Source organism: Silurus aristotelis (genome assembly GCF_946808225.1).
Source record: "Silurus aristotelis genome assembly, chromosome: 21".
Lineage (NCBI taxonomy): Eukaryota > Metazoa > Chordata > Actinopteri > Siluriformes > Siluridae > Silurus > Silurus aristotelis.
Window position 1 is genome coordinate 7,905,526 of NC_139594.1, and position 144,179 is coordinate 8,049,704.

At 37.4% G+C, this 144,179-nt stretch overlaps 1 protein-coding gene and 2 long non-coding RNA genes across 10 annotated transcripts; 2 read left to right on the forward strand and 1 right to left on the reverse strand.

Moving 5' to 3' along the window:
• Positions 1-26,645: 26,645 nt before the first annotated feature.
• elfn1a (extracellular leucine-rich repeat and fibronectin type III domain containing 1a) lies at positions 26,646-105,107 on the forward strand. Of its 8 annotated transcripts, none has more exons than XM_083524414.1 (4): positions 26,683-26,993; positions 27,053-27,193; positions 72,999-73,121; positions 100,783-105,107. In XM_083524414.1, exon 4 carries the CDS (start codon positions 101,140-101,142, stop codon positions 103,528-103,530), a length of 2,391 nt encoding a protein of 796 aa, XP_083380540.1. In that variant the 5' UTR covers positions 26,683-26,993; positions 27,053-27,193; positions 72,999-73,121; positions 100,783-101,139; the 3' UTR covers positions 103,531-105,107. The 8 variants fall into 8 exon arrangements, with proteins under 8 accessions (XP_083380546.1, XP_083380540.1, XP_083380545.1 ...); XM_083524419.1 differs by having other exon boundaries at positions 72,999-73,077; XM_083524417.1 differs by lacking the exon at positions 26,683-26,993 and adding an exon at positions 27,719-27,872 and having other exon boundaries at positions 27,024-27,677.
• On the reverse strand, positions 58,553-66,861 carry LOC310716763. Its single transcript, XR_014530664.1, has 3 exons — positions 66,658-66,861; positions 62,397-66,576; positions 58,553-62,220 (listed from the first exon to the last, which is right to left on the reverse strand). It is a non-coding gene; the product is annotated as an uncharacterized lncRNA (long non-coding RNA).
• Positions 68,414-71,922, forward strand: LOC310716314. Its single transcript, XR_014530555.1, has 2 exons — positions 68,414-68,973; positions 69,127-71,922. It is a non-coding gene; the product is annotated as an uncharacterized lncRNA (long non-coding RNA).
• Positions 105,108-144,179: the final 39,072 nt, after the last annotated feature.

Consider the following 144,179-nt stretch of genomic DNA (forward strand, 5'->3'; position numbering starts at 1 on the left):
TGCGGCCCTGTCCACGTCCCCTCGTGTCTTAATGGCTGGCTGCTCCATTTGATTGTATGCAGATGAGGAGAGCTGATGAAGTCATTATGTGCACACACATAGACACACAACTGCGGGCTTTCTGTTCTGCCACTTGAGTTCCACTTATTAATGATGTGTGGGAGAGAGGCTTCACTTAACATGCTGAGAGATATTAAGTATAATAAATAGCCCAAAAATGGCGGTTTGGATAATTTTTTTTTTAACAAAATTTTGGAAGGAATATGTCAGTATACTTGTGCTACCTTCAACTCGAGGTTGTAACTTCCATTTCTATAAAAAGCCAATTGTCCCTCAACTCGACCTATAACTTGAACTAGTCAAATTTACTTGACCTGATACCTATGCATGAAATTAACATGGCTGATCTTAACATCAGAAAATAAACCAAAATTAAAATTTATATTTATAAGATTGCTGTTTTAGGAGAAATACATACAGTATAGATTACTTAGCAAAGTTAATTGTTTAGAAAGGATTAAAAAGTAATAATACAACAGCAGCATTTACTGCATTTAGAAAATCATATATACAGAAATATAGTTTTGGGAATAAGAATTGGGACACCATAAGATTTATATGTGTTTTTGAATATCCCTGGATATTCTACATTTATTCCCTATTTACTGTTATAATAACCTCCACTCTTCTGGGAGGATGTGCTGCGATATTTTGTAGTGTGATGGTAAAGATTTGTGCTCATTCAAACACAAGGGCATTAGAAATTCAGATACTGATGTAGGTAAGGAGGCCTGGGGTACAGGCAGTGTTCAAATTAATCCCAAAGGTATTCAATAGGTTTAAGGTCAGAGCTCTATAGCAGGCCACTCCAACCCATGTAAACTATATATTCATGTAGGTGGCTGGAACAGATTTGGGTCTCCTAGTTCAAGAGTTTGGAAATTATAATACCACTGCATCCAAAGACACCCTGAAAAACTGTGTACTAAAAACCACAAATGGCTGATAACGTCAGGTGTCCCAGTACTTTTGTTTGTATAGTCTGTATACATACAGAAAGTGTTTAACTTCTTTACTTTACTTCCTTTTTTTTTATCTCACAGCAGTTTAGGAATTCCTGCATTTTTGGAACTAAATGCCACATATTTATTTGTTTTAAGTTACTTTTAACCTAAAAGTTTCTGTTTTACTTGTATATTGTTTACTGTGTTATAACATCTCTAAATAGTTTGGTTCTTCTTTTTTAATAAGGAGAAATAAACTGTTATTTGAAAACTTCACCATAACTCCATACAATTTTTTTAAAATGTACTTGAAATTCTCCATCCATATCCAAATCCTGGACAAGGTGTCTATGATTTTTTCCCCCCACTTCATATGTAAAGCAATGCACGGAATGATGGTATGATGGTCCAACCTGCAAGTGATTGTTTCCATAGATAGGTCGAAGGCATCCTTCTCTTTCATGTAGTAATTTGCTGCTGCAAATGAATTCCTTGCCCAAATTAAATCCATAACTGCACAAAATTTGCAGTAATAAAATCTAATCATAATTAGATGGAAATCATTACTATCTCTCATATTATGTTATATCATTATTAGAATTTTTTATACTGGGCATGCTTCCCTGGATTTATTAGTGGGTAAAGGCTTGTAGTTAAGCATGTGAATTACTGCATATAATAAGCAAAAAAAAGCTATTATATAAAAAGCTATTTAATTTGCAATATTGAACAAAGTAAAAGTACAATATATTTCATAAATTTTAAATAAAACAAAAACATTTTGGATATAAACTTTTATCTCAGTAAACACTATATGCTTCTATCATACAAAAAACTGTTCTTTCTCTCTCTCTCTCTCTCTCTCTCTCTCTCTCTCTCTCTCTCTCTCTCTCTCTCTCTCTCTCTCTCTCTCTCTCTCTCTCCATCTCTTTCTCACACACTCACTCACTGTAGTTGTACTCCAGCTTCCTGATGTGATGCCAGTGTAAAATCCTGACCTCCTTCTCATGCTGTGATTTTTCTCACCCTGCAGACCTGCCCGACGCGCCACTCATGCTCCCTTCTTCATGCTTCTTTATTTGGCATTTTCTACTGCTCTCTAAAACTCTTACACCAAAGAGCTAAACATCACCAAAACAATATATGACTAAAACTACATCTTTCTCCCTAAGTGGATAATCTGATTTGGACACAGCTGGAGATGTGCACCTCCTTAAAACGACTGCTGTAATCATAATAACTGCCCATGTTTATTCAAGGACTCATTCAGAATATGATCATTTGCATTTCCTCTATAAACCTCCATAGTCTCTCTCTAATAAACATATTTTCTATATTTTCCAATATTTTAGTGGGAATACGACAGAGTCTGTGCTTAAAATGTTTAACAAAAGTGAATTTTTAAAGGTTGCGTTTACTGTGTTGTTTCATTCTGTTTAAATAGATATCATATTAAATGCATACCACATTTCCAGTGATCGCTATTTTAAAAACTAGCATAGTTTAGTCTCTTGTAATGTATTCTCTTTCACACAGATGACACTGATAATGATACAACTTTGCAGCTGTTATTTTACATAGATCTTCCAACTCAAACCATTTGGTGAAATTAACATTTTTTGAGTTTTGTTTTGTTTTGTATTTGCTGGCTGCATTTTTTGGCTCACTCAGCAATATTATAACCCTTAAACATAACATAACCCTTTTTCTGTGCCACTAGCTCCTTTATTTCCAAGCTTTCCTAAACATTTAATTTGATTTTTTTTTTAATGTAATTTCAAGCAGTTCCAAGCATTTTAGTAGGTTTGCCTCGTCATTCAACCCTAGCATGCTATCAGACAATTTTTATTGATATGTGAAGTGATATCTTTAAATTCATAAAATAAAATAACCATGATTCTAAAGTAAGCAAGGACCAAACACATATTGAGGATTAACAGTTAATGAAGCAAATTCAAATGATCTATGAAGTCTTTCTTTATGATTTACAAAAAAACCTTTCTTTCGGCTTCTCCCGCTAGGGGTCCCCGCAGCGGATCCTCCGCATGTTTGATTTGGCACGTTTTTACGCTGGATGCCCTTCCTAACGCAACCCTCCCCTATTTATCCTGGTTTGGGACCGGCACTGAAAGTGGCTGGGGTTGGTTCCCTGACCGGTGATCGAACCCGGGCCGCAGCGGTGAGAGCGCCGCACCCTAACCACTAGACCACCAGGGAACTTTATGATTTACAAAAATCTACCAAATTTCTACAATTCCAACTTTTTAGCCCAGACAATTACAATTTACAAATGTATACCAGAACCTGGTATACCAGCGTTCTTTACATTCTTCAAGAATGCACTAGCACTACTATTTATCAGACTGATTATTTATATAACGGAACAAAAAACTAACTACAAAAATAAATACTTTCCTTGTTTCATTTCAGATAAACTACAGTACAGACCCCTCCATACCCATCAATATTATTTATCAAAATGAACACAAAAATGATAAGAATTCAGATACCACAATGGAAACTATTATCATATATATGGGCAATACTAAAATGTAGCCTAATGCCACTACATTATACAACAGTTCAAATATTAATATTTATTTAAAAAAAGATGTTCACCAAAGTTTATTTTTTAAGTTTATTTTGACATGTTCAAATAGTAACATTTTAGTAACACAACCCAAAATAAATTAATAAAATAAAATAAAATAAACAAAAACTAAAAACAGATACCAGTTAAAAATTACCTTTAGAAAATAAAGTCACGAAAGCTAATAGTGTTTTTGTGTTTGATCACATGACGTTTAGCCATATTTTTGATCTCAACAATTTTGGGTCGGTTCTGATTCCACATTGTCTGTGTAAAGCTGCTTTGAGACAATTGTTACAACCCTAGGTAGCCCCATGTCCATATCGGTGTACAATGTTCATTGGTAAAAGCGCTATACAAATAAAAATGAATCTAAATGATTCTATTGAATCAATCAATCAATCAATCAATCAATAAATCAATAAATTAATCAACGTTTAAAGTTTAGAGAAAAATATAAAATCATCCCAAATTTTCAGACAGAAATGCCTGGTGATTTTTATTTGTATCCAACTGCAGCCATGTGCCTATGAACTATAAACTAGATATCTAAGATCTTACATAAATTCAGCGACACTTTATAACAAATTTCTACTCTTCTCCTATTCAACATGAAATTCCCGACATAGCATTTTTACAATTAGCCATAAGCAGTAACCAGATAAATATATAGGCATTAAAACATATTTCCTACCTCCATTACTCAAAACTACAAACAACTTGGATGAAATGTCTACTATATCCTATTAACAGTATATCATTTATACTACTTTTGTTACCTTTGTAGTGGACAAGCAAACTCACTGGAAGCATATAACAAACAAAAAAAAGTCGCCCCCAAAAAATATTGCCTTGTCAACTGACTACAATAAATCAAACAGCTAAAGATGACCTGTGGATAGGAACTGAGCAAGCAGTTTGTGAGGAGTATAGAATTACAGATCAATCCATCAGATTTGTACCACTTTTATTCATTATTATTCATGTATTATAAATGTACATTTATTATTATTATATTTATTATTATTATTATTATTATTATTATTGCAAAGGATATGAGCTGTTCCAAAAGTGTGAAGTCCTAATAGTCCACTAAAATCGTTGTTGTCTTCACACCAAACATTTAGCAAATCTGTAATTGCAGGTCTTTTGTATTCAGGTAGCTGCTCAGTGGCTTTGTTAGAGGTGTCGTGGTCGGAATGAACTAATGATGATGTCAGACTGCTGATGTTGGTATCGGCATTTTGGTATTTCTACCTGATGTTGTAGCTTCCATAGATGTTCCAATGCATGCGTTATGTTATTATTAATATTAATGGGGCATTTATTACTTTGTGAATTAAAGACAAGAAAACTCTAAAGCTGAGAAAACCTGAATAAAATTGCTGTTAAATTCCCATAAAATGATAATGGGGGTCATTTATGTATATCACTCAATATGTAAACAAATACCCTAGCACAGGGGATTAAAGGCTACACACAGAGAGGAAAGCACCCTTCCGTAGCTTCTCGAAACCGAATTAAATTGGACACTTTCCAGCATGCAGATTTACTACACTGTAGTGAGCTGTTTTTTGTTTTAGGTATGTGCTAAATTTGAAGGTTTATGGTGCTCTGGGGAGACCTTTATCACAGGAACAGAACATCAGCTACTAGCATATGGGCAAGATTTTCACAGTAATTATTTCCAGGTCCATGCTAATAAATGCTTATGTTTCATGCTATAATGCACAGTACTTTAGGCATAGTGTATCTTTAAATCTAAAGAACTGTTGTCTGTTTTTTTTTTATTTTTTTTTTTATAAATAAATAAAAAATGCTTTTCAGTGACCAGAGAGAGAAAAAGATGAGAAACTAAAGGTCTCCATGCCTACAGGTAAATTATTTTATTATTTCATAGAATGTTTCTACATCAGGTTGTTTATGATAAATTCAGATTATGACAGATCAGCTTTTCATGATGTTTACAGGCATAAATTTCATACTGATTTTATACATAGATAGGAAGATTTGAAAGAATTTCTTCATATGTATCATGGAAAAGATTTAACATAAATGTTTAGAATCAAATTACAATAATTTATAGATTAAGCAAATTAAGCATTTGCTTTTGATAGTCATCATACATTAACCAAATAAGTAGTCAGTAACATTGCACTGGGTATAAGCGAGCACTAGGCTGCATACAATATTCAGTGTAAATATCAACTCATGCAATATTCAGTATAAGGATCAAAACACGTCTATCTGAAAAGGTTTTATTGGGGCAAGCATGGACGTAGAAGTATTGCCATGGGCCCTTGGCCATTATAAATGATCACCCTTTAACATCAGGTTGATATATGTGTATTGTTTCACATGCTGCCTTCTTCTTGCAGACCTTCTGGCCTTTGCTTTCAATCACAGAGACCATCGAATAAGCCTCCATTGTGGCCAAATGATATGTCTCTCAAGTGGGATGAGTTCTTTTACTGTTTCTGATTGAGTCCACAGAGCAATCCCACCCTGTCTCCTGTCTTTGTATAGCTCAAAGGTGGGGGAAGAAAACAGCAAACAATGCTGAAAAGACACTGACCTTTACCTTGTAGCCAGGACTGTAACCCGAATCCGAATTTTAGTGAAGTCCACATAGCAGAAATGGTCCATAAAACCAGGTAGTAACAATTTGAATTCTTCCATAAAATGCTCTGAGCAAAATTGAACTGTTTCATTTTATTGAGGAAATATTTTGGTTTATATACTCTCTCTCTCTCTCTCTCTCTCTCTCTCTCTCTCTCTCTCTCTCTCTCTCTCTCTCTCTCTCTCTCTCTCTCTCTCTCTCTCCCCCTTTCCCTCTGATGTTTATCTTTCTTTTCTCACTTGCTATGGCAACAGATTTTAATATGACCTTAATTAAAATTATATGAATTTCCCCCCCAAAAAATAAAAAATAAATAAATAATAATAATAATAATAATTATTATTATTATTATTATTATTGGGTTTCATACCATATTCACACTCTACACTCTTGCATTGTCAACATTACTGTTATGAGATACTGTAACATTACTGTGAACCAATGATGCACAGATAAATTGATGTTCAACACATATTTATATCAAACTCCACCCACATGCCATCACACTTCTTTGTGCATGCTGAACATTCTATTCCAGAATGATTCCCTTTCCACTAGATTTTGGAGCAATTCTGTAGGGATTTGTGATCATTCATCTACAAGACCATTAGTCAGATCAGATAGTGATGTTGCATGACGAGGTTTGGAGTGCAGTCAGGCTTCGAGTTCATTCCAAAGTTGTTTGGTGGGGTTGAGATCAGGACACTGAAGTTCTATTCAAACCTTAAAACCCCAATGTCTACATGGCGCTTGCTTTGCACAGGAGTGTTGTCATTCCCATTGTCACAGGTTTGGATTTCAGTGAAGTGATTTGAAAAGCAATATGCAGCATGCAATTTAGACATTTTAGGCAATTGTTTACTTCTAGATTTGTGTCAGAATTATATATGAATTAAATAGTTAAGTTGTTCACATAGTGGAGTATATGGATTTGGCCATATAGTGTCATATAGGAATAAAACAGGATCAAGCTTTTTATTCGTTTTTTGTTGTAAACTGTAGTTTTATTTTATTGTATTTATAGCAGAGCGGAATGCAGAGACAGACATGCAGTGAGTAATAAAGGCAAAATAACATCCAGTGGGGGACAAAAAGCATTCGGAAGCTGATGAAGAGACAGAACAGCAAGAAAGAATTGAACAAACTATTAAGATTTAAGCGTCCACATGATCCAGGCTTTGTTCAGAAACAGAATTGCAAAACACTGACCTGCTGATGTACCACTTTCAGTTAATGGTTATAGATGTTTTAAATAGCAACAGGTTGTCTATGGCAACTAATTACCATTAACAGGAAAAAAAACAAAACAAAACAATAATGCTGCACTATTAGATGCAGACATCACAGAGACAGTGCATTATAGATACTCGTACTGTCCCAGTGGAAAAAAGCAATAGCAAATCAATAAGTTACAAAAAAACAGTAAAATTGATTAATCCTTTGTGTATTACTTTTGCCTGACTGACATTGATGCTAACTTCCAGCTTAGCATACATGGTGACAGACTGTGCTGCCATTCATCCATGATATTGATCTCCTTATTATTTATTTATTTATTTATTTATTTATTTATTTATTTATTTATTTATTTATTTATTTATTTATTTATTTATTGTCAATTTCTATTGTTCCATTTTATAAATCTGCATACCCAAATGTAATCATCCATGAAAAAAAGCCATCTGGAAAAAAACGGTTCAAAAGGATGATATCTGGACACGACTTTAGATGTATTCATTGTAACAGAGACGTGATGAGATCTTACCTACAGTGGGTATTCCTTTAGTGTTCATGTGGTTCAGCTACACCCTTATATACATATACCTAAAATCCAGTCCTTGTAAGAGAAGTGAGGAATTTAAAACGATGCCATCCATGAGAAAACCTCAGTCAGTTTGTTATTTCACCTGACATCGCTTTTCAAACAATAAATCTTTCAATCAAATCAGAGCATACGACAACATGCGATTCTGTCTGTAAAAAGCTGAATATTTTGTGTATTTCCCAAGTATATTGATGTTTTAATTTGTGAAAGGTAAGGTTTGACCCTGCACCCCGGACAGATTTCTCTTGATAGACTCAGTTACATGTAACTTAATTTTGTACAAATATTTTTTTTGGTATTGTGAGTCATCTTCTGCTGCATTACTTCCCAAAGTGAGAGATTGTTGTTATGTCTAGTCTAAGAGTCAGCCATGGGCTGATTTCCTACAGCTGGGGGATAATGGTTTGTAATAGAACATATTACAAATAATCCTCATTATAATGTTCTACCTATAACACAACCAGCTTCCTATGTAAATGAGAATACACATTCTCAGTACATATTTTTTTTGCTGAAATCCCCTCCGCCCCTCCCGTCCATGTTAATCAGCAGCATTGTCTCATGATGCAAATGTTAGCTGAAGGCCAGAGCGTGTCTCGAGCAGCACACTAGAGGTGACTGTGTCGAAGCGTGGGGCGACATTACTGTGCAAATGAAATGCAGAGAAAATTAAAGATACAATCATGTTCGCAGGCGAGACAAAAGCGCTGCCTCAACATGCCATGACATTCGACAGCTATGCCTGACAGTGGAGTTTGTCCGATACAATTAAAATGGGTGCATTTTTAAGCGGTACTGTGCTTCGGAGTCGTTCTCTCAAAGGCCAGATCGTTCCACAAGATGACATAAAAACTTGCCTGATACACATCTAATTAGCAAATAGCTGTGGTTTTGCTTGTTGAACTCCTGCCTCTAGGCATATTGACTTACACTGCTGGGAGAATCACATGAACATCATACTTGATCATGTCAATAGCTTTAAAGTTTCGCAAACTAAATGCCACATATCTGTGCAACAAGCAATTACCAATATCAGAGGCAAGAGCATCAAAGGTTTCTCAGTATGTTGTTCCCGTGTTATATTGTAAGACTTCAGGGCTTGATAATTAGCTGGTTGTTGAACTAACTTTGCCATAAAACACTCTGGGGTCAAATAGATAGAGCAGTTGCATCATCTGTATGCCAGGAGATGTTGCTTACTTTTGCCAGTGGTAGTGCCAGGAATATTTCATTAGGGATACATATTCAATTAAAAAGCTGCTGTGTGGCAATTTCCATTGGTAAAGTGCAGTGCAAATGAAATTTGATTAAATTGAATATTTTATAGCAGTTGAGTTGGGATGAAATTATCTGGAGTAGGATTTAATGCACATACAGTGGCTGATAAAAGGTATACAAATCCCTGTAAAAATGCCAGATTTTTGTGATGCCAAAAATTAAACCACAATTAATAGTATCAGATGTTTGGTTCCCAGCTTTAGTTTTATGTGGCTGTGTTGATTTGGCAGAATGAACCAATCACATTGAAAAACCTGTTCAGAAGAATTACCATAGAGCTGTTATCAGTGAAGTGATTCTGATTAACCCCAAATCAACATCGGGTTTTTTGTAGCATGTAGCTGTTTTTGTAGCATTTTCTTTACATTTTCTTGAAGCCATGGTCAATAAAATAAAATAACATAGAACACAATGAAGGCCATTATTAACAAATGGAGAAAATGGGGCTCCACATCATTTAGGAAAATTGGCAAAAGGATAACATGAAGATAACCCAGAATATATTATGTTAAAGTCTATATCTACAGTATATATGGTATAACATACTGTACATTCTGGATATTCATAGATATATTTAAGCCTCTTTCTAGTTCAATAGACCTTTCTGTGATGGTAGGTGTTCTGTAATAAATTCATAATGACATGTCAGTCTAGAATAATGTGGTTAAAAATAGATTATATTGCAGATACCTGTGTATGGCTTTTATGCTCTATGTTGCCATGCAGTTACCACCTGAGTGCTACCATTATGAATCATACTTTCCTTTGAACAAAAAGGGCTGACACACTAAACATTAGTGCGAACATGGAATAAAATGAACATACAAGCAAAGAGAAGCTGCAAAGTGGACAAGCTATGAAAGTGTCTTGTGTATTTCATGGCTGCTGTTGACACACGTTAGAAAATTTAGCTAGAATGGGATAAAACATTATATTTTATTTTTTATTCCAGATTCTCTGGTGGCTTTTTTTTTTTTTATATTTGTTTGACTTTTATTGCTGACATGGTGCACAAGGATTGTAGTGTAGCGTTATTAGTGCAATAAGCAATGAAAATGTTTACAGACTAATCACAGATGATCACAAACCTAGTTAAACATACGCTATATTGACAAAAGTTTGTGGAAACCTGACCATGCTTTTGAAACTCATTTGTGCTTATTCCGATATAGTGAATAGTACTAATGTATGGTGACGAGGCTTGGATATACACACACACACACACACACACACACACACACACACACACACACACACACACACACACACACACACACACACACATATATATGGTATGTATGTTAGGTGGAGAAGGATAAACTTTTACTAAAGTACATTTACAGAGATGGGGAAAGAGCTTGCTGGCAAATAAGTCTGACAAATGCACACTTGTCTTTATAATGAATTGTTTACAATGACCACAACCAGACTCATTCATGCATATAAAGGAACAAATAAGTCCTGCTCCATCTGGTTTGCATCAAGTGGTAATGGAACTGTGCTGATTTCCTGAGAGTTGGGATGTCAAGGTTTGTTTATGCCCTGTTAAAAGCACTCTTTTTTTTTGTAATCATTCAATTGCCAAGGATGTGACAAATAACAAGATTTGGTGCATCACTGAAATGAAATGCATCATATAGTGTAACAAAAATATTCATACTTATGTCCTTGCCACCTGTTTTACCTGTTGTGTTCACAGTGAAGTTTTGTTGTTAAAACTGATCTACAATTTACAATAAAAAAAAAATAGCAATTAGTATATTTTTATTTATTTCTTTTGGTAAAGTTGTCTGAATTATGCCAAATTGAAGAACAATACTAGGTTCACTATAGTGTAGTATATGTTCTAGTTCCCTTTTAGCAGCATCAGTTATAGAAATTTGTTCTCTTTAAACAGAAATTGATATATGTCCTGACTGAACAAATCATGATAATATCTGCTCTGAGAGACATTTCAATAAGTAAAACTTCCATGTGCCCGCCAGTGTATTGTGCTCCTGGAGAAAATGGTGTAAAATCAGGAATAACCATAATCATGAAAAATATATGTTTGGCCAATTGATGTCACACTTTGTAAAGGGTAACTCGTTATTTTACCTCCGTTTCAATCAATGCTGAAAAGTATTATTTCTCTTGTCTCTCCAGGAAGTCAGAGTCACTGCTAAATTTAAGCTTTTAGAAAGCATGAGGTTATGTTTCCTTACATATATATTTCAATATAGTCATGGGTAGTAAATATCTGGCACTTTCTGCCACACTTTTTTAATGTTTTATTGAAATGCTTTGCCATATTCAACAAGTTATTTTTTTTTCTGCTTACAGTATATCTGTATCTTTATAAAGAGATACTCCTATCATTTCATTAATGCTAACTTTTGAAGCCACGGAAATTGTGTGAACGGTCATTTAAAGCACATCCTCCATTGAATTTATCACATAGCATAGACAAAATCTTCTGTATTGATTTAATTTTTTAGGAAATGGGCAGATTTTCTTTAAATCTTGGTTAATAAAACCACACAGCATTATGCTAAATTAGGTGTTGCGTAGGAAAACAGTAACAATGGTGTACTCTCATATAATGGAATTTGGACAAGGAATTTTACAGTATTACCATAATGATTCATTAGGAGATTCATAATTTGGTTTACATATACCCATGTAAATAGACATACAAACAAACACTATTTGACTACATGATTGTATATATGTACAGACATGTACACATAGACACAATTATCTGATTTGTTTTCAGCAATACTGTTATAATATCTTGAAGAGATTATACTTGGAAAGCTGTGTGGGCTGTTGTTCATTAAATGGGTCCTGACCGTTGTTCAACTAAATTTTACGTTTGAGACTCCAAACCTCTCAACTGCAATGGAGAAATTGTTTCACATCAGCTCCCGTTGATTACAAGGGAGGGGTAATACCACTTTTTTCGATCCCATACTAATGTACTTTCAAAATATATATTATTATATTTTTCTCCAGATGCTGACTGTATGTGTACAATGAACAGAGGCACAGCAAAAAAAGTAATAGTTCCTATTCACATTAAGTAAATACAATTACATTTATTGCATTTGACACACGCTCATCTTATCTCATTTATACAACTGAGCAGTTGAGGGTTAAGGGCCTTCCTTAAGGGCCAAGCAGTGGCAGCATGTTGGTGCTGGGATTTTAACTCACAACCTTCTGATCAAAAGTAAAACCTGAGCTACCAATTACCGCAACTACATTAATTATAAAACTCACTTGTTTCAAGTCTAGGTAGAATTGATATTTTAAAGTAAGAATCAGTATTGGAATCAGTAAAGGATTATTATTTAGTTTATTGTTCATTAAACTGTGTGTATGTGTATAATCACTGCATCTAAAGAAGAAAACAAATCAGATCTAAACCTAGCAGAGGAAACAAATTATGGTTTTCCCCTGTATTATATGAACTAAATGAAAGTGATATTAGTAAGACTAGTTTTTCCGTCTAGTTATTTTTGTGGCATGTACTGTAATGGCCCACTGTGTAAAAGGTGGCAGTAAATACTCCAGCAGAATAAGCACGCTCAGCAAAAGTTTGGTTAACCGTATTTTGCTAGGCCGCTGTGGATATTGTGTTCTTTTAGCTTGGCCACAAATACACATTTGAGTCATTTACTAAATATTTGATGGATGAAAAGAAGTTTTTAATTCTAAGGTCCTCTGGGTCAAAGCCTTGCTTTTTGTACTGATTGCAGCCAGTTTCAAGTTTAGGCATTTCATAGAGTTAGAAAGAACAGCAAAAAAGCTACATTTGAAAAGGACTGAAAGAATAAATACCATACACCTTAAAAATGATCATTTCTTGTTATGTATTCAACAAACATTTCTAATAACTTCTGGTTTACAAAAAAACAGTTAGCACAAGAGACAAGAGGCTACTCTCTAATGCTAATCACGAGCGATGAGTTTTTAACTGGGGATGTTTTGTTTTTTAGTAGCACTCCAGGAAACAATCCTGAATTGTAACATGGGCATCGACCAGCCTTGAATTTAATAGGTGCAGAATAAATGCATACGTATTTGTTAGCTTAAAAAATAATAAGACAAGGTGTCATTTTGAAGCAAGGAGATAAAAAATAATATTCAAAAAACAATCCCCTCTTTCAAACTGAATGTGTCATACTGGGTGATAAACCAGTGAATGACTAGACTCTGGTCTGATAGCACAGGTTTGGATAATCCCATGTGTGTTTTTATATGTTTATCAAAGTCAATTTGAAGGTTAAAGTCTGCCACCTGATCACACCTGTACTGAAGGAACTAAAGGAACATTTATTTTAAAATATTTGTTTGAAGTCTAAAAACACCTTTTTTTTTATCTCCCAAACATAAGACTTTTAAAAAGGAGGTGAATGTGTGTTGATTGGAGATAACAGTATTCTGAAGTAGCATGGGGGAAGCTGTTAGCTGATTTTTAGAATTTATTGACCACAGAGAAATGAGCTCTAGGGTCTCCTTGACATTACTAATCACAGTGGTTTTGCCCTTTATGCATGGTGTAAGGCATCTTGGCTCTCTTACAAGAAATAGGGCATAATCTCTGTAGGCGGGTGCATGCAGTGTCAGACCAGACCAGTTTCTCACTGAGACACTATTGCAGATGGCTGGCAGCTTTCATACTGTGCAGCTTAAACCAAGAAAATCCAGTCACATGGTCTAAAAGGGTTAATTTATTACATACACAAATACATATACATGCATACATACATATATACATTCACACAAATACACACACCATAGCATATACCAAATACCATACACAGAAGAAAGTCATCAATGCAAAGTCATCACTCAAATTTGTGACTAAGCATGGCTGAGACATTTTTCCTGTCTTGGGTTAGTAAGTGAGTTTGTAAGAAACGATAAACAACAACCTAAAATGCACTTGTGCACACGATAAAGTGTGTTTGCAGCACATTGTGCAATGGCACATGAGAAACATAAGTCCCCCAGGCGATGGCATGAACATCTGTTATGCTAAATATATCATTTGATCTCACAGCAGGTACATTCTCTACAACATCTTCCTTTGTGTCGCACCAGTGCCTCTTTTCTGCAAATACGCTACAGGATGTTGAGCACTCAAAAAGGTGATCAAGTCCGAATATTTCTACTCCGAAAAAGAATGAATGAGAAAATTCCCAGTTTTCAAGAAACACTCATAACAGGTTGTACACAATGACAGCAAGAGAAAGCATCATGAATGTAGTCAAGCGTGAATAATTTTTCCTATTATATTCTAACAAAAAACATTTCTTCACAACATAGACAATTTTTTTCGAAATAATTTTACCTGTTGACATTTTGCCCATTTAATCATTTAATCATCAACTATCATGAGATAGTTGATTTGACAATAAAAAATTTAAATAAGGATATTTTAAGTTTAACTTCATACTAAATACATTCTACCATATTTATGTGCATACTGGCTCATGTCAGATACTAGGTGAGGTCTTAGCTTAGTGGGTAAGGCTTTGGCCTCTGGTTCGGAAGGTCACAAGATCAAATCCCAGCAGCTTTAGGCTGCCAGTACTGGGTTCTTGAGCAATGCCCCTAACCCTCAACTGTTGCTCTGGATAAGGGCGTCTGCCAAGTTTCATAATTTTAAATATCACTATGGACTTGTACATTCCTGTCATTGTGTTCATTGCTACATGTTTTTGAAGTGTCTTTCCGTGTAGTCCTATTCACTGCTGTCTCCATTTCCAGAGGTGGCAAAAGTACACACATCCATTACTTAAGTAGAAGTACAGATACTCATGATTTAAAATACTCGGGTAAAAGTTGAAGTACTGATTATACATTTTTACTTAAGTGAAAGTAAAGAAGTATTGGCTCTGACAGGTACTTAAGTAAAAAGTAGTTATTACTTCTACCTGTTTTAGCTGTTAACTGGACCTCACATCATATTAATATTAGATAGATAGATAGATAGATAGATAGATAGATAGATAGATAGATAGATAGATAGATAGATAGATAGATAGATAGATAGATAGATAGATAGATAGATAGATAGATAGATAGATAGATAGATAGATAGAACATTGTCATTGCATTGTACAGGTACACAGCAACGAAATGCAGTTTGGCATCTACCAGTAGTGCAAAATGTAGCAATCGTGCAAATAGTGCAGATAAATATGTATCATATGTACAGCATGTGATATATGTGTAAGCATATGTACAGTGATTGAATATAAAGGCTATAACAGTGCAGAGATGTGTGGACATCATTAAGAGTCTTTGCTATGTTTCCACACGGACAATTAATGAGGTGATACCGGAGAAAGTGCACCTCTTCAAGTCAAATCAAGAAGCTTTTATATATAATTATAGACATTTTACAGAATTGAACGATGTATTGTTTTTATCTGTTCAAACAATAAAGACAGTAATTTAAGTTCGTGTCGCCATTATGAGGGAAAAACCCACAAAACGCCACCCAGAGGGTTAATTGTGTAAAACATGGCGGATTTGGTGTTTAATTTGAGACTTGGCGCAGAAATAAAACAAAAGTTTACTGATTTAAAATATTTTTATTTATTTATTGTATATCTAAGTAAAGAAGAGACGTCGTGAATAAGTGTATGTTTTGCTGGAGGTTTTAATTTCGCCTCTTTTATATTTAGTTATTTATTTATGTATTTACATTTATTTTTTAATAAAAATTGTAAAAACAGAAATGCGGGCTGAATTAATAGCGTGTTAATAACATTTAGTGCCGTTTACAATAATTAGAATTTTGACAGCCAAATATATATATATATATATATATATATATATATATATATATATATATATATATATATATATATATATATATTAATACAAAACTAATAAAAATTTTTGTTACCTAATGAATGTATCCAGGCTGAATATCCACATATAGAACACAAGCAGAAAAAAATATGATGATCAGGAATGTGTCTGTTCTCAGTCGTGTTCTCATCACTGACTCCCTCTGTCTCATCCACATTACCCCCAAACTTCTTACTGCCTTCTGCCTGCTGATTCTTATCTTCGTAAAGAGTGAGAGTCAGGACTTTATACACCAGCGGATTGAAAAAGATGCGCAGTAACAGGAAATCGGTTGTTCGGCTGAAATCGGCACGCAGTGAAAATAAAAAATGTATATTTCACCAAATCAGTGGATTAAAACTAAAGTAACGAGCATGTTTTGAAAATGTAAGGAGTAAAAAGTACAGATATTTGTGTAAAAATGTAATGAGTGAAAGTAAAAAGTTGTCTGAAAAATAAATAGTGGAGTAAAGTACTGATACCAGAAAAATCTACTTAAGTACAGTAACGAAGTATTTGTACTCCGTTACTTCCCACCTCTGTCGATTTCTAATTCATGTGTGTATAAATACCCCCTTGATTCCATCATATCTCTGTGTCGAGTACCAAGCTATTTCATTTTTATGTTTTTTGTTTTATGGTTTCCAGTTTTGGTCTAGTTTGGTTTTCCTCATTTTTCTGTTCTTGTTTTGCCTTGTTCCTGCAGTTAGCCAATTACCCCACTCATTGCCTGTTCTACACTGTGATTCTGCCTGCCTTTTTAGATTTGTTTGCCGTTCTTATCAATAAAACCCAGCACTTTCAACCACTTCTTTGAGAATGCTAACAACGCAATTACAGGTCCATTTGCTATGATGTCATTAACTGTAGTAAAATGCAATAAAGTAGCTACTTTGAAAATATATTACTGTAAGTAAAGGTACTGTGTATATAAATAAATTATGTTGTTAAAATTTTTTACAAGCTTTTAAGGTAATACTTGGAAGTGATCTGTGAATATAACTAAAATAAACTTCAGATCATAACCCAATCTCTCTCCCTCAACATGCTAAAACATTTTATACAAAAATAGCTGAAGATGGGTAAGGACTAAAATATCAACTCAGATAGTGCTTCAGTTTAGATAGTGTGTAGAGAGTTTGGCCCTATATTAAAGATTCGATGCGCTTGATGACTCGTCTGTGATGGGGGTTTTAATTAGTGTGTAAATCACTGAACCTACTACTACTACTACTACTACTACTTCTACTAAAACTTTACCTTCATCAGTGTCTGGCCTTAAGAAACATAAAGAAAGTGCGAGCCTGCCAAGATGAAAGAACAGCAAAGCCACCTGCTAAGCATTCCCTGTGGAGATTGGATATATATTTTAAGATGTGAAAGTCCCAGTTGGGAAAAATGCTCATGCAGGACTTGGTGTGTGACTACTGAAGTGCTTGTTCTGCTTCACATCTTGTAGTTGAAGAAAACAGAAAATGGCAGTTTCAGTGGTAATTATGGGCTTTTGTTTTGTTGCCATCATGGCAGTGGATAAAAGTTTGATAGAAGTTTGACACCTGTTCTGAAGTTCATACAATTTAGGAAAGAAGAGACAAGGTTCAGGTTCAGAAAGAAAGACAGGAAGCGAGAGAGAGAGAGAGAGAGAGAGAGAGAGAGAGAGAGAGAGAGAGAGAGAGAGAGAGAGAGAGATGTTAGGTAAAGTTGACCATGCACCACTTTATCTGCTCTGCAATCTGACAGGCCAGATGTGATGTGAGAACACCTGTCATGAAACACCTTCCAATCCTTCAAGTCAGCATCACTCTTTTTTTTTTTTTTTACTGCGGGTCCTCATTAACGGGGTCGATGTCAAAAAGTCTCTACCTTTGTGAGATTCTTTTTTTCCAGCTAATAAGATGGTGACTCAATGGCCATTCCTCAGGTGATTTGAGAAAATGGTCTCTTTTCACTTACAGTGCACATATTTGATCTTTTTAAGATCCTGGCTTCCCAGTAGATACTTTTGCACTAAGGTGGATTTATTTATGGCATGTGCTACACTTTATGTATGCACATAATTCATAAAACAACACGACTTTGCTCCCCTTATTAAGCTTTAGAGGGAAATGTTTCATTAATTCTAATTCATTCAATCTTTTAGCACTAAGAAAAAAAAACAAGTCTGCAGAAAGGGAATTCACGATGGAGCGTTGTAATTTCAGCACATACATAATGTGACGCTGACCTATTAGCATGCTGACAGTTTCCAAATGAGTGCAAACAATTATTTTTAAAACCCAGCACCCAACAGGCTCCCATGAATCAATTTGTTCCTTAATGAAGCTTTGTTAGCGTGTCAGGCTAATCTGCTTAGGAGGAGGTTAATGGACATATCCAATCTTGATTAAAGTCCTGCCTCAGTCAGAGTAACACCCTTTGTTAATTAACACCCCCAAAACAAAAGTACATCGGTTTTCTGGGATTTTAAAAAAACAGTGTGTGTGTGTGCTTGGGTGAGGGAAATGGTGGTGCTGTGGGTAGCTAGGCTGGAGAGCTGTCATTATGCTGCCAATGGTCACACAGCCACCTCTGTAGGTGTAGACGAGGGAAGCCAATGATCTCGGCAAATTGAGAGCATGAGCCACCGGCTCAGCGTGATCCTCGGGTACTGAAACTAAACCTGTCATTTCAGTCTCCACTGAACTGCCAAAGTTACTTGGCTACACAGTTCTGCAATTTAAAGCGGGGAGTGTTCAAGGTCCACAGAATGCAATTTGGTGTCATCAAGCCAGTATGACTCAATCCAGGCAAAGTCCAGTCCAAAGGCTTTTGCCCAAAACAATTATTGCACAGCAAATCTGGGATTTATTTTAAGACACTTCATCATTCTGAAAGGCTTAACCGTTCTTAAAAAAATCACCTTCTGCAACAGTAGAATATAAAATATCTAGTCTGAGCAAGACAACTTTCAAAAGTAGTCCCTGGCTTTGGTCCTATTTCTAGCGTAGCTAATTGGCAGATTAAAAAAAAAATGCAGATGAGGGTTTAAGTATTTGTATTTATTTATTTATTTATTTATTTATTTATTGTTCACTTCCGAATAAGCACTTTTCAGTCGGTGTTGTTCAGCTCTGCGTCGTGAGCTAGGAAACACTTTGACGCTGATGTGTGGGCGGTTTGTGCCTCTGTTTGCTCTCATCAAGCTTGTGCAGTGTCATATAGTGTTCTGGAGCCTGTTTCATGGCTGAGGATGGAGAATAAGAAGCAGGGGATGATGGTGGAGGAAGAAGCAGGTGGATGGTTTTGGGTGGTGGGGGGTTTGGGGATGGGATCCTGGCAGGTTGTTCACAGGCAGCTGCAGACTAGTGGGCATCCTGATGGGAAGGGGCCTAAAATCATCCCAGCACATAGCAGATACCACTGAGCTGGAGCTGGAGTGGAACTTAAAAATGTTTTCCTCCTCCTCCTCCTTTTCCTTTTCTCTCTTGCTCCCCATTCCTTCCTGTTTTTATAGCTTTCATCCTAGGTAATAATCCAGTGCTTTTGCAGGCATAAAAACCAAACATTTATTACAAAAGTGCACATTAACATTTCAGATCAGTGCTTGTTTGAATAGAGATGTGTTTATTGCTCCTGTGTTTTGCTGATGGTATCACATCATATGCCCAAACCACACACCCACACACATACACACAATGCCTACAGTTTGGTGTATCTTACTCTCCCTCATGTTACTTAACTCAACACAGTGAATATCACGTGAGCAACAAAACATATTATGCCACCCAGAACACATTAACGTTGTGCCAATGCAGGGCATCAAACCTGCTAAAATATTCACCATTGGTGTGTCTGACGTAGAGAAGCCTCGTGCCAGCGATGCGGCAACAATGAACGAGCTCTAGCTGCAGCTTGCCAACAAAGTCTCCTCTATGTCCTGCAGGTAGTGCACAGGACAGCACTGTGCTAAAACACAGGTAAGAAGATTGTTGACTGCATAAATGAGGGTCCTCTGAGGATGTCAGAAGCTTGGACGCTTCAGCTGATGATCTGCCAGCCTGGCAAATGAATGCTTTCTACCCTCGTTGCATTCAAATGCATTCTGTCCTCACAATCGTGTGATCAGAATTAACCCCCTCCCCACCACCACCGCTCCTCCCTTCTTTCATACATGTCTTTTCTCCTTTTTGAAGCCCCTGATTCGCCATTGTCCCATGCACAATAGCGCTGAGCGCTGACCAGACAGCAGGAGTGATCACAAGCACACTATCAGTCCCTGTATAAACCTCTAGAGTGAAAGAACCCAGACGGCAGATCGTTGACAAGGCTGACACTAACCTCAAAAGCAGCAGTGCGGTGTGTAGTATTACACACTCAGTCAAGATTGAACCTCATATTCTTTTCCTTGTTCTCCAGTTTTCGTTCCCTTTGCATCCCATTAAGCCTTAAAAATGAATGCGCTGTGTTTGGTGCACAAGAAAATAAAGCGATGTGAGCAATCTTTTTTTTTTTTTTTTTTACTTTCTAAATACTTGATGGTTGTTGGAAAAATATAAACAAGTGAACAACAGACACATCTTGGCACCCATGCACTTAGCTAGGTTAAATTATGCATGTTCAGCATCTGCTGTGAAAAGAACTACTTCGCATCTGGCTCTAGTAAGTGTATCAGGCTGAGGTCAACTAACATTGTCTCACAACTGTACATTTGTATGAAAATTGCTCTTGACTTCTTGTATGGAAACATATTGGATATGAAAACTCAGACATCTGTACACATTTTCATCCAGCTTTAGTTCAAATCTGCATAGTATCAACGTGAAACCTTTATTTCTATTGAGATTGTCATTTGAAACACGCATATCAGGGAACTTATTGTACTTTTGATTGATGTAGGAACATAATAATAAAATACATTATTGATATTGACATAGTCTTGTTTCCAACCTGTGGGTTGTGTACATGTAGTACAAGTGCATTTCTGATTGTAAATGGATTCAAAAAAAAATATATATATATTTCATTCTATAACCTATAAAAGCTGCGAGATATATTTTCCAACTAACATCCACAAGTCTTGGAAAAAATACCTAGGATATATACATATACAGCAACTATTAAACAACCTCAGAGGGCTGATGGTGCTGTTTACCTTTTGATGAGTTTATTCATAATTAAAGCCAACAAAATAACACACTCCTTTCTGTAATTCCTATTTGCAGTGTGTCCTGAGAGAGTCCATTTTAAGTCTGCTCTACAGAAGAGTGAAAGGGGCACCTGCTGTTGAAAGCCTGCATGTCATGGCTTTTCAGTCAGGTTCATTGTGGATGGGGATAAAGGGGCTTCGTTCAGTAGCCAGGGCTAAGCTGGGGCACATCGTCCCTGCTGGATCACTTTTTTGTAGATATTTTTAGTAGCAGTGGTGTGTTTATCCAGACAGGCAGGACAGAGTATGTGTACTCGAGCACCTGCACTCTTGAGTGGCAGTTGTCTTTCTTTCCTGCTGAGCTGTAGCTCTTAAAGCTAGCTCTCTGAAGTCTTGCTCTAAAAATCTGCCACTCAGGTAGTTGTAAAGGTTTTTGTTTGTCTTTTTCTCCTGCTTCCTCATGTTAAGGTGTTAGAAGCCTTTTGCACTCAACAAAAAATGCCGTACTTGTTATATTGGTTTTTGATGTTTTTTAAATGTCAGCACAATAATAATTAAAACGCACTTCAATATCTACTCCATGGAAAACTGCATATTGTAGTGTTAAATTTCATTTGAGTGTGGATAGAGATGGATGCAGATCAGCCTCTGAGCGGAAACACAGTCTCCACCCACTCCAGACAGTGTCCCTGCATATTCAAATCTATGCAAATGGAACGCCTACGTAATGAACTGCTGCCTCTCAGATGGTGAACCCAGTCCGGCATTGCTCACAACCAAACATGTGTTTATGTAAATTATTGAATCACTCAAACCTCAAAAGACCACTTTAAAAGTTTGCTTTGCCCGGGTTTGGGGAAAAATGTGCTTATTTAGAGTGCAAACGCTTTGTCTGTTCTTTGTCTTTGTCTGTTGTGCTAGAGGCAGATTTGTTACTCAAGCTTTTACATCGCATCTGCATTTCTGACAGACTAGTGCAGTAGTTTTGACTGCCAACTCTCTGCACAAGCCTGATAGTAAAAGATTTAACTCCCTTCCAATTACTTTCTATTTCGTTTTTGAGGTCACAAATTTCTGCTTATGTGATGAAATTGTGCCTTGCGTTAAAGTCTATGAATGATTTTTATATACTTATTTATACTTGAGTGCATTTTTCAAAATTATCATTAAACTTTGAAACATACACAACAATGCCAGGGGTATAAAAAAAGACCACAGTTGGCATAGTGTGGCTGTGGCTACTCATGCCGTACCGGAAATAAGATTTGTTTTGCGCATGCATGAAAACGCTAAAGAATCCATAGCACTAGCATTGTGCACCAAGATCATATCTTTAGAAAATAAAATATTAAATATAAAACACACACACACACACACACACACACATACTTACATACCCAGATGGGGTCTAACAAATGTAAATTATTTCATTTATTTGTATTTTTTTATTAATTTGTGCCAATTTGATTGTATATTTAATTTAATCATTCATTCATTCATTCTCTCCCGCTTATCCGTAATTCGGGTCGCGGGGGCAGCAGTCTAAGTAAGCCCCCGCCTTCGACTGCTGCCCAATCCTCACAGCACCGTCCCTTACGGTCCCTCCTGCAGGTGGTGAGCCCACTGGAAGGCGGCCCAACGTCACGGACCTTGATATTTCCCTCGTAAGGGACCCCTGGAGCATAGAGGGTTAAGGGCCTTGCTCAAGGGCCCAAGAATGGCAGCTTGGCGATACCGGGGCTCGAACCCCCGACCTTCCGATCGGCAACCCAGCGCCTTAACCGCTGGAACCACCACTCTCCATTTACAATCAATTTAATTAAAAAGCTTATTGCATTACTATATTATACAATATTATTTTATATATTATTTAATCAAGCAGGCATTTTATTGAAAAACATTTTTATAAATGCAAACTGTTCAAATGTTGTTTATCACAAATTTAAATACTAATGAAGTGCATTAATAAAAAAAGCAATTTAATGTTTTGCATTTCTTCCTCCTAAATGTACAGAGATTGAACATACTGAACCGTAAATTTTAAGTACCATTACATCCCTAAATATATTTACTTATTTACTTGGGATGGATTGGAAGATCTTGACTGGCCTTTTATAGAGCTCTGACTTCAACCTTATTGAACATCCTTGGGAAGACCACCAGACCTTCTCACTCCACATCAGTATCTGACTTTACTAACACCCGTGTGGCTGAATGAGCACAATTCTCTTAAAAAAGCACAATCCAAAATCTTCCTGGAAGTGGAGATTATAACTGCAAATGGGACTAAATGTGGTTGTACATATTAATCTTATGATTACGTGTCCACAAACATTTGTCCATATTGTGTGTATATATAAAAAGTTATTTCTATGCTTTATCTATTTTATTATATTTTCAATATATATTTATATAAACAGAGTAATATCAAAGACAAACCTACCTGTTTTACCAGAAAAATACTGACGTAGTGACATACAATGTTGCTGAACTGCCCTGTTCATGTGTCAGCCGACAGCCATGGACCTGATTGAGTGTCCTCCTGACATGGATTCATCAAAAGCAAGCGGCCAGTGGACCAGTGCTCAGTAAATAAAAAAACGATGTAAAAGAAAAAACATAATCCCTAATGTACAAGTAAACTACTCTACTGTACATTTCTGATAGCTTGACATGCAGTGTGCTCATTAATTTATGCTTTAGTGTCAGTATTAAATAACCCCATTTGCCAGAATAAAAAAAAAATATCTTACAGTGTTCTGCAACAGAGTCAGTGAAAAATAGAAAATCAATGAAGTAGCCATTTTAATTTACCAAATGGTGGCATTTTTGAAGCATGATCATATTTCAGACTAGGCCATGACCAGGATAAGTATGCATGATTTAATTGAACAACATCCTACTAAAATATCCTGAGAGAATCCGATGATAAATGAATGACTCTGGCAAAGGATCAATTCCTTTGCAAAAATAAAATACAAATAAAAAGCACTCACTGTTTAGTACAGTGTGTGGATGATTGCCATTTATTACACTCATGCTGAGTTTTTAACCCTGCTACATCACATCAGTCTTCAACTATAATTAGGAAATTTGCTCAGTGTGCCTTGAGAACGCTTCCTCCCATACATCATCTAGAAGAAAGTGCTGCCTTTGGCTAATGCTCAGGAGCCCTTGTCCTATTCTCTGGGCCCATGCCCACTCAGTGCCCACACACTCTACTACTAGAGGCAGGGTAGCAGAGACGAAGGGTGGCACAGCCTCCATCGGATGTTTCCTTCTTGTCAGAAATGGCTGCTGCTGTACCTTTCCACTGGCTCTCAGCCCCAGCCAACAGCACGTAAGGAACAACAGAAGCCATAAATCAGGCCCAGGAGTAGCGAAGTGTGCTGTGTATGAAGACAGAACAGGGATGACTGCCAGTGGAACCCCCAGCCCCTTATAAAAGTTTACCAACCTGTAACTGTGATAGAGTACAGGTGGAGGACAAGGGCCGGGCTGACAGCTTGAAACATGTAGCTGTGCAAATACAAAACGATGCTCAGGGTCACTTACCATCAATCTCAAACCACTCTCAGTGCTGGGAATGATTAACCCAGCTTTTGTGACACTTAATACAATGTCTCTAGTTAATATTGTGTTACTTTTCACACAACCAGTTACAGAATAGAATATATGCAGTATGACCAGTTTAAGTTTTTCAGGAAAATCTGGATGTAGAACGTTTTTGGAAATGTTAATTATTGCAAGCAAAGAAAGTAAATGTTCAGTGCCTTGATTATACTGTATAATATTCACATATTTGCTCTATTTTAAGTCTCTGTTTAAATAGAAGCAAATGTAAGATATTGAACATGCTAATTGCTTTGCACAAAAGGGCCAGATTTTCCTCTTGACTAATCTCTTTTATGGAAACACATGTTTTAGATGACACTCAAGTAAATTTGACCTAAAATGAATTGTCAGGTTTTACTCACACTGTAGAGCAACCTGTCATTAAAGCAAAAAAAAAAAAAAAAGGGATGTACCAAACACTAAAAGTCTGAACATTGAAAAAATATTTTACTTTTCACTCAAGTTGTTGGCAGTACATAATAGTAATATAAACCGTTTTAGTAAATAAATAAAAAAAACTATAAAATAAAAGTAAAAGAGAAGAAAATAGAGGCATGTTCACAGTACGCGAGTTTCACTCTGGAAAAAAACAAAAAACAAATCACTGATCAGGAAATAATTTAACAAATACTGTAGATTTCTCCCTGCTCTATCAGTCCTGGTTCCAATCATGAGTTTGTTATCAGGGTCTTGGTGGTCTGTATCAGGTGTGACAGATAACCAACTAATGACTACTCTTTTAAAAATACAAAAAAATCACCCCTGAAGATTTTTTTTATTGTGTCCATCCAAATGTATTATTGTTAATTTTACCAAATTGAAAATTTTTAATCAACAGTTTAGTAACATCATGATTTTACTTTTGTGTACATGTATATATGCGAATTTCCCTGTGTTTTTGATGCTCCTACATTTCACTGAGGCAAAACTAAATGAGTAAATTATGTCAGTGGAGGCAGGGGAGACTTTATTTGTTCGAATAATTAAATTTATTTATTATTGCTCATTTTCTGTCCAATACTATGCTCATTTGTTTTTGCGTATGAGGACAGCTATGTATTAGATATAGTTATATAGACTATATAGATATAGTCAATGAGCAAAGGGCAAAAAGTGTGCAAAGCATTCGCTTAACCTCACTCATGCAAACACAATCAAACAAGACAAGTAATTGGTTTAACACACAGAGTATTGTCCAGGTATAATTGCTAGCCATTTTTTGCACGGTTTGACAAGAACTTTGTGATAAAATAGTCAATAATGGGTTGTTCAAAAGACACATTATGGTTCTTTTTTAATTGACTAGAATTGTAGCATACAGTACAGTAGGCCAGATTCAAATATGAAGGAAGGAAATCATCGTGAAGCCTCACAGCTGGGTTTTAATAGTTTGCAAATGGAAAAAGATGAATAAATATAGATAGTTCAGGACTTAATTCGGAATCCTGTTCTGCTACAGAGGAACACACTCCAGGACTGAGCTGGGGGCTTGTGATGTGTGAGATAGAGTGCTAAGCCAGTCTGAGTGCACTCCTGCTCTGTAATCTTGTTTACACCCAGACTCTTGTTCATAATAAGGTTTTATTACAAGTTTCATCTCTTTGACTTTCCACTTCTAGACATTTCAACGGCTGTGTGAGGGAAAACCTTCATAATGCCTAATGTGTTTAGTGTGTGTTTTTTTGGTCAAGCCCCCACTCTCTTCGGGATGGACAGAGAGCTCGAACCACACGGCGCACGAGGGATTTTCAATTACCCTCCGATGAATCCGCAGCATTTATAGCCCCGCGGCCAGACGCAATCTCCTTATGAGCTTTACCTCGGCCCCGAGTGGACCTGTGGCTCAGTGAAAGAGTGCTCCGGAGTAAATAAGAAAAGCGCCGGCGATGATTAACCCCGTGCTTTGTGGCGCACAGAAGCGCGCGCGGTGGCGGACAAACCCAGCCTCGCGCTCGCCACGCCACGCCACGGGGAATACATAAAGGTGCACGGTGAGAGAGAGCGCGCGCCACGAGCGGCTCGAGTGCGAGCAAACCCTCGCGCGATCTTTTCACGGAGAGCTTAGAGTTGTGTATGTGTCAGAGAGAGCGAGAGAGAGAGAGAGAGAGCGCGAGAGCGAGAGAGAGAGAGAGAGAGAGAGAGAGAGAGAGAGAGAGAGAGAGAGAGAGAGAGCGCGAGAGCGAGAGAGAGGGGGAGTTGCATGGATTGTGGAACACGCCGCCTCCACGTCGGAGGTTCATGGTGACATAGCGAGCTTCTTTGAGACTTAACGACTTCTTCGCATCCGGTAAGTAGCCGATATGCAAGCATGCACTAATGCTCCGGCTCTAATACAACGCCTGAACTGAACTGCACAGCACTGCATTGCACGCGCTTCATTTTTGTGAAGCGCGAGCGTACAGTAGACCTGTTCCTCTGGGTCATGCTCAGATTGCCAACTAATAGGTGGAGGTCTTGCTTTTCGGGATGATTATTTTATGCATTCAAGGTGATTACTAAACGCTGGCAAACAAAAAAAAAATTGCTAGAATACAATTTTAATGTAGAAGTGTCGCGTGCAAAATAAAATAAAATAAAAACCTGTCGTGCACTTTTTTCCGTTTGGATGCGGACGCGCACAGGGAGATGTATGTATTTGGGGATAGCTTGGGTGCTTTACTTTTTTCTGGAGAGAGTAAGAGAGAAAGAGGGAGAGATAGAGAGAGAGAAAATATATATAAAGAGAGAGAGCGAGTGAGAAGGAGGCAGTCAGAGGGAAAGAGAGAGAGAGAGTGAGAGAGAGAGAGAGAGAGAGAGAGAGAGAGAGAGAGAGAGAGAGAGAGAGAGAGAGAGAGAGAGAGAGCGTTTCAGCACCTCGGTCAGCAGACTGTTAACCGCTAGAGTTCGCCTTCATCCATTAAAAGCCGGCGCAGTGCGACTGATCCTTTCCTTCCTCTGTCTCTGGGATTTCGGGGGAGCTGAGCTGCGTGAGTATGCTGTATGTCTGCTTTGTAGGCATGGTAATGAAATGCTGATTGTATAGCATATAGCCTGTAGAGCAGAATCACAATCAGGCTGTGTGTGTGCTACTCTTTGCGATCAGGAAGTTTGGTACTCCACTTCTATATGTGATCTGGGCTGCTCTTCTCTTACTGATCTGCTCACGTCCGATTTTTAGACCGATAAAATCGAAAAAAGCTTTAGATTCAAGCCAGGTTTGTCATGCAATAAAGCTTGAAAGACAGAAAGAGAGATGTGCTCTTAAATGAGAGCACATTGGAGTTCAAATGAAACCCTTCTGTCTTATACTGTCACTACCGGAGATGACATAATGGATTTGAAGTGAAATCCGTTTCATTGAAGAGTCAGTACATCACGCACCAGTCTTATCCTGTGTGCTGGTGCACTTTAACATCATATGCAATCAAGTCAAAGGAATGTATAGGACAGAAATCTGAGTCTTACTGCAGGGAAATCATTTAACATTAAAAAGGATGAAAAATAAACAAGAAAAAACAAACTTCGGATTTTAGGTTCTTCAGACTGAAGAAGTGTTCAGTAGTTGAGAGAGATACTGTGGTTTAAACTGGACTGGGGTTTGGAGATTTGGAGACAAGATTTCCTCTTGTCCGTTTGGTTGAAAATGCATAAAAGCTGGACGCACTAGCTCTCAGGGCGTACAAATGTGTCTGTGTATCTTCTTAGACATTTCTTAAGGCTTGTGTGACCCACGCAGTTCATCATGCTGTAATGATGTGTTTAGGAGTGCCTCTGAATGATAATCAGCTGCACACATTAAGATACAAGGAGCTGCAATTTTAGCCACAATGTCACTCCAGGCTTGTCAGTCTTCCCAGCCAGGCTATTTTGTTGACAAGCTTTTTTTTTTTTTCCCTCCACTGCTAAATGCCATCTTATGTGTTCACTGCCTCTCATACTCTATTGATATTCATTTTGCATGGTGGTTCATTTGTGCAAATCAATCAAGACTGAAAATAGAAGGAAACCATGCATTGTTCTAACCTGCTTTCACTTGTTCATCTAATGGAAAATAAAAGAGTATGCATTTTAATTAAGTGTTAGAATGCTACTTAGTGATTTTCTGAAGAGTTATGCACCCTAGTTTGATTGCAGCTAATTGAAAGTTGTGCATGTTACATGCTTAAATAATTTTAGCAGATTTAGCAGCTCTATGCTGTTTTTTTTTGGCAGCACATCCAAATGATGTTCAAGCTCAGGTGCATCTCCGTGCGCTCTTGTGTTGGAATTCGGACAGTGGCTTCTGGCCAAACAGTTCTTCACACCTTAAAAGGAGAGATGGGTTGGTCTTGCAAATCTCACAGCAGCGCTTCGGTTTTTGGGACTTATGCGTTTTAGTGTTTTCGTCTTTTCTTTTTCCATCTCAAATCGCAATTATGCAGGTTAAAGATTGACTTAGCTAGTTTGAATACAGTCTGCCTGAGCTCTTTGTTGCGGAGGACTTGAGAAGATGTGTGGTAGAGGGACATCATGAGAGCAGTGGGACACTTGAATTAACATTTGCTCTTTAAAGGCATTTAGACAAACCAAACATTCTCCATTACTTAACAATCTGTAATAATGTATAAACTGTACAACTGGGGCTTATTTTTGGTGTGATTTTTCCAAAGCGTGTGACTCCGAGGAAATGTTTATCAAGAAATAACATACTATAAAGTGCTACGTTGCCATTTAGTAGAGTAAACATAAAATATGTCTATAAGAGTGCAGTGGATGAGAAAAACACTCGTTACGGCACACTTTATTTACATGTCTGACACTTTAAGAGTAAAAGGGAACAAATGCAACATTTATAGACCCACAGACCAAGGCTATGGCATTGAATAAACATTTTATTAAACAATTACCTCATGTTTCGTATTCAGTCTTTAGATATAACAATAAAATAAAAATGCAAAGTAACATTTAAAATTTTTTTTTATTGTAACATACATTTAAAATGTTTGATTCTTAAATAGGTTCATATTCCTTTTACCCTCTTAATTTATGCCCAATGAGAATTTTTACTCCCTTAATAACTCTTTTTATGGTTTATAAGTCCACTGAGTAACTTAATGCTTATACCAAAGTTATAATTAACTGTAATAATCGATTAGCAGGATTATAATTTATGGCTGTAAAAAAAATAAATAAAAAATTTAATTTTTTTTTAACATTTAAAACCTTTTCTTATGACCTTTTAGGGGCTCAAATTCAAATTTTTTTGTCACATACACATTCATACAGAGTACGACATGCTGTGAAATGCTTTTTACGACTGTCCAACATTAAACATGAAAAAAAGAAATAGAATAAAGGGATAAAAAATACAGTAAAGTATAAAGTATAGAAAAATATATGCATATACATGTATGCATATATATGAATTTTTAAAAGGGATGGATGCGTAAGGCAGATATTAACAGTACAGATTAAAGTAATTTTGTCCTTAAATATTGCTGCAATAAATATTGAGAAATGTTGAATAAATGTTGAATAAATGAATTCAACATTGAATGTTATTTATTCAAATAACATTTATTTAACATTTTTGGTTGATTATTAAGAATAGAGATACAGATTTAAGATTGTTTCCATTGATACATTTTAATAGCCAATTTATTGAAAAAATAAAAGTAACCTTTCGGAAAAGTAAACCAGTTAAACAGATTTTCATAGATGGCATTAACAGGCCAAAAAGGTGCAAGTTGTCAGTTTATTAAACAAATTCATCTTCAGTAAGTGCTGGTGAGAGCTGTGGAGAATCTAAAATCAAACGTACGTTCAATGGGCACATAGCAAATGAATTCAGCCCGGAAAACACACCAGTCAATCACAGATACATGCATTAACACACTGTTTGACATGCTGTGGCACTTTTGTGTGAACAGTCTTACTATATGCATGATTTTGGATGGTGGGAGATTGGAAAACACAATAGAAACCCACACCGCCATGGGGGAAGATGGGAACTCAGCAAAGGCAGTAATCCAGGCTCAGGATCAAACTCAGGAACCTGGAGCAGAGACAATACACATACACAAAATTTATTAATTTATTTTTGCTTATAATTTTATAGGGTATTTGGGGCTGCAATACCAAATAGCAACTGTGTACTACATTAAAACAGGGCCTGTTGAGCATTTATTACTTTGTTGTGTTTTATCAATGCTGAAGCAGAGGTCCACACTATAATTGCAAAGTTTAACTCCTTACAACACATTATACACTTTTCTTTGTTAGGTTTAATTTTCTACGTATGTACTTTCCTCTAAATCCAGCCTCTCACTCTCACAGTAATGTTATTTTTTTTTATTTTAGAGGTGCAATTAAGCACTTTGTCTAAGTGCATAATTGGTACAACTAAAATCCTCCTACATTGAAAAGAAGAATAGGTCTTCTTTAAATGTCCAACAACAACATCCATATAGATGTTCTGCATTTTGGCAAAATTGTGAGAAAGAGGGTTAATATGGCATTTTTCATAGCACTAATCTAAGTAGCATTAACATATTCATTTAAATGTTTTAAACATTTTTTCACTTCAGATGGATATGTGCACTTTCTTATAATCTTGCCATAGTATATGTCTAATATGGGCAGATTTAAAGATTAATTTCTAGTGCTTTTTCAGTTTTTTCTGTGTCTGAAAGACTTATTATTTACCTGCTTATAGACTACTTATCTCACACAGTAACAAAGCATTGTATTGTCTAAAAAAACACAGTAAACATCTGACCACTTACCTGACTAACTTAATAACATGAACACATTTTAGACAACAACAGATTCAGTCTGACATACCAAAATGTGTGAAGTTTCGTGCTGCTGATGTTGTTTATTGCCATTATAAATGGAGGACCAGCTGTTTGATTGACGGTTCAACACTGAACACTGTACACTGCAACAAAACAATTAGCTTTAAATTTACTTTTACAAAGTGCAAATATGCTATATATCTACATTTTGCTTATTGCATGACATTTAATAAAAGAAGATTGCTGCAATTCCATTTTATTAAAAAAAATCTGGTATATTGGATTCGATTTGTGTATCTTGAAATTCAGCCTTAGGCACAGATTTTAATTTCACTGACTCTAAATATTGACTATACCGTATGTATTGACTACAAAAGGAACCCAAACATCATAAACTTGTTGATGTATTACTTTCTGATGTCTCACCGATCATAGAACAATTTTAATGAGGAAAAAAGTGAGTTTGGAGAAATGTAATGGGATGAGATGCATCAGCAAATAGCTGGCAAAGGTCGACTAAGCCTGGACAGAACATGTCAGACTTCTGTGCCATTTACATGTCTGTTTATTTGTAAATGTAAAACGCATTTACAGAAGCTTTTATCCAAAGTGACTTAATGTAGCAGAACAGAGCCAAAGCAATTAAAGACGCTGACAGCATAGTGCAAGTGCCACAAGACACAGTTTCCACCAATTGACATTTGGTGGTTCAGTAGATAATTAACCTTCGTGGCCATTTTAATTCAGCTTTTACAAACAGGCCTAAAAGTTTCAGATTATTATATTTTAAAATTCATGTACCTGTCCACATATATTCACATTCAGTCGTTTACAATTATGACAGTGTATGACAGAACTGAATTGCACTCAGTAAAAAAAATCTTCAGGGAAGATGGTCAGTCACTGATTTAAAGGTAATAAAAAACAGTTTACCAAATGAGAGATGAATACAGACACAGCAAATTAAATTATATAGTAGATAGGATTAAGAAAGAGATCGGTCTATAGTGCTGAAAAGCCTTAAAGCATCTGTTGAAGTGGCATACAGGATTGGATTTCCTTAGGCTCCATAGAAAGCCTGCTATTTTGACATTTTCTTATTCAGATTTTTTTTCACACGCTGTGTGTCTGGTTGAAACGATGGAAAACATGCCAAAACACTGATCTGAATTGCGTTGTTGACTACTAAAACATGTTGCCTTAATTACACTGTTACTGTGTTGGCTGTATATATACATATCAAATTAAAAGAGCCCAAAAGCCTCCGAAAAACAGATTCCTAAGACTAGCCTTTGATGCTTCCGGAGTACAGTACTGTTCAGGAGAAGTGTCTGTCCTGAGAATGTACGCCTACCTCCAGAGATGGAGGGCACAATCATTATTCATCCAACAGTGAGTGCCGAACCTCGGGACAGCTTGCAAATGGGTAGATGAGCCATTGACAGTCACAGAAAGCACTTGGAGAGAAAGAATAAAATAAGGCTGTCGTGCTTTCAGAGAGCCATCGTTCTGCATTTTGAAATGCTCTGGTGCTCCTAGATAATGTGGAAATTATAAAGCCTTTACCACTGAGTGAAATTTTACTTCAATTTAACAGAGCAAAAACTGCACACATTCAGAGATGTTACCTCTTCACGAGCATGCCAATGGCATTAGAAAGGTTGAATAAGCTGCTCAGATGAGTGATTTAAGTGTGTGGCTTGAGATTAGTGAGCTGTTGCCTACACTGACCTGGCGAGTGGTGCAGCAGTGTTTACTTTAAAGATTTACAGCACCAAACCACTGATGAGTGTCAGTAAGGGCTAAGGTGGATTTCAAGCAATCATCCGAGCCTTTCACTGAATGGACTCCACAGGTCATTCATTCACTTCTCCTAGCTGACTGCTATATCCTAGTCAGTATCATGGTGAATTTGAAGCCAATTCCTAGAACACCGGGCACGAGGTTGGAACACACCCTGAATGGGACACAGGGCACCATGCAGTTTAATTTGTATAATATGTCATGGAATAGGGGTAGGAACAATGACAATGTATTATATGTCTCTGAAATACTGTAATGGATTAATCCTGTCATTTGCAAGAACAAACACTTTAATCGGCTTCCAGTACATCATTATTGTTCAGGGGTTCAACAAGCCATGTAGGCCATTCAGCAGCTGGTGGTTCTACACTGGACAAAGACCTTTCATAAATACATGGCATACTGTTGTCATTGTGTATATGAAAAGCCTGCTATCCTTCACATTAATTAATTAGAGCTTCAAAATATTGGGTGACATGATATATATACTGTACTCATATGAAACCCTGGTAACACATAATAAGTCTGTCATTACTGATTTGGGAGCCACTTTTATTGATTGGGTTTTTTTGTGCAAGTGTATAGCACATGCACGTTCACTCAAATATGCATTAAAACATTGCAGTGCTTTAAGCATTAGAATGTCAGCACCCTGTATATTTAACTAAACTACTCTATCTGTTTGAAAAAAATAATGATGCAATTATGCTAAACAAAAAAAATCTCACAAGTTAGAATTTTTTAGCACTTAAAATATATTGAAACTCAAAATAGGCATTGATAGTGCCTTATTATGACTATTCACATGTTTTAAACTATTAATTATGGTGACAGAAAATAGATACAGCATATACAGTTAGAAAACATTACCTCATCCATATTAAAAAGTGGTTGGCAGTATACTCACTCTATAATGACTGCTGTTTCATAACAATGAGACAGCAGTGGAAAGCTGGTAATGGGTATTTTGAAATAATACAGAAATTGACTCTAAAAGAAAAAAACTAGTTGTTGCTTTATAATCAAATTCAATTTGATATATTTAAAATGCCTTTTTAATGGGGAGTGGTGGCTCCAGCGGTTAAGGCGCTGGGTTGCCGATCGGAAGGTCTGGGGTTCAAGCCCCGGTATCGCCAAGCTGCCGCTCTTGGGCCCTTGAGCAAGGCCCTTAACCCTCTATGCTCCGGGGGTCCCTTACGAGGGTAATATAAAGGTCCGTGACGTCGGAGTGACGTGGGGCCGCCTTCCCGTGGGCTCACCACCTGCAGGAGGGACCGTAAGGGATGGTGCTGTGAGGATTGGGCAGCAGTCGAAGGCGGGGGCCTGCTTAGACTGCTGCCCCCGCGACCCGAATTACGGATAAGCGGGAGAAAATGAATGAATATTTAAAATGCCTTACATACAGCTTGAAACATAACAGGGTATGTGATTATAAGAAAATAACCAATGGTGGGGTGAAGTGACCATGCCACCATTACCACTCAAAAGTTCATTAGTGTCCTATAAGAGCACTTGTTGAAATGTTTATTTTTTTCATACTACAAGACTTTTAGCATAATTCTAGGTTATGATGATGACCTATAACCAAATAAAACAAGTTCTGCTTAGATAGGGGAGCACCTCATGTCTTGACAAATGAATATGATTCTATGACCAAATAGCTAATGTAAGGCTGGTATTAGGTAGACATTTTCTGCTGATTTACCTTTGGCAATCAAAGGGTTCCCTGGTGGTCTAGTGGTTAGGATGCGGCGCTCTCACCGCTGCGGCCCGGGTTCGATCCCCGGTCAAGGAACCAATCCCAGCCATTAGGGTTACACAAGCCTTAGTGCCAGTTCCAAGCCCGGATAAATGGGAAGGGTTGCGTTAGGAAGGGCATCCAGTGTAAAAACATGTGTCAAATCAAACATGCGGATGTTCCACCGTGGCGACCCCTAATGGGAGAAGCCAAAAGAAAGTTTAGTTTACCTTTGGCAAACAGATTTTTGGATACATTCCTGAGTCAGGAACAATGGGTTTGGCACCCACATTGTCACCCTGCAACGACTTGGTCATCAGACCATAGTATTTGACAGTTTCAAGAATTGTCTACAAAGGTACCCATTTCAAATAAGCAGGATAACTTCTTTTTAATTAAAGCAGAAACATTTGTTCCACTCACATGAACAGAGGGGGCATTTCTACCTGTAATAACTGGGGTTTGGTTGCAGGTTAAAACTTACTTGATTAATTCCATCAGTCCCTAAAAATGGCGGTTATTGTAATTGTGGATAAAAGTCCAAACATGCTAGCAAGAGCTCAAACTGCCAATAGCAGCCTACCTAAACAGGTAAGTGGGATAACACCTGCTAAACATTGGGATGACAGGGTGGCTAGTTTTCCCACTGAACCAGACGGTCTGCAGAACCTGGGATCTATGCCAGTTCATTGTGAATCAGAGCACTGTAATGTACACAAGGAGGGTGGGTGTGTTTCATATGGTCTACTTTATGATAGAAACCTGTCAGAAGCCATTGTCTTGGTATGGTAAAATCCTTATGCCTTTGGTCATCAGAGTTGACAGGAGAATGAATGCATGCATTCCAAACACCCTCAGACTTAAATTTACATTAACAGCATTTAGCAGACACCATTATACAGTGCAATTTACAAAAATGGTTTTAAGTCTTATGAAACTTAGTATACCATCAGCCTAAAACTCTGTTTGGAGAAATTATACTGTAGCACATTTTTTCTAATACATAAATATATAAAAATAACAGGGAAAAGTTGTGCATCTTATAGTCTCACATGTGGTGTAAACTTTTTGTGCTGACAATGGTATCTTCAAACAATTCTAAGAACAGAATCGGCCAGGACATTAGCCAGAATTGAGAGAATTGGAATTTATACCCTTATAGCTTATGAATCAAAATCCCCCGAAATATATAACCATAAAATTCGGCTCAGCAGTCCCTGTTCTTTATGACTGCTTCAGCTTTCTTGCTAGTCAACTCACAGGTTGCTCAAGGGCAATCAGTCATCTAAGAGCACAACATTTGTCTATTTCGGACTCCTACTCATGTGATACCTAGCCAACAAGTTTTACTGCCACTTCAAAGTGCCACCTGGCCCGTCCATTCATCTGTTCTGGTGCCTGATTCTAAATCCTGTGTTTTTTTTTCCTTGGAATCTTTGGCTGCAAGCCTTAACTGTTTCCCTGGTACATGAGATAGATTTTGCAGAGTTGATTACATGTCTCCAGCAGCACAGATTGTGTCAACCAACCCTGGCCTCATCCATAAACCAAATTGGTTGAGATCCATCTTGCATCCTGTTCTATGTCACCTCACTGCCAGGAGGTTTCGATCAGCTCAATCACAGAGGGATTAATAGCTGCAGACTGAAGTGATCGCTCCAATTCAAGCAGCAAAATTGTAGTAATTTGCACCATGTGAATTTTGTAAGATCTTTTTAGGATAATACCAGGGCATTTATATTCAGATTTGGGTATCAGGTGCAAAAACCTACAGACATTTCTTTTGTCTAGTGAAGCCACCTGTGATGTAATGCACGTGTCAGTGTAAATGACGGTGGCAGGCTAACTGCAGGATTTGGCGTGGTCCAGTAGAGAGTTTCCAAGTGCTCCTTCCAGTACTCTCCATATAGTCCTATATTGAGGTAGAGTGATATTCCCTGTGGTTGGGGATGTTCAGAACAGCACAATTTGTGCTATAAGCTTCTTCTCAGCTGCTGGTCAAATCCAGGTCACCCCTACACTTGAGGATGGCTTTCCCAGACTGTTCGGGGTTACCTGCAGGCTGAATAAGATTTACTTTCAGACACAACAATTCTAGTTCATTTCTTTATTTGGGTCAATGCTAAGTTAGACTAAACTATTAGAAATCATATAGTGAAATTTTATAGTGGAAACCAGCAAACTCTGTGTTTAACCACTAAGAGTGTATTCCATGCTGGGAAAACTACCAATCTAGTAGAATGGAGTCAAGCTGCTTGTACTTGATGCTTAGGGTAATAAAAGCTAAATAACTCGCCAAGGGAGCAAACATTGCTCAACAGAGAAAAAAATGGATAAGAGCGAGGGAGAATCAGCTCCTGATACACTGAACACGCTGCAGATGGGTGCATGTTCTCACTGTTTATAGCTACACCTAGAACATTATTAGCTTTACCTATACCACTGCTTCTGGCAGGACATCCTTACACATACACAATTGGTATGAAAAGTCTCCACACACAGATTTTTGTGGTTCAAATAAAGAAATCGTGACAGAGCCTTTTCTTATCGCAGTGTATAAAAATTCAACTAAACAATCAGAAACAAGCTTTGTTTTTAATTTAGATTTCTGCATTCAGAATCATCCAATCATATCCAATCTTGAATGCATAAGTAATCAATATACAGCATCAGTTTAGTTATTTGGATTAATCCTAAATAAAGGTCATCTGTTTCTGTAAGATTTGCATTTTCTCGGTTATATCTGAATGCTGAAGCGCTGATCCACAAGCAACTTGCAAAACTTGAATGGTATCCCACTTGTTGAAAGATTACATCTCGCAGGAGAGAGGAATAAAAAAACATTATCTCATAAAGAAAATTGAGCACCACAGTGACATCATGAAGAACAGGACATTTTTCCAGAATTTAAACAAATGACAAGACAAAAACTTACTAGGGAGGCTGCCAAGTAACATTAAAGGAGTTGCAGGAATATTTGACATGTACTGTTAACTGCAAGTGAAAATGATCACTCATATTCTGCACATGCTTGCTGTATGGGGGAGGATAGGAGATACCCCACGTTATTAAAAATGTCATAATTAGCTGTTTTAAAGCAGAAAATGCATGTCGCGAAAAGAACACCGTATCCACGATGCAGCATGGGTTTTGGCAGGACCCAGTTGTGTTTTTAATGAAGCTCGACTCAGTTATGGAAAGCTACAAATACCAGTCGATTTTTATAGAAAAACTTTTAGGTGTCTTATAAAGCTAAAGATTTAAAGAAATTTCACCTTTCAGCACAACAATGGCCCAAAACATACATTCAAATCAACAAAGAAATGGCTTTACTAAAAGATCAATGCTTTTAAATGACCTAGCCATAGCTCAGAGCTGAATTCAACTATAAATCTATGCGGTGGCCTGAAGCAGGCTGTGCACCGGAAATGCCCTAGAATGTTTTTGCAAAAAAAAAAAAAAAAAAAAAAAAAGGTGAGAAAATGTGCCACGCTGATATAGTGGTGTACTATAATTATAAAGCTTTAAAAAAATATATTAGTTTTTGGCTGTGCACATTATTGCAACCACATTATTGTACATTATTATTTTTATTTTATTTCTTCCCCTAGGTTCTTGATTGTTTTTTACTTAACTCTTAATCATTGTAAAAAGTTTGACATGGCTTGAGTGTGTAGAGATTCTAATATCCATTGTACATAGACAACTGCACTTGGATCAAAATCGAAACATTTTAAATCTACCAAACCCATGCATTGTCTCAGGATCGGCATGAAAAAAATAAGAAAAAATACATTATATGTCCACCATTTTATGAAGGTTTGTGTGCACATACCTACAGGATTAAAGTACTGCCCCCTGGTGATTTGGAGTGATGTGCATATTTTTAAGGACATAATGACAAATAAAAGGTGAAGATATGAATACTTTCTCATCTACATTATAAGACTTTAGCAGTAAATGTATATGCATTGATGGTTCTAGATTTTTGTGAACAATAGTACAAAACAGTCAGTATTAGTGAGTGATAATTGTTTTGCTCATATTGTACCAATCATATATTGCTAGGTTATATTAGGTCTAATTAGACAGATTGATTATATCATCAGATTTAATCTTATTACATCTGATGGCATTGATGTCTTTGTTGAATACACACACACACACACACACACACACACACACACACACACACACACACCAAATGCATGCTGCTCATGCATGTATGTCGCAGTAACTGTAATTAGTCCCAAAGGGACATACAGAACCTTAGGAGCGAGGACCAAAACGACCCTAGAGTTATTGGTCTCCAAATTAATTTCATGAATTTATTCATATTAATATAACCAATCCTGCATTCATTTCGAAACTTAATTTAACATATTTCTTTTGTTACAAAGCTGTTTGGCTGTTAACCTGGACATTCAGATTCTCAGGTGTGATTTAAGCTTAAACTGACTGATAATGCATGAGAGTTCTTTTTTGGAAACTTTTTCTTTAGACGCTTTGAAGTGATCATGCCTATAATGCAGGGCTGTGTATGAAATGAAGACAAAGCACATATAAAAAAACAACTGAATGAACAACTGAATGATTAAAAAAACAACACATCTGTAATGCATTTCGTGTGTTATGCTTTTCTTATAAGCACAATATTATGTACTTGTAATGCAAGATTACAAGCTTTGCAACTCTGCCTTTTGTTAATACACAAGGCTCATGCCCCTTTCTTTTTCTGATCTGCCACCTTTTTCTTGCTATCGCTAGGAATGAGTTTGTGGCTTTTGAACCAATGAATATTTGTTTGGACTGTGCTGGTCGCTGGAGCCGAAGCGCTGAGAGGCTATGTGAGAAGAAACGTGCCGAGCTGAAGTGTGAGGACAGGTGCTGCTTGATGGAAGCAGCCAAACAGCCATCTGCTCTAGAATACTTCTAGCCCCTGGAAAGAAGCTGTCTCGTATTTTACAGAACTGATTAATGTCTCTGTCTGCTCACCAAAAACGTATCTGACAGATGTGATTTACTTAGATTTTGACAGTTTTACTAAATGAAATCTAGTAATAAAAAAGGAAGAAAAAACATTTATTGTACCTTACAGTGTATAAAGCAAAATGGTGGGGGAAAAAAAAAAACGTGTATGTTGTATGTCTTTTTTTTTTTTTTTTACATGTTGCTCATACCTGGGAAAAAAAAGTCCAATATTTTTAAGTGTAATTTAATGTATGAATGAACAGATGACAATTCACTGTGGTCCACTGTTTCAGTTTACCTCTGTGTCTTCCCAGTGAGTCTGTGAACATCTCTGCCAGAAAATCTTGAGAAACAGTGAAGGAAGGCGAATGCTCACTCCTGGATATCTTGACAGATTTATCTTGTTCGCGGGTGCAGGTATAAATGTATAATGTGTTTTTCAGACAGGGCCACCATGTAAGGATCGGGTGGGTTCAGTGGCCCTTTCCTTCAACTACACTGACATGGGTCAAGGATGTCTTCTGAAACTGGGACATTTAATAGTAGATGTCAAATCGTCTGTGACTCTTAGAGACAGGCGACACATGTCCAGGACATACATTTTGTCAAAGTCACATAAGATCAGAGTATAAAATTAAACGGTTATGTTACAGTCTGAGGGCTATGAGCCAAATGTTAATGATAGAAAAATAGACTGCTTTCATAAAGCAGTGCTTTGCTATACAGTTGTAAGTATCTATGCACAGTTCTCTCTGCAATGGAGAACTGCTAGTGAACCAGAATGAGGCTGTTAAAATGGCAGACAGCAGTTGTTACTCATATGTTATATCACTGTTACCTGCTTTCATGAGGGTTAACTACACCATCTGCTGAGACAACAGAGGTCCTGTGTTGTCAGTAAAGACTTTATCCATAAAATGGAACTATAGGCAAACATAATTGCAAATAAAAAGGTTACAGATTTATGTATGCACTGGAATGGAATGGTGGTGCATTCATTTCAGGAAAGAATTGAGATATAAAGCTACCAGGACTTCTATAGGCGATACTTTTGTTCCGCTCTGCTAATGTGCAATATTGATCACTTTTTCCAGGGTACCATTAAGAACCCCAAGCATCCCTTAAAGTTCAGTGGGTAATTAAGTAAAATGTCTTTTAAATTCTATTGACTGAAGATTGCACCAGCTGCCAAGATAGGTTTAATGCATCTCTAGATTTTAAAGGCCTCTAAGCATTCCTGTCACGATGGGGCGTAAATTTTTCATTGTGGCAGGCAGAGGCATTGCACTTACGTAAGCAAACACATCGGGCTATAATTAAGGGCTGGGAATTGTTTTAAATAATTCATCCCATGACTATTTAAGACACTTTATGATGAAAAAGCATTACATGTACTGATTCTCAGCAGCAGAGTGCAGAGGAAAGCATTGTTACCATAGAAACCGCCTTCAAACTTGAAAAAAATACAGTATACTAGAATCCATTTATCGAAAATATACCAATATTTTCACAAGGCTTGTGAATACACAGTGTATACTAACAGTGACATTAGAAAGCATTTTTATTGCGTGCAGTGCTGCATAGGTGCAGAATGCTCGCAATAACTCAGACATTTTGTACATGTTTTACACACAGCTTCTTTAAAGAACAATCTTATTGTCAAAATAGCTGGCAACAAAAGTGAGTGCACCCTAAGTAAAAACAGCTGTACGACATTTAAACACGCAAAGCCACATCTCCTATTCATCCTGTTCATGTTTTTGTCTGCTTGACAGGACCATACAAATTTGTGTATCTTGTATTCTAGCAGTTAATATTTGGTGCTTAGAGTACAATTCTCTCATACTGACCACTGGATGTTCAGCATGGCACTTCATGGCAAAGACTCTGAGGATTTGAGAATTAGAATTGTTGCTCTCCACAAAGATGCAGAGGCTGTAAGAGGATCGGTAACGTCATCTGTAATTGCCAGAGTCACACAGAGGTTTTCCATGATGGGTTCCACTCGGAACAGGCCACGCAAGGGTCCATCAAAGAAATTTGAGTCCTCGTGCAGTGCATCAGGTGCAGAAGGTGGCTTTTAAAAACAGACCCATGAGTGCTGCCAACATTGCTTTAAAGGTTGCAGAAGCGGAAGGTCCACTTGTCAGACCATATGCTGCACACTGCAACAAGTCGGTTTGAATGGCCATAATCCCACAAGGAAGCCTCTTCTTAAGATGGCTCACAAGAAAGCCCACAGACAGTTTGCTGAAAACAAGTCGTCCAAGATCATGAATTACTGAAACAATGTCCAGTAATTAAGATTATGATTGGGACTAAAATAAACTTGTTTGGCTAAGATGGTGCCAGCATGTGTGGCGACACCGTGGTAAGGAGCATGGTGGTGGTAGCATCATGGTCTTAAGCTGCATGAGGGCTGCTGGTACTGGGGAGCTCACTGAGGGAAACATGGATTCCAACATATACTGTGATATTCTAAAGCAGAACATGATGCCCTCCCTTCAGAAACTCGGCCAAACAGTTTTCCAAAATAATAACAACCTCAAACACACAAACAAGATGTCAAATGATCGAGCAACAACCTGTGCAGCTCTGGTGAATTCGATGCTCAGGGGGATTAAAGTAGTACTGGATAACAATGGTGCTCACACAAAATGTGGACACAGTTTCGACATGTTTTGAAGTGTGTACTCACTTTTGTTGCCAGCTATTTTGACAATAATGGCTGTATGTTGAGTTATTTTTAGATGACAGTAAATCGGTATTGCTATACAAGCTGCACATTCACTACTCTTAAGTATATCCAATTTTAATTTCTATAGTATTGTCCCTTGAGAACATGCTGAAATGTGAGGGGTGTACTCACTTTTGTGAGATACAGTGGGTCCTATACATGCATTACACAGATTGTAAAAATATTATTTAATATATACAAAGCTCATGCAGGATTTGCATTTGCACAGATATTATACAGACACATGCTGATTAAATACTGATGATTTTAATGTGTAAATAATTTTTGAGGATGTTTGACTGAAAAAAAAAAAAAAACATGAGGAAGTGTGTATTAAAACTATTTCTGAAACATTTGTACCCAAAATCCGTCAGAAAATGGCTTATTTTATGGTAAAGCATTATAAATGCACTGTGTGCTATAGGATACAGTATTGTGTCTGTTGCATTTTCCCACTTTCAACTAATCTAATCTGTGTCTTCTGCTGGATCAATTCTCCGTTTTTTAGTCAGGAAAAAAAAAAATCTAAAACTATTTAATTCACTTAGTTTGCCTTGCTTCTTGATAATCTGTTTTGCTTTATTACCTTCTCATCCCATATGCTTCTCATGTGTTATACAAGCCAACCCCACCCCACCCCCCCCCCACCTTTCCGATGCAATGTGGTAGATCATGATTGTTTCTTTCAACATACATAATAAGAATTTCTTACTTACCTGTTGTCTAAAAAAGGAAACTAGAAGATTTATCATTTTCTACACTTAGACTTTACCTTCCTTTTCAATCTTTCTTTTCATCATCTCTGTGCAGTCAATTAATAAGTGATTATTCACCTCTGGTACGTGAAGTCACTGCACTGTACCTTGGTTCTCGGGCATTTCTTATACTGTATATGCTATACACTAAAAGGTATGCGAATACCTTACTATTACACAATGTGTGCCATTCGCTGTCATAATAACCTCCATTCCTCTGGGAAGGCTTTCAACCACCTTTTAAAGCATAGCTGTAGGGATTTGTGACCATTCAGCTACAAGATTGAGGTCAGGCACTGATGTTGGTGACGAGGCCTGGCACACAGTCAGCATTCCAATTTATTCCAAAGGTGTTCAGTGGGGTTGAGTTCAGTGCCCTGTGCGGGGACTTGTGTTGTTTAACTAAAATTTTGTAAAATCATTGTCTTATTTCGTCAGTCTGGAACAGGGTTTGTGTCGTTTAGCTTTAGTGAACTACACAAGTTTGTGCTTTTTTATTCAGGTTGGTTGTCCACAAACTTTTGGCCATATAATGTATACTGTATTAAAGCAATCCATTCTTTAGCTAACTGAGAAAGCTAGCATAGGACATGATCAGACTAGCATCAAGAAGACACCATCCACCACTTCAATGATTGTGAGAAAGAAACATATTAAAGCTGAGCTGCAGCACATTACCCCCTAAGTACTAAGCACATAGAGCTTTATGTAAAACAATATATGCTCTGTCTGTAGAGATGTAATAAAGTAGTAGTAATAAAGGCAGACAAAATAATCCATCGCTGTTTTTGTGGGATGTACACAGTCCTGGTAAGGTACAGACCTGAATGCCTGACTTCTATATTAAGGGGGTCTGGTGCTTCTGTTTGGCTGTGGGTGGTATTACTATGATGGCACCTTGGAGTAGATTCTACAAGTGTCAATACAGTGGAGATTTTACAAATGAACTATACAGTAGGAACAATATATATATTATAACAGTGAGCAATATATATATATATATATATATATATATATATATATATATATATATATATATATATATATATATATATATATATATATATATATATATTGCTCACTGTGATGTCATATACAACAGTTATATACATCAATATTGTCATGTACATAAAATGCAATGTATTGAAGGCGGAAGGCGGACGTGATGTTGGGGCTTGTGAGGAAACAATTCAGAGAGTCCTGCTGACTGAATAAAATCTATTTACCTCACTATATTTCCGTGCCCTTATCAATAAAGCTCATCTAACTCAGGCCCTAGTTTTGTGATTGGTTTTCACTGAGTGCCACATAACAATGCAGACTGCATCACAGTTTCCCTTCATTTTGTTTTACTTGTTTACTCTTCTTACTCAAAGAAACAGGTGCATTGTGGATCATAATGAGTCGCTGTGATTGTAGCAAAGTTTTTTTTTTTTATTATTTTTTTTTATAAAAGAATCCTTCCTTTGCATTACTGCCAATGTGGTGTAACAGGGTGTGTGAATAGTTTTTATTGAAATGGCATTTCACGGAAAATTATTTTCTTGGGCATTTTATTGAATCGCCAGGGTTAGCAGATGGCATTAGAAGAGGTGCTTTACCAGCCTCCACCTGTTGCCTCTACGCTTGCTGGCTATTTGCAGCTAGAAATACCAGGCTCCTATCAGAGCAGCCAGGTCATCACCAACTGAGAGACAGAGGCATTAGAAGGAAAGCCAAAGGGGAAGCAGAAGAAATAATTTTTTTTTTAATTGCTAGCGCTGTTAGGTGTTATCCTGTGGACATATATCGATGTCCCTGTAAACAGTGTGTCAATTACACCATCTCACCTTAATGCTGGATGACAGTATAATGTTTATTAAAGACTCATGGGTGAATATTTGTGCCTGGCTCCAGTCTCCAGGGAGAAGCAGTGTTTGATAAGACTCTTCTCAACTCAGTGGCTTTACAGTACTCAGCCGAGAGGCCACTGCAGAATTTAACTTGTCATCCGGTGGACATGAACATGGAAGGAAAGGGCCTCTCTAATGATGTGGGGGGTTTCATAAGATTGTAGACTGAAGTAAGGATGACAGCCTGTTTCTTACTGACTTTGTGCCATTAATTTGCTGAGAGCTCACCATGATTTTACAAGAGAAGTGCTTTACATTTAGTCTGTCAGTTAAAATATATCAGAATGCTTCAGCTAGCTGTCATTCTCTCGTCTTTCTCCGCAGATGGCTTGACATGTTAATCTTGTGTTGTCCTTCACTTTTCCAAATCCTATCTTATTATACGGTAACTATGTGGACATAATAAAAGATATAAAAACCCATTGAAGATTTAATAAATATAAATATAAAGTCTGACTGGTTCTTAGACCTAGAAATACCCAAATATCTTATGTAGGACCAAACATGTAAAAAAACATCAGGTATAGCAAAACTGGAAGAAAAATCTAATTCACTGAATGCTTCTTAATTTGATTTGATTAACAAAACACAATTAACAGTTCACTACATACAGTATCTCACAAAAATTTCAGCAAACATTATATGTTGTCAAGGGACAATACCATATAGATGAAAATTGGATATACTTTAGAGTAGTGAATGTGCAGCTTGTATAGCAGTACAGATTTTCTGTCCTCTAAAATTAGCTCACAAAAGTGAGTACATCCTAAGAGAACATTTTGTGTGAGCACCATTGTTATCTAGCACTGCCTTAATCTCCCTGGGCATGGAATTCACCAGAGCTGAGGAGGTTGTTGTTTGGATCCTTTTCACTCCTCCATAATAACATCACAAAGCTGTTGTATATTAGACACATGGTGCATGAGGATGCCCCAAAGGTGCTCAATATTGTTCTGGTCTGGAGACATACTTGGCCACTTTGTCAACTTTACCTTTAGTTTCCTGAGCAAGGCAGTAGTCATCTTGGGGGTGTGTTTTGGGTCGGTATCTTGTTAAAAAACTGACATTCGTCCCAGTTTCTGAAGGAAGGACATCATGTTCTGCTTTAAAATGTCACAGCACATGTTGGAATTCATGTTTTACTCAATGAACTGCAGCTCCCCAGTACCAGCAGCACTCACGCAGCCTCAGACCATGATGATACCACCACCATGCTTGACTGTAGGCAAGACACAATTTTCTTGGTGCTCTTCACCAGGGTGTTGCCACATATTCTGAGCCAAACACGTTTATCTTAGTCTCATCGGACCGCAGGACATGATTCTAGTAATTCATGCTTTTGGACAGGTTGTCTGCAGTAAACTCTTTGTTGTGAGTCAGCTATAGAACAGGCTTCCTTCTTGGATGCAAAAAAACTTGTTGCAGTGTGTGGCGTATGGTCTGATCACTGAGAACTGGACACCTTCTGCACCTGACGCACAGCACTAGGAACTCAACTTATTTGATCGACAATTTAATAGGACATGTGGCTTTGCATGGTTAATTGACGTACAGCTTTTTTTAATTAGGGTGCACTCATTTTTGTTACCAGGTATTTTGACAATAATGGCTGTATGTTGAGTTATTTTTAGAGGACAGTAAACCTATACTGCTACAGAAGCTGCACACCGACTACTCCAAAGTATATCCAAGTTTCATTTCTATAGTATTGTACCTTGAAAAGATCTACTAAAATGATTGCTGAAATGTAAAGGTTTTTCTTTTGTGAAGATACTGTATTAACATATATACTCGGTGAGGAGGTTCTCTGGTCCAGTCAATGTTCTAGTTCATCTCAAAGGTTTTCAATGAGGTTCAGGGCTCTGTGCAGGACTGTGAAGTTCCACTCTAAACTTGATATACCATGTTATCATGTAGATTAAAACGTAATTAATAATGGTAACTTTTATTTCAAGAAAAGGGAATAGTAATTCTGTAGCATACAAAGACATTGTATACAATTGTGTGCTTTTAAACTTGTGGTGACGAGAAACATATGACTGTGATGGTCAGATGTGCATATACTTTTGCCCATCTAGTGCATATAAAGGGCCAGGCAGAGAGTCCACACACGTGGTTCATTTTATCATCAGAGTACTCTAATGGTTAAATATGTAGGAGAATCTGCTCTTAGATGTTCCCCAGAGAAGCAAACCCCTGATTCATAACTCAGGTCCCTCCCTTTCCTTTTTCTCAATCTATATGTCTCATCTTCATTTGAGCTTCACTCAGCTCAGTTTAGAACACACCCGGTAGCGGTCTACCTGTCTCTCATCATGGGTCATGCCACCTGTGTTTACAGGAAACCGATGGACACAAATTAGAAGGCATGTAATGTGGCACATGAAAATTTTATGACATCTCTCACTGTGTGAGGCACTCAAGTCCTATCACCAGACTGTCATCATTTCTGCAGGTCATCATAAATTCATCTGAAGGAGCTATTCTTTCAGCTATTATTTGGATGCCTGCTCTTTTTACAGCTATAATATTCTTACAGAAAATTGCAAAGAAAATTTATTTCTCTTGGCTTGGGTGGAAATTCAATCATTTAGATGTAAAAGCCCATAAAGCTGTGACCTATCAATCACTGACCATTATATATATTTTTTTATTTTTATTTTTTTACAAAGCACATCAAAACTGTAGTCACCATTCAGCCATTTTTGAAATGACAATCAGGGACTGTAATTTAGCATCTGTTTGCACAACCTGAATTTTTGAAGGAAATGGACAGCTAGTGCATTTAGGAACATATAAATAGATGATGCAATAGTGTCTACACAATGTCTCTACACATGGGACTGTGGCAGAAGTGCATTTTTTAAGGTTATATCCGATCAAATCTGAAAACACTATCCATCCCAGCCGTACGCCATTTCATGATATAGTCACGAAATGTAATCTATAGATTCGTGTTCATAGAGACGAAGTTCTCTCTATTTTCGTGTCACTGAGGACGACTTTCTTTTTAATGTATTTCAAAATAAATATTTTTGGTGCCTCTGCCAAGGTTTTTTTTCTGCCACTGGATACCACAGCCGCGGTTCTGTTTTTTTCTCGTTTGTTATCGATTTTTTAATCTTCAAGCTATTACTCACTGTAAAAGCAGGAGATTTTATCCTTGTTTTTATTGCTTTATATTCACTATTATAAACCATCGTCAGTGGTTCCTTCCAGTTAAAATACAGTAAATATAATCTCTCAGTAAATATAATAAGTTTGTTAATTAGAGACACACATTTATTAAAGTATAACCCTGACCCTTACCCAAACCCTTTACCTAACCATATATTTTCTGCCTTTGGAGAAAAAAAGATTAACTTGGACATTTCTATCAGCATTATCCATGATCCATTGCCTCTGTTGCTATGGAGACGGAGACGGATGGAGGCAGTCGTGCTGAGTGTCACGAAAAAAGAAGGAAATTCGTGTCCATGAACACGAATCAATCGATTAAAGTTTGTGAATATATCACGAAATGCCGTGCGACTGTGTTGCTCTATCTTGATAATAAATAAGTCTTATAAAGTCTGTTACTTTTTAGGTTTATTTAGACATTTCATTGATTCTTTCGATTATATAAATCACCGGTTTGATTTCCAAATAACTTTACTGTGTAATCTAAATCACTCAATAACTTACCAATGGGATGGATTATTTTTTTTGTTTCTTGGACTCATAATTGCCTATGCAGTAAGCAATAGACGTCTTGATAGGCGGCAAAAAGCGTATTTTAAGACAAAAATACCAGTGTGCTGGTGGATTTTGAATGTCACACTCCTTGTTGTGTCAGTCCACCCACATCAGTACAGGCACTTTCATTTCTGGCTACAGAAATAGCAAGCGGCAAAAAGAAGAAAAAAATATTGGGACATGCTAATTTCTAGAAATAAAAGATGGGTAAATACTAGAAATAAAAGTTTGTGTATGTCTGACAGCATAACCAAGTGAGTTCAAGTGATTGTTAATCAAACACTGCAGACTTTTAATGTTTTACCTATCTATCTATCTATCTATCTATCTATCTATCTATCTATCTATCTATCTATCTATCTATCTATCTATCTATCTATCTATCTATCTATCTATCTATCTATTATTAATTTTGATTAATATTTAAGATTTGAATACATTTTAATAATTTTTTGTATTTTTGTAAATGCCATATAATTTTGCTTTTTAATAATAAATGCTTTAAATGGCAGTACAATAGAAAATTAGACCATAATTTCTAATCTTTTTATTAAAAAATAATTTATAATATCTTTATTTGTATAGATTATACTATTTATAACAATAAAATAAGACAATTTCATGATTGAAATGAGGTAAGGTCTTCCAAAATTTGATAATCTTATATGTAGTTCAGTGTAATGGTATAATAGGGAATACTACGGCTAAATTCAACCAGATGTTTTACAGTTCAAAGCTAAGACTAAAAACCTGTTGCTGTTGTACCCTCTACTCTTATACTGTGATCAAAACATGGCTTCACAGATGTGCAAATGCCTCAGTTTATATGTGTAAACAGTGTACAGTGGGTGTTTACTTATTTCCTTTGCTTCTTGGCAGTCAATTTTGCTTTGATTCTACAACAACAGGTTTAGAGCAGTGATGCCAGGTAGTGCCAGAATCCTCACTCTGTTACTGTGCTATTTGTTGTTGAAGGTGTTCTTGCAGTTCTATACGGATTGGGTTGTGTGTGTGTGTGTGTGTGTGTGTGTGTGTGTGTGTGTGTGTGTGTGTGTGTGTGTGTGCAGAGTACATGTTGGCATCATGTTTGGCTTTAGTGAGGAGTTCTGCCTGTCCTTCCTCAGGCTGAAGCACTCTTGAATTAACTGGGATGAATCTGCCTCTCAGTTTATTTTCTGTAGTTCCATGCTGCCTCGGAGCACTGCTTTCTCTCTCTATTTGATTGATTAGAGGTAATGTTAACCTTAGCCCACTGTGTTGAAAGTCGACTTGCTTTGCTATGTAGCCAACCTAGTTTTTTTAGCTCATGTGGGCCACAGACCCATCCATGCAGTTTCTGCATTTCTGCATCAAAGCGTTCTGTTTGGTCACAGTCCTTTCACAGAACTGAGATATAAAAGAAAATATGATGTGATTTTGATGCCCCATATTTTCTGTATAAAAATGGAATACACAAACCAATGTGACCTTTTAGCTGAAGAAGAAATTTCAGTGGAAGATGAGGCTTTTTTTTTTTTTTTTATTTGTCAGAGTGTCTCCTGGTCATCAGTAAACTATAAATGATTCCTGCAGGCTGTCCCAGAAAAAAAACCCATCTGAATGACAGCTTAGCTAATAATGAAGATAAAGAAAGCTAAAGCTAATGAAGAAAAAAAAAAAAAAAAAACTAACAAAAATTTTATTCTTTTATTTGAGGAAATTAAAATCAATCTAGTAAAATTGAAAAAAAAAAAAAAATAAATCAAAGTTTAAAATGTTAATTAAATGAAACTACAAAAACCTGGACACTTGACCTTTCAATGGACTGTGGATTTGTGGACAGTTGAAGAGGTCGTGCTGGTGTCTCAGAGTGCTGTTTGCATTTCGGTAACTTGTATTGTCAAACACCAAAACTTGTCTGCTTTTAGTCAGCAGAGAAAGCCCAGGGTTTGTGGTTTACATGACTGTGTTGTTTTTAACACTGATGTTCTGCTTTGTGTATCACGCCAAATGACCAAGACAAGTCAGGGTGACAGTAGAATTACATAAGAGAGTGTCTCACTGGAGGCTGAAAACAAGCCAGTAGCAGACGGACAGAGCCGAGCATCTCATTTCCTGCAATGCTTCATGCTGTGATCTACCACTCGCTTTTTCTCACTAATGTTGGCCCTTATTGTGTGTTTTATTCTAAAGTCTTAGGTGCTTGGCTGTTTATTTTTTTTACTTTGTTACTATTATTAAGCACATTTTTCAAATATCTGTATTTGTTCTTTGTTTTCATTCCAGGAAACTGTTACTTTACCACATTTCAATGAATGATATCTTTCATCACTACATTTAAAAGCATGTTGGTCCTCTCTATACAAGATTTTCATTAAATAAGAACCTGTGGCTATACCACAAGTGTAACCCCATGGGTCTCGCAAGTTTTACAGCACAGTAAGGGTACTCTCAGTGTGTGCTTGTAACAGGAGAAGCAATCCACCTAAACGATAGGATGCGCATGAGAATGGAACACATTCTTGCATAAATGATCGAAGTAGATCAGTACATTTACTTTTCATACTGAAGTCACTAGGTTACGTACGCGGAGGTGTTCCCCAAAGCGTTTCGATGCACCTCGAGTTCCTGAAAGGTAATTGGGTACTTTTTTTTCATATCGAACTGGGGTGGGGTTTTTTTTGGGTTTACTTCATCCACCAGTGGTTTTAGGGCAGGAAGTAATGATTAGAAAAGCCTTCTTATTCTCATTGGATGCTAAACTACTTCCTCCTGAAATGGTGAGGCTATTGTGTGTTCCCATGGATTTTTTTTTTTTTTGCATGGGTAGACAGATTTGAGAGTAAATAAGAGGCGTTTAAATGCAGCCCTGCTCATCACTTTGCATTATTAGTAATCTCAGGATTGGCTCTTATGGGTCATTATCTGTTACATAATACCTGTTGTTATTGCCTGCTCTGAGTGCCTTTGATTAAATTGCTGCAGGAGTAGTTGAATGGAATGTGTGTGCATGCTGGTTGCTCATCCTGGAGCTCTGGGCTGTAGGTGGTAAGCTCTCCCCTGCTCTTCTCTGAATTACCTGTCCACACTGATTAGTCAGATTTGATATGATCTTACAGTTTCCTGCCTTTATAATTAAGATAAGCTCCGATCAGGTTGTGTGTATGCTGCCCCCTCTTCTGCCTCGCTGTGTATCTATGATGGGAGAGGAAGAGACTTGCCTACTATTGCCACCTCTATAATCCTGAATACTTAATCTACATCAAACTCAGTCGGCTGCTCTCCCACTCAGCCAACCTCCTCCTTAGCCTTTGCCCACTCTTGCCCTACGACCAGCTGTGTTCTGAACTGAAAAAAACAGCCTTCCTAATTGACCAAGGAAAATGGTCTGAAGAGGGAAAAAAAAAGGTCAGATGGAATTGAAAACGGTCAATTAGCATTTAAGTGTGATAATTGAATTTGCCACTAAGCCAAAAACATGCTCCAGTTTTATATTTGAGTCTCTAGGCCATAAAGAGGGAAGAAGAATGAGAAATAGCATATTAAATGCACCCCGTAATGCATGCTGACACCTTCTAGTCCCATTACAGGTTTTTCTATAGCTTCCTTAATCAAGGTAATCCCTATTCACAAGCCACTGGCCGCATGGCACATTTGCAATTTGAGATGAAGCACAAAGCATCCAATGAGCCAGATTCATCTGTCTCCTCTCTGACCTGCATTTAGAGCTTGTTCAGCAGAGGTTCCAGGAAACACCGAGCCATTTTAATTCACAGGCAAGTAGACGATGAACAGACAGAAGGGCTACTGTCCTTCACCTCCCTTGCTACCTAATCAGTGACAGCCACTTGTTGTCTGCCTGCAGTGGCATGTTCCCAGGGGCTCGATCAGACACCCTTTATTGGACCACCTTTGGGAGGGTGGTGTAGTAAACCTCCATCGAGTGAATTTTTCCTTTTTTTTTAACCTGTCTTAATCCTCAAGTAATCCTGCTGTCTGCTTCTTGCCTCAGACAGATGAACACCACTGAGCCCTGCTCTGTTTCCCACACCCCATTACAATGCCCCGAGATGCACTTTTGTGCTCTGTTAGTTCTGGGAGAATAAGTTCCCCATTGTTGTTGTGCAACACACACACACACACACACACACACACACACACACACACACACACACACACACACACACACACACACACAAACACACACACACACACACACAAACAGTAGACACTCTAGAGATGTACCACTGTATTTGTGCTTTATGTTTAAAATATTCAGAACTTTATATGTATTTGGCTATAACCCATATATATATATATATATATATATATATATATATATATATATATATATATATATATATATATATATACAGTGGGTACGGAAAGTATTCAGACCCCGTTAAATTTTTCACTTTTTGTTATATTGCAGCCATTTGCTAAAATCATTTAAGTTCATTTCTTTTCCTCATGAATGTACACATAGCACCCCATACTGACAGAAAAACACAGAATTGTTGACCTTTTTGCAGATTTATTAAAAAAGAAAAACTGAAATATCACATGGTCCTAAGTATTCAGACCCTTTGCTGTGACACTCATATATTTAACTCAGGTGCTCTCCATTTCTTCTGATCATCCTTGAGATGGTTCTACACCTTCATTTGAGTCCAGAAATTTTTGATTATACTGATTGGACTTGATTAGGAAAGCCACACACCTGTTTATATAAGACCTTACAGATCACAATGCATGTCAGAGCAAATGAGAATCATTAAGGTCAAAGGAACTGCCTGAAGAGCTCAGAGACAGAATTGTGGCAAGGCACAGATCTGGCCAAGGTTCCAAAAAATTTTTTGCTGCACTTAAGGTTCCTAAGAGCACAGTGGCCTCCATAATCCTCAAATGGAAGACGTTTGGGACGACCAGAACCCTTCCTAGAGCTGGCCGACCGGCCAAACTGAGCTATCGGGGGAGAAGAGCCTTGGTGAGAGAGGTAAAGTAAAACCCAAAGATCACTGTGGCTGAGCTCCAGAGATGCAGTCGGGAGATGGGAGAAAGTTGTAGAAAGTCAACCATCACTGCAGCCCTTCACCAGTGGGGCTTTATAGCAGAGTGGCCCGACGGAAGCCTCTCCTCAGTGCAGGACACATGAAAACCTGCATGGAGTTCTCCAAGATGGTGAGAAATAAGATTCTCTGGTCTGATGAGACCAAGATAGAACTTTTTGCCCTTAATTCTAAGCGGTATGTGTGGAGAAAACCAGGCACTGCTCATCACCTGTCCAGTACAGTCTCAACAATGAAGCATGGTGGTGGCAGCATCATGCTGTGGGGGTGTTTTTCAGCTGCAGGGACAGGACGACTGGTTGCAATCAAGGGAAAGATGAATGCGGCCAAGCACAGGGATATCCTGGACGAAAACCTTCTCCAGAGTGCTTTGGACCTCAGACTGGGCTGAAGGTTTACCTTCCAACAAGACAATGACCCTAAGCACACAGCTAAAATAACGATGGAGTGGCTTCACAACAACTCCGTGACTGTTCTTGAATGGCCCAGCCAGAGCAATGACTTAAACCCAATTGAGCATCTCTGGAGAGACCTAAAAATAGCTGTCCACCAACGTTTACCGTCCAACTTGACAGAACTGGAGAGGATCTGCAAGGAGGAATGGCAGAGGATCCCTGAATCCAGGTGTGAAAAACTTGTGGCAGCCTTCCCAAAAAGACTCCTGGCTGTATTAGATCAAAAGGGGGCTTCTACTAAATACTGAGCAAAGGGTCTGAATACTTAGGACCATGTGATATTTTAGTTTTTCTTTTTTAATAAATCTGCAACAGTGTCAACAATTCTGTGTTTTTCTGTCAATATAGGGTGCTTTGTGTACATTAATGAGGAAAAGAAATGAACTTAAATGATTTTAGCAAGTGGCTGCAAAATAAAAAAGAGTGAAAAATTTAAGGGGGTCTGAATACTTTCCGTACCCACTGTATATATATATATATATATATATATTAGATTTTTTTATTTATTTTTACCTTTGCCCCCAGACACCATGGGAAAATAGCAGCACTGTTAACATGGTATGTTTTATTTCTTAACAAATGTACCTGGTTGTGTTTCTCCAGCAGGTTTTTAGCAATTACTATTATATTAATGAATGTGCTTTCTTTTATTATGCATTATCATTCATCATTCTGTATTCTTATTCCCACCGCCCCCTCTCATCCCCCCCCACCCCAATGAACAAAATAGATTAGTTCTTCCCCTATTTGTATTTGTGTTTACATATTTTTAAGATTTTCTGATTCATTCTTCAGTCACATTATTCATATTGGATTACATCCCTAATACACGCAAACAATTTAAACATCCACTCACTTAACATTCACATAAGCTCAAACATATTTTTCAATGTTTGCCTGCCTCTGAGCACTGGAATTTTTTTTTTTTAGAGTGCAAATGTAAGTATTTGAGGTTTAGATAGGAAAAGAGGATCAACGATAGTTTGAGAAAAGGACTAGAGCTCTGCAGATGTCATTACTAGATCACAGAACTTGAGATAATTGCCCAGGGGGCACTATTGATTTGCCAGGTTGTCCATGCTTGACATTTGTTCAACCAGACCTGTCGGTTGATCAGATAAGGCTGATGTCCATGTCAGGTCTTGATTTGTATGATATTATGAGGTGTAAAGGCACATTACACTGCTTGAACGCTAAATGTCACAGCTAAGACAGTTTTCCTGGAGGGGAAACGAACCGTGAAACATCCTAATGGTAAACCGAGGTGAACGGCCAGTAAATTAGTCGAGCTCCTGCATTAGTCCTTTTAAATTAGATATTGATTTGGGCATTTAAAATACATCAGTGGAAGGCTTTTGTATATGCTCCAAATGATTACCTTAGGGTATGTCCTGATGATATGTGAGGCTGGATGAATTTACAAGTGACTCCAAGATGCTGGGGATGCTGTAAATTGTATACATGGGTGGTACATGAATCAAACCCCTGTCTCCTGTCTACCCAACACAATAACAGTAAGATGCTGATTTGAATGTGTGAGGTTTCACTAAACAATGGAGGATTCAGCTCATGGTGCAGGTTTCAGAAATATTGAACCAACTTCACAAATAAGTCCATAACTCAGGCTATTGTCATGGAAGAAACTTGACACCCAGCTCAGAATCCAGCACACCATTTCTCTCACAAGCTAAACACCTGCCAGTCATAATGTAGTTTACACGTTGTCTCTGCCTGCTTTATTTTAATCCCTTTCTTTGAGCACTCTTGGAATGTGTGCCTGTAATGCCGATTGGCGCTGTGACATATGAGGCTAATTTGCAGTCTTGAATCTCGGCTGCTTAATGGATTTGAGAAAGAAGAGGACCTCACAGGCTGTGCCTTGAGTCTTTGCAGTATATCTACCCAATGCAAGGACAATTCTGGCATAAAAACGTTACTTCTTAGGGTGGAGTATTCTGTAGCACAATACTGGATTTTTCATCCTCAGCATTTTGGCACAATTTATAATCTTGCATGGTTGTCATGTGTACATACATCAACGTCCAGGCAATTCACCGTTTTGCATACTTTGCAGAAATACATCATACAGTAAAATGCGTTAATGAGTTAATACAGGCTATATAGAAAAAAAAGTGTGCCCTTTTATATTCATCAGCAAATTGGTACTATCACCATAAATCATTTGGACGATGCATTCCCAAATTATAAACCTGGCAAGTCTTCCTTCTCATACTAATACATCACCTCTGTAGACATGAGTAGGAGTGTTATATAACAGATGTATCAATGGTTCCGTTTTTGATTTTTGCCAGAAAGTCTCTTCAAGCCCTTCCAAAACTCAAAATTAATGGCGTCCCGTCATCCTGAGACGTTTCAAAAATGCTAGTGAATGTGTGCCTCTTTTCTTGGGATGGTTGCAGCATGAAAAGGAAAAAAGCAATCGGTAACAATGACTTTTGATAGCAGCTGTCCAACATCTGCCTTCCCAGATGTTGCTGCAATTTGTGACTGAAGGCCCTTGCACATAGGCAGTGAATTTTGTGGATTTCAAAAAAATAAATAAATAAATAAATAAACACATGGAAATTCTAACAGGCACTTTCCTGTGACAGCTTAGTCAGATACGTAAAGAAAAGTTTATTTATTTATTTATTTATTTATTTATTTATTTATTTATTTATTTATTTATTTATTTATGTTGTATACCATAAGGGGAAAAAGAAATAATTATAATTTGTTACATGTATTATTTGTTATTAGTAAGAAATATTAAATGTATCATCATATTGCTGTGTTTGAAAGTTTGCTTTTATTAAAGCAGTAATGTGTGTGTGTGTGTGTGTGTGTGTGTGTGCTGTATATTATAAATTTTATTTTTTTGGATGGCTAAAAGTAGAATAAAGGCATAGACTGTGTCATGGAAGAATGACTGTCATCAATGCCTGATCATACTGTACATCTTAACAAGCATCAAGGCAGAGCAGTGGGAGGTTTTACATTTACATTACAGAGGGACGTACAAAAGTGCTTTGAGTCTCTATCGATTAATAAATCAACACCGGTTGGCTAGATTGCAAACATATGATACCCTCACCCTTCAACTCAGGATTATATATTTTTTTAAATAAAGACAAATTAAACCATAATAAACCATTAAACCAAGTGATTTCAGTGTTTCAGGAAGAGGAAGGTCTTCACCCATCGCTTAAATATAGCCAGTGATTTTGCTGTTCAGACATCTAGGGGAAGTTCATTTCACCACCTTAGTGCCAGAACAGAATAGAGCCTTAAAGTATACTTACCTCTTACCCTGAGAGAAGGTGGGACCAGTCAAGCAGTGCCAGACGATCTCAGGCAGTGTGATGCAGTGCGAGGAGTGAGAAGGTCTTTGAGGTAAGAGGGTGCTGGTCCATTTTTGGCTTTGTAGGCAAGCATCAGCATCTGATGCATGCAGCTACCGGAAGATAGTGAAGGGAGCAGCAGTGGAGTGGTGTGGAAAAACTTGGGCAGGTTGAACACAAGTCACACAGCTGCTTTTTGGATCACTTGCAGTAGACGAATAGCGTTCAGAGGTAGACCTCCCAGCAGAGAGTTGCAGTAGTCCAGTCTCGAAATGACAAGAGAATGAGCAAGCACCTGAGAAGCCTGTGTGGATAGAAATGGTTAAATCCACCTGATGTTGTAAAGAAGGAACCCGTCAAGAGTGTGCTTCATTAGCAACGTGAAGAAAAGGACAGTTGATTATCCATGGTTACTCAGAGGTTGCGAGCAATGGCTGAAGCGGAGTTCAGAGGGTTGTGAAGAGTTTTTCTGAGATCCTGACCTGGAAATTAATCATCTGGGATCACCAACAGTTCAGTTTTGCTGGAGTTGAGTTTCAGTTGGTGAACACTCATCCATGAACTCATGTCCGTCTGGCATACCGATATCTGAGAAGAAGGCTTTCTACCTTGGTGGAAGGTTGATGTTAGTACTGCAGTCTTACAGCTCAACATTCAATTCACACACAGGTAAATCGCTGCTGTGACATTCAAAGATTTGTATTTTTTTTTATAAATAATGCAGTTGTTACAAAAGCAAACATTATGGGCTACTGAAGAGCAACACAAATACCTTTTAAGTTTCACTTCATATTACTTTGTTCAATTATTCATACTCTAAAGAGAATCTTTTATGCCTCTTCTGATATCTGTTAGTCTTTCATGGTTGGCACTGAGTGCATCTGCCTTTTAGAAAAAGCCTGTGTTCTTAAAATATATTTTTTTTTAAAGAAGGAAAAAACACACACACAGAAAACAAGGTGACAGGTTAACTGAGCATGTGTTCCATAACACCAAAAACAAAATAATTTATGTCTCATAGCTTTGTGCCACTGTCCTATCACACCCTAAGAGTGTGATATAGAAGGTACAAAGTGAGACGATTTGTGTATGTATACGAGACAGTAAGTGTGAAGAAGAGAAAGAGTGGGAAATAGGATGTGTAGAAATTGTGTGAGATGTGGATGTGTCACCTTGTCTCGTGCGAGTGATAGAGTAATAGCAGATAAGAATGGTTAAGGAGTTGAAAATTAAAAATAAAAACTCCATAATAAATGGGTGGTTTACAAGAATTTAATGTATATGCATGTTTTTTTTTTTGTTTAAATAAAAAAGTGCCCTGTTCGTGCTTGGGAGTAGAATTCTATCAGTGGGGAAATGCCTGTGATGTCTACAAACTGAGCAGTATGCTCATGTTATTGGCACCGCTCCATTACATGAGAAGTGTGCAGATTTACAGAGATATTAAATTTTTCATTTCAGTTTTCAAGTGCTCTTTCTGGTTCATGACCATTCATTCGGGGAGGGTCATTCTTGTGCAAAGTGAAATGATTTACCAGAATAACACTAGTGCAGAATGACTAGGCATTACATGCAGCTTATTTAGTGAGCAGATTTGAGCTACTTGTTTTCAGGCACATACAGGCGTTTACTCTGTAACCACCCCCGGTCTGAAAGATCGTCGCTGCATGGTTGACGTGCTCTTCAATCTCTTGTAGGCCATTGATTGGCTTTTCATTGGGCTAAAGCAGTGGAGCACTGGTCCTGATTGACACGGTGGGGGACTCTGTCTGGGTGCCGCCTCTACCAACACAGTGGCTGCCTGGCTAATGAGGAGGCCCAGTGTACGAGCACACAAACTATCGAACGAGAAGAAAGACATGGGGACTGAGCCCCGGAGAACCGTGCTTGTCAACAACGAAACAAAGAGCTGTGCAATTTGTATTTTGAAATGTGATGATGTTTTTATGCATTTATGAACCATGACTGGTAGATTTTTCCTGTTTCTTATTGTCTGTAGTTACACCTCGTGCCTACGGTCCAAATAGAATACTTGTTTTATTTTCATTTTTTTAAACGATAGAGAGAAAGCTCTTACTGTTCCCTTCATCTAACAGTTTAAATGTGCCTCCACAGGGCTCCAATTTTCCACTTAGGAAAATTGAATTGATTTGTCTTAATGATGTCAGGTTATTAGTGAAATGCATTACCTCAAAAAGACATACTTTTATATCATTCCAGCATGGCTTGATATGCATTCAGCGAGGCATAGACTTAATTGACGGCTGCTAATTGCTCATCCTCCATTTGAATAGCTGAAAAATCATCTTCATCGTGGTATAATCCATTTCAAGTGATTTGACAGATTTGAAAGAGAGTAAGTCGCTTAATGGACTGGCCTCTGTATGCAATTGAGGTTTATCAAGGCAAAATGTACTGATTTGTACGCCTGTGTCGGGAATAACTAAGATATCTGAGATATGCCTATGCCTAGTCATGCAGTACTTTAAAAGGTTGATCGTTGCAATCTTGTAATGGACAAAACTAATAAATTAGGATTTCCCTTTCTGATTTGAATTGCGGTCGATGTAAGCATGCAATCGACCAATCAATGTCAATCAGTGACCGCATCGAACTTCTAAAATGGAACACCAGTATGAATACAAAGTTTTTTCGTGATAATACAATAACAAGTGAGCCCTTCATCCTCGATGTTAGCAGCTGTGTGTGTCCCTGATGACCATTCTAGGCTGGATCTTTGCCCTCATCAATGCTGGGGCACTATCTGATCCGTATATTCCTCACTAGTTTCTCTAAATGAATCAGCCAAGGCATGAGCCATCAATACGGAGACGTTGACTAATGCGGCGAGTACAAACAAGCGGCTAGTGAATCTTTCCATTATTGAGTGCTCTTCAAGTAAACAAGTGAAACAGACAGCATGAGAGCTACATGCAATCGCTCCATTATTGATTCGCAGATTTCATCACGCATTTTCAGCTTTTTTAAGAGATACACAGGGTTTAGTACAGGGAGATACCCTAGCTTTGCATTATTGCTTATTTGTTCCTGATGGGAAAAATGCGAAATAATTTTCAGAAACGGCAGAATATTTAAAATATGTTGGACTGACCACTAAAAGGGTGTAATTAATATTAAAGGACCTTTTTACAGGTCTTGTGACTCTGAGTAGCATGCCTTGTGAATAAAAATAGTTGTCTGAAGCATGTAGTGCTGAAAAGCAGGTCTTAGAAGATTGCAAGGGGGAATGGGAGATAGATTTGCTAAAGGAAGCAGAACTGAATGACTTCTCCTTGCAAGCACAGGTGTGTGGCCGTGTGCGATTACCAGAGCTCCAGTCAGCCATTTAGCTGCCTAGACCTGACGTGCTTTGACTGATGCACACTCGCAGAAGGCTTAATGAGTGCACACTGGATGAGAATCAGCACCGGGAAATTGATTTTCCACCTTTATTAATGAGGGAATATTTAAATGGTCAGGAGTGGAGATCATGGAGAGGAGCTTTGCTTTACTCTTTCACACTCCACTCGCACAGGGACAGAGGCATGCTGGTGAATTTTGATAGTTGGGGCTGTGTGTGCAGGGGGTGAGCAGAGGGCTTGTTAAGAACATGATATAACACTGTGGAAGACTGTGCCCTGAAGTTTTTGTCTGTCGTGTCCCATAGTAATACATCGTTGTGCAACCTGATCCTTTCTCTCTCTCTCTGTCTCTTTTTCTCTCTCGCTCTCTCTGAGCTGTTCATGTAACACACCAAAGTGACCATGTACATAGAAAATGTTATTTAATTTAAAAAAGCATCCATTTCCATTAACTGTGAGACTCACAGCACCATTAATGCATTTAATTTTTGTTTGGTTTACTGATTTAAAGAGCGCCCCGTTGTTTGCAGCGGAATCTGACGGTCGCGAAGAAGTTTTTGAGCCCATCAATATGCAAAACTGCTCAATCCCAGCCCCCTCACGAAGCCTCTAATGGAAGCGGTGCATCGGGGCTATAACAGCAGGATAGCTTGTTAAGAGTTTGCCACACAAATTTTCTATTAGTTACTGTTGCTTATCGCTTTGCATTATAACTAAAGTTCCTGCTTAAATGAACTTTGTAATGTGTGATTAATAATGACAATATGATATTAACAATTTCGTGTCTTACAAAAATGTGACAATAAACATCACAAATCATTCAGAAAGTTACTTATATCGAAAAATTTGAGAATCCTATGAAAATTGCACATAATCACAATCATAATCACGTTGTTACAACAACAGCAATACAGTGCAAAGGAAAGCAATTTGAAAGTGATGAAATGAAAGAATGTGGATTACACAGTAAATCTGCAGGTTTTGCTTATGGTCAAGTCAAGAGCAAAGTTTTTCTAATAGCAATTAAGCTTATCTTGCTGATCTCCTGAAGCAGTACAAGGCAATCCTGAGTAATTTCCTTACCTGGGGTATGTTCAATGTTAGTTCAGAGAGTCAGGATCCACTCAGGAAGTGGTTTTATCTCAGGACAATGAACACTAATTCAATGACAAGTTTAAATCCTGATTAAGGAAATACACAAAATATGATTTGTTATAATTTTCAGATTTATAGACAGATCATTAGTGATTGAGTGTATAGTTTGTGCTTTATTGTAAATATACTGTTTCTGCTTTCTATTATTTTTTTTATATAATGCACTTAAAGCACTTTGAGGTATTAGGGCAAAAATAAAAAGTGCTACATAAAATGATGATGATGATGATGATGAAGATAGTCCAAATCTGCCCTTTAACTTTACAGCAATAATCAAGACCTGCTTTTTGTAAATATACCCCCTAGTAATTAAATATTTAATAGAAGTAGGGCCCTTAAGTCACCCCTGTGTTCATTCTGCTCAAAATATCCCTAATAACTCTCATTTTCTTTCCATTACTGAACATATAAAATGTAGAATTCCCAAAATTGCAAAAGTCATTAATGTTATTTAATGAAGAAAAAAATTAGGACTACATCTTAAGAACTCAAATGAAAACAATCGCAGATGAGTAATCATTTCATTCCGTATGAACCAAACACACTTTCAGAAGTTCATGGCATTTTACTCAGCAGCAGAATGTTATTCAACAGAGCTCCAGTGGCTGGGGCTGATTGTCTGCTGAATTCCCTGAACTGAATTAGAGCCCAGCTTTGGCTAATGGCTATGATGACAACACTTATCCTCATCTATTCCTGGCCTAGCTCACCAGGCATTCATGCCATTCCCAGCGAAAGATTATGAAAGCCAAGCAATCAGAGCCGATGCATTTCAGATACACATCCCTCTTCCCCGGCAGTCGGATAAGGAAGGAAGTCGATGCTGGAGTTAACGCTAATTGCTGTCCAGTGATGCTGAAGCACGAACACCTTTATTCACTCGCTTTAAGAAAGAGCACATGGATGCTCTGCAATCTGGAACGTCCATACTCATTCAAACCCCTGGTAAAGAAATCCTTGCATTCAGAATGAATAAACTGATAAAGAAAAAATCGTTTTTTTTTTAATATAGAGAATATGGAGTTAAAGTTATACTATGCTTGTTGTATTTCAGTAAAGAGAACAGCATTTGTGGTTTGGCAATCTGGTTTCGTCACAGTACGTTTGCGCCTCTCTTCTTTATTAGCTTAATTTTGCAAGTCTTCAGACTTACAAAACAGACTTTACGAGCAAAATAGAAGTTGTATTTCAAGATGGCAACACGGGATGATGTAACTCCTCATTCACTGCATTCACTCATATGTATCTTGTTAGGGGGCCGCTTCTGTTGCATTCTGTTATTGAGCTATAAACAATGTAAACTCTCTGAGGGGACCCATGAAGATGGTGGATAATTAGCTTTACTTTTGTTTTCGGTTTCCTGATTAAGCTCCAAAGTGCCGTACTTCTCACTTAAGCAACTGTAGGCGATGCTTGAGAGGAAATTGATCTTCTACTTCGCACAGCAAACACAGACGCATAATTCAAAATCCATGTTTAATTAGTAGGTAATAAAACATCACAAGTTGTAACCAAGAAAAAATAAAAATCAGTTTGCAATTCATTATTAATTATTATCTTGTTTTGTTATCCTCAAACCCATCCCCCCTTTACACCATTCATGATAGTTCGTGCACACTAATATGATGGAACAGTGAATAATGTTTTATATAGCCTTGAGACATAAGAGGATTGCTGTGCAGCATGGCAAGAAGCATCAAGCTTAAAAAAAATATTGTCCTTTGATGCCTGAGCTCAAAGGTCAATCGATTTACTAGTGAACACTTTTTTTTATCTAGCGTTGCCAGTGTTCTGTTCTGTCCCAATTTACAAAAGCATAATACCATTATAGCTTCTGTAATGCCTGTTACACCACTCTCGAGATATTGTCAGTGTCTGACAGCTTGCTCAGACACGATTTGCTGAAAGTCTGCATGGATGTGCTGACCTAAACCTCTCCATTTTTTTTAAAGAAGCCCTCTATCCATTAGCTGCAGAGAGCCAGACGCTCATGTCTGTCCTCCAGACAAACAATCCTAGTTTACCTATTTGCCACAAATACAGTGCATCATTCTGCAGCCCTGAGTGTCCTAGAGAGAAGGTCAGACTAGCAACAGCCCCTGAGCAAACACACAGCTTTTCCTATATGGGCTTGTTTGTCTTTCCACCCTACATGTTCACTGCAATAGCTAATTATGGTCTGTGTCACTCAAGGGATCCTATGTTGATTAGGGCCAAAAGTCATTACAGCCCTTCAGTAAGCTTCATAACAGCACAGTTGTGACGACGGTCCCTGGGAGTAGCATGAAACAGACTGCTAGTACTTTAATCTCATTGTCATGTCACGGGATTTAAGCACTTTCTTTGGAATCCATTACCGTTCAAAGGCAGAAGTTCCCCACAAAGCACAATAGAGAAACTGATAAATGAATGATTCCCCCCAAGCAAAGTATGCCACAAAACCCTGAGAGTCACATAATAGCTTTTCCTGTGTTCTATAACACCATGCTTTCTTCAACTGCCTCTGGTCGCTACCTGCCTCGAGCTCCGCTAGAGTGCTGGTGACAAAACAACATAGTTGCTTCGGCATGAAGATGGCACGCGTAATACGCTTTTGTAGGTTAAAAGTTAAGTGTGCTGCTTTGAGATGCGCTAACTTTTTATTGTAATGGTAATGGTTTATATATTGTAAAGACGATAAATGCATTGATAAAGTCAACAAGATTTAATATATACATTTTTTTTTTATATCTCAATTTTAAGAGATATAAATCTTTGAAACATTTTGCATGAAAGCTAGCAAAAAAATTAAAAAAAATCAATCATGCAATGTGACTCACAATGGGTTGTGACAGTTGTTTTGCATGTGTAAAATGTTGAGCCATCTGCAAAATATTTCAAAAAAATAAGAACCAATAATCAATGGGATTATAGATATTTGAAAATGTTCAGGTGAACCCTGTTTTGTGGATTTAAGTATCATTTAAAAAAGGAAATTCAACCATTGTATTTAGGGAAAGTGGTGAATGGTAGGTCTGTGTTAGACCTGCTGTTAAGTGTACAGTAGCAATTACAGATTAAGTATCATTCTGTTTAGACCTGTATTTATATATTTAATTACAGCAAGACTGTGCACGGCAAGCATTCAAGACCTTTCTGTGACTCTGAGCTATTCGATCTGTTTTAAGCAAAATCACACAACTTGGCAACCTGTTTTTTTTTTTTCTAGTGCTATACAGTTCAAAAGAAAAATGACATAAACCCATGTGTTGTGTAGCTTGCAAGTTAACCTAGACATCATCTCTATTTGACAAAATGTACTTCAAATTTTGAAAAAGCAGCAAAGGGAAGAATCAATCTGAACATATGGTGATGTAGCCTGTATAATGCATCACCATTTCTCATCAAAACTCCAAAGACCAATTAGGGTATACAAAGCCGACTGCCAAATGGTATTGGCTTATGTGAAGCAGATGAAACATTACTTGATGGATCTGCTATTAGACAAAATGCCTATCGTGCACAGGTGATTTAGCTCTCAATTTCACTAACAGTTACTCACCTCTAATGGCTGAATAGAAATTATTATAAGCACAGGCGAGATCAATAATGAACTGCAGTAGAAGTTTATAACTGTATTTTATATTGATCTTATTCTGTGCTTTCTGCAATAAAATAACTGATATCTATGCTTTTAGTAAGGCTGTCAAAATGAACGCGTTAATAACGCATTGTCGCAAACTCATTTTAACAGCACTGATGTTATTAACGTGCGAATAATGCAGCATTTCTGTTTGACCATTTTTATAAAAATAAATAAATAAATATGAGAGGCGAAATTATAATCTTCAGCGCAACACACATTTATTATGTCCTTTTTTTAGTTGGATTTGAAAAAATTTACTCCACCAAAAACCTTTTTTTAATCACTAAACATTTGTTTACTGATGCACCATGTCTCAAATTAGGCACCAAAGTCCGCCATGGTGCACACATCCAGCAATTAAATATGTCCGTGTGGAAACATTTCTGTTTGGTGTCATTTAAAACACCATAATTACTTTAAAATATTTACAAGAATATTTTGTTTTCATGATCTATGTTAAGTTTGGTTTCACTAATAATAAACATACATTTACATAAAGCATCCATATTTGTCTATGGCCATTTTGATTAGAGTATTAAAAACTTATAAAGTATTAATATTCCAAAAAAAAAAAAAAAAGAAATGTTTCCACTGTGGGACGAATAAAAGTATATCTTATCTTAATTTATGGTGCATTTAAAACAGATAGTGAAAGTAATGTGCGATTAATCCCTTATTAACCCATGACAATCATGTGATTAATTGCAATTAAATATTTTAAACGATGGATAGCCCTAGCTGTTAGACATTGCACAGAACAACAGAGAACTTATGACTTTTGGTTAGATGTTATTTGTTAAGCAGCTTTTGAATGATGGCTATACAGTCAACCCCCAATAATTCGCGGCTTCGGAGAAATTCGCTGGTTCTTATTTGAAACCTAACTAAATGCAAGTTGTGGATTATCTTAAAAGTCGCAGTAATCCGCAGCAGGACCGAATGTTCAGGAACAACATAATTTCATAAAATCTTTTAAAACACAATAATGTTTTAAAGTAATATAATGTCTACTCCGAGTTCCGAAAATCAGCGAATTTTGATTCCAGAGGACCACTGAATGTGTATGTATATTCCCCCCTCGAAGGGCCAAGTAGAAAGAGAGAAAGAAAGTTCACTTTGTATATATATATATATATATATATATATATATATATATATATATATATATATATATATATATATATATATATATATATATTAGATTATGTCTCTCACAGTGGACATGCCCCTACGATGACAATTTCAGACCCCCCCCCCCCCATGATTTCTAAGTGGGAGGACTTGCAAAATAGCAGGGTGTTCAAATACTTATTTTCCTCACTGTATAGATATATATGAATATATGAATATATGCAAAGTGAACTTTCTCTCTCTCTTTTTACTCCTTCCGGGGGGGAATCTAGCAGTGTGACTTCTCTCTTCTTGCTTCTGTACCTCCAGGTTGAATGGAGCGACTGACTCATTCAGTTGTGAAATCAAGTTTACAGAGATCTTCCCACTGTTTTACCCCCCTGCTTTCACCACAACATAAAAAAAACCCTAGAAAGTGACAGTGCTGAAATCAAGTCTGCCTTCTGCTATAATCTTCTTCCATCTTCCGCTAAGATGATCCCCATGGAGGATGCATTATCTTTCCCAGAGACGACGCTATGTCACTGTCACTTGCCTGTCCCGTAGCTAAAGGCAGGGTGATTATGTCATCTAAACACTTTTTGAGATGTTTCACTACAGAGTCAGATATAAAATGTTTCCTGCCATTGTAAATAGGGTGGCAGGTGCTGGCAGGATTTTTCCCCCTGTGGATTTGTGTGAAAAGGGGTGTAAGCCGATCTTATCATGTGTTGGATGGAAACTATATTCTCTATCTATCTATCTATCTATCTATCTATCTATCTATCTATCTATCTATCTATCTATCTATCTATCTATCTATCCATCCATCCATCCATCCATCCATCCATCCATCCATCCATCCATCCATCCATCCATCCATCCATCCCTCCCTCCCTCCCTCCCTCCCTCCCTCCCTCCCTCCCTCCCTCTCTCTCTCTCTCTCTCTCTATATATATATATATATATATATATATATATATATATATATATATATATATATATATATATATATATATATATATACACACACACACACCAAAGTAGAAACTGTGCCAAAGTAAATAAAATGGTAAAAGTATTGAAAATAACGTTCAAGAAACTAATAAAAATGTGCAGTGAGAAAGAAGGAAACTCTCTTAAAATGAAACAATGAATTCAGTGGCAGAAAATTTTTGTTTACGCTTTAAATTTTTCGATTAAACTCTGCAAGTTTATATTTGCTATTCTGGCACAAAACTCTTGTGCGGAGCGAATTTAACAGTATTTTACTCTTAGCTTGGACATTTAGTTCCCTAACTTAGAGGTAGAGATTTCAGGGGTGCAGATTTTGGAGAGTGTTCTTAATAAAGTTCATTATGTGGTTTATTCATGAAGTCATCAGCCATTAAAGATGATCTAAACCTCAAATATTAATTACAAACAAAGTTATTTTCACTACAAAGTACTAACACTATGACTAGACTGAAAACTGCATCTAGAACGCTCTCTAAAATTGGTTTAAATAGCTTTAATTTTTGTGAGCTGTCAGACAAAATCTCACTAGCCAATGACAGTTAAGTGCTGTTAGTTAAAAAAAAAAACTGTACACGTAAAACAGGTTTGTAAACCAAGCTTCGAATTTTGTTAACAAAGAATGCTATTAACACAACCATGTTACATTTTCAGCTCAGGTTCAAAGTGCTTTTCTTCTGGTACATTATATTTTATCTCTAAATGTGATATAGAATACTTTCAGCCTAAATTTCATTCCATACCAGTCGACCTACCACTTGTTCTGTGAAAGCAAAGGAAAGCATAGAACCTGGATGAAGCCTGAGAGAACATGCACAGAAACTGTCTAGTCAGAGAATAACCAGAGAATAACTTCTAGGAAGCAACTCTACCCACAGCACAATCCAGAAATATAAATAGATAATAACAAATCCCAAAATATAAACAGCATAGTAACTATGTTGAATGTCCATCTTTGCGAAATGTCTAGCTCATTAAAGCAGCCAATACAGCCACACTGACATTGTTTTCACTCTTAATTGTTGGATCTTGTCAAGTTGTTCTAGTGCACAAATAGACTGATGAAGAGTGGCAGCTGCAGGCTCTTATTTGCTAATTCTAAGCCCGTCTATTCCACATCCTCTTCATCTGGCAAAGGCCCTCGTTATACAGCGGCTAAGATAAGAAATGTACATAAGGCTGAGCAGAAGAAGTGGATTTTCTTCATCCATGCTGCTAAGAGGCAGTGTTTGGATTGAGTGCAATGAGGTTAAGAAGACAACTTTGCATTCAGTCAACATTCAGACATTGCTTATAAAAAAGAAAAATCATTCGTTTCACTGTGACTAAATCATGTGCATTCCGAATGTTTTGCTGGGTTGATTGATTTCTAATTTTAAAGATGAAAAATATACATAAATGTCTTCGTTTCCGAGCGCTAATTCCAAAAGCAATTGAAAGTTTCATGATACAGAGCTAGCGAGCTGTGCGTATTGTCTGAATATATAACTACAAATTAATTCAGAGTTAAATCCTTTAATTAATTATTGTAAGAATTTAACTCTGTTATATCATTTGCAGATTTGTTTTTCATATATACTGTAGAACAGGTCCCACCATGAATGTACATGTCTGTCCTTAATAGCCAACAAAGCTTAATAGAAAATGTGAATCGCACCACAAAAGAGACACATCTGTTTTCTGTCAAGCACGTTTTTTACTAATCTCAAAACCACAGTAGGCAACTGTTCGGCTATTTTTGTGCTTCGTTGCCACGTGCGCCCCTCTGCATGTGCTAGAGCTGAGTGAAGGCAATCACTAAGAGAAGGCAACGTTGAGGAAAAATAAAAACACAAAGCTCATGGTCAGTGCACTTTGAATGCACTCATTCCCCTGAAACATATGGGGCTCTTCATGAGTCGGCTCTCCCCTCTCCTGCAATTACATGTTTGTCAGAGCTAACCTTGTGGGAAGAAATCACACATACATAGTGTGGCTTAATTGTTTTTTCTTCAACAATTTTCCAACCCACAGGGTCTGTTCCTTAATTAATTAAACTTGGATGCGCAAAATACTTTACTCCCTGTGACGAAAAGCAAAATAAGCATTAGGCATGTACTTCAAATAGTCATTTAGTATCAGCTACATGTTTACAGGACACAGTCAGAGGGCTTCTCCTGCCCCTCGGGTCTGGTGCAAGAGAGGGGGTTAGAGGAGGTATAGGCCAGGGCAGCTGCGTGCTTGAACCTGCCAAGGACTGTGCTTCCCAGGCTTGCTCAGTGCCATTAAATGGGTCATTGAACAGCTAAATGGAGTCATTATAACAAGTAATTAAAAGAATAGCACCCAAGACTCCGAAATTCTCCTCTGCCTGCCTCTGGGTTCCGCCGCCTTTGGGGTTTCGTAGACTCTTGCTGCATAGCAGCTGCTGTCGGCACTTTCACTGGAATGCAAATCACATCTTTCCCAGCTAATTAAACCGCATTATCAAGGCTTTTGCATTATTGAAATTCTGACTAGGCATTAGATTTTCCATGGGAAACAAATTTGTTTTGCAAGTTGGACCTTTGAAAGCACTTGTTGTGTTCATTCTCTGATGCAACGTCCAAGTTTAATTTGGTCATAATCATTTCATTTTGGTAAAAAAATCAGGTTTTGCTTGTTTGGCACACTGTAAAGCAAAAACATGGGAGTATTTATACTCACCGTTTTCATCACTTTTTGTGTCTACTTTGAAAAATGCAATAAAGACAAGTCTTTCTAAATATGTCCAGTCCCCAGGAGAGTGAGGCATATCTTCTGATTTTCTGTAGCGTTTACCCCAAATCCCTCACCAACTGAAAGGGATCTCAGTGCAGATTATAATTGGCAGTCACATAAATTTACTGAGATGCCAATCAGTGCAAAATACATGAAAAATATAAAGTGCAAGAAGACAAAGAGTACACAGTGTAACCCCAGTCTCATCTGCATAGTGATAGGTTCACATTTCCCAAATAACATGTTGATGTCTTTCCTGCCTTTATCTGGGTATTACATCATATAATAAGACCCTAAGTAGTAGTTATGTAATATATTTACTGTATTAATATATTTACTGAATGTCAAACAAGATGTTGTTCCCCCGAAAGGTCAAAGTTGTCCTTATAGCATTTTTAGCGTTTAATTAGGATTTTGCCATTTTGGCTGGTGTGTCATTTTCACAGAAGATTACTTAAATATAGAGTAAAGCAGACATTTTTAGAAAAGAAAGTTCAGCTGGTTTTTTTGTTTACATCAACATTAGACAAACAATGTCATGGAGCATGTTTGAATGTTTGTTCTTCCTGTAACCATTCAGGCTTCATTTGGGTTCTCTAGTGTCCTCCCATTTCCAAAATGTGAACTCAATCCCAGTGTTCTGAGGATAGGGTCTGGATTCTCCATGACAAGAATGAAGTGTTTTGCTAAAAATGAATGTTTAAAAGATCAGTTGACACATGTATTTAGGTATCTTTTAGATGTAACTCATTGTGACACAGAGGTCAAATGAAATGAAAATAGGAAAATTGTTGAAGAAATCATATAGTCAAGAGTCTCAAAATTCACATCATAATCCCCCCACCCAGCTATGCAGTTCAGCTCAGGCGAGTGAAAAGAGATAATATGTGCAATATGGGCGGCGCAGCAAATTGTGTAGTGCTTAATTAGTTGGTCTTGCTTGCCGATCACAGCCAGAGCTTACTCTAGTTAATTGGAGTATGGGATTCATTAGCATTAGATCAATGTCTGGGGAAAACAAAAAAGAATGGCTCATTCACCCAAGAGGTTGTGTCATGATAGGAAACAGTCACAGGGCCAACCGCCTCGAATCGGCCTTCATCGATCCTCGGTCATACACTGAGCAAAAGATGTTCAGGGTCAGCATGCAGACAGGCAATATTAGCATATAGAAATGGCAGATTGTTTCGTGTGTAGTAGATATGAATGGACATCTTGTTGGAGGAACTGAAAGGGTTCCATGTAGGAATCACAGAAATGCTTTAGAAATCTAGAAACCTTTAATAGGATGGATCCTTAAAGGTTTTAACTGAATTTTACTGTTTTGTTACAGCACTTTACTTAGCTATAGTTCTATAGCTTCTAATTCTAATTCTCTTAATATGGGCATTATTGTTACACACAAATAAAGTTTGTTCATAAAGTAAAGAATAAAATGTGACTGTGTAAGTCTGGACTTATTGCACAATAGCTGAATATTTATTCATAATGAAACTGCAAGACAAAAAAAAATATATCGATATTTCATGGTTCACGGATAAACTATGCATTCATTTGCATGTAATAACAGCATCTTTGCTATTTTTGGCTCGTTTTCTATCTTCCAGTCACCATAAAAAAAAAAAAAAAAAGAATTCAACAGTTTCACTTTGAAAGTATTTTTTTTCTCATCAATTAACCAAAAACGTATCTTTTTTTTTTTTAATAAATAAAAAAAAAAGAAAAAAAAAAGAAAAAAAAAAAGAAAAGTAGGCCAGGAGCAAATGAAAAGTCCTATTGAACAAACTTTTGTCTTCTCTTTTCAAGTCTGTGAGGAGGATAAACCCACTAACCCACTGGGTATTTGTGCTTTTCCAGAGAGAAAAAGAGAGAGAGCTGCTGATGAAGGGGTGAGAGATGCATGTTCTCAACAGAGTGTTTAACCTGAGCAGCAGGGGTGAGTCCGGTTTGGCACAGCTCCATGCCCCTATCTGTAGCACGGTGAGAAACTGGCCAGCTCTTTGCTAGTCCACTCATTAATGCATATCTGGTGTTTAGAGCGTGATCAAAAACCTTATATAACTGCCGCAAGGGCTGTATGGACAGTTTCAGTTTAAGCCTTCAGCGAGCAATCTTTGAGAGAAATAGCGTAAATGCTGGCAGTCGGAATAAATCAGATCAAATCAGAGAGTGTCGCTCCAAAATCTCACAGGTGTTTTTTAATATCAGTATCCATTTTCTGTGGAGCTCATTTTATGCTTTAAAATAAAGTAAAACAAAAAACTTTACATTTATTTATATACGTACTTCATTATATAAAAAAATGCAGCATTTTTTTAATAGTACATACTTACTACTACCACCACTAATTCTATTACTGATAATAATTAATAATAATAATAAAAATAATAATTAATCAATCAAGTTTTATGTGTATAGCACTTTTAACAGTGGACATTGTCTCAAAGCAGCTTTATAGAGATAAAGCGGTTATAATTTTGTATAAAAGAATGTATACGTTTAGTGCGTATATGTCTGTTATTTATAATTTTACATTTATCTCCAATGAGTTATCCCGTGGTGACTGCGGCAAGGAAAAACTACTTGAGATGGCATGAGGAAGAAACCTTAAGAGGAACCAGACTTAAAAATGGAACCCATCCTCATTTAGGTGGCACCAAATGTCCATTCATTATAGTTATATCATTGTTGAGGTGTACTGTTCAGTGATAGGGGCTTAAATGCAGAACTGTAGTCCCGAGCCATTTGTATTGCCATTTGACTGTTAATAATTCATCCTCAATATTCTTGAGTTGCTCAGTATTCTGTATTTACTACACTGAAAAAAAGTTTACTGAATTTAATTAATTGGAATGTATACATTGGCTCCATGTGATTAAACTAGGTTATATAAAACAAAATTTTCCTATATCCAACAAGTGAATAATTGATTTGATGAATAAAACCAAACCACCATCTCAGCTAAAACTAAAGCTTGAACCCAAGTCACTTGTGCAACAGCCATATTATTGCTGCACTAGTGCATTCTACCACACGATTTACCAGTGTGAAATAAATTATATTAAAATCTCTCTTAAGTGCAATGTCCTCATAGCATTTCCATGAATAGTAATTGGTTTACGTTAATACTATGTGAATTAATAATCACTTAATTTTTTAATTATAAACTTTACACAGCATTTTCATATAAACAAGATAATATAAGCAATGAAAAGATTTTGAATAAGAAAATCCAAATAATTTCTTTTTTGCAACCTGTTATTTTCTTTCTTAAAGCTGACCACATGTTCAGTGCGTAGAGATATAAATATGTGACAGAATACAATGCAAAACCAGCACAAATTGTCTTGGTAATGTTGATGTCTACCCTAAGAAGAGCTTTAGTGTGCAATTTAAATATTGTACAAGTTTTTTAACTGTCCTGGAGATATAGAACCCTATTCATTCAAACAGAATTCTTTGAATAGGTGTTTTAATGACTCTTCCCGTGGAAGGGAACACTGTTATCCTGGATCAAAGCATTCCGACCTTTCTTATGTGATCATTCAGTATAACTTTGTATTGATTTGGAGTGACCCTTGCTTTCAAGGGGACAAGTGGACAAGTAAGTGTCAGCAAATTAGCAAAGAGCATAACCACAAGCCACACATTTTTTTCCTTCAGTATGTCATCATTCAATAGGGAAGAGTTTTAATACGTAATGAGGTAAAATACGATGGATTTGGTTAGTTATAGGTATCTTGCATGTTCCTACCTGCTGGCAGTCTTTTGCCTTTAAGGCCTCTCCTGTGCCGGCTGCTTGCCCACATCTGTCTTCAAGTCTCGGTGCTTGCATTCTGTCTCAAACTAGCTGATGCAACTTTGGGCAACTGCATACAGATGAGACACAGCTTTTGGCTCTAACAGAAAGAAGCTTAGAGGAGATTGCATCTAAAAGTTTGTAATTACTTCAGTGATGAAAGCATCAAACCAAAACCATGTCAGTGGTGTCGATCTCAATCACTGTAAATAACCATGTTTTATTATCTCCTTTGCAATTCAATTTTCGCCATTTCAGGTGGAATCTGCTGGCATATTTACTGTTCTCACTATAAACAAAAATAAAAATGCACATTGAATATTTTTTCTGATGTTATTTTCAACACATTTTATTTTTACTCATCATTTTATAACTGGTGTTCATGCCACTAAATAAGCCTAAAACAATTTTGCTGGCCTGTTCTAGATTCCACTGTATCATAATAAAAATGGTGTATATATATATTTATTTTATGACTTTCACATTATACAGTCAGTACAAAAACATTTTGAATTTCCAAAATTTTTCTTTTCCAATGCCAGTAAAAAATACAACATATTGCTTAACAGACCACTTTTCAGACCAAAACTATAATACATACTGTCAGGTTTTACCTGCAAAAAAATAAAAATAAATAAATAAAATGACAAAAAAAAGACAGTCTAAGTGTCCAGAAGAACTGGCAGGGTTTTTTCACATTTCAAATCTGAGATATGATATTTACTGCTATATACTCATACTGATTTTCATAAAGCAAAATGTAAAATGTTGCCATACAAAACATTGACTTAGTTAATTATGGTGTTACTGCTCTTTGCATTATATTATTTTAAGCATAAAAACATTTTTTAAATCTACTTTTGCACAGTAATTCATATATTTTTCTTTTTATGTAAGAAAAGATATAATAAGATAAAGTCTGAACAACCAAAAAGATTGTATACGCTGAAACTGAGTTTTAATATATGTTTTAAATAAGAAGGAGCTTTAGGTCAAATCTCAGATGCAAAAGCATAAGATGAAGGCTGAAACCTATTTTCAGACTAAAATCTGTCTCTCCTGGACCTACAGTATATAATGCTGCTTATTTTTTTTGAATATCTATATAGAGTTATCTGCAGGGAACTTGGGTCACTTGGAATCCTGCTGTGTTCTTGTCTTGTGTCGTCTCACATCCCTTTCCAACAAGCTAAAAGTGAGAAGAACATCGATACAGAAAAGCAGTGCTGAGATTAGAGCATGCTTTAGAGCCTGGTATCGGGTAACTAGGTTACTAGGCTAATATTATATGTATGCCTAGAAACAGAATTAGATATAGACTCATAACTCTTAATTCTCACTGGTTTCAGGCTGTGAAGAATCTTTTTTTTTTATTTTTTTTTTAGAACAAAAGAACAGCAATAATACTGCCAACCCAGACATTTGTGAACTCTTGTTTTATATAAAAATTAAGTCATGCCACAATTTGACCCTGTTTTTTTTTTTTTTTCTTTTAACAATGCTGGACTTTTTTTTGGATCAGAGAATCAAAGAGCACAAAACCACTGATGACCCTTGGCAGATCTTTTTTTAATTTGAACTTTTTTCTAATGAATATAATCAATATAATCAATCCTCATTAATTTCAGCTAGCAAAGATAGCTAGCCCTCGAAGAGAGGGGATCGAGAGGGGATAATCAATCCTCATTCATTTTAGCTAGCAAAGATTTGGAATGCCACTTACTAATTACAATTAATTTGCCAAGATTTCATATCTACTTAGTCTTAAAATATTATATTATTATATGGTTATATTAGTCTCAATTACAAATGTAGTTCTTACAGTCATTACAATATTTTGTGTTGAATCTGATGAACCCATACAGGGTTTCTTGAGGACTGGTAGAAATGGCTTCACTCTGACTTCCTATTTATATCTGCTGTGACTCTAGAAAGTATTTACCCCTGAGAGAGTTTCTTTTTGCTGTGTTGCAACAACAAACTGGTATATGGAAGAATATTAGAATGGGATTTTTTTGTCTGCTCCTTTTGAAGTGACTCTACAGAAATAAAGTTAAATAAATTATTTAGATGTCCTCAGATTTATTTAAAAAGTACTCACATCAGTGCCGTTTTGCAGTTACAAATAAGGTTCAGTTTTCCTGTATGTGGCTTTATGGTCTTTAAGTTTATGTAGATTTTGCCATTGAATTTAATTCTAATATGATTTCTTTTTTATTTCTCTCAAACATTTTTTCAGCTTATACTACAAATTCGTATTTGGATTTATGTCTAAGCTTTATTAAACACAAACCTTTTTTCCCCCCAGTACATTAGTTTCATTTTCCCCCTATGCTTTGGCTCAGTGTTCTGTTACAACATACATTTTCAATGTAGACAAATTAGTTTGGCCAAATGAAACTGCTTCTTCTCAACTATTTGCTTGTATTGAGATTCATCCATGTTGCCCTTGCAGGCAAAAAGCTTTTGTGAGAGTGAAAATGTATGAAGATTGAATTTAAAGAATGCTATCAATTTAGAAAAGAATTTATCTTGGGTTTTTTTTACTCTGAATATAATGTATTTCTGGATGTATTTCTTTTTTTTTTTTTTTAATGGGTGAGAAATGAGCACTTGGGGTGTGCAGAAGAGCATGGGGTTCCAGAAAAAAATAAAGTTGTAAAAAAGTATAAAAAAGAAGAGCTTGTCTGTGTCTGTAAATGTTATCAGAGAAATAATCCTGCTTTAATATCCAAGCACAACTTTGACACTTTTTTAGTTTCTCCTGCTGAAAAGCCACCCAAGAGCATGCTGCTGCCACTCCCAGACAAAATTCTTTCCTTTTTGACCAAATGGCTCAAAATATTTTTTCAAAATCTCTTGAATTTTTTCACATGCCTTCTAGCAAACTGCAGGCATTCTTTATGCTAGCCTTTTCCACAAGTCTCTTCTTTTTGGACACTCACACATAGAAACCAGCTACATATCGTCTTTCATCCAGTGAGCTCTGTAACCTCTTCAGTGCTGTAGCTGGACTCTTGGACACTTTTCTGACAGTTGACCTTTTTTTGCCAAGCTCTTAGGTTAGTTTGATCTTTTTTGGATCTTTCCACTTTACAAGAATGGATTTCATACACAGTGCTTATCGCCAGGTCAAAACTATGCTGATCTTTTTTTATAAACCTCTCTATTTTTTCCCTCCTAACAACATCAACCAGAAATTTTAAAGGCAGTAATTTGGTCCTCATGACACAGCAGAATTAATTTGATCTGCTTTATTAGATGTGAGTATAATAGACATGTGGTAGTTGAAATACCCCTTGTTTGAAATATTTTGTGAGCAAGAAAATGTAATACCTACCTTAATACCTTAGTCCTAATTTAGACTGTTAAATGAAAGGGGTGAATATTTTCACATTTGTTATTTTTAAATATTTCGGAGGACAATCTCATACTTTAAATCATCACAAGAGGGTTATTAGCAGAAGCACAATTGTACATACATTTGACAGCTCAGGGCAAGAGTGTGGGTGTGTTCCCCTTCTTGCATGATCCAGATACCTAGAATAGCAATGCAATATTGCAAATCAGACACCACACATGCGTCTTTAATTGAAATTTTGTACCACATATGATGTATTACAGCAATTACAACTAGATAATGCATTTGTATTCTGTTTGGTTCTAGTGTACTAGTATTTACCATTCAGCCTTTTTAACCTAGAGAATATTACACCATATGAATAAAGTGCTTATTTGCATCATATGCTCTATGAGAGCTCCCTCCCCACAAGCATTTAGGTGAAGGGTGAAATTTATGGTGTGTGAAGCAGTCAGCCTCTTATTACTCTTTCTCCTCCAGAGTTACTCAGAGCACAGTGTTCCCTGTCCCTAGAGCCTGTCAAACACATGAGCTACATCCCTTACACACTAAGGGTCCGTAGAGCATTATTGCACCGTTGACGTGAACAACTGTTTCTAATATGAAACTCTGAATAGGCCACACACTGGGAAACTTTTTTTAAGTTTCTTTGTGAACAGGTAAATATATTTCCACCACCCAGCTAATGTTTTTTCTTACTGCTGGAAATCAGATTGCCACATCGCCTTAATGCCTTCATTTCTAAGTCCGGCTGAGAAACGGTGTCCATCATGCCGCCAGGGCTATTAGCACTGCTGTACAATCATCTTATCTACAAGGGGCATGAAAATGAGGCACGGCATTGGTGTATCAGCCTAAAGTAATTGTTCATTTCTAATGACTTATATTTAGAGACTGAGCTGCTGCATTCAGTGAAAGCGAAGAGGATTAATAAAAACCAATTGGTGCGAGCTGTGGTGGCTTATCATCCCGCATGTAATTTCCACTTTACGGAGACTGGGTGAATGTATTCTGGACACGCCTGCTCAGTGTACATCACTAAAGAGCTACAGTTTGCTCATGGAAACTACACAAACCAGACAGGATCGTCAGGTTATATCTACTTTAAAATGCATTTTCATATTTGTAAAGCTTTATTCAAACTTCCTTTTTTCACATATGGACCATCTTGTAATATTCAGAGAAACATCTCTGGGAAAGCAGATTTTTTTTTAACTACTGAGGAGGCATGTATTTACAGAGGTCACATAGGCACATCAGTGACCTTCTGATTTATTTGAAGTACCTTCATCACCAGCAGCAAAGCAAACATTGGTACCCTTTATTTAGTGCAGTCCTTTTTTTCAACTCGGCTGACTGGAAAGGGAATGATAGATCTGGCTTTATCAAGTTTAGCCTAATGATGCAGTTGGTTCAAGCAAAGTAAAAGAACACTGCTTTTTTATCTCGGCCAAATTCCATAAAACAAATCAGTGAATGCGACTGGCCAAGGTGTGGAGTTTAATTAAAGGAGATTAATTCCTTCTCCTTTATATACTGGAAGTTATTAGAATCTAACACTTAAATCTCCTTAAAACCTTTACATTTCATTATTACAGCACCCAGGAGCTGCTTTATATAGGAAAACCTGTAGTTAAAAAGTGTTTTCAAGGCACCAGTTTTAAGGTTTTAAAGTTCTAGACTCTAAAGTAAATTAATTTATTTATTTGGCTGGTTTAAAAATAAAAAATTCTCAAAGCCTGTTAAATCTACATGGTACTGTTTGTGACACTACGCAGGTGTCTTTACATCTCTATATGTCATTCAGCTTGCATTCAACCTGCACTCAAGGGCTAATAACATAGTTGGGGAGAGGTGGGAGTTGTCTTTAGTACCCCCTGCATTCGTGTATTCTCAGTTCCCCAGCAACAACCATTTTTCAAATTGTGTGTGCAATGTGTCACGAGGAGTGCTGCAGGCATGGCTGAGCACATACTCCAATGCTCTGTGACCAGAGTTAATGATAATGTTGGTGAACTATCACCATGCTAATGGTCTGAATGCGCTGTGACAACATTTACCCACAGCCACTTATTGTTGCTCCCTTTCTCCTGCCTGACAAGATGGATGAAGGCTTCTTTTGTAACCTTGTGTGAGGACCAAGCATTATAAAAAAAAAAAAAAAAGGGCATGTGCTTGGTTTCTACTATATGATTAACGATGAGAACAATTGAGTTGCTCTAAGCTGGTTGATGAGAGAGTCAAGCGTGCGAAGAATTAACAGTGAGGAAGGCCATAATGAAGAAAAATGTCATATGATGAATATATATTTAATAGACAGCCACCATAAAATTCATGTCATGGCCAGCATAAACACGATTCCTTTTCATATGGATCTAACCTTTGCCATAATCTCTTTTCCCACATTAAGCTCTCTCAGCCCAGCTCCCACTAGACCAGTCTGTGCATGTGCAATGAAGTAAAAATCGGTATCGCTTCTGGTTTAAATGATTTCTTTACTCCAGAGCGCTCAGTTAGATAACAGCGGAGGCTAGCAGGTACTACTTGAAAGAATCGAATTGTATAATGATGATTCTTTTTTTTATATTTCAGTTCTGATAAGCAACAGTTACAACACATTCTGCAACAAAATGTGACCAAGAATCAAATAGGCACATACAGTAGGCAATGTATCTCTTATGGCCACAAAGGTTCAAAAACAGCTATGAGCCCAGGTTTGTTTATGCCTACCATATTAAACTATAACTTAATGTTCTTTCTGGGCTAATTTGACAAAGATAAAAGGAACATCTTTTTTCCCCATTGTACCTGTATATTCTAAATGCTTATTACTGTTGTAATTAAGGATCCTTTGGTACAGAAACTGGTAACTCCCTGATACTGAGCTCATTACCAACATACCGACACCCAATACCTGGTGATATTAGTGTACATTGTCACATGAATGAAACATGTGTGACAATGAAACAGGACACAAATTAACATCGATCTAGAGGTATTTTAAGATTGATGGCTTAAGCAAAGCTGCCATACACCTGTTCTTGTGAAAATATCAAGAGAACTACAAAAATAGTTCTCTTGAAATGACAAAATCTCCAACATGAAAAAAGACAGCTTAAACATACATAATAGAGGCAAACATCCGCAAACATTCACTATTTGTTGTTAATGATGCCAGATTTTGATGTAATGAAGACAATAAAACATATTTTACTTATGCCTGTGCAGAAATGATCCAATGCATCCCAATACATCCACATGCACTTCATTTAAAATCAACTTGCTAACATAATAAAGAATGGGTTTAATAGCTAAAGTGCATTAACACACACACACACACACACACACACACACACACACACACACACACACACACACACACATACTTTAATGGAAACATACCATACGCATACTCTCATCCTTGATTAATGGTAAAATCACAAAACCAGATTTTGTATACTTTATTTAAAAATCGCATCTACAAAGATGTTTTGAATGTGCAATTTATAACAATTATTCACTGACCCACAGTCTCATGATGTGTTTTTAGGTAGACCGGTTTGTGATTAATGGCAGATTGCTAAACACATAAAACAATTAGATAATGTTCAACTGATTAAAAAATCGCATCGAGAGAGAGCAAATACAAGTAAACGGCCCTCCTTTTGTTTTGAGGGTTTGTTCACCCTGTCTGTTGTATTATTGGCCTTTTCTAGATGGTTTGACAAATAATGAATTCAGTAATTAGCAAACAGAGATGATTGGCATTACTGAGAGTGGGTGTGGCTTTCCGTAGGGGATTTAGCTCTCGGTCTGGGCTTATTGCAGTCATTATTAATCAGTAAACAGTTAGTATCTCTCAAAACAACATATACTTATAATTGATCATTGAATGTTGGAGTTGTCAAACCAGATTAAAATGAAGTGGATTAATGCTCTTCTTTTGCCAGTAGCTCACCTGGAAACACTGTCGGGACATGTCTGGTAAATCAGTATTGGTACCAAAATATTTTAGTTGGTCTAAAAAAAAAAAATAGCATCACTGCATCCCTCAGTATAATTGACACTAATTAAATTGTATTCCATATTTGTAAAGAATGTATGTGTATATACTATATGGATGCTGTGTAGAAGGTTTGAAAATTCTTAACATGGCAAATTCCATTCTTAGCACACATTATAATGTGGTCCAACAGCAATCTATATTCTTTTATAAAAGCAGTTGCATAAGAAATTTCTGTTAGTTACATAGGTGCAAGGGTGTCACTGCTAGTGGCATTGAAAGCATGAATAATGTTCACTCATGTACCAGAGACTGTTTGAAGTCTAGTTATGATATATGATGATGCATCCTGCTCTGTCAAACTATTACTTATTCATGTCACAGGTTTTTTTATGAACTCTTGAAAGAGAAACTGAGTCAGCCTCCGATTCTGATCTGACTGATTGATTCTATAATAGTGTCAGTCCTATCTGTGGTTTAGTTGCATAGGTATTGATTGTACACTTTTTTTTATTTGTCTCAGGAGTATTTTCTTCCAGACAGAAGCCATAATGGTAATAGCTGTATGATGCACGCTGTGATGTCAGAGCCGAAAGGAAGGAGAGATGTTATGTGAAGTGGGGAAAGTGCCATCTAGTGGCACTGTGGCTTTGCTCTTCCAGTAAGTTTGACTATCAGGCCTGAGTTCTTCACTTTTTCTGTGTTCGTTCCAGTGACAATGTGAACTAATCAGGACTGAAGGAACTCAGACTCAAGATTGCTAGGTTTAGCATCCTAATAAGAGCACACGTTATTAAAAACAGTGTTAGTTTGGCTGTGCAGTGGAAACTCTGTGCATAGAGTGATCCTTTCCTGGCACATGGAGGAGGGTAAAATTAGAAATCTTCAATGAGCCAAATGAGAGCAAAATTCATTTATAGGGTCCGCTTGAGGCCATGATTTGGAAGCATGCCACATCTGCTTGGAAGGGTTAGAAGAAGCAAAGCTGATAGCCTGTGGTTGGGCTAATGTAGTGTATTACTTCAGAAGAAGATTAGTGCCAAGTGAGATCAGGTGATCTCATCTGATATATGAGCATACCTTACTATCCCTGGAAGAGGCACTGCCTTTTTTCCATAGAGGAGTGATTTAAAGACTTTTCTTCCTCCTCCAAGGGACTGTAAAGAATCCCTGAGACAAATCAATGCATGGAGACACACTAGCTTCTTTAAATGGCCTCTGTACAATGTCAATATCAGCATTGCCCTCAGGATTTTAAAACTCTTCTGCTTTTCGGAAAAACACGCCACATATAAAAGTCACGATTCTACTCAAAAGGTTAAAATTCTGACATTTAAAACGTTATCCATCAAATATGTACAGCTAGACCTTTTCGGTGGGTATCAAACCAAAACCCCTTAGGTAACTGATCAAGGCAGATCTACCTTCCCTTCTGACCATTACTTGCATTCATGTTTCGCTATTCAAGTATAACAGAGGCCCATGAGCATTTTTGAAGACCACAGATCACTCTAAGATTAACTCTCTCATGAGGTATGGTAAATAGTGGTGGCTTGGTGTAGCTGTGGTTCATTAGTTTGCGTGAGCAGGCAAAGTGCCTGTGGATGTAATGATGTAAGATTGGCTGGGAAGGAATGTGGGCTGTAGTCTCCTGTGGATGGATGGAGGCAGAAGAACAGCTGCACTGTTTGAATAGGGTGATGGGGATAGAAAGGTTGTTTGGCTGACTCATTTCTCTGTTGGAGGATAGAACCTCAGGATGCCTGCAGGGGTATGAAACGGGGTCCTGCTAGTAAAATCTAACAAGACCAATACTGGCAGGTGTTCCACAACAGGAAAACGTAATGGCAATAATACCGGGATGCTTTTTGCACAATAAATACACAAGTCAATCCCTGTTTAGAGCAGTTGGTCAAATTTCAGAGTGCATCACATATCTGATGTGACATTTGAACTTCAACCACAGCTTTCCTGTAGACTGCCTTGTGATAGTCTGCCACCAATCTGAAGAGCAGTCATAAAGATGCAAATACTGTCTTGAGCATGGCTTGAAAATGTTACACTGTAAGTCGTACTATTTTTCATTGAGAGATTGATTGCCAAAAAGCCTTACATTATACATTACATGCAGACAGACAGATGCTATTTTTCCTTACCTGTCTCTAGCTGGTCTGTCTTCCCCTCAACTATATATTATCATAAACAAATGGCACTCGATGTGCTGTTCTTCTTTTCTTCAGCCACCCCTGCTCATAACCTTCAGTACTCACACCTAGCTTTCTCCTACTCTGTGCCCTCAGGAATATGCCATGTCAAATGATTTCATCTCTGAAAAAAAAAAGGGAGGAAAAACAATCTTATTTCCCAAACCGTCTATCTGGCAAGACAGCTCGCAATGTTTATATTCACATTCAACCAATTCACTGTTTCTGTCTGCTCTCTGCAGTTTCCATCACCGTGGATAGATCACATGTGGGCTGTGGAGGTGGGGGGTTGGAAATATTCTTGCAGGCCCAATGTCCTCGCTGCCACGGCATTCTTCACATGATTGATTCCGTTTCTCCTTCCAACATCCACTCGCCAAGCCTTTGCTTATTTCCTTCCCTCTCGGCTATCGTTTGCTATTCATACTGTATTTCCCATGCAAGGAGGAAATGAATTTAAGTGAAACAGATTACGCACAACACAGAAGAGGTTGATGTCTTCAAGCTCAGCTTCTGTATTTCTGCCGGACCCATCTTTCTGCTGCACAGGCAATGGAAGTACAGTATGAAAAATCTATAAAAAAGCAATGTTTTTTAAAGGCTGGCATCTAAACAATGATGGTGAAGAGTCGAGATTATATAAAAAAAATGTGTGGTTTTCCTACAATTAAAAATAATGATATGAATAAATCTATATAGGTGACACATCTTACATTAAAAACTGAGAAGAATAGTGATGAGTTCAAATGTGCAGTAAAGGAAGTGTAATTGGTACTGTTAGGAGCATCTCTATCTGGATCTTCAGGTAAACCAGGAAAAATGTTTCAAGAAAAAGTGTGGATGTACTCATAGCTGTACTAGCTCCTTTTCCCCTCTCCTTTTTTTTCTCTGGCTAAATATCACATAGTATGCACTATGTGTAGTATACTAGATAGGGCATATATGGCAATGATGTAATACCATGCATTCAGTAGACCCTAAAAAAGATTGAATATGATATAAACAATATAAAAGTTTTTTGCTGATTTGTGCTTTTTAGAATAGAAAGCATTAGCTTTAAAATGCCCATGAGTTATGAAGTATGAATTGGGGAATGTGTGTGTGTGTGTGTGTATGTGTGTGTGTTTTAATGTGTATGAGGTGTTGAGATGTTTAGTTTGGTGGGGCGTGGAGTTCTGGCCCAAACAGCATTTGCTCTACGGGAATTTGGCTCCAGGTCAAATGGAATTGATGACCCATGATGTAGAGTGAATTATTTTGATGGAAGAATCACAGCTGTGGAAAAATAGCTTGGAGCTCAAAGTCTCAAAGAATCATTTTTTTGTTTGTGGTTTGAATATAAAGAGAGAAAAAATAGCATAGGAGGAGTGAATGCGGCAATATTCTGAACAAAAGTTCGAAACAAATTTACCTGTAGGCTGTTATGTAAATGTGGGCTGAATTTTCCCGATCATCTTTCTTTATCTTGTGGCTGCTGATGGAGGGGAACGCACACCTAACAATGCAGCACGCAAATAATTATTACATAGGATTATATGAGGGAAGATTAAAGGAAATAGCCTGAAAGAGCCCTTAATAGAGCATTCAACCCTAACATTTATCCGTCAAATGATAACACCATGGGAAATTGAGGTTAAATGTTCTCTATCAAATGCAGAAATTGTTTCAGCGCTTAGAACCAAATGCCCAAAACGTATTACGAGCCTATTATAGTATGAATGGCCGACTAAGAGCATTTTCTCACTTTCTCACATACGTTACTCATTTCACAATAAATGTTCTGGCTATGTAATTATAATCTTGCACATCTTTTAAAAAGTATTAAAATGATTAGTATACATGCTTAGTGAAAAGGTTATAAGCCTGTAACAGCCTCGAAAACAGGAAAAAACTTTTAATATGAGTTTCTAATATGCTTCAGTCCCAGAAATCAGCAGTGCATTAATAAATATGCAGAAAAAGTTTTAACCATGGATCATATCAATATATTATAAGGAATGACAACAATCCATTTAAAATTATTACCCATACTATTACAAACAGGACACAACAGGACATTGTTTTTATTGAATTTAGCATTCACATACAGACATTATTTACAGATTTGAAATCATTTAGATTTTAGACTAATCCCTGTCATGCTCAAGAGCCTTACATGTAGGCTTTGTGTCTGTAGTTGACTTAAAGATTGCTCATGCATATTTCAAGGTTTTGAAAAAGGTTTTCTTGGTGGCTGACCAATGCCCTTGCATTATTTTCTGCAGCGTCATGTTCGCGCGACTAGAAATCATTATGCATGTGATTCAGTCCAGGCCCTTTACTGTAGATTTACATCCACTTTATTAGACTTTATTTCAAATACCGCACTTCAAATGCAGAGCAATTCACCAGTGTGTGACTCGGCTACCTGCCAGCAAAACCTATGGCACAACATCTTTTCATAATTCATAAACAAATCAAATGCAGCCATGCTTAACTAGGCAGCCTGCTGAAAAAGTGAATTTGGTCATTCAGGGTAGAGAGACGTGCATGTATGTGTGTGTGTGTGTGTGTGTGTGTGTGTGTGTGTGTGTGTTTGTGCGCAAGCATCGTGCCATGTCCTGAGTCAGCAGAGGAGGCACCCACTTCCTTCTCCAGAACCCCCGCACCCCACCCCAACCCTAGCTGCTCCTAAGACTTTACTGCAGGGTTGATGGACTGTAAAATTGCATTAAAGTCTGCAGGTTTCTTTTGTCCGTTTTTCCATGCTTACAAGTGCCGAATTGAATTAATGCAGTTACAGAGTAACACTATTTTGGTTGAAAAAACAGGTGCACTGCTGACTGATTGGTGTTCAGGTTTATTGTAATTACATGAAGAGATGATTATGATGCCAGGTGGTTTGCAGGCTTCCAAAGACAATGAGTGCCAACAGACAAATCAATTATGTTTTAACTCTGTTAATCATGAGTTCTTACATTTTTTTCACTGTCATACCGGATGTATATCTAGTACCAGAAAAAAGTTCGGACAGACCCTCTCCTTAAGTATTTTTTCTTTATTTTTATTATTTTCATCATTGTAAACAAAAAAGTGTTAAACAACCAAGAATATGTTTTATATTTAGATATATTTAGATTGTCCAAAGTAGCTACATTTAGCTTTGAAGATTTCTTGGCAAACTCATGGTATTCTCTCATCAGATTCAAGAGGTAGTCACCTGAAATATTTTTCAACTGACAGGTGTGCCTTGTCAAGTATTTTGGATATTTATTGCCTTTTTAATGTGTTTTAAACCATCAATTGGAAAGAAAAGGGTGAATGCACAGTCAATAGCTCTATTAGTGCTCCAACAACTACTGTCCAAATCCATGTTATGGCAAGAAACACTTATCTCGTAAGGTAAATAAGGAGAAAAAACAGTCCATCATTACTTTAAGAAATGAACTTCAGTCAATCTGAAAAATCTTAAAAACATCAAATGCAAAAGTGCAGTCTTCCAAACCATCAAGTACTATAATAGAACAGGCTATTGTGTGGACCATCCCAGGAAAGGAGGACCAAAAGTTACCTCTGCTGCAAAGAAAAGGTTTAATAGAATTACCTGCCTTAGAAACCACCAATTTACATAAATGTTTCACAGAGTTTATGTGGCAGACATATTGCAACATGCACTGTTCAGAGTAGACTGTGTGTGCCAGGCTTTCATGGTCGAATTGTGACAAATAAACCTTTACTCTGGACGAGCAGAAGAGACTTGCTTTGGCCAAGAAACAAAAGGAATGGACATTTGTACAGTGGAATACTTTCCTTTGTTCTGATGAGTCAAAATTTTAGATTTTTGGTTCAAACTTTGTTGAATAACATACAGAGGATGAACAGAGGGTTCCTAAATTTGTGGTTTCCATGGAGTGTGAAGCATGGAGAAGTAGGTGTGATGGTGTGCTGGTGCTTTGCTGTTGACATTGTTGGTGAGTTAGTCAAAATTGAGGCGAATTTTGCAATGACGCAAACCCATCTGGTTTGCATTTAGTGGGACCTTCTTTTTTCCCAACATAACAATGACCCCAAACAAACCTTTTGTTTATAAAAGAGCTTTTTTTTTTTTTTTTTCAAGAAGAGTAATAGAGTGCTGCATCTGTTTTTCTTAAACGCACGACGATGCCAAAAGATAAACTCCAGAGAGAGTCTGGGTCATGGGATAGCTTGCTAACTCCAGTTGCAACAGAAATCATATAAGCACAGACAGGTTTTCAAAACGTATGCTTTTTTATTATTCTTGGCAACAGCGTTACGGGTTAGTCAAAGAAATTTAGGAATGAGCATCAGAAAATAATAAGGGCATATTCCTCGGTCTCCACACATGCAGTAATAGCCGAAAAATGCAGCGCCAGGCTATTCCCAAAATACCGCTATGCTCCTAAAGGAAGCGCAACATATTTCACCCGTTACACCGTGTAACAGACACTGTCTTTCATTAAAGCCTGTGTGAAGTTCATTAGTTTCAATGTAGGCTTATTTATGTTCAAAATAAAAATCTTTGTCAAATTTAGTGGGTGCGGCTTATATATGGGTGCGATTTATAGTCTGTAAATTACGGTATATATATATATATATATATATACCATATATAGAGTTCATGTTTGTTTTAGGACAGGGTGTGTGTACCAGGCTTTTTTGTGGTCTTTTTAATGAACATAATCCTCTCTAAGTGCTCTTAATCTCCTGAATAATTAATTGTCTGACATTTAACTTTTTGCTCCGTTAAATTGTTTTGCTGCAGCAGTAAGACATTTTGAACCCATTTGGAAACACTGTGGCAAGGGAGAACAATAATTCCTAATGAGATAGCAATGAAGACATCTTCTGGTTGCCAAGAATTTATGGAGGCCAATTTATCATAATAAAATAATTCTAGTTTCACAGGCACGGAGATAATGACACGTTCCTTAGAATTATTTTGAAAATTATTAAATAAATAAGTCCACAAGGACCAAACTATGTGTATGCAAATGTGTGTTCCCAAAAGCCTACAAAATATTCAGTCAATTATTGAATGAATGAATGAATTATTTAAACAGGTGCTGTATGTCTCCGCCATCAACATTTGACCTTATTTTCACCCTGTTGCAATAGATTTTTTAAATCTATTCAGACCTTTTACCACTCTTTCTTGAAATATTGTTTTAATGAGTATCTTAGATGGATGGATAAAAGTATATACACTATATTGCCAAAAGTTTGCGGACACCTGGTCATAAGTATGGTATCTGCTTTTTGAGCATTGCATTCCACATTTAGGCCAAATTTGCTCCTATAATTCCCTCCACTCTTCAGGGAAGATGTTTCACTAGATGTTGGAGTGTAATTGTGGATATTTGTGCTCATTCAAACACAAGGGTGATAGTAAAGGTTTCCATTTATCCCAAAGGTGTTCAATAGGTTGAATGTCAGAGCTCCATAGCAGAAGATCTTCCACTCCAACCCATTCAAAGCATATCTTCTCATGGGGTTTGCTTTGTGCCCAGAGGCATTGTCATGCTGGAACAGGTTTGGGTCTCCTAGTTCAAGTAAAGAGAAGATTTCATGCTACTACAGTACATTTGAAAACACCCTATACAATTGTGTGCTGTCAGATTTGAGATAATAGTATGGAAAAGAGCCACATATAGCTGGGAAAGACAGGTGTCCCAGTTTTTTTGTATAAACAGTATAAACAGCTTTTACTCTTACAGTCTTACTCTTCTTCTGTTCTTCAACAGTATGATTTATTGGAATCCCATCATCATGACTTACTACTAAAAACCTAATATCTTCACATTATTTTAAACCGATCAGATCAATGCACTCAATGTGTTCCTGAACCTATCCTCTTGAAGGCGAATGCATGACGCCATTACTGACCACATCACTGAATTAATATGTGTTCCACAAGGTCACACTGAAAAGTGCCACAGGGAAAGATGTGAATGCTCCAGCCTCCATTTATATATGGAGACACCAGCAGTCTGTGAGGATATAAAAGGCTTTGTCTGATAAACAAATGAGTTGAAAGCACACTGAGGCAAGCACAATACTTTTCACTTATCGGCCCGCTAAAGTTAGATAAAGATAATTAGCGTGCTATGCCCCTTGGCTGTCCGCGCTCTTGACTGAAAAGTCAAAGTAAAAAAAACCTGCCAGGGTGGAAAAGTGTGTCTGATGCCATAAGCGATCAAGTCTCTTCTCTGTAAAGAAAAGGCCTGTGCCTATTTTATAAATGAACCTATTGCAGTTCTAATACCATCAAAAAAAAAAAAATGAAACACATTTCAAACTGCTTTCTAATTCTCTCACTTCAGGTAAATTCAGGGAGCTTCTGATTCAACTTGCCCCATTTTCCCAAGAGTGCTCGCTTCATTACAACTCAATTGTTCTAGCACCTGTGGATCCTCCGTCTCTGAAGGATCGAATCAGAGACAATCATTTCTCACACCACATGCCCCCCCCACACAAACGTATTTGTCCAAATGGTTTCTGATGGATGACGAAGACATCAAGATGAAAAAGAACAGATCAGCTTCAGTCTAGGCTAAGAGGGATGATGTGGGGATTAAAGTAAGACACGAGACAACTGAGGATGGCAATTTGGTGTGGTGTATTTTTGTAATTGGTGGGATAGAAAGAGAGAAATATAGCGGGAGGTGTCCAAAAATAATAAACAAGCCCAGAGGTGGAGGAAGATAAAAAAGAAAGAGGTTATGCTTAACGTGTTTCATTCAGGACATTTATATTATCAATTTGATCCAATCGGTGGAGAAGAAATTCTGTTTTGAAAGCAGGTGTTCGTTACAAAGCATTGAGCTCCAGAGGTTTCGAAAACATGCCAATGTTTGACTCTTCTACTGTTTCAGTACAGGCTGAAATAGAGTGGCTTCTGTCAAGAGTGTTTTGTCCAAGTAACGCCTGTGGGACACAGTCACAGCGCAGTATGTCTATCCTCATGAAACAGTAGCTAACTTTGCTCGCTATTCTGCCAGGTCGCCTCATGTAGTGTCAAAGCCAGTCCCAAAATGCAATATTTAATATACATTCCCACTCACACTTTTCATCTGACTGCTCTATTTGGAGACACATTTATGACTGTTCCCTATCCCACTGTGAACCCGTTCACATTTGCACAGAACGTAGGCAGAGAACACGGCAGAATGTGACATCGCACCTACCTAGAGTGGAGCGAGGAGGTCATGCTGTTGTATGGAGTACTTGTTGTTATGACAACGATTTTTCAGCAGACAGTATTTCAGAGATGTGTGTATGCATGCTTGTGTTTGCTAGAGACTGTGCTGGTGTTAAGCGTAAATGCGAGATGCAAGATGTTCTCAACAAGTCACTCAGGCAAATCGTGGTTATGTCATCCATAACGCTGTACAGTATCACTGTGTATCACTGTGTATCTGCGTTGCACTCTGTTATTAAAACCTATTTTTAGATGTAACAAAAGTATACACATCCTTCACTCAAGTAGAAGTACAGATACTAAGGTTTATAAGACAGTGATGTTCTGACTACACTTTTTCAATCCAGTTAAAGTAAAGAAGTTTGGGTAATCAGGTAAAAAGTAGCCTTTACTATTACCTGTTTTAGTTTAACGCAGGTAACTGGACCTCTCATTATATATATATATATATATATATATATATATATATATATATATATATATATATATATATATATATATATATATATATACACATATCTCTCTGTATATAACTAACAATAAGTTATGGATTATGTTACATTTTGCGCGGAATCCGCAGCGGGACCGAATGTTCAGGACCGTTAGGAATAACATTTGAAACTATGTTTTCACTAACAAATTTAATAAAATTTTTAATAAACATTATTGTATTAAAGTGACATAATGTCTAGATTAATTCCCTAAGGTACCACTATTCCAATATTCCCGTATTCACTAATTTGCGGAGATCTGGGGGGCCACTGTATATATATATATATATATATATATATATATATATATATATATATATATATATATATATATATATATATATATATATATATATATATATATATATAAACACGCTGAGAGAAGATGCTCAGAAAAGAAAAGAAAATACACGCTAAGAAAAGATGATGATCAGGTGATCAGGATTTTGGTCCTGTTCTCAGTCATGTTTTTATCGCTGACTCCCTCTGTCTCATCCACGTTAACCCCATACTTCTTGTTGCCTTATGCCTCGCTCACTGTTAGCTTCGTAAACTAGTCTACATCTGTGGTACGTGATAACCAGTAAATGATACAACAGTGGTATTAACAGCAATGACAAAAAATAGGTCGATTGCCTGAACACAGCACGCAATGTGAAGAAACAATATTTATTTTGTCACCAAATAGATTAAAACTAAAATAACGATGTTTGTTTGAAGTAGAAAGTACAGATATTTGTGTAAAAAAAATTAATAAGTAAAAGTAAAAAGTTGAAAAAATAAATAGTTAAGTAAAGTACTGATCTGTACTGTGTTACTTCCCATCTCTGCCTATTATCAATTTTGATACTTCAGACACAGCGACACAGTCCTCAGGATGAAAAGAGAGACTAAAGTGAATACTATACATATCACGTCTTATAAGAGTCCTTCTCGAGCCATAGATATTAGTACTTATAGAGTCATAGATATTAATAGCAGTTCCTGAGCTCACTTCATATAGGGATTTTAAACCAGCAATTATGGTCTAACAACCTACGACTAACGTCAAACACATCACATCACTTCTGCTTGTCAAATAGTCGTACTTCACAGCTTCTTTCTAATATCTTTCCTTTACTTAGTAAATAAAGCATTACTGAGAGATACGCTTAATTTGGAAAAACTAAATTGTGGTAAATTACTGGTGGGCCATTCATTTCCTGAACCATTTCACCTCTTAATACCATCATTATGATGCCATGGCTATACAAACAATAGATAATTGGCCTTGCAGTGACCAAATCGCAGTCTGATTGGTTAAAGCAAGAGCTTGAACTGTTCATTTTTGGTGGCCTTACGGCAATACGTGATGTGGCGGCTGAAATCTGATCTTATAGAAAATATATCGGAATTGTACACTCAATGGGGCAGCAGCAACAGCGCACCCTAGAGAAAAGCTATTAAATGAAGAGAATGGACTATTGGGAATAATGTAATAAATATTCATGAACAAAAATATATAAAAATGTAAGGCAGTGATTCTAATAGAGTTTATGCCAGCAGAGAAGGCCTTTGCTGGCCCTGATAGCCCACCGCTGCGGTAAATGGATCTATTTATTTAAATTTCACACTTAAGATGATGAATTTGTACAGTAACAATGTTACATTTACAGCTAAAATAATTACACCACGGCTTCAAACCCTGGTTGTCATGGTTTCACCCGCCAATGCCAGGTCTTGCAGTCAGACTCAATTGCTAGAATTATCAAAACAGAAGAATCAGAAGCAACAGTCTATCCTTTCCTCATATCTACAAGACTTATTATTCAGCATTTACCCTGACCCTTTAGTTCAATTCTGAGCTGTTTATTTTTCTGTTTTATTTTGACCTTTTACCTCCTGATTTTTTTTTCCTGCCCTGTTTGGCATGATCTTTCTCTCCTCCTGTCTTTGAGCCATTTGGCTGTCTAGGTTTCTGTATTTTTTTTTATATCAGCCCTCTGCACCTGGGTCCCACAACACTGTTACAACACTATCAATCTCTTAATTTTCTCTTTAGGATTTCCTCTTGCTTGGCTTGTTCCATTTGCAGTGTGATGTAGTCATAGTGGAAGCACAAGTTGCTGACATTGCTTACAGAACCTGGGAAAACAGAGCACTTTCATTAAAACCAAAACAGAAAAAAGGAATTACTGCATTACTGTATTGCATCTGGATCAGCATTTTATTTTGTGTAGTAATTGTTTGTGTTATTCAGTAATGATGATAAAGTGTTGTTGTTTTTTTTGTTGTTTTTTTAACATTCATTGACCAAAAAAAAAAAACAACACCCGACACTTTATTGTAAAGACCTAAAAACCCACCACTGTCAGGGCATTGCTAATTTCACCATAGTAAGTGCAACATTATAAACAGCTAAATACAAAGCTACAATTGATTATGCAATCAATTGGCAGTGTAAATGGTGACTTGGTGTAACGGTTTTGGATAGGTTATGGTTATGCTGTGGGATTATGATCGCAGATGAAAAAAAATTGAGTATATACTGTATTTCTATACAATTTAATGATCTGATGCATTCTCCAATATATTCATTTCACATACTGTACATTTGAGCCAAGTATTGATCAATCATCCCTTTTTTCCCCACCTCAGTGCTCTTTGTTTTAAGTTCCGTGGCAGTATTTCAAGGTGAACCTTTTATTTTATTTTATATATATATATATTTTTTTTTACCACAAAGCTGTTTAAATTTTACACATACTGCTATAAGGGAAATGATAATAATGTCGTACTGCTCAGTGAGGCAGTTTGTTGGTAATTAGCTCCAGAGGATTGAAGTCTCTGGAGTTGAGTTGAGTTCAGCAAATGTCATCCTCACTAAAGCATGGACATCAGATGGCTCCAGTAACAGAGGCTCTGACATTTAGGGCTTTTGGTTGGCCTACTATGCTGCAATTTAGAGTGGTTGATGCCCATAATGCTTGTTTTCTTTCATTATATGATTATAAAATAGAAAACATACAAATACAAACTGTACCAAGGCTATCACACTGCTACATAATAATGACCAACTAATATGCCTACAAATAAAAGCTGAATTCAATGATTTAATGCTGAAGATAAATGCTCCAGAGAGACAGGATATATAGTAAAAGCCATGGGCCTGTCCAGGAGCACTGGGATTTCTGATCTCAGAGCCACACAGCCCCATGGGTCTGAGCCATTTACCATACACATTTTGCCAAGCATATGGCAGCCTGTGCTCATCCTAAGGCTCTGTGGAAATAAAGTTAAATTTCTTAGCTTGCCCAGTTCCTGCCACTGACAGTCCACTCCAGAGGACTGCAATATGGATTGTTTGAAAAAGTAAAGGATACACAAGTGAAATGTCATATCAGGTATAACATTCAGCATTAACGCCAGTTTTGGGATATAGTAGAAACAGCAGTTCTGGTTATCTTTCCCTTAGGCCTTGTTCACTTCCTTGCAAAAAAATAAAAAAATTGTTGCAACAAAATGTTGCTGTGTAACTGTGCTCTCAAAACGCTGATAGATTGCACTATTTGCAAACACTTAATGTTCATTAAGTGATGACCAAATCTGTCTTATTCATGAGCTGCAAATGTGCCTGTATGAATTTCAAAGCTAATTTAAGTTTAGTGACAAAATTAATTATAACATTGTGAATGTTCAAAAGGTCAAGTAAGAATCTGTGAAATATGGACTAACCCTGACTATAACATTATTAATTTAGAGATTTAGCATGGCAGTGCCTCACATACAATGCCTTGATACAATAAATACTATTTACAATGCTTATCTATGTTAAGTAGATTATACAACATTCTTTTTGTAGAGTTGACATTACATCTTCATCACATCTTGGAGTTGGCTTGACATTTTATTTTCTATCCCCTATCTCATTTTCTCATGCTGCATCTGCCTTTCTTTCTCCACAATTATTGCACAGCAATGCATATGCAATATGAGCAGTAAAATATGCAGATGTCTATACTTTAACAGGGACTTGTTTGCTCACCAACTGTCTTTTGATGTGTGTACATTTCAAAATATAGAATGACCAGCCATAGCATTAAAATAACCTGCCTAATTTTGTGTAGGTTTCCATTTAACCACCATAACAGCTCGTGTACAACAGACTTGCATAAGAGAAGTCAAGGTCAGAAAAAAAGATGACCCATGATCTCTGCATTATATTATTCTAGTAGTGCTATAATTCCCTTCACTTTACATTTCATTCCAATCATCAGTTTTTATTATAGTGCAGATTAAGGTTATACACAGACCAGTCTGCTTCTTGCCCAGAAAGCCCATCTGTGACACCCACCTCAGGACATTGTCCAGGACATAGATTTTTAACTTAAATAATGGAAATAATGTATAGGGCTAAGCAACAGAAAGCAATATCACAGTGGTTGGCTAAAGGAAAAGTTCTACAACAAACTCTACAACATTTTCCTATTCATCCCCAATATACTGTAGATGACCAGGCATAACAGATTTGTCTAAAATGTGTTTTCAAAAGGTTAATATCAATCAGTTTAGTGTTGTGCATAAGGCAAAATCAAATGGAAAGAAAATCTGAATAATTTTTGTTATATACTTTTTATTACCTGAATTGATGCAATAATGAGGGATAAATAATATTTTAGCATTGCTTTTAATACTGATTTTTGAAAGATAGATAGTAGGTCACATTTCAACAAACACATTTGGATGTTTAATTACTTAGAGCTTGTAACCTTGCTTGTGTTGATTGAGGTAGATTAAGTTTGGGGGTAAGGAGAAAACAGGAAATTTCTCTTTACACCATGTCCCTCCTCTGCACATGTCCAAACCATCTCAATCTTACCTCACTCAACTTGTCTCCAGAACGTCCTACATGCACTGTCCCTCTAATGAACTCATTTCTAATCTTGTCCATCGTCGTCACTCTCAACGAAAACCTCAACATCTTCAGCTCTGCTACCTCCAGCTCCACCTCCTGTCTTTTACTCAATGCCACTGTCTCTAAACCATACAACATCGCAGGTCTCACCACAGTCCTATAAACTTTCCCTTTCACTCTTGCAGATACCTCTCTATCACAAATCACTCCTGCCACTCTTCTCCACCCACTCCACCCTGCCTGCACTCTTTTCTTCACTTCTCTAACACACTTCATTACTTTTCCCAATCTCTCACCAATCAGAGGAATTCAAAAGCCAGGGTTAGGTGTTATAAGTACTAAGATGGTTTTCTTGAAAACTACATAACAAGGCTGAAAGGATAGCACATTCATATCTGTTAACAAAGGCTTGTGATCACCCTGGAACTCGGTATACATGAAATAATGACGAAAGGCTGTAGACAAAAAGAGCAACATTTCCTTTCCCTTAACTAATCACACACTTTTCCATACCATTCCACACTAGGTATAAAGGCATAGCATTTTATATTGAGGTGAAGCTAATGTAGCAACAGATCTGCAATATAAAGGGAAAACTCACAAATTTCATGCTAATGGAATTGCAGAGGGAAAATTTAATATGTTCTATATTTAGCCTACATTCTTTCTTCCCTGTGCCTGTGTCATTGCTCTGGTATTTTGTAGGTTATTGAAATTTAAGAGGAAATGATTGAATATGAGAATCCAGTTTAATTAAAAAGAGTATTGGAAGTTTTGGAAATTTACAACAAAGGCAATCGGCAGACAATGCTAAGAATTAAGCACTGGCCTTGGATTGTAGAATTACACATCCACGTATGACAGGATGTCAGGAATCCATATGATGACAAGAAATGCACCCCAGTCAGGTAGCATTTTTCAGAAACAAATCAGGTTATCAGAATCTACCTGAACACTTCTAGTATTAGCACATCTTCGCATGCCAAATACTGTACAGTAGCATTCCACTGACTCTATCTGGAATAAAAAGATCTTACAGACAAATTTATATTTTCTGTCTTAGTGCAGCTCAGTGTGATATTTTTTTTTCAAACCAAAATATTGTTTCATGTATAAATCTAAGAGTAAGCATTTTAACCCCAGCATTTTTAGCTCTCAGGCCAGCAAAAGAGAATCTAATCTCTGTAGCTGAGTAAATATAATGCTTGTCTAACATATAAATCTGTCAGTGCATGGGAAGCAGGAACCAGTCTTGTCTGCCTTTATAGAGATTTAAGAACTGTGGGTGTTGGTGGACAGCATGCAGTGCTATATAATTTACTTCAGGATGACTTGTGTGAAATGTAAATCAACCACCCAATGATAGCAAAGAGTGCCCTTTCTCTGTTTTTCTCTATATCTCTGATTTCTAGACTAGATATAGCAGCTAGGGTATATAAGATACTCATTGTGCGTTATTTGAAGTCCAATTAGTGTGGGCACTGTCTTATCAAAACATACTCCTCAACACTTGCTAAATGAATTCTTCATAAATCCAAAGTGTTTTCCCACAAATTGTAATTAAAGCTGCAAGGTTTTTGTTTAAACTATTTAAAAGAGTAAATCAAATATGAAATGTAGTTATTGTAATGTAGTCAAATATGAAATGTAGTTATTTTGCACTGCTGCAAGTCACCCAATAATAGAATTGTTGTTTTATATTATAGTTGTAGCTACACTATAAATACACATCCATATGTTGGTCTTTTTCAAATGGTTGCCAGAAAGTTGGAAGAACACAATTGTCTAGAATTGCTTTGTATATAATGTTAAGACTTCCTCTGAACTAAAGGGTCAAATGACAATGGCTCTGCATGACATTGGCCCTATGCACAAAGTGGGGTCCATTAAGATATAGTTTAACAGAGTTATGGCTATGATGTGAAACAATGTGAAAGAAATTAAGTTGTCCAACTGAAGTCAACCCAACTTTGCTATGAATTAAAAATATTTAAACTGGGCTCTCCGACTTTATATCAGTGCCTGACTTCACTAATGATCTTGTGGCTGACCGAGCAAATCCCCAGAGCCATGCTTCAAAATCTAGTAAAGAACCTAAAAGCTGCAATAACAGCAAAAGGGGACCGTATCCATATGGGTTCACCTTGTATAGTGTACCTTGGCACTTCATGACAGACACATAACAAACTAATAACATTTTTGATTGTGTGTTATGACTAAAATCATATGGATGCTTTGCTGTCTAAAGATCGATTGGGCCATTGTAGAAAGAAAGTGCCACATAAACAAAGTCAAGATGTTCCTTTATCCTTTGAATGCCAAGTCTTAATAAGTGGCCCTTAGCGGAGTGTCACATTCAGACCTATCATGACATGAATACAATATTACCAAATACTTGATACAATGTGCAATATTCTATCACCCTTTCATTCCTTAATCAGATATAATACAAACTAATAAGGTCATGATTGAGGAGGAGTGACAGTTTATTGTCTATATTCATCCGATTTTGCAGACTTATACACAAGCCATGTGTGGTGATTTGGATGATGATCACCCTCAAACAGAAGTAGAAATAATCTTTGAGAGATTCTCAATCTCAACACAATATTGTATTGTGTTGTCTGATAACACAATAACATGTCCATCAGGATGTGTTATGAACTCCTCATTATGTCTTTGTTACACAGCATCATGAAAGATAAATGTTTATGTATGTAACCAAATGGGTCAGGTGTCACTCAGAACCAGCTCATACCAAGTGAGAACTTGGCAAGAAGGTCCAGGGGAAAGATATCTGTAGAACAGCAGTATTTATTACAAATTCTGCATCACACTTCACTTCCTGACTTTGTGGGAGGTTTGGCATTCATGTGCACACACACATGATGGTTGATTCTCACCACCCCTGGCATTTATCCAGCATTTATAGAAACAGATACATATGTAACCAATGTTTTGCTGCCAGTTTGTTAGCAAACCTGTACATTGTGATGCATTATGTGTGATTGAAATAATCTTCTATTACCATGATTTGATATTTTTGCCAAATCACCCACTTCTAGGACTATTTAAACTTTCCCTGCAGTTTTTCTACTTTATTTCATTTTGAGGCTAATCTTAATGAAAATTGCAGTAACAAATTTCCTCTAAGATCCAACAACCTGTTACAAATATGCTGATAATATTTGTGTTTCCTGTGTGAAAATGAAATTGCTTAACTAGTATTAGAATTCACTGGCTCTTTGCAGAGAGCCATTTAACATGGCATGGTTTAACTGATCTGATGCAGAACCTAAGCATTGGTTTGTCTCAGCCTGACAATCTCACAGTTAATGGGGTGAAAAACAGGGACACTTTATATTCCCCCCACCTGTCAAGTGGTAATTGGCCAATGGTGTGCTATAATAGCTCTTTGTCACTGGGACTGCACCTCTTAAATTGTACACAAAAATAATTAAAAAGCTGGTCAATGAATACAAATCTTCTTAATTTAACACTGTAACAAGTTTATAGATAATATAGAAAATTAGCTTACAATAACTGAATATGTTGTATAAGGATGTTACTGGCAGTATTACAGTTAGTGGATGTCAAAACTGCTTTTATATGTCTGGTCAAAAAATATTTTCCCATTAAGGCATATAAAACTGCTAATCAGCATCTTCTGTATCTTTTTTCATTTCTACAGGCTGTACCTTTGGATCCATAAATGAGACTAAAGCAATGGAAAAAGGGAAAATACAAGGGGATGAGAGCCATCAATCTTTTCCCAGGAGAAAATGAGCACAAACAAACCCAAGGTGGTGAACAACTCTGAAAATGAAGAAACCCTCTATAAGTGCAAATACTGTGGTCACAAATAATAAAGATTAGAAACTGTAACAAATGTGAGAAGCTCCTATTCCTGATTAAACTCTGGACACCTATTGCACCTTCTCTACATAAAAAGATACAGCTGACTATCCTGCCAGAATACTGTGAGGCTTTGTCCAGCCTAGTAGAAACTAAAAGTGACATCACTACCTAATTGTTACTATCATTGTTCATGATTTCTGGAGAGGCATCCATGGCTTGTAGTGGTGGTGTTGTGATGAGTGCCTTCATCTGGTCTATGGCCATAATCTATCTGACTCACTTAGGTGGAGTAAGAGGAGACTGCTGGCTAATTGAAGGAGACAAGGGCTTTGTTTGGTTGGCCATCTGCAGCCAAAACCAGCCACCGTATGAGGCCATCCCTCAGCATATCAACAGTACCGTTCTGGACCTTCGTATGAATGAAAACAAAATTAAAAGTATCTTTTACTCTTCCCTCAGCCGCTTTGTCAACCTAACATACCTGAACCTAACAAAGAATGACATTAACTATATAGAGGATGGGGCTTTTTCAGCTCAATTCAACTTACAGGTACTCCAGCTAGGCTTCAATAAACTGCGTAACCTAACAGAAGGGATACTCAGGGGGTTGGGAAAGCTACAGTACCTCTACCTCCAGGCCAACCTGATTGAGACTGTGACACCCAATGCCTTTTGGGAGTGCCCAAACATAGAAAACATAGACCTCTCTATGAATCGCATTCAGGTGCTAGATGGGAACACCTTCACCAGCCTCAACAAGCTGACCACGTGTGAGCTTTACACCAACCCATTCAACTGCTCTTGCGAGCTACTGGGGTTTGTTAAGTGGCTGTCAGTCTTCCTCAACAGAACAAATGAACGGATGGTATGCGATTCTCCTGCAGGCTTTTCTGGTTACAGTCTCCTAAGCCAGAATCCAAACAATCCTACTCAGCGCAATGCACTGCATATGCTGTCCACTGTGTGCACGGAGGACTATGTGACTCCGTATATCCCTGTGCCTCCTGAGACCACAACTTTCTTTCCAGATGTTACCCCTTGTGAACTGGAGGACTGTCCCTCTGGTAGCGAGCCAGTGGAAATAAACATTAGTCCCACCTACCCAGATCTTGATGTGAAACCAATCATGAAGCTTAAACAAGTCTCTCACACAAATGCAGTCATTAATGTCCAGATACCGCATCCTTATAAGAAAATGTACATCCTAGTTTTGTACAACAACAGCTTCTTCACAGACATTCAAAATCTAAAACGGCAGAAGGAAGATATTGAGTTAAAGAACCTGAAACCTCATACTGAATATACCTACTGTGTGGCTTCCATACGCAACTCTTTGCGTTATAACCATACCTGTCTCATATTTTCCACAGGCCCCAGAACTGGAAGAGTGCGAGAGGCTAATAATGCAACAGCCACTCACTATATAATGACCATCCTAGGATGCCTTTTTAGCATGGTAATTGTTTTAGGAATGGTCTACTATTGCTTAAGAAAGAAAAGGTACCAAGATGAAAAGCACAAAAGGTCAGGTAGTATGAAGAAGAACATAATAGAGCTCAAATATGGTGGTGAACTGGAGGGAGGTACTATATCCAGGGTGTCTCAAAAGCAGATGATGGCTGGGGAGAGTATGTCTCGCATGCCATATTTGCCTTCCGGGAGTGAGATGGATCAGTACAAAATTCAGGACATAAGTGACACACCAAAAATGACTAAGGGCAACTACATGGATGTGAGAACAGGGGAACATCAAGACCGAAGGGAGTGTGAGATGCCTATGCCAAGCAATAGTCAGGGCTCTGTTGCTGAGATCTCCACAATTGCAAAAGAGGTGGACAAAGTCAACCAGATTATTAACAACTGCATAGATGCTTTAAAGTCAGAGTCAACTTCTTTCCAAGGAGTCAAATCTGGAGCTGTTTCAACAGCAGAGCCCCAGTTAGTTCTGATTTCAGAGCAACCCCAGAGTAAGTCTGGCTTTCTGTCCCCTGTTTACAAGGACAGTTATCACCACTCTTTACAGAGACATCACTCTTCAAGCGCCTCCCCAAAGAGACCCAGCACAGCAACTGGTGGTCCCATGCGCAGTCCGAGGCCCTACCGCTCTGAGGGGGCATACAAGTCAGAGTCTAAATACATAGAGAAGACATCACCTACCGGTGAGACCATCATGACCATAACGCCAGCTGCCGCTATACTGCGAGCAGAAGCAGAGAAGATACGTCAATACAGTGAACACAGACACTCCTACCCTGATGCCCAAATTGAGGAGCTTGAGGGACCAGAGAATCGCAAAGCATCCATCCTGGAGCCTCTGACACGGCCTCGGCCCAGAGACTTGGCTTATTCTCAACTGTCTCCCCAGTACCATAACCTCAGCTACTCCTCTAGCCCTGAATATTATTGCAAGCCAACACACAGCATCTGGGAGCGCTTCAAGCTCCATCGCAAACGTCACAAAGATGAGGAATACATGGCGGCAGGCCATGCTCTGCGCAAAAAAGTGCAGTTTGCTAAGGACGAGGACCTGCATGACATTCTAGATTACTGGAAAGGTGTGTCAGCCCAACATAAATCTTAATCACCTCAAGTGTTTCTTCACGGGTTTTTTGTTGGACCATTTAAAGAGAATGAGTTTTGAATTGCATTTTAATGGAGGACAAAGCCTACTTTGACTAATGGAGAATGGGGAAAATTGGGGATACACTCTTAGTTTTGTAAATTTACAAATGGACATATTCAAGAAGAGAACACAGTGCAAATTAAAAAATATATATATATATGTTCAAGTGAATTATACGTATTTGGTTCCGCATGGCCATGTCCTGTGACAATGGATTTTCTACTTTGTACAGTGAGAAAAAAAAGCATCATACAATGACTTCGGGAAACATATTTCTTCTCACTGTACATTAATAAATGAACAGCTCTCCCTATATGTTGAGTTATAAATACAAGGGAACTAATGTACAATATAGTGTTTTTAAACTTGCAAAGAATGGTGGTTATAAGAAAAAAATATAGGACACGTTTGATTCAGGTTTAGATTATGGATTTTAGAATCAGATCCTAACATTTGTCTATAATGAATGTTTGGAGATCAGATGGATAAACATTGCACTTGTCACTGGAATTGTGTACGTCCATTCAAACCACCATTTACTCTAGTCTACTGTCATTTTTCATTAATGTCACAAAACAAAATGCACAATATGACAATGCTATTCACAAATAAATTTGTACAGCAGACCAGTGAGAGGCATATATGAAACTATCTTTAAAATTGGGACTAAATACACATATAAACATAAATGAAAACCCATTTCAGTCAGATCCATTATTGTACATTGGAGATATACTTTTATTTCAGACACTTTTGTTTAAATTTGTACAATGCTTGCTGTGGTAAGGATTTACAGTATCTGATAGTCAGCTTAAGTGATTGGATGATAGCTCATAAACTCATATCATGCATTTGTCTCCTTTATTCTTCAGCCCTGAGGATGAATGTATTACATACAGTATGTGATAGAAAACGCAGCTCTTTTTCAGCTGCATGTTTTGTTATTCATACTTCTTTTCTTAGCAGTTTGCTTTCAACAGTACCAAACCAACTAGAAACAAAAGACATTTACAAACCTGTGATGTTGGTTGTTTTCTACTGTTTGACAAACAAAATGATTTTGTAAATGCTGAAAATCAATTAATGGACAGGAGCTGTAGCTTTGGCACTGATCAGGAACGTGAGATGTGCAAGAACAGAGACACTGATTTACACCGCTGTTGACCTGTTGCCACTGGATTACATCACCAGAACAGTGTTACAGGAAGTGACTGAGGCATTCAATTTCTTATTTCAATCGCCTTAAACTTCGGAAATATATGTGTAACTGCTTTATTTCTTTCTCTTTAAATGTGCTGATGTTTTTCAAAGGTCTTTATTTCTTGTCTTTTTTTAAAGAGCATTTCAATAGATTTCAAGAACTGACCAATTTATAGGCAATCTAGCAAGTAATCTATGTGTTTTTATATTGCATACTGTAGCAATCCTATATCATAAATGTTAGAAATGTTTGGACAATGTGAACTGAAGCAGCTGTTGCTGACATACATCAAGAGACAACCAAGAGCACAATAAAGTGTTATTTTTATTTCTAATTACCATGTTATATGATTTCAGTCTACTGTGAAGTTAAGGGGAAATCCATGCATTTAAGACCTTACTGATCATTTCTTTTTGCTGTCCAATGCTATACTTTTTTAAACAGTATGAACTGTGATGATTGTGAACTAAATGATCTAATCGAAAAAAAAACAAAAAAAACTAAATGAGCTTTGTGTTTTTGCTGCTCTTTTTCGACTACATTAAAATGAACTCAAAATAAGTGACATATAGATACATTCATGCTGCCAGTTGAAGATGTTCCAATTTGGACACATGATCGGTTATAAATTGAAGAATGAGTTTCAGTGATGTTGCATGTAATTTTGTGATGCGTCATGATGCTGAGAGCATGCCACTGCCAACAAGATTTCTTGTTCCAGTAACCACTCCAGACACTGTGAACGCTATGTGAGTCATGCTACAAACCTCATATTTGAAACAACAACTCATTTTTTGCATTGACAGTTTGATGTTGGACACTATGAAGATATGCCTTTAATAATGCACAGTATGAATTCTATTAATACCACTGAAGATAAATGAACACTATTAAAGATTCCTAATGTTATTTGTAAAATGAAATGAAAACCTCTTTGCCTCTTATCAAATGACAGAAACACTTGAAATATGATACATTATAATAGAGGAAAATGATACACAGTGTATATACATACAGTATATACATATACATACATGCATACATATACTATACATATAAGTCAACAGAAATTGCAGGGTTATTTTAAAAATAGAAAGACAGAAATAACACTAATGTCAGACATGTAATGTTTTTTATGTGATCTTCGGACAAACAACAATCTATAGAAAAAATATTTGAGTATGTAAAACAAAATTAAAAACCCTACAACTGCTGTATTTCTTACATCTGCATACCCTTTCCTAATGTGGGCTCTAACTGCTTTCAGAATTAACCAATCACATTTAAATTGGGCCTGTAGGGAAGTAGCATAAACCTGCCATTAACTATTGTGATTCTAATTAAAACCAGATAAAAGTCAGCTGTTGCTGTAGTATTTGCTTAAATGTCTGGGCATTCTACTTAGATGCAATGGGCCACATAGAGTTGCCAAAGAAACTGCGAGACTTAATTGTTGAAAGGTACAGCACCAATCAGGAGAGGGATGTAAAAGAATATCGAAAGCACTAAATGTACCATGGAACAATATTAAATCTATCATCTATAAGTGAAGAAAATGTGTCACCAAAGAGAGATGCAAAGATAAGGATGACCTTTTAAAGTTGAGAAAATGAGCAGAAAATAGGGAGGCTACCAAAAGATCAACAGCAACACGGAAGGAATTATGGGTATTCTTGCAGATACAGGTCATTCCTGAAATGAGAATATCCTGTATTCTACACAAGTGTGGGATGTGGGGTATAATTACAAAGAAGCAGATGCAAGCCTATCTAAATTATGCCAAAAGATTTAAATAGTCACCACAACCACGGGGGAAAATGTGTTATGGCCCGATGAGACAAAAGGTTGAGCTTTTTGGCCGTAATTTTAAAACATACTGTATGTTTAGCGCACAGCCAATACTGAGCATGGTGGGGGTAGTATTATGCTTTCGGGCTGCTTCTCTTCAGCTGGGCCAGGGGCACTTATAAAGATACATAGAAAATTAATAAATAAAAGAAAAGATATTTTGGCACATACAGAACCTTCTGTCTTCTTGTCAAAAAGCTGAAAATGAACAAGAATTATACATTTTAACATAACAATGATACAAACGGGCATATTTAAATCAACAAGCCATGCCTTGAAAGTCCAGACCTCAATCCTATCAAAAACCTATGGAATGACATAAAAATAGCCATACATCTCACAATTTGAAGGGACTTAAACTTTTTGCAAAGAAAAGTGAAAAATTATAATAAGTATATTACAATAAGTAATTACAATACTTAAAGCCATAAAAAGGGCAAAAGGTGTTTCCACAAATCATTAGCTGGGAGGAGCATGCAGACTTATGCAATCACTGTGTTTAGGCTTTTTGTATTAAAAAAGTTTCCACTTGATAAGCATTTTGAAAACCTCATATAGATAATAATTTCATATATATATAATATTTCACGTCTCGTAAAATGTAAAATTCGCCAAAGGTGTCAGGAGTTTGAGACTGGGAGGAAGGACCCAAATGCAGGATGCGAGCATGTGTATAATAAAGTTATTTAATGAAGGCCAGCAGAGAAAACACAGTTTCAAAAACAGTTCCAGTGACAGAGCCAATCGACAGAGCAATGGGGCAAAGACAAAAAGAAAGTCCAATAAACAGTCCAAGGTCTGAACACAGGCAAACAGGGCAATGCAGGAAGACAAAACTAAATCCAAAAAACAGTCCAGAATTCAACCCAGAGCAGAGGCAGTGCAGAACAGGGGTCAGGGTCACGATTACGGTCACAAAAGAACCTGTTCAGGTAAAGGAACAGGTAAAGGAACAGGTAAAGAATCCAGAGCAGGCAGGGAGGCAAGAGTACTCTCATGGACTTTGGATGCCGGTGAGATAATCTGGCCCTGAGCTAAAGTCTTGAAGTCCTTATATACCGGGTGGTGCAGGAAAAATGGCAAGATGTCCACTGAAACCGGAAGGTCCTGACAAAAAGGTGGTGTTCATCCTACAAAAAGGACCCAGTTCATCCCAAAGCCGTTTAATAGGATTTAGATGTTGTTACCTGGCAGGCTATTCCATGATAGATCACACTACAGTCGCCAGTTTACTCTTAATAATGTTTACAAAGCTTAGACATAATCTCTGAATCATTGTCTTGTTGTTTGGTGAAGTTGGTTCTAGACTAGATGTATTCAAAATATTTTACAGGCACTTGTACGGTATATGAGACATTTGCTAATGTAATAATAAATAAAATTTAATTGAATATAAACTTAATGTATTCCATTATAGTATAAGATCTTAATTTAAATCGAAATACTGTATAAGATAATAAGTCTTTGTTAGTTTTAGTTTAGATTAGTAATTAGAAATTACAAAATGTTACATATTATAAAATGAAACCTAAAGATATTTGTTTTTATTGATCTTAAAGAGTTTATATTAAATTTTTTACAATGCACAATTTGCCATTATGGTCTAACTGTGAACCTTCCACTTTTTTGTGTGCAGTGTCTACATGGATAAATTACTCTTGTAGAATCGACTCAGGGTTTTGCTTCCAGAAGATTATTATCAATCAACAAAAGCCGAGCTGGTCGGCAGAGCAACTAACTCTCCAGTCTCATGTCCACATTATATATGCTTGGACCACAAATGCATTTCCATACATCCCACTTCTCCATCCATACATTGCTCAACCAACATCTGTGCCTAATTAGGTCCTCCCTAATACATACAATGATGGTGCCAAATGTCTAGGTACAGACACTCACACATAACAAGATATAATATTCCATGCATATCTACCACACATGGCACATTCCTGTACGCACACACATCAGAAGAACATTTTAATAGGAGTTACATATACAGTGAGGAAAATAATTATTTGAACACCCTGCTATTTTGCAAGTTCTCCCACTTAGAAATCATGGAGGGGTCTGAAATTGTCATCGTAGGTGCATGTCCACTGTGAGAGACATAATCTAAAAAATAAAATCCAGAAATCACAATGTATGATTTTTAAACTATTTATTTGTATGATACAGCTGCAAATAAGTATTTGAACACCTGAGAAAGTCAATGTTAATATTTGGTACAGTAGCCTTTGTTTGTAATTACAGAGGTCAAACGTTTCCTGTAGTTTTTCACCAGGTTTGCACACACTGCAGGAGGGATTTTGGCCCACTCCTCCACACAGATCTTCTCTAGATCAGTCAGGTTGTCGTTCTGAGAAACATGGAGTTTGAGCTCCCTCCAAAGATTCTCTATTGGGTTTAGGTCTGGAGACTGGCTAGGCCATGCCAGAACCTTGATATGCTTCTTACAGAGCCACTCCTTGGTTATCCTGGCTGTGTGCTTCGGGTCATTGTCATGTTGGAAGACCCAGCCTCGACCCATCTTCAATGTTCTAACTGAGGGAAGTAGGTTGTTCCCCAAAATCTCGCAATACATGGCCCCAGTCATCCTCTCCTTTATACAGTGCAGTCGCCCTGTCCCATGTGCAGAAAAACACCCCCAAAGCATGATGCTACCACCCCCATGCTTCACAGTAGGGATGGTGTTCTTGGGATGGTACTCATCATTCTTCTTCCTCCAAACACGTTTAGTGGAATTATGACCCAAAAGTTCTATTTTGGTCTCATCTGACCATATGACTTTCTCCCATGACTCCTCTGGATCATCCGAATGGTCATTGGCAAACTTAAGACATGCCTGGACATGTGCTGGTTTAAGCAGGGGAACCTTCCGTGCCATGCATGATTTCAAACCATGACGCCTTAGTGTATTACCAACAGTAACCTTGGAAACGGTGGTCCCAGCTCTTTTCAGGTCATTGACCAGCTCCTCCCGTGTAGTTCTGGGCTTATTTCTCACCTTTCTTAGGATCATTGAGACCCCACGAGGTGAGATCTTGCATGGAGCCCCAGTTCAAGGGAGATTGACCGTCATGTTTAGCTTCTTCCATTTTCTAATGATTGCTCCAAAAGTGGACCTTTTTTCACCAAGCTGCTTGGCAATTTCCCGGTAGCCCTTTCCAGCCTTGTGGAGGTGTAAAATGTTGTCTCTAGGACAGTGTCTTTGGACAGCTCTTTGGTCTTGGCCATGTTAGTAGTTGGATTTTTACTGACTGTATGGGGTGGACAGGTGTCTTTATGCAGCTAACGACCTCAAACAGGTGCATCTAATTTAGGATAATAAATGTAGTGGAGGTGGACATTTTAAAGGCAGACTAACAGGTCTTTGAGGGTCAGAATTATAGCTGATAGACATGTGTTCAAATACTTATTTGCAGCTGTATCATACAAATAAATAGTTTAAAAATCATATATTGTGATTTCTGGATTTTTTATTTTAGATTATGTCTCTCACAGTGGACATGCACCTACGATGACAATTTCAGACCACTCCATGATTTCTAAGTGGGAGAACTTGCAAAATAGCAGGGTGTTCAAATACTTATTTTCCTCACTGTACATGTTATTTATATATATTTGATTAACCGTATCCTTCTACATCTACACAAAATGTAGTAACCTACATTAGTTAGTGCCTAACATGCTATAGCTCCTTCAAAACCAAATGGATTTCCTTTACCCAAGTAATCAATTATTACACTGGACACACCTGATCTATTTAACTCACTTTTATTTGGTCATCAGGCATGCTAGTTCTTTATCACATGAACTGCCAAGTGTATTGTTTACCACGCGAATATTAACTTTTTTTCCATGCTGTAACCTTTACATGTCATATGATAATTGTTTAGTACTTATTGTACTACATGTACACAACAGATTGTTATTGCTAATCATTATCTTAGACCAACTGTAGAGTTCAGAGATGTCTTATGCAGCTTGTGACTTCAGAGTTTCAGTTTTGCCCTCTAAAGCTGTGATATGACCTGTCTTTAAATATTCTTCTGCTACTTTTCCCACCTTGTTAAGCTATTCCTTTCTTTGTCTCTGAGTGTTGGTTTCGAACTGATAGCTAGAATAAATATTGATAACTTAGGTTGTTAGCTTGCACAATTGGCTGTCCTACTGCATCCTTTGATCTTCCTAATTGGCTGCCCCAGAGCTAAATGAATTCCAATCCCTCATGCACCAGACTAACAGCGCAACAGTTCATAAGATAACTCCGCTACTACTAAACACAGCTAGCTGTGATTTTATTTTTTATCTTGCCAGAAACTGCTGAGCCTGTGAACCACATTTTACACTGCCTTAAGCATGCAAAATACCCCTTCAAGCACCCAAGCACCCCTGGTCTGCCTTGGGGGTCAGGCCACCAGTGACATTTGGGTGACTGCCAGTAAAATGCTTTATATCTTAGATTTTACATATCAGACAGTGACTGCATAAGATTACTGGGTCTTAATGACCTTTTAACAGAGGCACACATTTTAATTCTGCCATCAGACCCCAAAAACATTACTGCACAAATTTAATTTCCTCCTAGACAGAAACTGAATAAGAAAGCAGACTTTGATAGTCAGGTGTTTTCTTGAATTATTTTTAAATCTTTTAATTATTATATTATTTGAATAGTGGTCTACATACCATTTTAGAATCTAACAGGAATAAATTAGTTCCTTAAAGCCCTCCCCTTTTGTTTGTTGAAGTTCTTAAATGTTGCTTGTGGTGTTCAGCCATGGGACTGACTTAAATTTGTTTCCCCGCAGCCTGGGGCAAACATTTATATTCTGCTTGTTCCGGAAGACATGAGTTTCTTTATGTTTGCCTTCCTGGGACAAAAGCTGCAAAATGTGGGGTGACTCCAGCTCCTCAATTGTTCTCAAGATGCAATCAGACTGCCAAAGGTGTCAAAGTTCTCCAGTACATAGATGACTGGCTCCTCTGTGTTTCCACCAATGAGCAGACTATGCAGAACACATACAATCTCATCACACACATCTCAAATCTCTGAAACTCTGAAAAGAGCTCCCCACACTTAGACAAGCCACTCACGTTGGCCATTGTTACAGCAGTGGTGCCCTTGGGCCTGCTTAAACCAAGGAATTTTCAGAGCTGAGTCATTTTTAGAAATGAGTCATCATCCTCTGTTCAGGAAAGTGTTGTCTGCACCCATAGGTGGTATTGCAGATGTGGGAAAACAGAATTCTGTTAAGGCTCCAATCTGGCCTGCTAAACCCTGCTTACTGCTGAACAATTAGATGACTCTATGAAGCGATTCAAAAATTTATCATGAGCAGTAAAACTACCAGTACACAGACATTGTATTTTGGGGAGTTATTCCCTAATAGACCTGGTATGTTGCCTAAACCTTTACAGGTACTGTTAAATTATGCCAAATCCTTGTCTACCCTAAATATACCTTATGATATTATTTGAACAGCAGAGCAGCTCTTCACTCAGGTATTTATCTCTCATGATACAAAGGTATGAGGTGTTCCTTGTATAAAACTGGCCTACTGGAAGACCTTCGAACAAGCTGGGCATACAGTCCCTACCATTATACCATTCTACAAGTTGTGTTTCATTCTTTTGGGTACTACTAAGAGATGTGTACCACATTTGGACATTATTATGTACAGTCAATAAATTCTATTCTAAAAGGTCAATGTCACTTCCTCAATGGACCTTAAAATTAAAACTCTATGCCATAAAACCTCAAAACCTGATTTTTCATAATACGCATCATAAATGCTACATTGGCATTGCAATAACATTAATAATTCTAATAAACAACAGGGAAAAATTGTATAACTGGAAATATTTTAACTGCAGATAAAATATTTTACTAGCCATGTACAGCTGTTTAATACATACCATTGTTTCTCTCTCTCATCTGTATAATCTGAATAAACTTGCACTTTGGGAAGTGCAGCCATCTTAAGAGTGTGCAAGAGAGCATGAAAATGATCTCATGAGTGCTGAGATTTATGGTTTTCTTGCTAGGGAGATAAGCAAACATCCATCAATCTTGTCACAAGCCTCAGAAATATTTGACTTAGGATGAGCAGTTTTGCATTTGGTTTAGCAGCCTAATCAAATGACTAATGTCTAATCTAATGTCTTCTTTTCTCTGCATGGATAAGAAAAAATAGCTTATCTATACAAATATCACAATATATTCTGTTGAATCCATGTGTATTGTGTAATCCATTGTATTATTTAGAATGGCAAATATTTCTTTATTCTGTCATTGTTATTGCTCATGCCCCATACAGTATGTGTGTGTGTGTGTGTGTGTGTGTGTGTGTGTGTGTGTGTGTGTGTGTGTGTGTATATATATTTATATATATTTATATATATATACAGTGCATCCAAAACCCAGCCATTAGGGGGGCACAAGCCAGTGCACTCTTAGTGCCGGTCCCAAGCCCGGGTAAATGGGGAGGGTTGCGTTAGGAAGGGCATCCAGCGTAAAACATGTGCCAAATCAAATATGCGGATCACAAATGAGAATTTCATACCGGATCGGTCGAGGCCCGGGTTAACAACGACCGCCACAGGTATCGTTAGCCGACAGGGTACCGGTGGAAATTGGGCTACTGTTGGCCGAAGGAGGAGAAGGAGAGGAGGAAGACGTCTACAGAGACGGCAGGAAAAGGAGCAGTGTAGGAGAGTAGAGGTTCGGGTTGGTACTTTAAATGTTGGTACTATGACGGGTAAAGGGAGAGAGGTAGCTGATATGATGGAGAGGAGGAAGGTAGATATGCTGTGTGTTCAGGAGACCAAGTGGAAAGGGAGTAAGGCCAGGAACATTGGAGGTGGGTTTAAACTGTTTTATCATGGTGTGGATGGAAAGAGAAATGGTGTAGGGGTGATTCTGAAGGAAGAGTACAGTAAGAGTGTAGTGGAGGTGAAGAGAGTTTCTGATAGGGTGATGATCGTGAAGGTGGAGGTTGAAGGGATGATGATTAATGTCATCAGTGCCTATGCTCCACAAGTTGGCTGTGAGATGGAGGAGAAGGAAAGATTCTGGAGTGAATTAGATAAGGTGGTAGATGGTGTACCTAGGAAAGAACGATTGGTGATTGGGGCAGACTTTAATGGGCATGTAGGTGAAGGGAACAGAGGTGATGAGGAGGTGATGGGTAGGTATGGTTTCAAGGAGAGGAATGTGGAAGGGCAGATGGTGGTAGATTTTGCTAAAAGGATGGAAATGGCAGTGGTGAACACGTATTTTAAGAAGAAGGAGGATCATAGGGTGACGTATAAGAGTGGAGGAAGGTGCACACAGGTGGATTATGTTCTGTGTAGGAGATGCAACCTGAAGGAGATTGGAGACTGTAAGGTGTTGGCGGGGGACAGTGTAGCTAGACAGCATCGGATGGTGGTCTGTAGGATGGTTTTGGAGGCGAAGAAGAAGAGGAGGAAAGTAAGGTTTGAAAGAAGAATAAGATGGTGGAAACTGAAGGAGGAAGAGTGTAGTGTGAGGTTCAGGGAAGAGGTCAGACAGGGGCTTGGTGGTGGTGAAGAGGTGCCGGATGATTGGGCAACTACTGCAGGAGTGATGAGGGAGGCAGCTAGAAAAGTACTTGGTGTGACATCTGGAAATAGAAAGCAAGACAAGGAGACGTGGTGGTGGAATGAGGAAGTGCAGGAGAGCATTAGGGGAAAGAGGTTGGCAAAACAGTGGGATCGACAGAGTGATGAGAAAAGTAGGCAGGAGTACAAGGAGATGCGGCAGCAGGTAAAAAGGGATGTGGCAAAAGCCAAGGTAAAGGCATATGAGGAGCTGTATAAGAGGTTGGACACTAAGGAAGGAGAAAAGGATTTATACCGATTGGCCAGGCAGAGGGACCGAGCTGGGAAGGATGTACTGCAAGTTAGAGCAATAAAGGATGGAGAGGGAAATGTGTTGACTAATGAGGAGAGTGTGTTGAGAAGATCCTCCATCTTCTCAACACACTCTCCTCATTAGTCAACACATTTTGAGCAGCTGATGAATGAGGAAAATCAGAGAGAGAGAAGGTTGGAGGATGTGGAGTTGGTGAAGCAGGATGTAGATAGGATTAGTAAGGAGGAAGTGAGAGCAGCGATTAAGAGGATGAAGAATGGAAAGTCGGTTGGACCAGATGACATACCGGTAGAAGCGTGGAGATGTTTAGGAGAGATGGCAGTGGAGTTTTTAACCAGATTGTTTAACAGGATTCTGGAAGGGGAGAGGATGCCTGAGGAATGGAGAAGGAGTGTGCTGGTACCGATCTTTAAACATAAGGGAGATGTGCAGACCTGCAGTAACTACAGGGGAATTAGGTTGATCAGTCACACCATGAAGTTATGGGAAAGAGTAGTGGAAGCCAGGCTGAGAGAAGAGGTGACCATCTGTGAGCAACAGTATGGTTTCATGCCGAGGATGAGCACCACAGATGCCTTATTTGCTTTGAGGATGTTGATGGAGAAGTATAGAGAAGGACAGAAGGAGCTGCATTGTGTATTTGTGGATTTAGAGAAAGCGTACGACAGGGTGCCGAGAGAGGAGTTGTGGTATTGTATGAGGAAGTCAGGTGTGTCAGAGAAGTATGTGAGGGTGGTGCAGGACATGTATGAGGACAGTGTGACGGCAGTGAAGTGCGCAGTAGGTACGACAGACTGGTTCAGGGTGAAGGTTGGACTGCATCAAGGATCGGCCCTGAGCCCTTTCCTGTTTGCAGTGGTGATGGACAGGTTGACGGACGAGGTCAGACAGGAGTCTCCCTGGACTATGATGTTTGCAGATGATATTGTGATTTGTGGTGAGAGTAGAGAGCAGGTTGAGAAGAGCCTGGAGAGGTGGAGATATGCGTTTGAGAGAAGGGGAATGAAAGTCAGTAGGAGTAAGACAGAGTACATGTGTGTGAATGAGAGGGAGGGCAGTGGAGTGATGCAGTTGCAGGGAGAAGAGGTGGAGAAGGTGGAGGAGTTCAGGTACCTGGGGTCAACAGTGCAAAGTAATGGAGAGTGTGTTAGAGAAGTAAAGAAAAGAGTGCAGGCAGGGTGGAGTGGGTGGAGAAGAGTGACAGGAGTGATTTGTGATAGTAGGGTATCTGCAAGAATGAAAGGGAAAGTTTATAGGACTGTGGTGAGACCTGCGATGTTGTATGGATTAGAGACAGTGGCATTGAGTAAAAGACAGGAGGTGGAGCTGGAGGTAGCAGAGCTAAAGATGTTAAGGTTTTCGTTGGAAGTGACGAGGATGGACAAGATTAGAAATGAGTTTATTAGAGGGACAGCACATGTTGGATGTTTTGGTGACAAGGTGAGGGAGGCGAGATTGAGATGGTTTGGACATGTGCAGAGAAGGGACATGAATTATATTGGTAGAAAATTGCTGAAGATGGAGCCACCAGGTAGGAGGAAAAGAGGAAGGCCAAGGAGGAGGTTCATGGATGTGGTGAGGGAAGACATGCAGGTAGTTGGTGTTAATGAGGCAGATGTAGAGGACAGGGTGGTATGGAGACGGATGATCCGCTGTGGCGACCCCTAATGGGAGCAGCCGAAAGAAGAAGAAGAAGAAGAAGAAGAAGAAGAAGAATACAGTGCATTCAAAAAGTATTCACATCGTTTCACTTTTTCCAGATTTCAAAATGGATAAAAAAATAAAATAAATTTCCTTTAAATTTAAACAATACCCAAAAATGACAATGTGAAAGAATCATTGTACACATGTACATAAGTATCAAACACACACACACACTCACACGTGTGTGTGTGTGTGTGTGTGTGTGTGTGTGTGTGTGTGTGTGTGTGTCTCTATATATGTTTGATATGTATGTACATGTGTACAAAGATTTTATATTTTATTACACTTTATTCATAATTATTTATTATTTTAAATGATTGCCCGAGGCCTTGCAAAAAAATACAAAATAGCAATTAAACCAAGAAAGCCAAATCACTGTAAATCATGTGCTCACTCTCAGATCCTAATGGGACTTTAAATGAATGCTTTATGCAAGGCAGGGACACTTGGAGGTTAAACTTGTTAAGCTTATAAATAAAAGACTTACAGACAATTTAGTGTTAGCTCTAAAATATATGTGCACTTCCTGATCCTGAAGTGAAGTGAACTGAAGTGATGCAGATTTTTGCATTTTTCACTTACATTAGACTAAATTAGATCAGATCTAAAGTTTTCTATTAAAACAAAGTAATTTCTGAATTCACTTTTAATAACATATTCCATTGTTGGTATTTAATGTTTTAGATATATGATTGCCCCGCGACCCGGATTACGCATAAGCGGGAGAAAATGAATGAATGAATTATATATAATTGAGTAACCTAGAATACAAAAAAAAAAACACTTCTTAGTCTTACTTGATTTTATACCTGTAAGTATAAATTTGATGGTATTGATTTGAAAACTCAATTGTTATATATGAGTTTTTTTTTTTATGATTTCTGTAAAATGAAATGCAGTTTTCCTTCTGCTGAGAGACTGACAAACATGTTAGGTAAGTATGTATACAGTTTGTATTTTCATCCTTTTCTTTTCTTTTTCTATTTAATGTATTCTCTCACATTCATTGTAATGGACTTTATCACAACCAGAAGGCAATCCTTTTATATGGTCTACCACAAGGAGGAATAGGAAATTTAAACCTAATAATGAGAGTTTATTGTAAATATTATGAGACTTTAATTACCATGATAATGAAATGAGCGGTTTGGATATGGAGCATGGAAACATAGTATTTCGTTTTGCTCCTTCAGCCTGCATCTAGCAGTTGCAATTAGCTCTCCTAATTAGAAACAAATTGTATTGCAAATGGGAAACAACAGTATGATGGGTTATGATTGTTCAATCAAAGGCAAATTTTTTTTTAGCTAATACACAAAATGTAGCCAGAATCATGAGTGCAGTTGACAGCACTTTCATCATTACATTGGGTTAAACTCTGACAGCTGTCTTTCTTCCTCAATCACTATGTCTTTATGAGATACTAGCATCAGCCCAGCGACATTGGATATTCTTTTCGAACTCATAGAAATAAAAGGATGGCACTGCAGATTATTCAGAAAAGAAGTGATAAGGGTAAAAAAATTTGCTCTAGGGCTTTATGGAAAATAAGATAAACCAGTCTCCCTCTCTATGCATCATTTTACGCTGACTTTATGTGGTTGTGCTCTAGGGTGTCTGAAACAATAATAAGTCAAGAGAGACATATTTTCAAGGCAGAGAAAGTTAAGAGACCAGAAACAGCTCTGGGTTTTTACATCAGAAAAGTTCAGCCTACACTGAGGAACAACACTGTTGGAAATAAGATTATGTACTCATAAGGGAAACTCTAGTAAAGCATGGCAATGATAATGTACCACAAACATTCATTTGAAATGTCTGTTACAATGATGTCCAAAGTTATGTGAGAGTCTCACTGATATTTACCAGTTGTGCTGTTATTGATGCAGCCTACACAGTACTCGTCCTTTATCTGTGTCATCCAAACAAGTCCAGTTTACAATATAACTGAAAAATCCTACAGTTTTTCCACTTTTAGAAACAGAAATTGGCTAAACCACATTACTGCTGCATGTCAGGAGAGTTGCCCTAGATCATGATAAGCTGGGCTGAGGCACTATAATAAACAAAATTGTCTATTGTCACTATAATAAAATACAAATTGATTAAAAAAAAACAAATATAAAAAAAAAAATCAGCAAATGCATTATGATTAATGATTATGTATTATTAAATGTATACAATATAACTAGTATGCATATCATACTGATCACAATAGTTTTAACTAATTTAAATTAATCATGAAATTCATTAATGACTCAATCCACCTCTTAATACCACCACTATTATGTCGCAATTATAGAAACCATCAATAGTATACACAAACACAATATAACAATGCGTAAGATTACAGAGAGAGAGGCATTTCACATATTGAGGGTGAATACCATTTTAGTAAAGCAAGCTCCAAACCTCTCCACACTACAACCACAACTGTGCCACATACATCATCCAGAGCAATTCAGAATCAACATTTGTCTAATAACATAACAAATACATAAACATTTAAATAAAATACAACCTACTCACCAGAGATGCATACTCATAATGCATGCTCACATAATTTGCACCACTCCTCAGAGGCTGTAAGTGGTACCAGTGGTACCGCTTGTAGGCACTGATCTGGAAGTGGCGTACAAACCCTTTCCCGGGTTGAGACAAGCTAGCTAGCTTCGGGGTTGGCCAACCTCTCCTTACAATGTGTAGCTTTTCTGGAAAAGTTCACCTTGAAAATGGATTTTTAAGTATGTTCAAACCCAAATAAATGTATCTTCCTTCGTCAGCCATTGTGGGCTTAAAAAAGTCTAACTCAGATGTATTAATGAGTGCAGAGCGCTTCGGATGTCGGAATTAGCTGTAACAGTTTTCCTCTGACCAACTAATCAGAGGATGGAAAAATGCTGACGCTATTCTGGGCCAGCTAGCTGGACCTGTGAGGCGAATTTGAAATCTGATTGGTTAAAGAAACAGACCCATTGCTAATATAGTCTAAAGTAAAAAGGCCAGCACTACTGATTTTGAAGGCCCTGGGCAGATTAGATTGACATGGCAGCCCATTGAGTCTGAAATCTGACATTAGATTGACATGGCAGCACATTAAGGCTGAAATCACATTTGAAAAATTTGGTGATTGTATTATTTAAATGCCATCTGCATGATTGTCAATCTTTTCATTATGTGGCTAGAAACGTAGCCAATGACAATTAATGTATTATTTTTGCAGAGCATTTACTAAGGTCATTGCAATCACATGAAGCAGGTCCATGAGGAATTATAAGTCATGTCAATTAACTAACATTAACGGTTGCACCCAATTAAGCCTGAAACAGTAGAGCCTGTTTCATATGCACAAATGGAAGTCTAAGTATGTGTGTGTGTGTGTGTGTGTGTATGTTGTACAAATAAGACAGGAAGCCAAGCTGACATTTAAAAGAGAGTTTTAACAAGTTATAGATTAATGAGTCATGTCATTCCAGATGTCGGAATGCATGTGTATGATCTACACTTTTGCAGTAAGTTGAGGACCACTGCCCTCATCCACCTACAACAATGTTATGCAACAGCATTATATCTTTACAGTTACTTCAAGAGCAATTATTTTTAAGGCAAGTACAAATGCACTATCAACATTTTGCAATGTATTTGGATGCAGTAATATTACTTTGCCTAATCAGATGATTGTACCATTGTTTTCTTGATCATAAATTAAGCACAATAGAAATAAGGCACGAAATCACTGACATGTATCAGACACTGTAGGATCTTAGTATTTTCATGTTTAAGACCTGAGGCAAGAGAATGATTTCCAGTTTGTGAATGCTCATTGTGAGCACGCTAGGACGCAGCAGTTATATTTAGTTTTCTTAACTGTTTAGTATTCAGCAGGCTCTATCAGTCTCTGACTCTATTACTTTATGTATATAATGTTCAGCCAAGTGTTTGACTCATTTTTAATTAACACAACTGAGTTGTCTTTTGATAGTCATTTTGATACGAAATCAAAAGACAAGGTACTTTTGGCTTTAGCTCTCTGCTATCAGTATAAAATTAGTGCTTAAGTTTTAAATGATTTAATGAATATTATGTATTTTTTATGTATTTTAATTGAATATAGTAACAATTTAAATCTGTTTACATTTCTCATTTATCTTTAATTTTGTTGAAAAAAAAAATCCATCTGACTGAATTGTTCAAATCACTCATGTAACTTAGGTTATTAGTTAAACCTTTTTATTTCACATCCCCTAGACCTCATACAAATACATTTTTTTTGGTGTGTACTTTTACATAACTTTAATTCAGTAGGTCAATAAACAAAAAATAGCTCAGAGGTTCCTGAATTGAGTCTGGAGGCAGATGCAAATGCAGATTTTTATAATGCAATGTATAGATGTGAAAACAAAAAGCACAAACCTAAACAGAAGTTAAAAGGTACAAATTTTCAGCCTTCGAGCAAGGCTATGGTCAGCACAAAAGCACACAAACACTACAACAAAATGTATCATGCTGGGGCTGAGACACAATTGATATGACACAGATTAGGGTCCATTTTAAAATCTGTTCTTTATAAATGTCTGGATAAATGATCATTATGATTGAATGACGGCAACAATCACATATAAAGCTTAACCAGAATGAGGTTAGTGAGAGTGAGTGAGTGAGTCAGAGATGAGCGTGGGTGTGACTGGTTAAGTGAATGGGAGGGAAGGACCCAAATGCAGGATGCGACAGGGTTAAGGAGAAAACAGGCTTTAATGAAATAAAAAGTCCAGGGTCTAAACATAGGCAACCAGGGTAATGCAAGCAGAGACTAAATTCAAAAAACAGTCCAAAAGAGCCGGCAAACAGAACAATGAAGACAGCAAAAACGCAAACCAAAAACAAGTCCAAAAACAAGTCCAAAGTCAAAGCCAGAGAAGAGTAGGAAAGGGTTTAGGAACAGGATCAGGAACAGGAGCAGGAGCATGAGCAGGAACAGGAGCAGGAACCAGAGCAGGCAGGGTGGCAAGAATATTCTCAGGGGCTAGGGAGCCTGTAAGATAATCTGGCCCTGAGCTAAAGTCTTGGCAGTCCTTAATACAGGGAGGCACAGAAAAAAACGGCAAGATGGCTGCCGACCAAAATCGGCCAAAACCGTGCTCGCCGCATGCCCGGAAGAACCTGACAGAGTGAGTGGGTCAAATGCCAAATGTTTGTGGATGCATGACCGTCACATATGTAGTTCTTCCCTGAAAGGTTGCCACAAATCCGGAAGCACACAGTTGTATAGAATATCACTAACAGTTTTCCTTCACTGGAAACGTGGTTCCAAAATAACAATATGTCTGTGCACAAAGTGAGCTCCATAAAATATCACGATTTGGGACATTTGTCAGGATGACATGGGAGAACTTTAGTGTCGTGAACAGATCCTGACTTTAACTCCACCCTGAACCTGCCTAAACTCATTGCCTAAACTAATGCTTTTGTAGCGAAAAGATTACAAAACCCCACAACCACACTCCAAAATCTAATGGAAAGCCTTGTAATTGTATTTGTATTGTATAATTGTATAATATATGTTGAATAAACTCAAATCTTTATAACTTAGCTGTATCAAAGCAAAACTTTGGATACAGCTTAACACTTAAGAACGTACATAAGGTTTTTTTTTAGAAATATGACAGCTACAGTAAATGATCAATTGCATTTCCTATCTTTCTTTTACTGAACTGCATGTGGACCCATATGCAAGCTGGTCTTAGTCTCTCTCTCTCTCTCTCTCGCTCTCTCTCTCTCTCTCTCTCTCTCTCTCTCTCTCTCTCTCTCTCCCTCTCCCTCTCCCTCTCTCTCTCTCTCTCTCACACACACACACTCTCTCTCACTGTCCAATGTGTGGGAGGAAAATTGATGTATTACAAAGGCATATTCAATTGGCCTTGAATAAATGCATACATATATGGTGGAAATTTTACTAATGTACAAATCAATACAGTCTAATTTCAGATAGAAATAAGAAGCACTGCATGACTGAACATGGCATGCGTTGGAGTAGAGTGCCTCTGTGGTTTGTTGTTTGGGTATATTGCAGCTGAAGTAAATGGCTTCAGATTGGCCATGTCTAGTCCTGCAGTCGCCTTGCTCTTCTCCCTCGCACTTTGTAAGCCTCTTTCGTCTCTGCGCAGCAGTGTTTGGAGGTGGAGTCCAATGAGCTTTGCTCTGCACATGGTGTAGAGAGCATTAATCAGCTGTCTACAGAGCGTGACTACAGCTTAGAGAAGCAGGCTGACAAAGTGCAAGAGAGGGAGAGAGTCTGTAGGCGAAAAGTTTGCTAGACAGGTTTTTTTTTTTTTTTTTTTGCTGAGACCTATCGTTTAATTGGATATGGATGACTGGGTTTGGTTGGTAGCTAAGTCTGTAGTACAGGGCAAATCCAAACTGGCCTGGTCAAAAAATGAAATAGGACTAATGTCATTTTTCTGTACTAATAATTATACTTATGAAATTGAACCTACAGTACTGATGAATTTTCCCAGGAAATGGGATTAAAATATGTGCAAGTATAGACTGACTAAAACACCTCTAAATAGGTTTCTTAACTAAAATTCCAAAAGCCATTAACAGCAAAAAGCTCATTTTACTCCCTATCATATATGCATTTTTTAATGCATTCGAAAAGATTATGGCTGTAGTTGTTAAACGTTTACAGTACAGCATTATTTGGATGATATTTAAACTCACTGATTTCTCCTGCCATTCCTGCCCATACACACATTGCCTCACAGCCAAATTCTCTGGTCATCAGCTAAGTGTTATAAATAAAATCACTTTCAAGCAATGATGTAGGCTGTTTATTAAGAGCAATGCTTTAGTTTGTTGTTCATCTGTAGATTATAATGAAAGTTATTGATTGTCATGATATAGCATTATGTCACAAAGAAATAAAAACCTAGCTGATATTGCTACATTCAAATTTTTTCCAGAACTTCTATTTTACATTTACATACATGTTTAAATACAATGTGGCTACTTTCACATTTTATAACTACCAGTAATTCACTAGATTTTCTACCTCCTGCAAATTCTAGTGTTTCTAAGTTGCTTTTAAAGTTTTTTTTTTTTTTTTTCTGCTCACAGTTAAACTATCTGGCTCCTTTCTAAATAGACTGAGGTGACATTTGGGCTTGTCCATAGGACTGGGCTCAATCTGAACAGAAATTAATTTTTCCAAAGAGATTTTCTCAGCTGTCTAATAGATTTGTGCGGTTGCCATTGCTTAAACAATGTGCCTGACAGTTCTTTACATGGTTTACATATTGTTAAGCTGATTTGCACTAGCAAAAAAAGAAACATTACTGTTTTAATATTTGTATAGTTATCATTCTAAAAAGGAAATATCGTTCTCCAATGCAGCATAGATTTATTTCAAACCTGACATTAACTTTGTTTGCTTGAAGTGATGCAGTCGGAAATGTAGGGAATAAAATGTGACCTTTCAAAACAGATTGTATTAGGGCATATGCCTTCCAGTTTTCCTGCACATTTAAAAGAAAAAAGAAAAGCACCATGACATGATTTAGTAGAAAACTTGAAAGAAAATATTAGTATTAATATAACATTTAACCACTGTGATATAATTTATCAAAAGTTGAAAAGCTTTGATAAAAAAAATAAAAAAAATAAATAAAAAAGTGTGTGCAGTGGATCAGTCACAGCCATGTGGGTGGTTTCTTATACCAAAAAAGAAACCCTCATCTGTAAGACCTCATCTGAATGAGATGCCATTGGCTTTTCAATGCAGTGTATTCAAAAATAGGCAGTCAGTATAGCATAGATGGTTACACAAAACCACAGATAATTGAAGTGTCAGGATGATAAATCAGTGATGTGTTAAGAGGAACGTAGTTCAACAAACATAAATAGTACCTGGGGTGGAGGTAAATGAGTAAACATCTTGTATCAGTCATAAGCAATGAAGTGCTTGCTCCACACAAAAGAGCAGATCTATGAATAATTCCATTATTACCATGGAAGGTGTTGGGGAGTGTGATGCATTAGGTGGGGGGTATCGTTCATTTGGAACTCTCCATCACATTTAGAGAGGATAGTTATGGATGAATGGGTCTGTGATGCAAAAGCAACTAAAGCCTGTTCATTAAGCCCAGGATCTGGAAAATGAGGAAGAATCCCAGTGAGGAGAAGCAAGAAATGCACCTTTCTGCTGCTGGAATAGGATTAAAAATATTTAAAAATGATGCATTTCAAAGAGCCTTCAATGCAGGGAAAAAAAAGACAAATCTATGCCCACACAAGTCATGTGACTTTCTGTTCCAGGAACTTTTGCAGCCACAGATAATGAGTGTGCCTGTTGCTGTTCCATATTGTGGACCAGATTTTTTTGTTCCCCCCCTGCCAAACAAAGACTTTTTTCCTCATAGTGAAGTAGAAAAAAAAATATGCGTGAGAAAAAGTAAATCGCACCATTTTTCTGAAAAATGAAAAAGAATGTTACACTTTAATCACGTCCTCTTTGTAGCTCTATACATGTGCTTAGTGCTGAATGCAGAGGTGAGAGCTTCCTAAAGGCTGCCTCACAAAGATAAAATGCTGTCCGTATGTAACATTTGTGAAATAAAGTGTTAATTTGCAAACACACAATAGTGTTAGCTTGCTTTCAAGTGCACTATTTGCCTGCCACTCTCACTTGAAAGACTTGTGTGACAAAGTTAGCTGAAGAATAAAGTGACTCATCATCACTAATGTGTTTTTTTAATAAAGTAAAAACATGAAGGTTTGTTCCAGACAGCAATAGGGTGTCTACGCCAGCCTGCCCATGTTGGCAAATATCACTTAAATGAGCTGACAGCTCAGGGATGATTACGAAGGAAATACAGCAAGAAGTAAGCAGTAGCAGCTTTGTTTTTTAATACCTTGTTAGACCAAATCCCATGGCATAGCACACACATTTCTCAACATTATGAGCAGTCATATTGTGCTGCTACAGTATGTGTCAATACATCAAACTTCACAATCTGTATCTTGGCTCAGGATGAGCCACTTGCTGTTTGTTGCGATGTTTAATTTTCACTGTTTCAGAGTTTGCCTCATTCCCACATATGACATAAATTCTGTTTACTAAATGTCCATAACAACTAATTGATACTACCTATGATTAAGGGATATTACATGCAATATAGTTGTGATGTTTTCCTTTACTGAAAAAACCCTTCTATGAGATACTATACAAACGTGATAAGTCAAGTCAAGTCAAGTCAAGTTTATTTCTATAGCGCTTTTCACAACAGACATTGTCTCAAAGCAGCTTTACAGAAAACAACAGTGAAGGTGAATGGTGTGCGTTTGTCCCTGATGAGCAAGCCGTGGCAACAGTGGCAAGGAAAAACTCCCTTAGATGATATGAGGAAGAAACCTTGAGAGGAACCAGACTCAAAGGGGAACCCATCCTCATATGGGTGACATCAAGAGTTTGATCATAAATCTTTCAACAATACAGAACACTGGAGAGAGAGAACTAACATGAGTACTGGAGTATAAGATTATAAGTGAATGTTCTTTCTACAGTCTTTGGTATAAAAAGCTCAACATTTGTGATCATCATAGATCCAGCATCAGCTTCTCCATGCCAGGGCCTTTAAACACTCGGCATCTACTTCTCCATGATCATCCATATGTCCATAATCTTCACGAGGCGGGACGTGACTGGAGCTGGCCAAACCTCAGGATGCCTCGGGATGGGGAGAGAAAGAGAAGCAGTGGAGAGGAATTAGCGTAGCTGCTGTTCATGATATTAACAGCACAAGTTGATAATGTGCATGTGATCATATATTCTGGAGCACAAGGTTATGATGTGATAAAATAAAGAAAGAAAAAGAAAGAAAGAAAGAAATAAAGAAAGAAATAAAGAAAGAAAGTCTTTTTTTCTGTACTATTTTATGACTTCCACTTTTATAAGTTACTCATTTATCCATTATATTTCACCACAGATCATTTTATTTGGAAGCATTAAAAAAAAAACATGAAAACATTGTAACACTGGTAATATTGTAAGCAGCAAACATGCAATGATTTTTTGTCCCTGAGTCTGAATGTGAACAAGGTATAATTTTGCTAATCCAGTTAAGGCTTTGTACTAGATCATCCAGCACGGTCTTCCTGTCAGACTGCAGTACTAAACTGCTTATAAAGGTGCAATTACCATATCCTGGGCACGTCATCAGGAAGGCTGCTTTCTCATGTAAATTATATGCTTCTTTAGTAAATCTAGCCAAGCAATCTACTGTACAGCTGCACAAACTCACATGCAAATGAAGTATTTTCTTGACAAAAGTGTGTTTGTAAAGACCTCCAGTATCTGGGTATGTAGACTCCAGTTTCTACCCGACTTAGGCTTTACAGAACGTTCGACACAGGTTATGAATAAAAAGCAATAGCTGCGATTCATCATGAATAAGCCTCGATTTCCAGAGCACTGTATAGTATATAATAAAAACTTGAATGAATCTGCATCTAAAGGCATGTCAGAACTGAATAGATAGAGAAGCTATTTACATAGTAAATAGCCTCCTTCTTCTCTGCCAGGCACATTCATGCACTGTGGCTGGAACTTAGGGAGTCTAGCTGATTGCAATCGACTCTTCTGAAGTGGCAAGAACAATGAACTCTAATGATAAGGCCATCTCCAAAATATTGTGCATAGTCGAGGAATACAGATTAACTCCACATATGCAAGGCCTCCATTTGATGTTTTAGTCAATTTCTATTGTCCTGTCGACCATGTCTCCTTACTGGTGAGGCATATTTTCCTCAGGATTAAACCACTCATGGGATCATGACAGTACTTGGCAGTGGGAGAAGAAATTATTTCACAGCACTCTCTCTCCAAAATCCTCTTCCAAAATACAAATCCACAACAAAGGCTGAGTAACTTACTCCAGACTGATATACAGGGAAAGCACGAACTGAATGTCACTTTAGTCCTGGTCAATAAAATTGATGATGACCCATGGACTGTCATAATTGCACATTTCTGACTTGTTAGCAAAGCAAATAAAGATACGGGATGATCATTCGCTGCATGCTGTGAAGCGTGTTGAAGCAGGAACAACATTAATTAAGCTAGTGCAATGTACTATCTCAGTCAGGACTATGCTCCGGTTCAAAACAAGGAAACTGGTGACTTCATTTTAACAACTGAGAAATCTCACCATCACTATGACCGTCATGGTGTGAAAGCTTTCCGACTGCTATCAGAGATGATAGGGTGATAGCAAAGCATGTCTGCAAATCATTGCTTCCTCCAGTACTGGAGTAATAAAGGTGTCATTTGCTGTCCAGTTCAAGCACGGTGGTTCTCGAGAATCACCGCCAGCCATAAATAGGAGAGTTCTGTAGGAGAGGGGAGGAGACTAAATCCTCTTACAGCATTGCAAGCAGTGTGTGCTCTGCATTTAAAAAAACCACCCTACTTTGCAGTCTGCATTTATCCCAACTCCACCATCTATCCTCAAGACCTCATGTAGACCTTAACACACACCAAACACTTTCAGCTCAGCAATCAGTACTATCATCTGGAGAAGATGAGAATGTAAATAATTGTAGAATTTAAGCTATATTCCTTGGGTTAAACATATACACTTGGGAAAACAGAAAAAAATGTATAAATAGCAAAAATGTGGTATTCCCAAAAGTTGTAGATGATGCAACAGACATCTAAGGTCATCAGTTCAAAAGAGCATAATTGGCCATGCTCTCAGGAAGAGAGTGGTGACATACTATACTATTTCCTGTCAATCACAGTGACTTTAGCCAATCATGGGCATCTGTAAGCTCCTGTATGTACAAGTAGGAGGATAGAGCTTTCCTGTATGTGAGTTTGTGTATGTTACGCCATCCCCTGACATTGCATAAACAGCAGTGGTCCACTGACTTTACATCATGTCTTCTAAAAAGCATGTTAGTCTTCACTCTGCCTAGTTGGTAGCTGTTGTGTAAAAGGGATGACCTTACTGGAGGGTTGGAGGGTTACAAAAAAAATTTGTAAAATATTTGGAGGAAAAACACTAAAATAAAAAGTATATAATAATTTGCATGTTTAAATATGTTTCCTGAGTGTCTAATATACTTCCAATGAACACTAAAAGTGTTAAAAGTTAGATAACAGTGCCCTTACCTACCTTTTAATATTGCAGTCGCCCAGAGTGAGAACATGTAGCACGAAGCATACGAAGCTTTGCAGATTGGGCTAACGAATGCATAACATCTTTTTTTTCCAAGCACATAAAATCCATAAGACCTGAATGTGAAAGAGGCAAATCTTATAATCCCTGTAATCAGGGTTCATTCTGTGACAGGATTTCTGATTAATTTGATACGATTTTTGCCATCTAATGGCAAGCAGCTTAACAGCCTTCCACATGCACCTGCGATCTAAAAATGTGGGCTACATTGAACTTTCTGCATTACTTTATAAACTTAGTACATTGTAAAAATAATTTCTTGTCACTAGTCAAGTCAAGTCAAGTTTATTTGTATAGCGCTTTTTACAACAGACATTGTCTCAAAGCAGCTTTACAGAAAACAACAGTGAAGGTGAATGGTGTGCGTTTGTCCCTGATGAGCAAGCCGTGGCGACAGTGGCAAGGAAAAACTCCCTTAAATGATATGAGGAAGAAACCTTGAGAGGAACCAGACTCAAAGGGGAACCCATCCTCATATGGGTGACATCAAGAGTTTGGTCATAAATCTTTCAACAATACAGAACAATTTGTGATTATCATAGATCCAGCATCAGCTTCTCCATGCCAGGGCCTTTAAACACTCGGCATCTACTTCTCCATGATCATCCATAGGTCCATAATCTTCACGAGGTGGGACGTGACTGGAGCTGGCCAAACCTCAGGATGCCTCGGGATGGGGAGAGAAAGAGAAGCAGTGGAGAGGAATTAGCGTAGCTGCTGTTCATGATATTAACAGCACAAGTTGATAATGTGCATGTGATCAGATGTTCTGGAGCACAAGGTTGTGATGTGATGTGTGTGATGTGTGTTATGTGCAGGCTTTGCTAAAAAGATATGTTTTTAATCTACACTTAAACTGGGAGAGTGTATCTGAACCCCGAACACTGTCAGGAAGACTGTTCCAGAGTTTAGGAGCTAAATGTGAAAATGCTCTACCGCCTTTAGTGGACTTTGCTATTCTAGGAACTACTAGAAGCCCAGAGTTTTGAGATCTCAGGGAGCGTGACGGATTGTAGCGTGTTAAAAGACTGGATAGATACATGGGAGCCAAACCATTTAGTGCTTTATAAGTGAGTAGCAGTAGTTTGTAGTCTATTCGAAACTTAATAGGAAGCCAATGTAGGGACGATAAGATTGGGGTTATATGATCGTATTTTCTTGACCTAGTAAGAACTCTTGCTGCGGCATTCTGAACTAACTGAAGCTTGTTTATTAATGATGCAGGACATCCACCTAGTAATGCATTACAGTAGTCTATTCTAGAGGTCATAAACGCATGGACGAGCTTCTCTGCATCAGATATAGATAACATATTTCTTAGCTTAGAAATATTTCTAAGGTGAAAGAAGGCTGTTTTTGTAACTTGAACTAGTGCTGATTAGTAAGATTAAAGTGACAGTAAATGTGGCCTTTTTCCATGTTTTTGTCCGATTGATTCTTTCCATGGGCATGTACAGCTCATCTTGAGAGAAATGTCTGAGAGTGTTGAGTATGCAGTGCAAGAAAACCAGTGTTACTGTTTTCTTCTGATGTCTTATTTTATGTTGTTCTGCTTCTGAGTTTTTTTCCCCCAATCTCTGCTTTCCCCCCATCTTTGTACTGTTTCTCATCACCTGATTCTGTTTGTTCTTCTAGACATTTTAACCCTAGTAACTCCTAGCTTTATACAAAATACTAATTGATTGAGCTTTCTCCCGACCGCCCTGGCACCGTTTTAACCATGAAGGATTTATTGCACCTCGTTAATTTGTTGCTACTTGTTACTCTGGAGTAGTTAACTTGTTTCTTTGTCTGCAGGTGAAATTGACAGTAAGCTGCTTATAGACCTTCCTCTGTGCACACAGGTCAGTGTGGTGTCACGATCTTTTAAATCTCAGGGAAGTCCAACTCCCGAATTCCCAGAATAATCAGATGCTGGAGCACACACAAGTAAAGATGCTTCAGAAAGTAAAAGTTATGTTCTATTTGTGTTTGAATAAAAGCCAGAAATTATACAGTCTTCTGATCTTTGATGACCTGTGACTGATATTAATAGAAAAGCATTTGTTTACATAACTAGTTAGTTTCAAGTTCTCATAATGAATGTGTTGACCCTGTTACTTTATTTAGAAATGTCACGATTTCTGACGTACATAACCATCTGGAATCCATTACATCAAATTGCTCTACTCCTGACCTCAGCGCACTGAAAGACACCCAGCATTGCAAGCATGTCAGAAGACTAGACTTACTGTTCACACTCAAGCCTACTCAGCCCACATGCTTCACTATAGAGCTGCCATGAATGCTGCCCGAGCATTTCCTCTGTAATAAATGAAACTGATCACAGACCCAAAAGTCCTTCAGCCATACTTGGCTGCAATTTCTAGTTCCACTGATTATTGTAATGAGTATTACAATAATCAGCGGAACTAGCAACTGCAGCCAAGTGAGGTTTAAGGAGTTCTTAGCTTCTTTGAAGATAAAATCTGCAAACTATATCAGCACTTCCCAACTGCCTCAATTACAGTGATACCCTCTATAAATCCCCTGACAAACTCTTGACAGCTTTCTCTCTTTCTGGGCCAAGAGGATCTCTGATTTTACTACTAAATCAAATACATCATACTGTCTGTCCAATCCTGCTCCAGGTCCCCTTCACCGTAATTGTTCCTCCGTCAAGTCCACACCCATCTCCTCTCATTAACATGTCACAAAATCTCAAAACTGCTACCACTACTCCATTCTTAAGAAACTTACTTGAACGGTCTCCTTGCTAGAGTGTTAGAGGACACCCTTTTTAAATAGGGCATGTGACTGTGCTCATGTGAAACTCATGTTCACTAGTAATTATCATTCTCCTGCCATCAATCTGTAAACGATCTGTAGGACTTTCTTGGCATCTTCTCTGGTGTCAACGTCTGGTGAAGCCATAGTTGATGAAGAGCTTACAAAGCATTGTCAGAATCTGATTGCTGGATCAGGATCAGGAGAGGGGTAGAAAATAATTTTCACTAGATTAGCATAATGGAACACCAGCAGGGCCATACTCATCAAGTAAAGAAGATGGGGCACCATGGGGCAGAAACATGTGATGAAACCAAGGTAAAATGTTAAGGGTATAATTATGAGAGCTATTTTTGCATGCAGTAACAAGACAGCATATTATTTAAAAAACAACATTCCCACAGTGAAGCATGGTGGTGGCAGCATCATAATAAGGAACAGCTTTTCTTTAGCTGGAACTGTGGCTTTAGTCTAGGGGGAATAGAGGCTAGGTCTAAATACTGTACCAATCTACTTTGGCAGAAAACCTGCACACCACGTTTAGACAGCTGAAGATGAAGGAAAATGTCACCTTCCTGCACGATAACAACCCAAAGCACCTGTAGAGTGACTTAAAGAGGTCTGTGTATAGTAGAGCCTTTTGCTATTTGATAGATTTGGAGCATTTTTGCAAGGAAGCGTGGAATAAAATAGTCAAATCAGATGCTAAGTTGGTAGACTCTTATCCAAAAGACTGAGAAGTCTATTACAAGCAAAAGGTTCTTTAACATGGCATAGGTTAAGCAATCTACTTACTTATACAACAGATTTTAGTGTTTTCTTGCTAAAATGTTTCTTGTTAAAATGTTTGCTAACAGGAGTACTTCTCTTTCATATGTACTGTAAATATAGCAAATTTAATATGACTATTATTTCTCTTATTTTCCCCTTCCCTACATTTCCTTCACAAAAAAATCACATGAAAGTTGAAAGGGTAATCTGCACATGTGGTTTTTAGACACATCATATTACATACATTCTGAAATGTATTAAACTTATCTTTTGGTAGTTGGTGTGTTCTTATTGTTAGCTATGATTTTAATTTCTGCATGTGAATTTCAGATTTGATTTTGTTCAATGAATAATCATTTTTCACGTCATGTTTTCTTGAGTTTTAAGTTAAAATGCAATTTCGGGATATAAAAACATGAAATCTGTTTTTCTATGTAATCACATATTCACCCTAATCACTTGTGTAGTTCTTAATTACATTTTTTTTCTCCATAAGCAAAGAGAAAAAATATTAATATTGAATGTTCAGAATTAGTCCACGCTATACACTCTATAAACAGTCACCAAACCGTGGATATATACTGTAAATGCTATAGATTATGTAATGGTAATGTTATAGTTTGTTGCTGAACTGCTTCAAAGGGACTTTAATATGTGATTTGTTAATTAAAAAGTTCCAAAGCAAATGAACCAAATAAAACTGAACCAAATACATTTATGTCAGAACAAACAGATGTTTTCTGCCTTTGCTTTAATTTATTTTACTCTTAATAGGACACCCACTGAATGTTCTTTCTGAAATTTTTATAAAAGTGATTTTTCTTTAGCATTTACTGAACAAAGTAGCATATTATTAGTTATTATCTTAGCACCAAAAGTAGCACAGTAGTAGTGTTTAATTCCCACAGATCCTGGGTCACGGTTTGAATCCTGAGCTTGGGTGAGCTATGTGTTATGAGTTTCAGATATTTTGCCCATGTCAGTTGTCTAGTGGTTCACTGGTTTCATCAAACTTCCAAAAAACACATTAGGTAGATTGGCTATTTAAAACTACTTCTATGTGAGAATGAGTCTGTGTCTGGCATCCTATCCAGTGTGTACTGTCCAACACTTATATTTAGGCCCAGCTTTGGTATATTCAAGATAACTAGGATAATGAAAATGGAAAATGTGTTCAAACAGAACACCTAATTTATTTTGTATTTTCAAGTATAAAGGTATGTACAGCTTTTTGATCAGGCCCCTTAGTCAGGTGCCTACTGCAAGGACAGCATTGACCGATGAGGTGCAGTATGCCAACTCTTATAATCAACATATTAAAAGTTAATTATTCAAAATCATTTTTAGCAATCACTTCTTTTTTTTCCTCTTCCACACCCCACTGAAGCATTCCGAGGAATAACATCTAAAGGCTCTTTTTCCCAGCCAGACACAAAGGTAACAAATCATGACCTATACAGTTATAAAATTTTTATACCTCCTAACCCCCAAAGGGCTTTCAGTGTTGGAAGCTTTCCTTTCACCTTTCCTCTCCTGTTACCTATGTGCTCTGGGACTTTCATAAGAACACATATGCCCCTTGTAAATATTAATGAAATATCAGTCTTCTTTACTGCGGCTGTATCAAGGACAGACCATCAGCACACTTACATTGTGGTTCACAAACATCTCAAGGGCCTTCTATAGCCTGAGGAACTCTGTGCTTGTATGTAGCCTTGCTATGTAGCCTGTTTATTGTTGATTTTGCATGACATATTCAGTCATATTGATTGTTTAGAGCTCTGTGTGTGTGTGTGTGTTAAAGGGGTGCAATTTCGATCTCTACTGAGCAAATTAGATTTAGGGAACTACTGTATGTTGCTTCAATTACTTGTATTACTTGTACAGTGGAACCTCGGAGCTCACGAGGGTTAGGGACCAAGACCGGTTGCGAGTTCCGAATTTTCGCGACCTTTTGATACGCCCCTTCCAACCCAGTAAAAACCCAAAGAACACTATACGAAATCGATTTAAATGAGTAAATAACACTATTTCACTCTATAACACTTAATTATTAGACAATTTTAATGAGATAAACCTTGATCAGAAATGTTAAAACTAGCGTTTTGAGCAGCTTGCGGTTGCTCACGAGCCGATCTGAATGAGAGTCGCCGGTCGGAATGAAAGTCGCGAGCATGCGAGGTCGCGAGCGCTGAGGCCGCAAGCTCCGAGGTTCCACTGTATTCCTAAATTCATTGCAAAGTTTTGCAAGAACAAATTAGTCTAAACAACCTAGTAAAACAAATGTTAGTGTATATACTATTTAAAATTAAACAGCAAAAAAAAAAAAAAAGAGATTTTATTGCTAATAAGAGCAATACAATAACAAAAAAGATACTTAGGACCTATTGGAAGTATTAGTTTTAAAGCTAGTCTCTTTCCCCCTTCATGATAACACTGGTAATAGCAGTTTATGATATTATTATTTTTATTGTTATTAACATAAACATACTTCAGTCCTATCTTATTATTCGTTCACTCATCAACAAAATTAGCTAATTATTTAGTACCTGTGGTAAAGAGCCATATTATGTATGTACTATATAAGTGTGAGTAATGGCAGTTTGGACTTGCTGGACATTTCTGAGTGTTCAAGAGGTTTGGATACATGTAATTTTATATGAGGAGTAAATACAACTCTAATAAGGATATCACCGTTTTTATTTATTAAATGTACCTTTTGGTATCTAGCCATGGACTTTAAATTATTTTTTAAGAAGGGGCTTTTTAGGAACTAAAAGCATGGTAAAATATAAGGTAAAATATTTCCCATCATGTAGAACACTGCGGTAGATGGGCTACAACTGCAGAAGATCACATCAGACACAGGAAACTGTGACTAAAGTGGTTATAGGGTTGGTTGGTTGGTTGGTTGGTTGGATGGATGGATGGATGGATGGATGGTTGGATGGTTGGATGGATGGATGGATGATCCAAGAGGGAAATGTACCCGTTACAGCTTCACCGATATGTATACTAGTCATTTTAACATTGTACAGTAAGAGTGTTAGGTGGTAGTGCTATGAGGTTTACACAATACCGATTGTAGACTTAAGTGGAATTAAAGCGGCAGTGCAGTGCAAACAGTGTCAACAGTCAAGTCAAATCAAGTGAAGTGGCTGTTATTTTCATTTTAACCATATACAGCTGTTACAGTACACAGTAAAATGAGACAACATTCCTTCAGGACTAAGATGCTGAATTAATCCACATAGGCAACAAATGCTACATGTATTATAATTCATGATGTAAATGTATTATTTAAGAAAGAATGTGAAAAGTTGCAAAGGAGATTGAACAGTGTCCAGTTGAGAATTGTGTGTATGTGTGCGTGTTTGTGTGGCTTTACCCCAAAATGTATGGCTTTGGGTAAGAAACTGTAAAAAAGTCTGGCAAAGAGTACCAAAACATTCATGGTCTCACTGCCAGACTTTCACACAACAGTGTGAAAACAGAAAAATGAATAGATGTAAAGTGGCAGTGCAACTATTGTGCACTGAGTAAATCCTAAAAATTGCTTAGTAAAAATGAATTCCCTGCACAGTAATAACCTATTTTACACTTGGTGCAAATGAACTCAAATACATATTGACTAAAATTTGCCAAAAATTCAAAAATGGAAAAATGTCAACTGGTCTCTTACTGTTTGTGTTCTCATTAAACTGACCAGTGAGTGTGTATTGCCATGTAGTCTAAACTGTGAGCTTGCTAAAAGGGTCAATCTGTATTAGTGCATAAACATAAATGGCCATCTCTTCTTGCTCAGAGCCCTAGTGAGATGGCTGGCATATGCTGAACAGCAAGGCGAATGCAGAGTAGTGGCGAATTGTCAAGAGGCATTAGCCTCAAAGCCAGTCTCTTTCCTTCGGACTGCCATGAATGAAAGATGTAACAGCATTGTAAGAGGTAAACAAATCCATGTTGCCACAAGTCCTCTTTGTGTAATAGCTGGGATTTGTGTGCAAAGATTCATGATACCCCAAATCTCTCTTTTGGTGTCAGTGAGGTTCTCTTATCACTAACACATGCTGACGGATATTCACAATGATTCATGCCATTCCTATTTTACTTATGGGGGACTTGGTGTGTTAGATGTTGCAGTCAATTATTCCACATGGGCAAACACTTTAGAAGTCAGAGATTGTTTTAGCATTTGTTTGTGAGTATGAAACGTGAAAAATAAGCGCTACTGAGAACGATTTAAACACACAAACACACAGAGACAACAGCAAAAAAACATACTGTCAACAATTTTCTTGTTCTATGACTGGTGCAGTGATGTGGTTACAAGCAAAGGGAGGTGTGATGAGAGTTCGGTTTTACTCTGCTGGGGAGCGCTACCTGGGGAGCAGGTAGACTTCGTTTCTGTTTGGCAGTAATTGCTCAGCAACAACTCCCCCACCAACTGGAGAAAGTTCCCAATCACGGCATGTAGTCGCAGTCCCTGCTGGGTGAAAACAAGCTGCCTAGGCTACATGCAAATCTGTTCATACTCCATTGAGACCTTGACTCTGGTGAGAATGCAGATCAGCTTATACTGTTATGTTGTTTGTAGCATCACCATCATTATGTGAAATAAAATCCCTTAGGTACACAATTTATGTCCATAAAGCTTTCTACACTATATTCACCTAATACAGTTGCTCGAAGGCTTGTGATAGCCAACCAAAGTGAAAGTCCCCTTGAAACCTTATTACTGGCTCCAATATTATCCTGACAATAAAAAATGTTACAATCTATACAACAGCACAAAATGAAGAGTGCTGCTGCTTCTCTTTGGACATCACCATTCATTTACATCCAGTTAGATTGGGGAATGAAACACACTGGCAATCTTCCAAAGAGCCCTGAAGAAATCATCTGTGAAATGGAAATACTCTAGTCTATGACAATCCCTGGAGCTTGAAGCTTTACTACTGTGCCTGAGTTCATTTGTCCAGCAAAAATCCAGGAAATGTCCAGAATAATCTTATAGACTGGAGATGACAACAACTTCATGGTTGTGTCTCTTAATATAATTGGGATTCATCAGAAGTATTGAAAGTAAGTGTTAATAACTGAAATTATTAGGCCAGTTTCAGGTAGAGATGGAAAACATCTGCATGCTGTTTATTTGCAACACCTTCTACACGCTAAATATCAGTGTTCTGTCACAAGCATAGGTTACATATTGACATCAAACTTTCATTTAAATGTCCTGAGCTTTACGTTTTGCAGAAACACTGTACAAAATAAAACTGACTGCAAATTGAACCACCATAACTAACAAAACTACCTTGCATTGATTAAATGCAGTCTTTTAGTGCGACATCATTCAACAGTTGACATTAAATCAATACAAGCTAGCGGCACTTTGTGGTTACAGCTTTTTATTACAGAGCAGAAGGTTGTGTATCAAATCCCAGCACCACCAAACTGTCATGGACATGTCCTTGGGCAGGACCCTTTAACCCTTAATATCCTTTATCTCAGTTGTAACCTTTGTAAATTGTATGCTGCTTTCATACTTACACGCATCAGTTAAATTAACAAAAGTTCTGGATTATGTGCTTTGTGCTTATTCTATGGGAAATATTACAATACTGCACTGTAAATGGGTTTATAGTTGTTAAGAAAAATCTATTATAATGTTTATGCCTTGTTCACGTTATGTTACAGTTTGCTCTGCCATATTTATATTCATTCTGGATTTAGCCTGTATTCTGCTCTATAGTTTTGGTGTTTGTGCTGACTGCCTGTTTCTTCCTATTGTGTTTAGCTTGTTTGGCACAAAACTTTAATTAAACATACATACCTGCAATTGTATCTGCAATCTTAATTATTATAATTGCTTTTGTTATCAATATATTAATCATATTCTAGTAGTTAGTTTGGTCTAGTAGTTTCGTTCTAGCTAGTTAGCTTGGCTAAAATACATTGCTGCAGAAAGTGGCATACAGAGCATCCAAGTGAAAGTTTGATACATTACTATTCAAAGTATAGCATGACTATGAGCAAACATTGTTATTCAGTGTATAAAAGGTACTGTTAAACCATGCAAAAAAAAATAAAAAATAATTCCTTTGAGACTGGGTTGTCCAAATTAGTGTTGTTCAATGCATGGTGGTACAGTCAGGTCATAGGGCATTCCAAAAGAGTAAACAAGAGATCAGACAGAGGGTCAGACACCGCACAGACCATCAATGGAATAACAAGCTTCCACAATGTTTGTAAAGACTTTGCAAGAAATAAATGTTCCAGGTGTATTTAAATACTAAGAAGGGAGGACACGAAGCAGAACTGAATGTCATCACCCTGGGGACCACAACCTCAGCTGGCTGGCTGGGAATACACAAAGTGTTGAACCTGTTAAAAAAAGAACGTCTCTGCTCTCAAAATGCAGAGTCTTATTTTATAATTGCCCAACTACATGCAGCTATGTATTGCATGTAAGCAATTCCTGAACATGCTAATAAGTATGAGCCCAATGGTTGCTCCTCTGCACATTTTTATTATTTTCCCTGAACAGCTCAGTAGGGGCTTATTAATTAAATGATTAAATATGAAACATATGACTGGAAGTATGCATTGCAAGGGATCAGGGCCATACCTGGGAATCATTTGGTTGGTTCACTGTCTCTTAAAATAAATAAATGCTTTATTCCCACGTTTAATAGGTCACCCATTTCCATCCATCTTCATTTCTTACACTTACCTGACCCATGATTTTCGAGGACCGTTTCAGTGAGTCACAAAATGCTCTAGTACTATCATTATTGCATCTGTAATAGATTTTCTGCTCTCCCATAACACCTTAGTGCTACATTATTGCTAAATGTTTTTGCTGCTCAATCAAGCAGGGTTGTCCTCGCTCCAGAAAGACTGTGGTAGAGAAAGGGTTAAGGGTGTTTCATGTAAATTAGAAAGCAGTAGGTTGACAGATAAAGCTGTCAAGACCTAATTCAAAGTGATCTTATTTTAGAGATGGCAATACTCCGGCCTTGAGGAAAGACTAGTTGAAGGTGTGAATTACTGTTCTAGATAGCAAAGCATAACCATGACTGTCACTGTGGGGACATATACTGCCAATAAACAAAAGACCCAGGTCAATGGACTTTCAATCACTATAGCAAAACAGCAGATTCAACATTGACAGAGGTGATTGGATAAGATGTTGTCTTTATGGTCAAGGTAAAGGTTTAAACAACGTTCGACACATTAGCCCAAGAGTAACAAAGTAAACAATGTCAATCTGTACAATCATTAACAAAATCGAAGGGCTTTCTGTGGCAAACGTTCACATTATGTGCAGTTAGATGCTAGTCCACACTTATTAACCATCAATTTGCTTTTGTGGGAAATTGTTCAATGAAACGCAGCATTTACAGTCGTGTGCAGTGCAAACACAGCCCAGTATTACACAATTGTGCTACAGGAATTAAAGAAATGTGTCATCCTGTCCAATTAAGTTTAACAGCATAACCCTCAGACACTTAGGAAAAAAACAAATCTCAGGAGAAAGCTGAGCAGGTTAAAGATTACAGCATATTACAATGTAATCACCCATGATCATAACCATGATGAAGTACATTAAAAATAATATGAATGTGCCAAACCTACCTTTAGGTAAAAGATTCAGTACAAAATGTATACATTTTATATTCTGCTTCCTTATATACAGTAGGGCTAGGACAAAACCAGATACGGGTCTATCCTAGTAAACAATTAGTGGAAGCTTAGAGATTACAGGATTTCAATTCTGCTATTTGTCTTTACTGTCAGCTGTCTCTTGACATGCAATTAAATGAAGATACAACGAAAAGATCAAAAGTCAGCAAGGCACCTCCGCATTAATTCAGCCAGCTAATAAGTAAACCGGCACAATCAATATCACACTGTTTGGTCCTGTCTAACTTGCTGCATACAGAGGAAGTGATTACTTCCTCTAATTATACATCCAAAAATTACACATCAAAACATCACCTCAATTTTGCATTGCTATTATGCATTTTCAGATGTTTACGAGGATGGGAAATACCTCATGCTTATGCCTCTATAGTTCTATTTCAATTATAAAATAATGACACACTTACGGGGGATATTCCTTGAAGCAACAAAGCCGAAGCCTGCAAACTATTATGATTTACATCTAACTGATGCTTTCTTTTTTTATGTCAGACACTCTATTGCAAAATAGGTTTTGAAGAAAATAAACCATTATAATAATAAAAACATTTGATTATTTGCCTCACATACTATACAGTGCATAACTTCATAGAAGCAAGTGACAGTGACCATCAAGAATCTTGTCAGCACACATTTCTGTTGTATATTCTTAACATGTTAAAACTTTTAAAGAGGGTGATAAGACATTCAAGCCATGAAATTTGGAGTTGCTAGCACTGTACCACAGATTCAATGAACCGGACAAACACTTCCATATTAGCAGGATACCCACAAAATCTCCAATATAGCAATGTCCACCTTTTCTCAGCTACAAAAAAAATCTGTCTTCACCTTTTGTCTTTATAGTGCTGCTAAAACACACAGAAAATAAAATATTATGCCAGGCATTTTTCATTGCAGCTTATTCAGAGTGCACTATAATGCTAAAAGCTGGACACTTTGAAAACCTGACAATTACAACCTTATAGTATGTGGTTCTTCTCCAAACAGATGGCACAAAGATACACAAAATTATTATATACAATGCCTTTATATCCTGTAGCATTATATTTTTTCTTCACTAGAACAAAGAGGCTTACATTTGTTCCAGTATTACAATCCATTAAAACATGGTTTGAAAAGGGTGTTGTATAAGATATCAACCTCAGTGACCACAAGATAACAACCTCAAGACCACAACCTTACTAAACACCTTTGGGATAAACTGGAACACTGACTGCACTTCATCCCACCTTACCTACCACCAGTGCCTAATGCTTTTGTAGCAGAATGATCACAATTAGTGTTGGACAGTAAATAATACTGTAACGCATTGCTTTTTAAATAAAGTAACTCTGTTACCGTAACCGTATGGTGCTGTGTCCATTAAATTTTTATTATTTTAAAATTAAAAATTTTAAATTAATATTTCACTTTAGTTGAGCATAAGTACACCAGTAATAGAAGTAACCAGTAACTGTAACTAGTTACTATTTCTTAGTAACAAGCACAACACTGATCACAATATGAGTGTGAATTTAACAATAAAGTTTATGTCTTTAACAAATTAAAGATTAATTAAGACCTCTGCAATGACAGTTGACCAGGAGACAATAACCTCTGCTTAGAATGCAGCTTGGGTTTGCATAAAATCTACTATGCATAGCTTGAATTGTACGCATTTACATAGATATGTAAGCTATGATTCAGCACTTAACAGATAACGTGTCCCAATCGTCTCTTCCAACCTCATGAGAAGTTGGCATAAAGTCTTACTGTCAAAACGGCCCTATGGAAGATGTCATATTTACAGCATAAGAAGTTCAACCTAATGTTCCAGAGGAGATCTTGGCCAAGTTGAACAACCAGTGCAGAGTCTGGTGGCATCAGGTTTGGATCAGCAACCAGCAAGAAGCTACACAGTATAGTGCTTCTACACACTATCCACACAATTTGTAAATAACTGCTGGAAATATGTATATTATAGTTTGATTGTTATTTGTGTGGTTGTCTTTATTGTCTATGTAATGTGGGAGGTGGTACCTTAGTGGTAGCTTAGTGGTTCAGACATTAGAGTTTGGATCTACAGATGTAATTTGAAATCCTAGCCACACCAATCTGACACTCCTGGGCACCTAAACAAGGCCCTTAACCCCATTAGTTGTATGAATTAGATAAATGTTATTTTCTCTGGATAAGGGCGTCTGTCAAATGCCATAAACATACCGCGTAAGCACAAGGACAACTCAACAACAATAACAAATGTATCAACATGACTATCCTGATCCTGAGTTCCCATAACATTAGCAAAATGTTGTAAGTGCCTGCAATGCCCATGTTCATTCATACTTTATCCTTCACATTTTTGAATAGATGCCAGCAGGCTGAAGCCCAGTACTGTACACCTTATAGGATATCAGCACTGTGTATTGGATGAGAATATTCAATTCTTCTTCATCATGAAATAAGTGCATTCAAAATAAATAATTGGCAGGGCTGTATTGCTTTTAGAAGGTTTTATATAATAGTTTACAAAGGGATCTGTGATAAAAATCCCATGCTTGTTACAAAACTCTGGAAACAGCCAAAGCTTTTACTTTGCAGTGTAATGTCAAATGCCAGAAGATGTTAAAGGAAAAAAAAGAAGAAAAAAACAGAAAGAAGGGAAAAAGAGATACCTACACTCTCTGCAATGTTGCTCAAGGACTTTGTAGGTAAAACTATTTTTCTTGTAGCGAATTTCATGCACAAGGTACAGCGCACAAAACAAAGGTGCATGCTGGGCGATATGCGTGCTTTCAGGTATGCTTGTTTTAATCTTTATTTAAAAGTTCATAAAGCTACATTGCATTTTTTTAATGGAAAAGCAAACCTGCGAGAGAAAACACACTAATGATGTTCTGGGATTGCTGTAAATCTTACAGCACACAGGCAGTATCAGGAATGACAGGGTTGTCAGGTCAGAATTGTTCGTATATGTCAGACAGCAGCTCGGATACATCAAATGTCATCAAATTCTAACTTTGGACATAAAAGAAGCCAAAATATATTGTGATAGACAAAAGACTAGAGTGGCCTCCTTTTTTCCCACAGAGCGAGTAAGAGGTAAGTAATGCAAGAGCAATACCAGAGAATATTTCCAAACCAAAATGTACTGGAAGAAAACACTTTATACTGTAAACATATTGTATATGTATGGTGTAGTGGAGTTTTAGCTTTAAAAAAAATAAAATAAGCAAGGCATTTCTTTTTTTTTTTTTTAAGTTGCATGAAGCTAGTGAATCATAGGTCATCTGAATTATCATCATTTGCGGAATTAGTACCGGCTGCAGAGCTAAAACTCATGGTAGTCAGCTAGCTAGGTTAATAGGATCTCTCTCTCTCTCTCTCTCTCTCTCTCTCTCTCTCTCTCTCTCTCATGGATATAGACCAGGCGTCAGAAACCGGGAGTAAACTACAATATCTTTATTGAAACTTAACATGCAAACACAAACTTATCTTGAGCGCCGAAGCGCAGCCAGGAGCATGGAAGTACGGAGAACACAAGCGGTAGGAAGTCCGGGTGATCTATTGTAGCAACGAGTAGATCAGACCGTAAGTGAGGGGGAATCGGGACCTTATAAAGAGGAAAGTTAAATAGGGAACAGGTGTAGGTGATTAGAACAGGGAGAGGCTGAGTGAGAATGTGAGCTTTGGAGGGAGGCGTGGTTGGTGGTTCTCTGACACTCACTCTCTCTCTCTCTCTCTCTCTCTCTCTCTCTCTCTCTCTCTCTCTCTCTCTCTCTCTCTCTCTCTCTCTTTCTCTTTCTCTCCTTCAAATATTTTTGTTACTGCTCATTCTTTTGTGTTTCGTGATAATTTCCTAGCATGCTATCACTAACTCATGCATAACGTGTGTGACATTTTGGATTTTAAAAAGTACACAGTTTTCTGTGTAAGCTTTTGTTTTTATAAGAACCTTAGTACCTAGTAATTAGAAAGTGTGACACTCTAATTTATGTAGACCGTACAGTTTTTGCATGTTTGTTTTATTTAAAGCTATTTATGTGCAGAGAAATGAGGAGCATTTAACAATTCTTAGCAAACATACAGGGTGCTACTGTACTACTTTGGTCAGTATATCATTAGGATTATTATTGTTTAGATCTAATTCTTAGTCCATATTGTGTTTTTTGGGATGCAGACCCAAATCCTATCTTAAAGGCAAGTATCAACTTCTGATTAGAAAGAAATAAAAGAAAACAGTGCCACTAGTAATTCTGTATGCATCTTACTGAATGTACTCTGTTGTGTTATTTAATTAGGTATTATTGTAATACTATTACTTTCAAAAGTTCTATAATTAAACTGAGACGTTAAAGGGGTCTTCAAATCAACATAAAATGCTTAGTTTGTGTTATAATGTGCAAATAGTCTGGAATGCATTTTGGGTGAAAATGATGTCAGTAGTTCAAGCATTTTGTTTTAGCATTCATCATATGTAAATAAATTAGGTATGTCA

Excerpts from the sequence above, each read along its gene's own strand:
- elfn1a (XM_083524420.1), top strand. The coding sequence starts at position 101,140 with ATGATTTCTGGAGAGGCATCCATGGCTTGTAGTGGTGGTGTTGTGATG.